Genomic DNA, 138,589 nt, shown 5'->3' with positions numbered 1-138,589 from the left:
GGGCGGCATGTGAGCTGAGGCTTAAAGGAGGAGAAGGAGTTCATCACAGGAAGAGCTGGGGCAGAGCATGCTGGGAGGAGGGCACTGCAAGTGCAAAGGCCCTGAGGTTGGAATGTGTTTGTGTGTTGGAGGAGCAGCAGGGAGGCCAGTGTGGTTGGAGCAGAGTGGAGGGCAGGGGGGAAAGTGAGGGCAGGAGAGTCACAGAGGGGCTGGATTGGGGGGAGAGGTTGTCTTTTAGACCATCATGGGGAGTTTGAACTTCATTTAAGGGCAATGAAGGACCCTCAGAGAGTCTCATAGTCTGCTCTGGCGGCCCTAACAAAACACCACGGAGTGGTGACAGCAGACATTTTTGGAGACTGGGAAGTCTAAGGTCAAGATGCCAGCAGATTTGGTTCCCAGTGAGGACCCTCTTCCTGGCTTGTGACAACTTCTTAACCGCGTCCTCTCATGGAGGAAAGAGCCGTGTCCTTCTTACGAGAGCACTAATCCTACTATTTGGGCTTTATTCTCAAGATCTCATCTATTCCTGATTAGCCCCCCGAAAACCTCCCCGACCAAGTGCCCCTTGGGGATTGGGGCTTCAACATACGAATTTGGTAGGTGGCGTGGGAGCGTAAACATTCCGTCCCTAACAGACGGTTTACATGTGCAAGCGAGTAAATGCTTGGATGAAACGGATGAGTGAGAACAAGAAGGTGAAGCTAGTTCACAGCTACAGTCTTGGTCACCTAGAGCCCATGGGCCACCAGCGGTACGTGGTCCCCTCACCATCGCTTGAGACTGCCTTCTTCCCTCGGCTGCCGCTGGGTACCTCCCTGGGGACATGTCACCTTGGCCGATTCCGAGATGCTGCCGTGGCCCGTCCCTGGCTGTGTCTTAATGACACCCAAACAGCTCCATAAAACCAAACAGCTCATCACAATTATTATAAAATATTAAAATGACTCACAAGATAAATTATTCACGCACCTCATGCTCGGCTTCCAGGTGTTTGGGGACTGAGATTTTTTTTTTTTTTAGGCAGGCGGCAGGGAGTGGCCCTTGGGAATCAGGGAGGTGCTAAAACCCCATCTACCAATCACGTCACTGTACAGACGGGGAGCCTGCGACTTGGGGGTCACGGGGGGAGGGGCAGAGGCAGAGCTGGGCAGGACATGGTGACCCTCTATGCACTTTTGCTTGGAATGGCAGGTGTGAAGGCAGGGTGAGACGCTACGGTCTTCACTTTGCCCCCATGTCGAGTGGCCGGAGAGAGGTGGGTCCCTTGCGGGAGGCACGAAAGCTTAGAACTTTCAGGGTGGTGGCTGGGAGGAGAGAACGAGACGGGAAGAGACAGCGAGACAGAAAGAGAAATAGAGACGGAGAGACACAGAGAGAGACAGAGTCACCAAAAGACACAGAGAGGGATATGGAGAGACGAGAGATAAAGACAGAGACAGACACAGAGAGGCCGGATGGACCCGTCACCCTTATCATTGACGCCACCTGGGATTCTCCCTCGGGGCGACGCCACCAGGCTCGCGCCAGGACCGGGCTGGAGAGCTCAGGGTCCCCCGGAAGGGAGGCTCTTCCCACCGGGAGCCGCCAAGACTGGGTCTCGGGAGGGAGTTCTGTGAAGGGACTGGGTGGGCTCCTGAAAACCCAGATCCCACCGCCCGGATCATGGACTTCCTCCTCCCAAGGAGCTGTAACAAGCCGGGCGCGGGAGGTGGTGTCGCCGCAGCCCTTCAGCACCACAGACAGCGACACATCCCCGGGCGAGCAGGACACCCCCGGGGGCGGTGGCCCCGGCCCTGGGCGTTGGTTCGCACACACCCGGGCGGGCGGCGGCCCAAGGAGTGGAGGGTGGGCTGAGGCTCAGAGCCGGGAAGGCACAGATTCGAGGCCCCAGCTCGCCCCCAGGGGGCTCCCGTGAACGTCCGCCGGGGGCCTGACCGAGCGCCGGGGACGCGGCAGCGGCCCAAGCAGACGAGCGCCCCTCCGTGGGCGCCTCGGTATAGTTCAGTCGGTTAAGCGTCGGACTCTTGGTTTCCGCTCAGGTCACGATCGCACGGTCCGTGGGTTCGAGCCCCGCGTCAGGCTCAGCGCAGAGCCTGCTTGGGATTCTCTCTCTCTCTCCTCTCTGTCTGCCCGCCCCTCCCTGGCTCGTGCTTTTTTTCCTCTCTCTCTCTCAAGATAGATAAATAAACTTTGAAGAAAAAGCCAGAAAGTTCCTGCCTTTATGGAGCGCACACGTGATAAAAAGTTTTTTAAAGAAAATTTCTGAAATAAATTCTTTCTGATAAAGATTCTAATTTTTTTTAAGTGTTTACCTATTTTTCAGAGAGAGAGAGAGAGAGACAGAGCGCAAGCAGGGGAGGGGCGGAGCGGGAGGAAGACACAGGATCTGAAGCAGGCTCCATCCAGGCTGCCGGATGTCAGCACAGAGCCCGACGCGGGGCTCGAACCCACGAACCGTGAGATCGTGACTTGAACCAAAGTGGGACGCTTAACCGACTGAGCCACCCAGGAGTCCATGATAAAGAGTCTAAAGAAAACAAAATGACATGATGTACTGGGGTGGGGGGTGACTTCAGTTAGGGAAGGGGGAATCAGGAGGGCCTTTCTGAGGAGGTGACATTCAAGCAAGCGAGGGAGCAAGCCATGGGGAGGGCGCTCCAGGAAGAGGGCACAGCAAGTGCAAAGGCCCTGAGGTTGGAGAGAGCTTGGTGAATTCAAGGAACAGAAAGAAAGCAAACAGAATGTGAGGCAATTTTCAAACAAGTGGGTTCTGAAGAAGCAAAGGGAAAAGAGAGACAGAGAGAGAAACCAAGAAACAGACTCTTGACTACAGAGAGCAAACTGCTGGTCCCTGGGGGGGGGGGGGGAATGGCTGAAACGGGTGATGGGGACTTGTGATGAGCACTGGGTTGTGTTGTACCGAGGTACTGAATCAGTGACACCACACCGTACGTGGACACACTGGGGTTTAAGTAAAACTTACAAACAAACCAGGGCGTCCTGCAGCCATGCACCTCGGAGGGTCGTGATCCAAAGCGCTTACTCCCACAGCGAGTCTGGGCGAGGGGTCGGTTGGCCATCGTTGAGAGCAAGGGGTTGGACCCGTCTCTGTGGAGCCCCGCTGTTCACGGTCCGGTTGACCCCCTCCTACCGTGTGGCCTCGCTAAGGGATCGCCCTACTGGTTAGCTTCTCCCGGGGAAAAGTGGCTCCCAAACTCAGCGGCTTGAGACACCGTGCATTCGCGCTCTCAGGCGCTGCGGGCCGGGAGGCCCGGGCGTGGCTCAACAGGGTCGTGTGCGGTGGGCTGGTGGCAGGGTGTCAGCCGCAGGTGGACGGTGGTGAGAAGGGGTGACTGGGGCGGGACCGCTGCCAACCAGCCCTGTTCAGTGCCATCCGCCGTGCCTGCCCCGTTCTACTCCCTAGAGGCAGGGGAGGGGCCGACACAGGGCTCCATGGGACATCTTTGTAGGGGTATCTACCTCCCCGTGCCCTCTCTGAGCCTCAGGTTCCTCACCCGGAAGAAGGACGGTGAGTCCCTACTTCCCCGGGGGCGGTGGCCGCGGAGGATGTCTTGGGGCAGAAGAGGGGCCCGGGCACCACGGGGCACCTTGGGCTCTTTCCTCCCGGAGACACCAGCTAGGGGTTCGGCCCCCTGGCTCGGGTGTTCCCAGCATCACGCGGCTCCGGTCAGAGGCGAGGCGGGCAGACGTTGAGCTTGGCAAACACAATTCCCCACTTCCCAAGGACCGTCATTTGTTCACTCGTTGGCCCGTCCCCTGTGTTAGTTTCCAGCGGTTGCCGTGACAAAGGACCGTAAGCCGGATGGCTTACACAGCAGAAAGTTACTGTCTCGCTTTTCTGGAAGCTGTGAGTCCACGACCGAGGCGTTGGTAGGGCTGGTCTCGTGTGACGACCGTGTTCCGTGGCTCGTGGATGGCCGTCTCCGTGGTCACCGGGCGGTCTCCCCATACTCGTGCTGCGTCTCGATTTCCCCCTTTTGTAGGGACACCAGTCATATGGGATCGGGGACCCGTCCTCCTCCAGCGTGACCTCCCCTGAACTGCACTGATTACACCTGCGACGACCCTATTTCCAAAGGAGGTCACGTTCTAGAGTCTCGGGGGTCAGGACTTCAGCGTATGAATTTGGGGGACACACCATGCAACCCATAGCACCCAGCAGTGAAGGAGTCTTTGTGTGTGCCGCTCTCCCTCTCTCCAAGCTCACCCCTACCCCAGGACCCTTGTAGGTGCTGGTCCCCTCCGCCCGGAAATCCCTGGCTCTTGTGGGTCGGGTCTCCTTCTCAGCTCAGATAGCGGCTTCTCAGCGGGAAGTTCTTCAATGTCCCTCCCCTCCAACCCTCCTCTAACATCTCCTCGCTCTGCTTCAAACACACCAGGCTCGTTCCTGCCCCAGGGCCTTTGCCCCTGCTGTTGCCTCTGCCTGGAACCTCCTTCGCTCACCTGGTTCCTTCCTTCATCGTTTTGGGTTTTGGCTCACGTGAGACCTTATTGGCTAGACTCTCCCTCCGGCCCGGCAGTCAGTCCCAGACCGCTCCTCCCTACTCATTTCCCCTTGCCAAGTCTCCCTGCTGGGAGACCCCCCACTGCTTTAACTGTTTCTTGCCTCCTCCACCCCAGACTGTCAGTCCCACGGGGCAGGTATTGTTGTCTTGGTCCCTGCTGTGTCCCCAGCTCCTAGAACGGGACCTAGCTCACAGCAGCACCTGGTGAATAAACGTTTGTGCAATCGGTGAATCATGACTAATCAGAAGATCTCGGAATGACGGCCGAGACCTCCAGCGTGCAGGCTTGGCATCTCAGCATCGGCACCACATCTTAGAGTCAGAAGGAAGGGAGTTTTGGAATTTTCCGACTGCAGTCCCACCCCCCCCCCCGCCCTCACACACACACACACACACACACAGCCTCCTGGGCACGGTTCAACAGCTCGCCTTGGTTACCTCCCGTGATGGGGACCTCATTACAGCCCAAGGCGGACCAGTCAGGTTCGGGGCAGGTGCACAGGTGTGAGAATCCCTCCTTGAGAGCCAAGCCCACGGTTTTTTTTCCCCTGGCGACTCCCTGCGGTCTCGGAACCGGATCTCAGGGCAAGAGCCCCGCTGTCTGAGGCGCCAGGTCCTTTTCTGAGAAAGATGATGGCCGAGGGGTGAGCCGCTAACCACAGAGCTGACGGCGAAAAGGTTAACTGATAAGGGACGCGGCTGGCTGGTAAGCGAACTGTTGGCAGATACCCAGCGGTAGGTAAGAACTAAAGTGCTTTGGCCATGACTCCTTCCCCCCTCCCTCTCCCCGTCCTCCTCCAACACGCCTGGAGCACCTCCCGGAGTCCGGGCCCGGCGCTGGGAGTGACAGTTATAAACATGGATCAGATGCAGTCGCTCCTTCAGGACACGGGCTGACGCATCTGAGATCTAAGCTCCCTTGGAAACCCCCAGAACCAGCTAAATCGCTCCGGCAGCAAAGGCTCGGAGCTGGGATGGCGGGCGGCAGCCAGCAGGGGGGACGCGCCCCGCAGCTCCTGCCTGTTGGTGGCTCAAGTGAACCCCCGAGTCCCTCCCCGCTGCTGGCACTTCTGGGCCGGCGCCTGTCTCTCCTGCGTGGGTGGCGAGCGACTTCATCTGGCCCCCGTGGCTGTCACTCAGCCCCAGTCACACTGGAGACAACACGGTTGCCATGGAAACGAACACGCTTCCCCCTGGGGGGGCGGGTGAGCCAAGGGAGCCAGAAACCGTGTGTGGATGTGTGAATTCGGCACAAAGTGACCCAGGCCTGGTGACTCAAGTGGTGGGGGTGGGGCGGGGGGGGAGGTTTAACTCCTTCTCCGCTGCTCGCCCCTCCTCTCTGGGTCCTCCCACAGTCTGGGGCCTCCAGGGAGCCGGGGTTCAGCCTCAGAGCTAAGCCTTAGTCCCCGCGTGCCTCGGGCCTGGCTCTCCCTCCAGGCAAGATGACCTCTTTGTGCCTCAGCGTCCTCACCCAGAAAGTGGGTACGAGAAGGTGCACTGTGGAATGCACACTTATTGACTGGATGTCTGTCACGCTCTGGGCACTGTCCTGGTTCCTCCCTCGGGGCTCCCAGACCATGGGGGAGAGTCCGACAACAAAGAAATAAGGGAATTAAAGAAAAATCAGAAAGCGTCAGGCAGGGAAGGCGAAGTGGAGGGATGTGACAATGAAGGGGGGAGCATCTAGCGGGGGTCCGGGGGGCACAGGGAGGAGGTCTGACACGTGACATTGGAGCTGAGACCTGAAGGATGAGAAGAAACCAGGCATGGGGACATCTGGGAAGGGCGCTGTCCAGGTGGAGGGTGTGGCTGTGCAAAGGCCCTGGGGCAGGAGCGGGCCGGGTGTGATGAAAGAACGGAGAGGAGGCCCATGCGGTTGGAGCACCGTGAGCCACTGGGTGAGAGGGAGGAGGGGAGGCAGAGAGGGGACGGGAGCAGGTCGTGCCGGGCCTAGGGGGCCGCGGGGAGGACTTGGGCTTCTACCCCGGGGTGGGGGTGGGGGGGGGCCCTGGAGGGCTGTGGGCAGAGGGGGGCGGGAGCTGACTCGGGTGCTCACGGGCGCCCTCTGGTGGCCGCTGCGGGAATGACAGCCGTGGGGGGAAGGGAGGGACCGGAGACCAGCGTCGGGGCAACCGCCCTGGTCCAGGAAAGAAACACGAAGGTGAGCCAGGCGGGGGCTACCTCGGCCGGCCTTGCGGTGGCTTTTGTCACCTTTGTGCTGGCGCATTTCCACGTTGAAATACACCGAACTTTATACCAAAGGGTGTTCTTTTTATTTCTCCCTTATATGATAAGGAGCAAGTCAGGGTTTTCGAAATTGCCTGTGTAGGTGGGTTACGTTGCCTATGAATTTTTTCTCTCGGCTGGGCCGCGACTCCCAGCCCTGCGGCGGCCCCTGCTGTGTATCTGTGTGGCGCATAATAAACGCTCAGCGATCCGGGCCCGTGGTTCATGGGGCCACGGAACAGAGGCAGGAGGGAGGCGGCGGCGTCCCCAGGCTCCTGGGCGCCCCAGACACGGTGCAGCTCCATGTGTCAAGGGACCCATCGCAGTCACCCACCGATCTCTTTTTGTGGATGGAGAAACAGCCTTCCAGAGAAGGCAAGCCGTTTTCCTAGTGTCACACAGCCCATTATGGCGAGCCTAAGTTTTAAACCCTGGCTGTTCGGGCCAGTCCAGGCGCCTGGGGGTGACAAATGTTGGCTCTGCCTTTGGGGACATCCCTGCTCCCCCGCTCACAGCCTGGCCCCACACCCTCACCCTTCTGACTCTGGGCCGACCCTAAGCAGGTTAGCGGGGGAAACCTCACATCCCTCGGCCCCAGCGATTGGTTCAGGGCCAGCCATGTGACCCGAGTCCAGCCAATCAGAATCAGCCACGGGTTTTGCTGGGACCAAGAGGAGGGTTTCCGTTTCTGCTCGGGGGGTGTTGACTGGAAAGAGAGAAAAAAGCTTGGAGCCTGGGGTCTCTGTTTATTCCGTGAATGGGATGCCTGACCTGTGAATGAAGCCCACTCAGAGGAAAGTCAAGCTGAGACACAGGAAGTGACCGACTTCCAAATGACAACACCATCTCAACTCGCGGATCCAGGCTTTGCCTGAAATCGGGAACCTTTGCCGTCGCTGGAACCCGTTCACGTGCTGGTTTTGCTTAGACGTGTTTAAGCCCATTTGCTCACAACCAAACAGAGCCCTGACCAAGCCACCCGGTTTCATGCTCTCCAAGTACATGTCCTGCTATGGTTTCTGCATGTGCTGGAAAGGTATTATAAAGGGGGCATCAGGAGAGTTTGGGGGGGGGGTGCTGTACTCATCTTGATTTGGGTGATGGTTTCACGCAAATACACACGTGACAAAACCTATCGAGTTACATACATTTTTGCAAATTTATACGTCAACAGTAAAGGCACGTGTGTTTAAAGGAGCATCGATAGGATCCAGCCATGCCTGAAAGCAGTTTGGACTTTCCAGATACATAAGCCAATAAATGTGCTTTTGTAGGAATAATAATTGTGACTGTTACTTTTTATTTCATTGTTAGTTTTCTTGGCCTTCCTCTGTCTCATGTTGCAGTCTGGATACAAGAGGAGACCGAGAGAGGGCAGCGGTACGATGAGAGGCCTCCAAAGTTGTGTCCAGGAAACTGCTGTGGATAGAGTTTATGTTCACGCTCATCTGGGAAATTGTTCAACAGGTATCTCTTCTGCAGAACTTGTCAGAGCCTTTAATATACGAATGGGCCAACTCTGAGGCTTGCTCTACACAGGCTACCAGAGGGCCCCAAAATGTCAGCCCCGGATGCCCACAACAGCCACCTGGTCATCAGTGCCCCCCTGTTGGCTCCTTACGCTGCCAATCTCCACCTCCGCCCACTTTTTCCTGCTTCCTGGAATCACCTTCCAGATAAACACTTTCAGCTCCCAGAAAGCTCCACCCCTTAGTCTTTCAGAAGCCACAGCCCCAGGACGCCCTCCCGCTTGGACCTTGGAAAGTTCATGTGCTTTCCCCCCCCCCCCCTCCCCTGTTGGAAAACACCAGAAAGACCAGGAGGCCCTGTGTCTTCTGGCCTGGGGACAAAGCCTCTCCCGGCTGCCCCCGCTCCTCTTGCAGCCCCGCCCTGAGCCTTTGCTTATACTGTGCCCTCTGCCCAGATGCCTATCCTTTCCGCCTAACCAAATCCTCTGGTGGGTCAGATCCCCCCGGATGCTGGGCCCCACAGGGACTCTGGATTACTTAATAAACCCCGTAATCCCCGTTCCCAGCCCTCTTTGACTCCCTCTGATGATGCACAGGAGGGAGCCTCCCCCGGGGACTGATTTAACCCTTTCGGGCCTCCCCCTCGCCCCCTCCTCGTAAGCAAAGTGCCGGCGGCGGCGGCTGCGCAGACGCCTCGCTGGAGGAAACGACCACGTTTTGTTTCCATCCCGCGTGTTTTCGCCGCCCGCCTGCTATTTGTGACAGGTGCGAGCCGCTCTCCATTTCCAGGAGGGAGGCGGAGACTGTGTTTTCAAAGACACGGACGTGAGAGGACGTGAGGCAGCTGGAAGGCAAACACCAAACAAACCGCGGAACAGGTGGGGCCGAAGTGGGGGAAACGCCCACCTCTTTCGGGAAGCCCTCCCGGATTGCCCGGGCCAAGCCCCGGAGGTCTCCGCGTGGCCTCCTGAGGCCCCGCCCCTTCCCGTGATCCCCGCCCCCCCCCCACGTGGGCAAGCGCCCGGTGCCGCTTCCCAATCGGGTGGGCGACCGGGGCAGATGAGCGGCGCCTCTGGGCCTCCGTCTCACCGTCTGCGCTCCAGGGGCCGTGGCGGCGCTGGGATCCGGGGTGCGGGCGCCTCCGTGCCGGCTGGGCTGGCCTCCCGCCGCTGTTGGCGTTGCCACGGTTACCGAGCAAGCCCTCCCCGACACCCCCCTACGCCCCCCCCCCCAAAACCCTCACCTTCGGACCGGGCCCTTCAAGGGACTCGGGCTCCTGGGTGTCATGGAAACAGTTTCCAGGCCCCCGAGCACGTGGAGTTGGGCGCGCGGGTGGAATCTCGGCTTTTAACTCCTGGGGCAGCTGACAGTGTCCACGAAGCCCCGGGTGGGGCCGGAATCTTTAGCCGCTAACCCCTAACCCCCCCCCACACCATGCCCCCCCCATCTCTGTTTTAAGTTAAATGCCCTGGGCTCGCTCTGTAAACGTGGAGCTGGGAGGAACCACCAGGCAGCCTCTCCCTCTCCTTCTGGAACCTTCTCCCAACAGTGATGGCTGCCACAGAGCAGGGGCTGGAGGCCATGACCCTGTACTCTGGAGCAGGTGAGAACAGGCTGGCCCTGGGCCCCGGGGAGGGGGGGGGGTCTAAAAAAAGTGGCAGAGTGGCTAATACCCGCTGGGAGGTTCCCATGTGTGGGCCCTATTTTCGACACAAACGCAGAGTAAGTCCTTACATCCGTAGGACAAGGTTAAAGGTACCATAGCCCCATTTTAGAGATGGGGAAACCAAGGCCCAGAGGGGTCAAGTGCTTTGCCCGAGATCACACAGAATGACTGCGAGTGGCAGCCTGGGATCTGAACTCGGGCCCCGTGGCTCCGGGGTCAACAGTTTTCACCACTAGGCTCCTTGGGCGCTTCTGATCACGTGACTGACTGTCCCAAGGTGACATCTGCCATTGGAAATGGGCGCGGGGGTCTGGGGCTGAGCGGGAGCTGCCAGGAGGGGCTGGGACGCTGGGCAGCCAGAGGGAGAGACGGGCACTGCCACGGGGTGGCCCGGGGGCTCCAGACCCTTCTACGATGTCCGTCAGGGAGCGTGGAACCATCCAGAGAAACTGACAGGCCACATTGAAGAGGTGAGCCCACCGCGCAAGCCCGGCTTCGAGATGGTCCCCTCCGACCCCCAGCCACTCTGTTCCTTCCAAACAGACGCTGCGGCCGAGCTGCCTCCGAGGCGTGGAGATTCTGGAAGGAAACGCAGGCTGGGGAGGAGGAACGAGTTCTGGCAGAGCGGGCACGTTTGATGACAGCCGCTCGTGTGCGGAGAGCTGTCCCAGGGGCCCGGGGAAGTGGAGGCTCAGCCGGACAGAAACCCGCTCAGGTCCCTGGGGTCAGGGGGAATCCAGAGAGGAAATCAGGAGGCCGGGCTAAGTGGGGAGATTGGAAGAAGGGACATTCAAAACGGGGCTAATTGGGGCGCCTGGGTGGCTCAGTCGGTTAAGCCTCTGACTTCGGCTCAGGTCATGATCTCGCGGTCCGTGGGTTCGAGCCCCGCGTCGGGCTCTGTGCTGACAGCTCGGAGCCTGGAGCCTGTTTCGGATTCTGTGTCTCCCTCTCTCTCTCTGCCCCACCCCGCTCACACTCTGTCTTTTTCTCCAGAAATAAGTCAACATTAAAAACAATTAATTAAATGGGGTGAGAGGAGGTGGAGGAGCCTGCCAGGCACAAGGTAGGAGGCAAAGGGAGCTGCCGGGTAGAGCAAAGTCCGGGCGCCCGGATGGTGTCTTGCAAGGTGACCCGTGTGGCTGGGACAGAGGGTGACATGGGGCAGGGAGGACGTGGACATTGCTGTAGACTGAATGTTGTGCAGTCAGCAGACTGAAATCGACTCCCCGGTGTGATGGTATCGGGGGGGGCCCGCTGGGAGCCCCCCATGAATGCAGCCAAGTCCCCTTCTGAAGGAGACTCCGGAGAGCTCCCTCACCCCTTCCTCCGGGTGAGCACACAGTGAGGAGACCGCCGTCCCTCCAAACCGGGAGCAGGTCCTCCCCAGACACTGAATCTGCCAGCGCCTTGATCTCGGACTTCCAGCCTTCGAAACCGAGAAGCAAATGTGTGTTTCTAAGCCACTTGGTCTGTGGGATTCTGTTATAACGGCCCTGATAGACTAAGGCAGAGATTAACGATGCCAGGGAGGTCCGGAGGGCTTCTGGGAGGAGGTGACATTTGAACAGAGACTTGGAGGAGGAGCTGGCCGTGGGGGAGGTGTGGGGAGAAGAGCATTCCAGGCAGAGGGAACAGCGTGGGCAAAGGCCCTGGGGCAGGACGGTGGCTGGTGTGTTCAAAGAACAGCAGAGAGGCCGGTGTGGCAGAGGCAGGCTGAGTGAGGGGGGTGGGGGGCAGGGAGGCCGCTGGGACCAAACCCAAGGAGCCCTCTTACACCAGTCCAGGCGAGCGATGCTGGAGGCCCGGCCCGGCGATGGCGGTGGAGGGGGGCCAAGGGCTTGGATTCAGAGTATAATTTGGAGATAAAGCCCCGGGTCTGGGAGGGGTGAGGAGGGAGGGAGACGGAGGAACCAGGGGTGCCGGGCGGGTTTGGGGCCCTCTCCTCCCCGGCCCAGAGGAATCCAGAGGCAAGCTTTGGCCGCGGACAGATGGTGGGACCGGAGGGGACTCAGGGCCCCCCAACCTCCTGGAGACGTCAGCGCCTTTCGCAGCCTCCCGGTTCCCACCAGCTGCCGGCGACACGCGGCCCAGATGTTTCATCCCATCTGTGCCGGGCCTCCCCGGGCACCAGGCGGGGCTCGTCTGCTGCGGCGACATCTGGGGCGCCTCGGAAGCGGAGGCGGCGGGGCGGGGCGGGGCCCGAGACGGGGACCCTCGTTCTTGGCCGGAAGGCCGTCCGCGGCTCCCACAGGGGCGGGGCGCGTGGGGCCCCAGGATGGCGCTGGCCGTGGGGTGCGTCCTGCTCGAGTCACCGGGTGTGACCCCTCCCCAGAAGGGGAGGAAGCTGGGGGCCCTACACCAGGGGCTTGGGGTCACAGTTTCCAAGCACAGATCCCCACGTCCGAGCCTTTGCCCCTGCCGGGATGGGCTTCTCATGCCTCCTTTTACTCCTTTCCTCGACAGGGATGGATTGAGCACCTGCTGTGTACCAAGCACTGCCCCCCCCCCCAAGATAGCAGTGACCGAAACAGACCGAGAAAACCGCCGGAAAGCAAAACCCAGAAAACTCTGGGGCCTCGGTGGCCTCAGGCTTCATGTCAAATTAACACGTGGGTAAATAAGATACTTTCCAAGCAGGTAAGTGCCGGCAAGGCACCAGAACGTGAGGGAACGTGAAGGGAAGGACCGGGAAGCTTTTTCGAGGGGGGGGGGGGGGCTTTCGGAGGGCGTGGCATCGAGAGCTCAGGCAGGAAGAAGGGCCAGCTGTAGGGAGAATGGGGGGAGGGGGGAAAGGACATTCCAGAGAGCGGGAGCGGCAAGTGCAAAGGCCCTGAGGCAGGAGGGTGCCCGGCAGACGAGTGGAGCGGCTCCAGCGGTTGGACCCGCGTGAGCAATGGAGGACTAGGAGGGAACAGCAGCCACGGTGGTGTTGGCGGTCGGGCACAGGGGACCCCGAGAGGGTGTGGATTTAGCCACGTGTGCGCAGGGCTCTCTGCCCCGAAAGCGCCTCGGAGGGGGGGGAACAGACGCGTACGGGGTCTTTTTCAACTAGACCTCGAGAGGGCGGGCCCTGTGCCCGCCGACACACGGCGATACCAGGCACCAACCCGGCCCCCCTTTCCCCGCAGCCTCGAGGTTCGGGGGCCCCAGGCCCACGGAGACTTTTCTCCAAGGAAAGCCCAACGTTTGCGCGGCCAGCTCCAGAGGGGATCTCCCGGCCGTCTGGGGGAGAGGTGGCAGAGCGAGAAGGGGGAGGGAGGGGGGAGGGGGGAGGGGGAGAAGTGCAATATTTCTATTGTCCTTATCCAAATAAATTGAGATGTATTTGCGCAAGTGTCAAGGAAACCTCCAGGAGCGAAACTATAAAATCACGCAGCTGCTCTGAGGGCCCGTGACAGACAGCTCAGATTAATGTAGCTGTATTTTTATGGTCTGTTAACAACTGATATGGGTTTTAAATATATTATCTTCCATTGTATTGTCTGTCATTTTAAAAACTGCTCATGTCTCCTGTGTTTGCTTTTAAAAGGTTCTTATAGAACATTCCACTGCTGAGCTCTCGCATCTTCTTTTCTGTCCCCCTCCCGGAGATATATCACTGCAGATCTTCTCCCCCCCCCCCCCGCCCCCTGCCGCCGCCCCGAGCTAGGTTTTCCCTGGTAGTTTCATGGCTAATTGAGCACAGAACCTATTGGAACCCCTCGAGTTTCTCAATTCAGGGAGCAGCTGCAGGAGGGCGGCGCCCGTCTAGTTGGAGATTTCCGGTGGGGCCGCGTGGGGCTCCTCCGGATGGGACAGGTGCGTGGGACGCGACGGGGCTCAGCTTCCCCGGCGGCCGGCAGGAGACTGACCCCGGAGCGTCCTGACCCTGTTGACGGAGCCTTGTAGCAGTCAGCTACGGCTGCGATGATGCCACGTAACAAGTGCCCCCGCGGCTCGGTGGCTGATATAGCAACCAACGCGGGCCTCTTGCTTCCGGGTCTCTTCTCTCTCTCTCTCTCTCTCTCTCTCTCTCTCTCGGCGAACTCGTCCTAAATCTCTCCCGACGTTCCCCCCCTGCCCTAATTCCACACCCCAGCCAGACTACTTCAGTAACTCTCAGCCCCCCGCCCCGCGCCGTGCAGATGCCCAGCTCTTTGCAACACCCACACCTACGTGCGTGCCGTTCCTTCTGCTCAGAATTCCCTTCTGCCTCACAAACTCCTATGCGTCCTGCACGACCCATCCTCTAGGGCCCCTCCTCCAGCAGAGGGCACCCTTGCTCCGCGCCCCCGCTCTACACCGAGGCTCTGCGGCTCCCACAAACGTGACGGGAACCCCGCTTTCGCCTGTTGCCCTCTCAACTGGACGGCGACCCCCCTGTGGGCAGGGGTTCCGCTTTCCTCCTCTGAGCACTGCCAGCCCCCACCCCAGGGACGCGTGTGGCTCTAACCACACAGAGCGGGGAGGACGCCCTAGTGCAGGCATTGATTACAGCGCCCCGACAATTAGAAGCGAGGCCGGCAGCCTATAGAAGAGCGGGCAACCACAGAGCCATATATAACGAGGTACTAATTGTGCAGAGAAGACAATTAGGGAGGCTTTGAGTCACCGGTTCCGCGGTCTGGACAATTAGACATCGGGCCGTATATAAAGGATGTGCTAATCGCGTGCTTTGGACAATTAACAGGGCGCCCGGGAAATAATAAAGCAAAATGCCACCGTGCGTCCCAGGCTCAGAGCCAGGAGGTGCGGCCTTGGGGACCGGAGTCCGGCTGCGTGGGCTTGGATCTCCCTGCGGGGCCTCACACGGGAGCCGAAGACCCTCTCCGAACCTCGTCTTTCCTCATCTGTAAAATGGGGGCGTCCGTGGCGCCTGCCGCAGCGGGTGGACAGGGGCCGGGGGAACAAAGGCCGGCACCCAAGGCCGTTGGCACGACAAACGGCGGCGGGGCAGCCTGCCAGGAGGCGCTCACCGCCGAGTCCTGGAGGCTGCGAGGTGCCGGGACCCCGGCCCAGGCGTGGCGAGCGTGGGACGGCGTGGATGACGAAGAGAACGTCAGAAGAGGACGCACGAGGTGAGAGGACCTAATGAGGTGAGCGATACTGACTCGGAACAATGCGGAGGAGGCCGGTGGGATGTCCCAACCCAGCCCTTGTAACCCCCCAGGTGGGAATTTGCCCTCAAGCGTGTGCCCTGCCACCCGTGGGGCAGACGTGGAGCTGGGGGGGCTGTCGGCCGTGGCCCGTGCCAAGGCCCTGAGGCAGGGCCGTGTGTTTAAAGAACGGTGAGGCCGTGTACCCCCAGGTAACCGAAAGCACGAACTCAAACAGATGCTTGTCTATCGAGGGCGGCCACCGGGCCCTAAGTGGGAGTGCTCCGGGTGAGCCGAGAAAGGAGTTCTGGGAAAACTGTATTCGAAGGTCTGGAAGCCGGAGCAAAGACGCATACGGAGGGTGATTCAGGAGGGGTGGAGCTAAGTCCCGCAGGGCATCGTGGGCTGCAGGGGAAGGGGTAGGGTTGGCTCCAGAGGGCAGCGGGAGCCAAAGAAGGTTGTAGAGCCCCAGAAGAGCTGCTCTCCCGCCGGGGCTTGCTGCGAGCTTCCTTCCTTCGTCCTGGGCAGGAATGCCTCGGGTCACTTTTGCTGTCACGCGGTTTGGAAGCAGCCTGGGGCCTCCCCTCCCCCACCCAGCCCGAAACCGGGGAAGGTCTGGGCGAAACCGGACGAGCCCACCACCCTCTCCGACAGCCGGCAGCACAAAAGCTGAACGATCAAACCACAGGCTTTTTCCCACCCAGTCGCCCACGTGCCGGGGGACCTCGGAGACGAATCACTTAGGGATTAGGGAAGCAGCCGGGCCAAGTGCCGCTCTTTTGCGGAGCACTCGTTTCGAAATCGGGTCCTGCCCTCCTCCGGCCACAGCCCTCCAGGGCTCCCAGCTCCCTCAGGAGAAAAGCCCACGTCCTCCCAGCAGCCCCCAAGGCCCTGCACGATCTGCCCTGTCCCCTCCCTGCCCTCCCCTCCTCCCTCTCTCCCCGCCTCGCTCGCTCGCTCTGCTCCGGCCACGCGGGCCTCCTCGCTGTCCCTGCCACACACCAGGTGGGGTCCCGCCCCAGGACCTTTGCACGGACTATTCTGCCTGCTCGGGACACCCTTCCTCCACGGGTTCCCATGGCTGTCTCCTTCTCTTTGTTCAGGTCTCAGCTCAGATGTCCCCAGGTCAGAGAGGCCCTCCCCATCCGTCAGGCTAAAGTTGCATCCCCTCCACCCCAGCCCCCCCATCATCCTGCTTCTCTTCTGCGCATCGCTTATCACCGTTTGAAATCGCCATTCTGGGACCGCCTGGGGGGCTCAGTCGGTTAAGTGTCGAACTCTGGCTCAGGTCGTGGTCGTGCTCTCGCGGTCGGTGGGTTCGAGCCACGCGTCGGGCTCTGTGCTGACGGCTCGGAGCCCGGAGCCCGCTTCCGATTCTGTGTCTCCCTCTCTCTCGGCACCCCCCCCCCCCCGCTCATGCTCCGTCTCTCTCGGTCTCTCAAAAATAGATAAACGTTAAAAAAAAAATGGAAATGACCATTTTGAGCATTTGTCCCCTTGGATATTTCTGTGTCTCCCCAGCTCCCCGCCGCTCCAGGAGGGCGGGAATATCACCCGTCTTGCTCCGCGGGCTCTCTGACGTCTGCAACAGGGTTGGCACACGGTGGTCAGCACGTGCCCGTCGAGGGAGTAAAGGGACAGACGGGGCGGACAGGGTAAGAACACCGACGGGAACATCAGAGAACTCGCGTTTAATTCCCAATTCTGCCGTAGGCTGGCTGTGTGACCTCGGGCCAGTGGCTTAACCTCTCTGTGCCCCCGTGTCCCCATCTGTCAAATGGGGGAGTCTGATGGGAGAATTCGCACAGCACGCCTTACCCAGCGCCCCACAGCTGGTCAGTCCTCCTGGGACAGCCTCCCACTCTCAGAAGCCGATGACCCGTGTCCCAGAGGCCCCCCCGGGCTTCTTACTTAACGGCCACCTATGTTTCCGTAAGGTGCACAGTCCCTGCTTTATGCCCCGTGTTCCCCCCTGAGGGTCACGTGCCCCCAGCACCCCCCGCAGGCACATCCTGGGACACACCCATGTAGCCGCTCCGCCGGGGTTGCGATCGAGGACGGGAGTCCCCGCGCCGCGGTTCCACCTGGTTGTTGGTAGATGCGGCCCCTGCCAGCTACACCCGGCACCTGCCCCAGCGAGGCCCTCGAGGCCCAGCGATGGGGGGGGATGGGCTGTGGCCAGGTGTGAATGGGGCGCGAACGGCCGTCCCTCTTCCGGGATTCAGTCACTCGTTCATTCAACCAGCCCTTATTGAGCACCTGCCGGGCGCAAAGTCCTGTGGTCGGCTTGGCGATTTGCAGCAGTGGGTAAATCCCGGTGGGGTTGCTAACAAATCTGATGGGGACTCAAGGCAATGACGATGTGGAAAATGGAGAAAAGTGAAGCCAGGAGAGAGACCCGGGAGGGTCTCTGGAGGGGGAAGCACTCCGGGCAGAAAGAGGAGTCCGTGCAAAGGTCCTGGGGCAGGACCGTGCCTGGCATGTTAGAGTAACAGGGAGGAGGCCCACGTGGCTGGAGGAGAGTGAGCGAGGGGGAGAGGGGAGGAGGGGAGGGCAGGGAGAGGACGGGGATGGGGGGGGTGGGAAGCCGGGTGGTACAGCGGTTAGGCCTCGGGCGCTAGACCGGCAGGAGTTCAAATCCTGGGTCTGCTCCTCCGTAGCTGGGTAACACAGGGACCCAGGCCCAGAAAGGCCCAGACAGGGGCCCCGTGCCTCAGTTCCCTCATTTGCCAAGCGAGCCCGTGCCACCCTATCTGCCTCATTGAATGGAAAAAGATCCAAGCAAGGAGGGGAGAGGCTTCATTGGTGACTTCTGGGTCTGCCGGGCACAGAGACGGGGGGCCGGGAGGCCAGAGGAGGAGTGGCCTCTAGACAAGAGGTGACAGCTTCCCGCGACGGCTAGCCTGGACCCTCACCGCCGACCCATGCGGCCTTACAAGCCTTCTCCCCGTTTTACAGGTGAGAAAACCAAGGTCCCCCCCTTAGTAGTGCCACAGTCACGATGGAGTTAGGCTCATGCCTCAACTCGCCCCCCACTTTCTTGGGGTCCCCCCCCGTTTCCCTCTTTCCTCTTTCTTTAAGAAAACACGACTTCACTGATGTTGTTCGACCACAGACGGAAATCTGCCCGCTGCAGAAAATTCAGAAGATCCCCGCGAGCTAAAAAGAAGGAAGGGAACTCGGCTGTCATCTGCCCCCGGAGCGCCAACGTCTAGGTCCGCTTCCTTTTGGTGTGTTTTCGATGTGATTACACACAGTGCAATTTATCTGACGGTCACACACTGGTTTTTCAATTGATCTTCTATTGTTCAGCGTTTAGGGGGTGTCTGATGTGTTGCCATTACCGGCCAGGAAATAACACCCTGGCAGCTTCATACGTGTTCACGTCTACAGACGTTTCCTGGGGAAAAACGTCCTGCGACGATTTATTAGATGACGATAGCGGAGCCCTTTCTTCTCCACCTGCACCGCCTCCTCCTCCTTCGTTAATTTGAAACGACTTTATCGGAAATTTTTACGTAAACCTCTCGGCGTCGAGGAAATTCGCGCACACGCGAAAACAGAACAGTGACGGATGGTGGCCTACCTCCTTTTATTTTATTTATTTTAATGTGTATTTCCTTTTTTTTTTTAATTTTTTTTAACGTTTATTTATTTTTGAGACAGAGAGAGACAGAGAGAGACAGAGCATGAAGGGGGGAGGGGCAGAGAGAGAGGGAGACACAGAACCGGAAGCGGGCTCCAGGCTCCGAGCCGTCAGCCCAGAGCCGGACGCGGGGCTCGAACCCACGGACCGTGAGATCGTGACCTGAGCCGAAGTCGGCCGCTCAACCCACTGAGCCACCCGGGCGCCCCGGGATCCGCTTCTGATGTGGATCACCCACTCCTTGGACATCCGCCCCCCCCCCCCCCCGTCCCCATCCCCCATAACCACGGTTCCCGCTCCCACCGGTTTCCTTCCTGTCTTCTCTCTGTGCCTGCTTCCTTCTGGTCCACAGATTCAATTGGACGAATCCCTCAAATGAGGGCCGGGGTTTTTCTGTCTTGGTCACCGCGCTGTCCCTGGCGCTCAGCGCAGCCTGGCACACAGTAGGAGCTCAGAAGGTACCCGTCGGGCTCGTTCACGAGCAGTGTATCAAGACTTGCTGAATTTCTCAACCCAGGGGCGCCTGGGGGGCTCAACTGGGTTAAGGGTCTGACTCTCCATCTCAGCCCAGGTCTTGAGCTCGGCGTTGTGAGTTCGAGCCCCGAGTTGGGCTCCGTGCTAAGTGTGAACCCTACTTAAAAAAAAAAAAAAATTATTTTTTTTTCCCCCAACCCAGCGTGTTGATGTTGCAAGACCTTTTTCGCCGATGCCTGAGTTGGGTGTGAGATGATCGGGACAGGCCTGAGAACAGGCGTCCCTTGGATGCAAACGGAGATTTAAGGGCTGCCCCCCCCCCCAACAAAAATGTCTCCAGCTGTCACATCTAGCTTGGGGGAAAGTCAAGATGCACCAAACAGCCCTCTGGGACCACCTGGCCTACTCCTCTCCGTTACAACTGGCAAATCAGGGGCCTAGAAGGGGTAAATGGCTTGCTTCACGGGGCACCACAAAAGGAGAAGAATCCCTTTTGTCCTCGAAGGGGACGGACTTGGCTGGGTGACGTTTCACAGGGACTTTGCAGTTTGCAATCGTGTGGTTTCCGTGGCTCATCCGTCCTCGGCTTGTGCCTGTTCTGCGGCTGGTGGGTCCCCCAGTCCCCCAGGATCAAGGATAATAATATTGTTTGTGGGGGGGTGGGGGTTCTGGGTGGCTCCGTCGGCTGAGCGTCCGACTTCGGCTCAGGTCATGATCTCAGGGTGTGTGGGTTCAAGCCCCGCGTCGGGCTCTGTGCTGACAGCTCGGAGCCTGGAGCCTGCTTCCGATTCTGTGTCTCCCTCTCTCTGCCCCCCCACCCCCCCCATGCTCACGCTCTGTCTCTTAATAATAAATAAATGTTAAAAAAAATTTTAAGAATAATAGCAATAATATTGTTTGCGGAGCATTTATTGAGCGCCTACTATGTACCAGGCACTGTGCCTCATGGACGTTATTTCTTTAACTGTCACACTGTGAGCTCAGCACTGTTGTTCTGTGTTCGTTTCCCAGGAAAACGGAGTCCCGGAGAGGGGAAGGGATCCACCCAAAGAGGGGGGAAGAAAGAGAGGGCCGCCAGGCAGGGGACACAGCTCACGCAGAGGCTCGAAGGCGGGCCCAGGGGAAGGTGCACGCATCCAGTCAGAGCCCCATCCTCCGGGAGATGACCCCGTGCCAAGCCCGGGACCGAATGCTGCCACACGTGGCCCTGATGGTGGACAAACGGCCCAGGATGTCACTTTGACAGATGAGGGGACCGAGGCTGGGTGTAGGGAAGTGACTTCCCCCCAAGCAGCGCACCTGAGGTCTGGACAGGGGAGCGGAGGGAGGGGCTCCAGGTGGGAGGCCCGTGGGAGTGGAGGGAGGGAGGGCCACGTGGCGGAGACGCGAGGGCGGGTGATGAGGAACCTTCCCGTGTCCAGCGCTAACGGGGACAGCTTAGCTACTTGTTGGGACAAACACACACACACACACACCAGTTCACACGGGGAGAAGCCGGCCCAAGCCACTCAGGCAGGCGACGTGCCCAAGGTCACTCAGCCCGCGCTCAGGTGGGCTGAGACCAGAGCCTGGAACTTCTCAGCCGCATGCGGCTGGCTCTCTCGCGCTCCCTCCCTGCTTCCCTCCCTCAGCACCATTTAAACGATTACAAAGATGCTATTTTTATCTCGGGGAAAATTCAATTATAGACATTGACCTTTCCGTGTTTTTCCCAGGCTCACGTGCCACCGGCCCAGGGTGCAAAAGGCTTCCGCGAACGTTCTCAGAAGAGAAGTTTCCTCAAAGTCAGAAGCCCGAGGGAGGGGTGAGCGGGAGAGCAGAGGCCGAGGGCGGGGTGGGGGGGGGTCCAGGCCCCCGTCTCAGTCCCCAGCCCTCTGGAGGAGCGGACAGGGCTTCCCTTTTGCTGCCACGTTTCGGGGCTGAGGTCAGGAAAGCCTGGTCTACGCTGGTCACGGGCTTACCCACCTGTCTCTGCTCGCATTTTCTCTTTTCCTGGACGAATCTTCCGGACTACGGCAACAGTAGATGCGTATTCAGTGCATTGGGACTTCCCTTAAGTATTTAATTATTCAACAAATATTAACTGCGTGTCACACGCTGTCGTAGGTGCTGGGAGGAAATGGTAAACAGAACAGAATGAAAATCTCCGCTTTCAAGAGCTGACGTCGTACGCTCAAAAGTAAACACGTAAAATAGCGGGTCAGAGGCGGTGAGGGCTCAGGGAAAGAAATCAAGCAGCAAAGGCGGATGAGATTTGTGGGGAAGGGCTCAGCGCTGAGATGTCAAACAGAGTAAATCTTAAATAGGGTGGTCAGGGGAGGCCCCAGGGAGAAGGTGGAGTGTGAGTAGAGACCAAAGGAGGTGGTGGGGAGGAAGGCAGAGGGCACCCGCCTGTGCAAAGGTCCTGGGGCAGCACTGCGCCCGGCGTGTTGGAGGAACAGTGAAGCGGTCCGTGTGGCTGGAGCAGAGGGATCAGAGGGGGAAGGAGGGAGGGGGAGACGGGGCAGGTTGTGCGGGCCCTTGGGGGCTGCGGGGAGGATTTGGGCTTTTACCTCAGGGAGGGGGGAGCCCCGGAGGTCTGCGGGCAAAGGAGGGCGGCACCTGACTCGGGTGCCCACAGGCGCCCTCTGGTGTTCCCCGCAGGGAGGGCCCATTGCCAGGGGCGAGCGTGGGAGCCTGGGACTAGGGTGCCGGGCTGGTGTTTCCGGAGCTGGGCCAGTCGACGTGGAGGAGGGAGGCGGAGGGGGCACTTTCTGGATAGACTGTGAAGGTAGCGTCCGTGGAATTCTCTAAGGAACTGGTTGTGGGGTGTGGGGAAACGAGGGGAGCCGAGGACGATGCCAGGGTGTCTGCCCCGGGCACCTGGCGGGGTGGAATGGGCGTCAGCCAAGATGGGGTGGCTGGGGGAGGGGCGAGCCGGTGGGGCGGTCGGAGTTGAGATTTGACTTCGGCGTGTTGTTGGGGCCCACGGGAGGCTATCAGTGGGCCAGCTGGAAATTAGAGTCTGGAGTTGGGGGGAGAGATGCCCTCTGAAGACGCAAATCTGGTGTTCCATGATGGAAGAAGGTATTTGAACCCATGGGGATGGACGAGGGGGCCGGGGAGAGAGAGAGATGTCCAAGGGCCGTCCTGGGTTTAGAAACTGAGCAGAAAAGGTGAGAAGCTGGCAGAGAGATCGATGGGGTCCATCAGAGACGACAGGAGGAAGCCAGGTGGGGGCAGGCTCCAGGGGCCCAGTGAGGACAGAGTTCCCAGGAGGAGGGACTGGCGAGGTGAGATGCCGCTGGGAGCCAGTGTGGGACGGGGCTGACAAGTGACTGCTGGGTTTGGACTCTGGGAGATCACCTTGACAAGGGCAGACTCAGGACAGCAGCGGGAAGGACTCTAACCTTGACCCTCAGATGCCCCAACTCTGGAGTGAAAGCATCAGTCTGAGGTTTGGTGAGGTCATGTGCTCAGAACATACTATGTGGCAATGGTACGTACTGCCCTTGGCTATCGTCGTTATAGTTAGGAGCGCTGTCTGTCCACCCACCCGTCCATCCAACTACCTCTCTGTCCATCCACTCATCCATCTATCCATCCACCTATCCATCCAACTACCTCTCTGTCCATCTGCTCATCCATTAACCCACCCATCCATCCAATTACTTCTCTATCCATCACTTATCCATCCTATCCATCCATCCACCCACCCTCCCATCCATCCCACTACCCCTCTACTCATCCACCCATCTATCTATCCATCTGTCCTTCCATCCACCCACCCACCCTCCATCCATCCCACTACCCCTCTACTCATCCACCCATCTATCTATCCATCTGTCCTTCCATCCACCCACCCATGCATCCATCCATCATCCCCATCCAACCACTCACTCATCCATCCATCCATCCATCCATCTAGTCACCCATCCACCCATCCACCCACCCACCAACCCACCCATCCATCCCCCATCCAACCACTCACCCACCCACCCACCCATCCATCCATCCCCCATCCAACCACTCACCCATCCATCCATCCCACTACCCCTCTACTCATCCACCCATCCACCCACTCACCCACCCATCCATCCACCCACCTACTCATCCATCCCACTAGCCCTCTACTCATCCACCCATCTATCCATCCTCCATGTATCCATCCATCCATCCAACTACCCACCTATCCATCCAACTACTTCTCTATCCATCACTCATCCATCCATCCATCCATCCACCCACCCATCTATCCAATTACTTCTCTATCCATCACTTATCCATCCTATCCATCCATCCACCCACCCTCCCATCCATCCCACTACCCCTCTACTCATCCACCCATCTATCTATCCATCTGTCCTTCCATCCACTCACCCACCCACCCATCCATCCATCATCCCCATCCAACCACTCACCCACCCATCCATCCACCCACCTACTCATCCATCCCACTAGCCCTCTACTCATCCACCCATCTATCTATCTATCCATCCACCCATCCAACTACCCGCCTATCCATCCAACTACTTCTCTATCCATCACTCATCCATCCACCCACCCATCTATCCAACAACCCCTCTACCCATCCACTCATCCATCCACTGATCCACCCACTCACCTGTCCATCCAACTACCACTCTACCCACCCACTCATCCATCCATCCATCCACCCATCCATCCAACTACCTCTCTACCAATCCATTTATCCATCTATCCATCCAACATCCATCCGTCCGTCCATTTTTATCCATCCATTCTTTCGCCCATCACTTCAGTGTCTACACATGCTGCGTCCTATGCTCTGCTCAACCTCCAGGTCTGTCCTGCTCCCTCCCCTGCCCCCTCTTGTTCTCCTGAGATCCTCAAAGGAATGCTAAGGTTTGCCTCCATGCTTCCCTCCCCCATTGCTTTGCCCACCATCATCACCCTGAGTTTGTTGAATGAATCAGAGCCAGACAAGCTGTTCCCTCCTGTCCGCTGGCTGTGGGCTGTGCTCGGGGTTGGGCAGAGCTCCCTCCAACCGAGCCCTTCTCTGAAGGACCGGTTCTGGGGTTCAAGTTTTGGGGCCCACAGCATTCACATCAGCTGAAAAAAATCCCTTCAGGGGGCAGGGGACAGGATTGGATACGTCGGGGAAGTGGGTACCTCGCAGAGGCACCTTGTCCCAGCTCTGTCCTGCCATGCTGTGTGGCCTTAAGCCAGATCCCTCTCTCTGAGCCTCGGTTTCTTTGTCTGTACAATGGGGTCACCATCACACCCCACCTCCAGACTAGATGAGTTCAGCATCTAAAGCACGTAGCACATAGTAGCTGCTTAATGAGCATTATTATTAAGTTGTTATTTAATAAGTAAATTACAGGTGTTATTTAAGTTGTTATATAATAACGATGACAAAAACATTCGTAATACTTACTGTTTATATTGAAGCTCGCAGACATAACCACTGCTGACATCGTGGCGTGTGTTCTTCAGACATGTTTCTATGCATAGAAATAGTTCGGGGATCACAGATGGGGTCATATTTAAAACCACTTTCTCCCAACGAAACAATAACCGCAATACTCCAAAAGCCCTAGAAAGGAGACGTTTTTATTAGTCCTAATTCACAGAGGAGGGGCCCACGGCGAGAAGAAAGTCTGGAGGAGAACCCAGATGAAGCTGAGCCCAGAGGCTGAGTGGGCAGGCCAGGCGGGGCCGCTGGTGCCAGGGCGAATGGGGTTCCTCCCGGGGCGCCCTGGGCCGGGCTGCACCCCAGGCCGCAGCAACCAGCTCCTTCAAGATGCTAATGAAGGCAAGTGGGAGCTGATTCCCACCTTCAACCCTCCCCTGAGAACAAAATGCGAGGAGAGCCCTCCCTCTCCCCTGCAACACCCCATGCAGGCAAGGTGTCGCAGGAGCGCCTGTGGCCAGAGGGACTCCGTTTCCCCAAGTTGCGTCACTTGCTCTGAGGCTGGGTCCCTGGGGGCTGAGGGTAGGAGCAGGGAGGAGAAGGGGTGAGCTCACCAGGTCGGAGGTGGCAGAGGCCGACCGTGGGCTGGGCTGGGTGCCAGACGCTCTCCACGCGCCATTCATTCAATGCTCAAAAAATTTAGTCTTAGATATTTCTTTGTTTGGATTGGTAAAGATGGAACAGGGGTGTACAGGTCAAGAGCAATGCTTGGGTGGCACCTGCCGTGTGCCAGGCTCTATCTTCAGCCCCTGCCTGGTGTTAATTCATTCTCTCCTCACCTGAACAGCCCTCACCACTCCTGTTTTGTAGGTGGGGACACCGAGGCACAGAGAGGTTAAGTGACTTGCCCAAAGTCACACAGCTGGTCAAAGGCAGAGCTGGGCTTTTTACCGTCATGCTTTTCTGCCTCTCAGACTCCGAAAGCAATGCACAGGGTGAACCAAAACAATCCTCCTCCCCTCCCCACCCTGGCCCCAGCCACCCAGCGCCCATCCCCGGAGGCAGCCATTGTTACGGGTCTTCTACGTTCCCTTCAAGACCGCGTGTGCACGCACAAGGGCCTGTGTATTTTCCTTCCCTACCTGCTTTCTTCAAGCACGTGTGTGTGTGTGCGCGTGTGCGTGCACGCGCGCAGGGGAGGGGCAGAGAGAGGGAGAGAGAGAATCCCAAGCAGCCTCCACACTGTCCGCGCAGAGCCCGACGCGGGGCTCAATCCCACGAACCGTGAGATCGTGACCTGAGACGAAACCAAGAGTCGGAGGCTTAACCAAGGAGCCGCCCAGGCGCCCCGAGAGAATCTCTTGTTGGTAAGTGGATTCTTCCTTTTTGGCAACTGCCCGTCGCCCCTCCGAGAGAATCAACCAGGCTTTTTTTCCTTTACTGGGGTAAAACACACACCGTATAAAAGTCACCACCTTAACCATTTTTTAAATTTTATTTTTATTTTTTAATTATTTTTTTTTTACCTTAACCATTTTTAAGGGTGCAGCTCAGTTAAGCACAAGCACACTGTCGTGCAGCCCCACCCCCCCATCCGCCTCCAGAACTTTCCATCTCCCAGAACCGAGACTCTGTCCCCATGAAACGCGGACTCCCCGCCCCCTGCCCCACCCCCGGCTCCCACCGTCCACTCTGTCTCTGTGGACGGGACTCCTCTGGGGACCCCCTGGGCGTCTGGCTTACTTTACTTACAATATTTTTGGGGTTCATCCCCGCGGTGGCCGGTGGCAGAATTCCCTTCCTTTTTAAGGATGAATAATATTCCAGTGCACGGGTGGACCGCGTCGTGTTTATCCAGTCATCTGTCGATGGACATTTAATGGGCCGTCTCCACCTTTCGGCGACCGGAGATCCCGCCGCTCAGAACAGGCGCGCACAAGTTTTTGTTGGAACACCTGTCGGCAACGCTTTGGGGGCTACGAAAGCCAGACTGTTGGAGCCGGTCCCCGGGGACGGACAGTTACGTCGTCGGCATTTTCCCTCCTGCTTTCTGCAGACGACACTGTTCCACGCGTCCTTTCCAGCCCTGCGCCTCCGGAAGGCTTTTCTTCTCTGAGCGCGTCAGTTTTCCCGCCCGGAACGTAGGGTTCATGTTCCTTCTCACCCCGGACGACGGTGGGAGAAGTAAATGCGGAGACTGATAAAGGGCTTGGAACGGGGCCAGGTACACAGTAAGTGCTTAATTAGTGTTCGTCCTCCTGGGAAGTTCGGAAGTGCCTAGCCCTTCTGCCCTGCTCCAGAGGGTCCGCTGGCTGGCTGAATGGGGGGGTGGGTTGGTGGCGGGGAGGGGAAAACTAGTGGGGGAAGCAGGCTGGCAGTTTGCAGGGGTGGGGGGGGTGTTTCTCCACGGATCCTTTTACGTCCCGGGCACCTACTGTGTGCCGAGCGCTGTTCTAGGTGCTGGGACACAGCACAGAACAAGATGGCCAGTTGGGGGCTCACCGTCTCGTGGCTCATACCCCACCCCTTTTGACAAACCTACAAACTAAGGCGCAGAGGAAGGCAGGGACTTGCCCGAGGTGACACGGGAGAGACGGGTATTAAACAGCAAGATGATCGCTGACAAACGCAGGGATTTTTAGCGACCGGGGGGTTGGAGCTAAGAAGGAAATGAATACGGGCGGGAAACAACCGGGCGTGTTCCCAGGGCGATCAAGGAAGGCTTCTCCGTGGAGGTGACATGTAGGCTGAGGGCTCAGTGATAAGAAGCTGGGAGTCCAGCCAAGACTCTTGGAAACTGTGTCAGGCTGACACAGCACGTGCAAAGGTCCTGGGGCAGGACCATGCCTGGCGTGTTGCAGGAGCAGTGAGGAGGCGTGGGTAGCCGGATCAGAATGAGCAAGGCGGTGGGGGCGGGGGGGGGGGAGAGGGAAGAGGTGAGGGCAGGGAAGGGAAGGAGTGACTTGACCTTCTGAGTCAAGTTCTGAGGAAACCCTGGCTGCCGTGTGTCGAACAGGCTGACGGGTACAACTCACTCACTCATTCATCCGTTCATTCGTTCCGCAGTTGTTCACTGAACAAGCCCTTCCTGCAGGCGAGGAAACAATCCGCGAGAGCTGGAACGGCAGACGCGAAGTCACGCGGCACGTGGGCGCCACAAGCGGGACCTGAACCCACGCCTGGCAGGCGGACCCAGGTTCAGTTGCCACAAAGCATCGGCTTCCCTCGGCCGCAGGTCTGCGTCTGAGTCGGGGGACCCTCGGGGAAGCGACTCCAAGGCGAATGTCACTGAGACGGCACGTGTGAGCAGGGGACACGAGGGACAATCAGAGCTCCGACGGCAGACCCACGGGCAGCTGTTGGGAGCCCCGGGCAAGGACATCCGGCCCACCCCGGGGGGAACGGCATCGAGGGCGCTTCCGTGGGGGGGGGCGGCATCGGAGCTGAGGCCTGAAGGTCGAAGAGCCGGCCGGGTACGGAGGGGAAGGAAGAGCGTTTGGGGAGAAGGAACGGCGTATGCAGACGTCTAGAGGTGAGACCAGAGATGGCCCACGTGAGGACACAGAGCGAGTTTGGGGAGTTCAGAGCTCAGCACGGAAAGAGGACCAGACAGGGTAGGCGAGCGGAACAGAGAGGAAGAGGCTGTCTCAGGGGCTGGGGGCGGGGAGCTGGAAGAGGCCACCTCCGCCTTCTGGTCCCCCGGTTGTCCCAACTCTCCCCCGAGCTCCACACGCACTGCTTTCCCAAGTCACCCTGGGTCAGGCTCCCGCAAGGTGCTTCTGAGGGGTCCCCCTCTTCACAGTCCCCCCAAGATCCCTCCAGTCCGTGCCAAGCAGCAGAGGCGGCAAAGCGGTCCCGGCCACCTGCACACATAAACACTGATGATGGGACGGCAGGCCGGGAGCTGGGAGGCGGTCAGGCGTAGACAGGGACAGTCCCCACTCAGGTTGGCAGGGAGCACCCTCCCTGGCTGGCCCAGGGTGGGGGGTGGGAAGCCAGCGGAGGCCAGGTGTGAGCCCCCCCCCCACGCCCACACACACAGCGGAGTCCAAGGCCCATCTGTCCCTGGGCCCCCCTTTGTTTCATGTGCGCCTGCCACCAGGTGGGGGCATGACATCGGATGGTGGCCGCCGAGGCTCTGGCAGGTCTGGAGACAGAACCCAGGTGCAAGGTGCAGCCGAGGGTGTCTGCCAGGCCTGGAGGGCAGAGTTGGAACCAGCCCCGAGCTGGGTCTGGAGATGAAACTGATTTGGTCTCAGACCCTGGGCTGCGGCGAGGGGGGTCTGGGGAGGCCGACGTCAGCCGCAGCCGAGCCCCGTGGTGGGCTGGGCGGGCCGCACGGACCGCTTCGTGCAGTTCCGCACAACAACTCCACGAGGGCCAGACCTCTGTTCTTTCTCTGCAGAGGAGGGAATGCGATCCGGTGACAGGGAAGCAACTTGCCTCAAGTCGGCTCAAGGGAGAAGCCGTCCGGCCAACCCTTGAACCCTGATCTGTCTGAGTCCAGAATCTATCCCGTTGCCCTTTCCAGGAAGGTGTGAAGGCCTTTCTGTGGGCAGAAGTACCCCTTCGCTCCTAGCACGCACACCCCGGTGGGCAATGCAGGTGCCATGACAGGCATCACCAATCAACGACAGACCTCTTTCCCCAGGAGACAGAATCCAGGCATCACTAATGGACTGCCGCATCTCTTTCCACTGCAGAACCGGGACGCAGGCTCAGAACCTCTCTCAACACAGCCCCCGAGCAGCAACTTCCCATCAGTGAGCAGGTGTGCAGTTGGAGTTGTGGGGTAAACACAGGCTGACTCCTCTTTCCAGGAAACATTGCTCCTTCGTCTTCCAGACTGACAAATTTTTAGGTCACAAAATGCATTCCTTTCCCTGTTTAAAAAAAAAAAAATCCCTTCAGTTTCTTTTCATTACCCCGAGGATGAAATCCAAACTCCCGGTCCTACTTTTGTCCTTACTGTCCTCTGTGCCCACCATGGCATCTCTTAGCTCTTGAGAGAGCTCTCCCGCCCCCAGCCACCCTGGCTAGAGTCTCCCCGACACCTCCAATTCCATCGTGTCGCCGAGCTTTTCATTCCTTGGTAACAATTGTCGTCTTTGTGCTTCGCTTTGCTTGTCCCTCCCGCAAGGCAGGGTGTGGTCGGCAGTGTCTGGGAGGCTCTCTCTAAACTCCCGGAGCAAATAATCCCATTGGCTCAGCCTGGGCCCCTGGTCCAATCTGTTGAGACAGGAGGGTGGGGGTCACACGGTGGACAAGGCTGGGGGCAGTGTGTTCCCGGGGCAGCAGGTCAGGGGCAGTTCGACGGGTCAGGGGCTGGGCAGACACCCCAGAAAAGGTATTAGAAAAGCAACTGTAGGGGCGCCTGGGTGGCTCAGTCGGTTAAGCGGCCACTTCAGCTCAATTCATGATCTCGTGGTTCGTGGGTTCGAGCCCCGCGTCGGGCTCTGTGCTGACAGCTCAGAGCCTGGAGCCCACTTTGGATTCTGTGTCTCCTTCTCTCTCTCTCCTCCTCCCCTGTTCACGCTCTCTCTCTCTCTCTCAAAAATAAATAAACACTAAAAAAATTTTTTTTTAATTTTTTTTTCAACGTTTATTTATTTTTGGGACAGAGAGAGACCGAGCATGAGCGGGGGAGGGGCAGAGAGAGAAGGAGACACAGAATCGGAAACAGGCTCCAGGCTCCGAGCCATCAGCCCAGAGCCTGACGCGGGGCTCGGACTCCCGGACCGAGAGATCGTGACCTGGCTGAAGTCGGACACTTAACCGACTGCGCCACCCAGACGCCCCTAAAAAAATTTTTTTTTAATTTCAAAGCAACAATAAGACCATAAGTAGAGCTAATAATAACACCAAGGAATCATAGCGAATATTAAAATTTCAACAGTAAACATCATCCATATGTGGCATATGGGGAAACTGAGGCACAGGGAGGGCGTGTGGACTGCCCAAGCTCACACAGCTAAGCACCCAGGTTTTCACCAGACGATACACATCCATGCAAGACCGTGGATGGAGACAAGACCCCGTGCATAACTGACGACGGGACGTGAGGGCCCCTTCCGACTGTGGGGGGCTGTGCCCCTGCCCTTCCGACCTCCTGGGAGGGCACCAAGGACAATTCCCTTCCCACAACGTCCCACATCCTCTGCGACCTTCACTCGGTCTCGGCATGGCTCTGCGAACACGTAGGGCTTTGACTCCACAGCAATTACATTTTCTTTGCGGCCACCTTTCCCCAGCGTCCCTCGGGGGCCTGGCGCCCACAGCTGCGGGTGAAGTTTGCGTGTCGAGGACAGGAAGTGTCTATCTTTATATTCCGGCGTGAACGAGCCTCAGTCTCATGGAAACGGCATTTTCTTTCTCCTCCTAATAAACAAGAATTTTTTTTTTTTTTTTTCTCCTCTGCCATCACTTGATTCTCGGGTCTGAATTGTCTAAAGGCTTAAAACACTTCCGACTACGTCAACACATTTTAACGTTTTCGTCTCCTGAACGAGAAAAGCAGGAAACGGGGCAGGGTGGGGGTGGGGGGAGGAGTGAGAACAGTTTGATTGTATTAACAGGAGTATGGAGTGTAAAAATAGGGAGGTGACTGTGCCACGTTCTCTGCTGGGAACCTCACCGGGAGGGGAGGGTGTTCAATTCAGAAAACTCGGATAAACCGGAGGGCGGGTAAGAAGCCGGAGGAACTGGGCATAACACGTGTCTTTCAGTTTTTTCATTCCCAAGTATTTATTGAGGACTCGATGTGTGTCAGGCGGAGCCCTAGGGGCTGGGGACACAAGTGTGAACAAGCCGATAAAAAGCCCCGCCCTCAGACAGATGTTACGCAGCTAATTCCACAATTAGCTCTCACACTTGATGATCTAAACACGAACTGTTCCAGGAGGCAGGAAGCCAGGAGGGCCACGTCCGACTTCTCAGCTACCGGGCAAAGGAGGGACAGCCGAGCGCTCGGGAGGAGCATTCCTGGCAGAGGGAACGGCATGTGCGAAGGCCGTGAGTCAGGAAGGAGCTCATGGTGGAGAAGAAGACAGGGCAGAGAGAGGTTGGCTGGGCCTTGTGGGTCCTGGGGACGGGGAGTCGCTCTGTGGGCCCTAGGATGCTCTTGAGAAGGGTCAGGTTTGGGGCACGGGAGGAATCATCGATTGAAAGGGGAAAACATTCATTTGACCAACATTTATTGAGCGCCTGCTGTTTGCCGGGCCCCGAGTTGGCTGCTGGGGCCGCGGGAGCAACCAAGACAGGGAATATCGGCCTGTCTGTAATAGCGAGGAAACTGAGGCTCAGAGAGAAGACGTGGCTTGTCCGGGGCCACAGAGCTGCCCGGTGGCAAGCGTGTGACTCCAAAACCTGGGATTCATCTGGTCTCCCATCCTGGTCCTTAGAAGAAAATCAGAAGGGCTGCCTGGAGGAGGAGAGAAAGGGGGGAAGGGGAGGGAGGAGGGGGGGAAGGAAGGAAGGGCGGGGGAGGAGGGGGGACTTTCAGAGCACCCTCCAGGCAGCAAGACAAGGGCCAGGGACAAGGTGTAGAACGGCCAGATTAAAGGAAAATGACTCTTAGCAATGCCCCAAACGAAGGTGGCTCTCCCATGTAGGGAGTGAGGGTCCCATCGCTAGAGGTGTGTAAGGCCAGCTATGTCAGAGAGGGATTTCCGCTCTGGAAAAGCCACTGTCCTCCTCGCACCCCTCGACTTTCCGGGGGCCTGTGGTGCGGGGCGCAGAGGGGGCCCCACCCGTGACCCCGGGGCCGCCTGGGCTCAGTTCCACTCAGTGTCACCAAGACCCGGTTTCCAATTCCTGGTCTGCTGTGGGGACCTGCGCCGGCCCTCAACCTGTCTGTGTCTCGCCTGTAAAATGGGGTCATAACAGCACAGCCCTCCCGGGGCTGCGAGGGGGCCCCGGGAAGCATCAGGAACAGCATCTGGAACAGGTAGTGCTCAGAAAATGCTATTTCTGGTGACATCTCTAACTCGGGTCATCAGCGGGGGGCCGTGGTTGTCACTGGGGCCTTGGCGGGGGTCTGGGACACACTGGGAGTGGCTGGCAGCGTCTGACAGGCCTCTAGGGGCGATGCCACCAGGGTCCCCAGCTCCGCCCTCTGGGGACTCCTGCTCAAGTGCTCCGGGATGGAGTAGGTGCCCCTTCACTCAGTCATGGGGGCTCGAACGCCTCAACCTGGGGCATCAGCGGCGGGAGCCAGAGAACTCGGGGGGCTGTGGGTGCCACCCTCCCCCGGCGGGTACACCCCACAGGCCGGGTCCTGGGCAGGCGGCAGCACCTGGGCCCGCGCAGTCCCCTCCACGCTGGTCCCCGGCTCCCGCTCTCCCTCCCCGGCCCCGTCGTCCTCCCCTCAGCAGCCAGAGGGCGCCCGTGAGCAGCTCAGTCAGGGGCCGCCCTCCTCTACCCTCAGCCCTCAGGGACGCCCTCCTCTCTGAGGTTAAAGCAAGAGGTAAAAGCCCCCAAAGCCCTGCGCGGCCTTCCCTGGCCCTCCCTGCCCTCTGTCACTCTGCTACAGCCGCAAGGGCCTCCTCCTCCAGCATGCTCGGCCCTGTCCTACCCCAGGACCTTTGCGTGGCTGTGCCCACAGCCCGGGACGTTCTTCACCCACTGCCTTCAGGCCTCCGTTCACCCATCATAACGAGACCTTCCCTAACCCCCCTGTTTAAAACCCTTCCCCTTTCCTGCCCCACCCTCCGCCCTAGAACTTCCCACCGTGCATTTATCTGCCCGATTTCACGTCTGTCTCTCCTAGTAACACGTCGGCCAGGGGGTGTTGCCTGTTTTGTCCCCTGCTGCGTCCCCAGGGCCTGGCCCACAGTAGGTGCCCCCCAGGAAGCATCTGTCAGATGCACGGACGAATCAGGGAATGAGCTCCGGGGGCCGCGGGGCCCAAAGCCCAGCCCTGCGTCTCCCAAGCGATGCGAGCCTCCGGGCACCGCCGGCCCCTCCGAGCCTCGGTTTGCTCTGCTGTAAAAAGGGCAGAAAACATCAGTTTTACCCCATGAAGACGATTCCTGCTGCTCGGCTGCACGGGAAGCCCGCAGCCCCCACCCCCCCCCCCCCCAGCCAGGTGCCCGTCAGGTGAAACGTCCCTGAGGTCTTGCGTCTGTCACCTGCCCCCCTCCCCTGGGCCACCCGCTCCGGCTCCGGAACGTCCCAATCTTTCAGTTGTGTGTGTGTGTGTGTGTGTGTGTTCCGAGGAAAGTCATGACAATATTGGGGGACAAAGACGGTGGCCATAGGCTGGGGGGGGGGCCAGGCGCCGCACCTGCGACGCTGCAGCGTCTTCGAGTCCCTCGGGTACAGGAAAAGCGCCCCCCTCAAGGGCCCCCCAAGTGCCAGGCACCGGGAGAGGAGCTGCACGGGTAACTGGGACGCAGGCGAGCGGATTTATTTAGCACTTCCCGTTTTATCCTGCGCGACATCGCCGCTGCCAGGACGATCCCACTCGCCGCGTGGTCGGGTGGGAGCTGGGGGGGGGCGGGGGGAGGGCCAAGCGCAGCCCCCCCGCGAGACTGCCCACCGCGCGTCACGCCCCCCGCTCCCGCCTGGAGCCCGGTTCCGCTGGGAGGTGAGCCGACGACACCATCACGTCCACCAAGGACCTACTGGGAGCCAAGGACCTACTGGGCGCGGGGCACCGCCCCAGGAAGGTCAGCCAAAGGCCAGCCCTGCGACAGGGACTGCGAGGGCCTGACTTGCCACCGGCTGCCCCTCGCTCGCCTTTTGGCAGGAGGCGCCCCTGGGCCCAAGCACGGGCTGAGGACTGACTCATAACCTTCCGGGGCGAACCGTCCCCCGAGTGCCCACCCCCCGCTCCGAGAGTCTCGTCTCGTGGGTAGGAGGATGTCACTCTGGCCCATCCCACAGCGGTAAGGGTGACCGGTGCCTCATCCCGTCCACATGCGCCAGCCCGGAGCCTCCCGTCTGTGCCCGGAAGAAAGCCCTCCCCCTTCACGTGCCTGTCCGGGTGCCCCAGGACTAGCCCCCACCCCACCGCAGCGGCGCCGCAGTCTATTCCCAAGATGCACCTGGGCACGGTATGCAAATGAAGGGAGTTAACCCTTTTCCTACAGAGGGGAGGTCCCACGCAGCAGGTGTTCAGCAAGCCCCGCCTCGTGCTTGGCTCTGTGGGGTGGACGGGTTGATGGGCCCCCTGCCATCCCAGGGCCCCAGCCCGGCTTTCGAAGCGACTTCAGTAAGTGAGTCGTAAGTAAGGCCGAGGGCTGAGGGCTGGAAGGGTCGGGAGGGCGGGAATAGGGGCAGAAAGGGACATAGAGGGCAAGGCTGGCAGGAGGCACAGGCCGGGGTGGGGGGAAAAGCCCGGAGGGAACACCGTCCGGGAAGCAAAGGTCACGGCTTCTGCAGTCAGGCTGGTCTTTGCCCCAGTCCTGTCCCTGAGCCCGTGATGTCCCGGAGCCTCAGTCTCCTTGTCTGCAAAACGGGTCTCAGGAAGGCCCGTACTACCTGGGGCATCGCCAACTTTCAACAAGATAATTCAGCCCGTATTGGCCTTCGGTGTTCCTCAAACAGCAGTCCCTCGGGAGCGCTTGACCACCGGTTACTTCATAATTTCTTTCGACCCACTCGCCTGCTTCTGGGGCCAGGGCTGCGCGCGAGTGCGAACGGAAGGAGCCCACAAAGGCGAGCACGACTAGCAAGTTAAAGGCGCGTAAGGCTGAAGGTGACGGAGACGAGGAAGGAAAAGCCAGCGGCGAAATCAACACACGTCGGAGAAGCCACGGCCTGGGAGCCCCGGCCTGTGTTCTCCCGCCTTCTCTGCACGGGCTCCCAGCCAGCCCAGCGCTCTCCTTCCTGGGAACGGCGGGCAGCAAACGGGAGCAGGCAGGCTTTCGGGGGGCCACCCGGCACCCACCTAAGACTTTCCCCTGGAAGGAAAATAGAAGCGAACGGCTTCGGAAGTCAGTGATTCTGTGCGTTTTGCTGCTCGATGTGAAGACGCCAAAATCACCCCGTGTGCCCCCCCCTCCCCCGCCCCCGGACATCCAGGTGGCCAAGCTTGGGGCCTGTGGCAAAAGTGGGGGTGGGGGACTCTGGCTTGGCGAGGCTCGCGTCTGGGTCTGGACAGCGAGGCCGGGCGTGTCCCTTGGACCCTGGATACGACGTCCAGCACAGCCCCCCACCGCACCCCCCAGTGGAAAACCCAGGAGTGTGTCCCCGAGAACGGGTAAGACAAGAGGCCTGTCTGTACCAGCCGGTAGGAGATAACAGGCCAGTTCTGAAGACTGTCATCGGGTCCCCAGGGAGGCAGTGTTGACAGGCACAAACGTCGGAAGCCACACCCACGCCCAGCCACGGGAGACCCCCCCACCCGGGACACACACACCGCGAGGTGCTGCTCAGCCTTTCAGTACGCTCCTTTACAAACGTTTTTCTTCGGAAATGATCATAGCTTCACAAAGAGTTGCGAGAGTAGTACGGAGGCCCCTCACCCAGCTTCTCCCAAGGGTCACATCTCGCAAAATCATGGAACACGGTCACCGTCAGGAAACTTCAGCCCACCGACCTCGTTCAGATTTCTGAAGTTTCTATGCACTCACACGTAGGCGTGCCTGCGGGCCTCGTTCTTGTGTGTGTGTTTAAAGTTTATTAATTTTGAGAGAGAGGAGTGGGCATTCGACTGAGCAGGGGAGGGGCAGAGAGAGAGAGAGAGAGAGAGAGAATCTCAAGCAGGCTCCTCAATGTCAGTGCAGAGCCTGAGGCAGGGCTCGACCTCACCAACCGTGAGATCAGGACCCCAGGTGTCCCTGTGTGCGTTATTCTTTACCATTTTATCATACATTCAGCTTTATGCGACCCCAACCCAACTGAGATGCACAACTCTCTGTCACCACAAAGAAACATGCCGCTTTAAGAAACAATTATCTGAAGGACCCATCAGTCCTCCTTGTCTAATGTGGATGGTGGTGCTGACCTGGGCTTATAAACATGCAAATATATGCACTCCATATTAAAATAATGGAAAAATAAGCTAAAAGCTTCGATAAAAAGTAGAACATGATAATCAAAGCTCTCCACTTGCATTCGTCACTAGCAAATTATCCTGGAGATGCTTCCCCATGGCTCCGTGCTACCTACCAAATCCTTTTTCGTAGCTGTATACTACTCCCCAGCGGGGTTGGACCTGGTTAAGTCAACCTTGTTCCCTCCTTATGGGTATTTGGATTAAATTATTTCTTTACACTTCTCCAAGTAACTCCCTCTGTCATGGCTCCGTTAACCCCTGCAAAAAGACCAAGTCAGGGTGCTTGTTATACCTGATTTCAAGGCAAAGAAAGAAGTGAGGTTGAAAAAGGAGACACAGGTGGTTTGTTCAAGGTCACACAACGCAGCGGTGGCACAGCCAAGACTTTTTTATGACAATTTATTGAGATATAATTTTCCCACCATGCAATTCTCCCATATGAAGTGTATTCATTCAATGAGATCACAACGATCTCATGCCTAGGGGCGCCTGGGTGGCTCAGTCAGTTAAGCATCTGACTCTTGATTTCGGCTCAGGTCTTGGGCTCATGGTTCATGAGTTTGAGCCCTGAGTCGGGCTCTGTGCTGACAGTGCAGAGCCTGCTTGGGATTCTCTCTGTCACCCTCTCTCTCTCCCTCCCTCAAAAAAAAAAAATATTAAAAAAAAAAAAGATCTGTGCCTATGTTTTCACCCAAGAGTTTTAGCTCTCATGTTTAGGTCTACGATCCATTCTGAGTGAATTTTTATATACGGTGTGAGGTAGGGGTCCAAATTCACACTTTTGCGTATGGATATGCAGCTTTCCCGGGACCACTTGTTGAAAAGACCATTCTTCCCCTCACTGAATTGACACCCTTGTTGAAAATCAGTCGACCCTAGATGTTTATTCTGAGCTCCCAATTCTTTTTTTAAAAAAATTTTTTTAATGTTTATTTTTGAGACAGACAGACAGAGCACCAGCAGGGGAGGGGCAGAGAGAGGGAGACACAGAATCCGAAGCAGGCCCCAGGCTCTGAGCTGTCAGCACAGAGCCGGACGTGGGGCTCAAACCCACGAACAGTGAGACCATGACCTGAGCCAAAGTTAGACGCTTAACCGACTGAGCCCCCCAGGCGCCCCACCGAACTCCCAATTCTATTCCGTGGATCTACATGTCTGTTCCTATGCCAGGACCACAGGGTCTCAGTGACTAGCTTTGTAATACCACTGGGAAATTGACAAGCGTGGGCCCCCCACCTGCGTCCTTTCTCAAGATCGTTCGGTTATTCTGGGTCCCTTGAATTCCCATGTGAATTTTAGGATCAGATTGTCAAATCCTGCAAAGAATCCAATTGGGATTCTGAAAGGGATGAGATCAAATCTGTAGTTCAATTTGGGGAACGTTGCCATTTCAACAACATTAAGTCTTCTAGCCCAGCCACAAACGAGCCACTTTTCCACGTATTTATCTTTTCTTTAATCCACCCCCGCTCCCCTGCCCCCGCCGGCGAAACTTTGTTGTTTTTGTAGCGTAAGTTTCTCATCTCTTTTGGTAAATGCGTGCCTTATTCTTTCTGATCAGTTGTAAATGGGATTGGTTTCTTCACCTTGTCTTGTTAGCCCGTGGCCGCTGCGCAGGAAGCACGATGCCTTTTGTACGTACTGATCCTAGATCCCGCAGCCCCGAGGACCTGGTTTACTGGCTCTAATACTCTCTCAGTGGGCTCCTTAAGATTTTCTCTGTACAAAATGATGTCAGGAGCGAACAGAGGTAGGTTTACGTCTTCCTTTCCAGGCTGGGTGTCTCTGATTTCATTTTCTCGCCTAAGTGCCCACTTACAACTTCCAGGACAAGGCTCAGTAGGAATGGGGAGCACGGACATCCTTGTCTTGTTCTTGATCTTTAGGGGAAGAGGTCCAGTCTTGCACCATTAAGTATGTTAACGAGAGATGCACTTTGTCCGGTTGACGAAGTGCCCTCCCGCGCCTTGAGCGGTTCCTCAGGAAGAGATGGTGAGTTTTGTCAAATGCCACAGCCAGGATCCGAACCCATGTTCCTCTGGTCCCAGAGCCCTCATGCTTACCTGATGTTCTAAACAAGCGGACCCCCCCCCCCCAAGGAGCCCCACGTGAAGCCCAGTAAGGAGCAGGGGAGCAGCAAATGGGGTGTCCCCATAGGCCCCTTTTCTCTTTGGCATTTGAGGTGAATTTGCAAAGGGAGAGCCGCACCATGTTTAATCGGAAGGAATGTCTCATGGTGGTGAAATCGCCACCATTGGGGCAAATCCCGCAGGGGTTTAAGGCCGGGTTCTGCGCAGACAATCCTGAAGTTGGCGTGAGGGGTCCTGTTTATATACAGCAATGGACGGCTGACGGTCCCGTGGTTCCCTTGCCATGGCCTCCATCAAAGCACAGTGGAGCTAATTACCAGGTTCTGGAAGACGCTGGGGCGGAGGCTGGGCTGGCAAGGGAGGAGGAGGCCTTCCCCACCCTCCAGCAGAAGACGCAAATGTGCACTTCCCGAACTTTTCCCCCAACAAACAATGAGCCACACCCACAGCTGGCCAGGCAAGCCGACCCAAAAGGGACCCAGAACCCACCAGGCCCCACCTCCCAATCCGTGTTTTCCACTTTGAGGCTTTGAGGCTTAAGCCACGCCCCCGAGGAGAACATTCCCTCTGGGTTCTCTTCCGCTTACGGGAAGGCTTGGTTTGGTGAAACCTTAACAACCTTTCTGACACTCGTCAAACTCCTGGGGCTGCGACGATATCAGACTAGACTGTTCTGTTCTCCTTGTATTAAATTTTTATGGTCACCCGGCTAGCTGTCCTGTTTTTCCCATTTACAAGGGACACGTTTGTCAAGAACCTCTTCTGGGTTAGGCGTGGGGGTGTTTGACATGCTGTAACTCATTGAAGCCTCCCCAAAACCCTAGGAGATGGAGACGATTACTATGCCCCATTTACAGATGGGCAAGTGGAGGCACAGCCAACATGCGGAGACAGACAAAAACAAGCAAACTGACCAAAAGATAAAATCATTCCAAACTGTAATAAATAGGCCGGCACTGCGGTGGAAATGAACTTCAGCAGGACGGTCAGGGAGGGTCTCTCGGAGATTTGAAGGACGAGGGGGATCTGACCCTGGGAAGAGCAAGAGGAAAGGCATCCGAGGCAGAGGGAACAGCCAGTGCAAAGGCCTTTGATGTTTGCAAGGAACAATGAAGAGAAGCTGTGGGCGGAGTGGAGTGAGCAAGGAGGTGAGGGCAGGGAGGGGACAGGGGCCTGGTCATTCGGTCATTCGGGAGCACGTGTAGGACTGGGGATTTGACCCTGAGTGAGATATTATCTATCTCCTTCCCTGCGCTGTTAACTCTTGGAAGGTCGGAATTTTTTAGCTCGTTTTTTGTTTGCTCCTGTGTCCTCAATGCTTAAAGTGGCATGGCACACAGATCGATGGCCTGAATGGGTGGGTTTCCAGGGCATATGCCGCATCGCATTTTACCCCTTTGCTGTTCACAAAGGAACTCTCAGAGGTAGAGGTGTTGCCCCATTTTACAGATGGGAACAGCGAGGTTGCCCCATTTTGCAGATGGGAACAGCAAGGTTGCCCCATTTTGCAGATGGGAACAGCGAGGCTCAGAGGGACTTGTTCGAGGTCCCCTCCCCTCATAGGTGATAAGGCTGGGACTCGTGCCATATCCAGCTGTCCAGGGCCAGCAGTCTCCTCTCACGTTGCCTTCATGGGGCATGCAAGGCTTGAGCACCTGCTGTGTATAAGGAACCATGCTAAGCGTTTGTGCCCGGACTATCCTGTTTGATCCATCAAGATGGGGTTGGGTCTCCATTGCTTGGATGAGGAAACCAAGGCCAGATTGTCAATGGTTAGGTCAGGGTCATGCAGCTAGGAAGGAGAACCAAATAGGCGCTGCAAACCTGGCCGCTGCACTGGCCGCCGGGAAACTCCGAGCTTAATTTAGGTTCCTTGTTTAATTATTCATTCTCTCCTCTCTCTTCTCCTATTTATGACTTCCGCCTTCTCATTTTGTTCCCGGGGTTAATGCCTTTTGTTTATATCTGCATCTTTGGCCTGGAATGAATGAATCAACGATTTTGGAGGAGAAAAAAACCCCAAATTCTAAACTTGTGTCCTTTTGTGGGCACAACGCCCTGTCCAAAGACATACGTTGGAGAAATAAAACGCTTTCAGGGTGTTCAAAACTTGTCTCTTGTTTGGTGTGTCTTTTTTTTTTTTTTTTCCCTCATCCCATTTTCTAGCACCAACTACAGGCTAGGCAGCACATTATCCACTGTTCATCCTTCCACTGTCTTATGAGCAGGGGCTACTTTGTCCCAGTTCACAGACAGGACACTGAGACCCAAAGGGGCAAACCCATTTCGCAAGTGGGAAAACGGAGGCTCCGGCACTTACACGCAAGTCACGGTCTGAGCTGGGGTTCCTATGGCGCTTCGTTCTGACTCCAGGGCAGCAGGGAATGGCAATTAGGTGGGATGTTTGTAACGCGCTCACCCTGTAGGAAATGCCCCCGCATCCATCCAGCCAATACACAGGGCTCCCTCGGCCCTTTGGAGTCACGTCCTAGTGTGACCAGAATTGAACCACAATGATGGATTAGGGAACGGAGCGTGGGGCGGCTGGTGGCGGCGATCTGGGAGGGCTTTTCCCGGGAGCTGGCGTTTGAGCAGAAATCCTAAGGAGAAGGAAAAGATCTCGGGGGAACGCTCTTGCAGGTGAAGGAACAGCAGGGGCAAGGGCCCCGGTTCAGGAGGGCGCAGGGGGGAGGAACCGTAGAGAGCTGGCCGGGGGCTGGAGCACGGACATTCCCGGGCAGGTAAGTGGGTGCGAACGTGGATGTGTTCGAACGGTGCCGGGGGAGCCGCAGCGGCATTTCAAGCAGGGCCTGGCAGGCGCCACGCCCTAGATGCCAAGCGTCCGGGGTCTCGGACGCGAAACCGGGGCCGGAGGAGTCCCTCGCGCTGACGCCACCGCCCACGCGTCCCGCGTAACCCAGCGCCCCGCGCCCCACGTGCTCTCGCGGACCTTTAAACGCCCCGGGGGCACGTGACCAACCCACGCCGTGTCATTGGCCGGGGGGGGCGTGGCCGCCGCGCGGCTGCGCAGTGACGCGCGCGGGCCGGCCCCGCCCCGGCCCCGCCCCCGGCCGGCGGCGGCGGCGGCGGCGGCGGCGCTGGCGGAAGGGATGACGTCACCGGCTGGGGGGGCGCGCGATCCGGCGCGAGGGGAGCGCGAGCCGCAGTGAGTGTCCTCGCGCCGCCCGCCCGGCAGCCCGGCCGGCGCGCGCACGCCGGGAGCCGCTGGCGCTCGGGCTCCGCTCGAATCCCATGCAACAGCCAGGATGTGAAGCGGGGCAGAGCCGGGGGAGCCCAGCCCAGCCAGCCTCCAGGTAAAGGGGGAAAGAAACGTGAATTCGAGCGCAAAAAAACCTGCAGCCGCTCCAGTGGGGGGTCTCGGAGGCGGCGGAGTGGGCAGCGCGCCGGCTTTGTGCCGGGAAAGCCTGCACGGCCATTGTGCTCGGAGGATGCTCCGCCGCAGCCGGCTGCACGCCCAGCCGCTGCGCCTGGCTAGCGGCGTCCGCACAATGCCCCCGAGGGGCTGGGCCGGGGCGGGTAGGGGCCGCGGGGAGGGCTCTGCGGGCGGGGCTGGGGGGCTTCGCCGCGGCGGGGGAGGGGGCTGGGCTGGAATCGCCCGGAGCGCGGCGTTGGAAGCTGCCCAGCGCCGCCGGCTGCACCACCCCGGGCTGCGGGCGGGGCAGAGGCGCGGAGGGGGGGACGCGCGTGTGTGCGGAGGGGGAGCTGGCCCCGGCGGCTCCCGGCTGCCAGGCTCCCCGGGCGGGTCCTGGAGGCAGGGGGCGCTGTGCCGGGGGTGGGGGTGGGGGCTCGCGGGCGCCCCGAGTGGAGACCAGCCCGGGACGGGTGGCTCCAGCTGGGAGCGAGGGCGGACCGGCCGGTGCGCCCAGGGCGGCTGCTCTGCCCGGCGCCCTCGCTCTCCAGTCCCCCTCCCCTGGAGACCTCCGACTCAACACCGTCTCACCCTAGCGCCCTCCGGGCCTCGTCGATCCCTGGGGAGGGGGGGCCGCCCCTCCGACACCCTGGCCTTGCCCCACCCTTCTGCGGCCCCGGCGCCCCCTCCCAGCCCCCCCCAGGCGGGGCGAGGCTCAGCCCCCAGCCCCAGGGACTCTGGCGGACAGACGGACGGGCGCGCGCACCGGTCCCCGACTTCTCCGCGGCGCTAGGGGCCCCTTGGGGATCCCGGGAGAGGGGAAGCCGCCCCTGGAGCCAGCAGCCCGGGGGGTTTTGCGCGCCCCGGGAGCCCCCTTAGGGGCGGTGGGGGGGGGAGGGGAGGTGACGTCATCCGGGGGGGGGCGGAGCCGTCGGAACCGGGTTAGGGGGGGCTGGGGGGGCGTGCCCTCAGGAGAGCCCCCCCGGAGTTAGGGTGCCGGAGTCCTGGGCGCAGGGGTTTCGGCCAGGTTGCGGCCAAGTTCATTGCTCCTTATGGAAATCTCTCCGAAATTTAGGATCCCCCTTAGCACCCCCTAAATCGTGGACACTTTCCTCCATGAAAACCCCCTAAATCGGAGAACTCCCCTTCAGCTGTTTTTTTTTTTTTTTTCCAGAATTCTCAAATCAGCGAACCCTTCGCAAACTGGGATTTTTTTTTTTCAGCCACAGTTCCTATCCCCCCTCCCCCCCAAATCTGGAACCTCCTTTTTAGTCACCCTTCCCCTTATTTCAAATTCTTCCGTGGTACCGTACCTGTGCCGCTTTTGAGAATGCCCCTTCATCAAATTTCGTCACCCCCTGGGGACCTCATTTCCCAAATTAACAAACCTCCCCAGCGCCTCCAACTGGGGGACACCTCCCCTCCCCTCCCTAGACTCAACTGGGATTCCCCATTTCCCCCACCTCAATCCGAGGGAGTCCCCATTCGGAGCATGGGGTCCTTCTATCACTGACCAATCCCCCACCCCCCTGAAAAATTAGCCTGGCCACCCTAGCTAGTGAAGGGGGGGTGTCTGAGGTGTCCAGGTTGTGTGTTAACGGTCTAAGCAGCGGGGACAAAGCTGGAGGGTCCCCGAGAGTCCCAAGGACAGGTACCAGCCTGCTCTGGGCCCCAGCGGCCTCGGCCCAGACTTTGGCCGCCTGTGTTCTAGCTTTCCCTCCGTGTCCCCCATCGCTGCTGTTCCTGGGGTGCCGGGGGCAAGGGCCCCTTTTGTTTGGGGCGCCCTGCTTCTCCCTCCGTGCCGCCTTCCTCCCGTGAGAAGAGAGAGCCCGTCCGCGCCTCTACTCTTGTGCGATACCAGCCGCTGCTGCTGGAGCTTTTATTAATGGCCGAGGGATTCGGTCGATTCTGCCATTTGCATAGCTCCCCTCCCCCTCCCAGGGTCCCTTCCTTTGTGCCCCCCTCCTCCTGCCAATCTCGCCCGCCTTCTGTCCCTCAGCTCTCTTCTTCCTCTGCCAGCTGATACTTTGGCTGCTGAAGGCAGGCAGCTGGGGCTGGGGGCGGCTGCTCACCGCCCCCGCCCCCCAGAGCCCACCAACTTGGTCCTGGGTCTCCGGGCCGGAGCCCCCTGCCCCCTGCCCCCTGCAGTGCCCTCCGCCCAGCATCTCTGGCTGCCTTGCTGTCTGTGTGTGTCTCCGTTCTTCCCCAGAAAGCATCCTCCTGCCCAATCCCCTGGGCCTGGGGGGGCACCTTCACCATGACGGTGCACTTCTGCCTGGGGCCTGGGCCCCCCCCAGCCCCCTGGGGGATGCCACCCGCCATCCTCGATTGCCTTGAGAGTTGGTATAATTGGGCTCAGGCAAACAAATCGTCGCGGGAGACCCGGCCTGCCTGGTGAGCTCATGTGCTTTTCTATTCCTGCCACCCCAGCCGATGACATCGGCCCCCCAGGGGGTGAGCGGGGCTGGTGCTGTCACGCCAGTGGCCTGGCCCACCCGCCACCCCCTGCAGGAGACAGGAGACGGGACGGACATGCTGGCGTGGCCGGGTATGGCCTTGGAGGACGCTGCCGGGGTGGTGGCTGGGCCCCTGGGGGATCCTTCCTCTTCCTGGGTCCCTTCCGGGGGGGGGGGGCGGTGCAGGGAGAGGGTCCCTGAGAGCCAGGCACCTGCCTGCTGCCCGCACAAGTCATTGCGCGTTGACCGTGCTTCTGTCCCTGTCCCCTCCAGCGGAGATTCTGAGCGCCTTTCTTGTTTCTCTGCTTCCCAGGGGATTCCGGGCGTCTTCACGAAATGTCCGTGGGTCACAGGTGGAGACTTAAGGCATTTCTCTCCCAACACCGGGACCGTAGCGCTGGACCGGGGTGTTGGGGAGCAGGTGCAAGGGAGGAGCTCCCTGGACCTCGGGGATATAGCGGTAGCATCTGGGTGGGCATTTCTGGAGCCATCGCTGTCCATCTATTTTCTCCCTGGGTCACCCCGTGAGGAGCTTGGGGGCTGTGCCTGGGGTTCCCAGGCGTGACTCGGGGCATGACTCGGTTTCCCCGCCTGCTTTCTGGGTCAGCACTGGGGAGCGTGTCACAGGTGTTGGGAGCACTGCCCTCACCTCCAGCGGCTGCTTCCTGGAGGCCGGTGCCGGGAGACCTGTGGCTTTGCTGATTACTCCAGCAGCCGTGTGGCCCCACCGATGGTCAGTTAGGTGGCCCGGGAGGGACGAGGGGCAAGGGATGCATGGGGACGATGCAGCTCCAAGGCACAGTGTGGCTTTTTCACAAAAGCCCTGCATTCACCTGCTTCCCGTGACTTTAGTACAGTCACCGCGTGCTTGGCGGGGGGGGGGGGGGGGGGGAGACAGGGGGACATTTAGAGGGTTCGGGATTGGGAGGAAAACCCTAAAAATAAAGGTGGATATTTATAAACCCGGCGGGTTTGGGGGATAATTGACAAAGCTTAATGTTTTCAACTGAGAGCGATCCCCCCCCCCCCCCCGCGGCCCTCCACTGCATTAGTTCCATTTGCGAAGTCATTCGGAGCCCGCGGAAGGTTCTTGAAGTGGAGTGGACTCCGTGGGCGAGTGGCGGTCCGTGGTCCCTCTCCAGAGGTCTCGTGCTTCTGGAGGGAGACTCTCGTGCTGAGATGCCAGGGTCCCCAGCTCTCCCGTGCAGCCAGGCCAGCCTCCCGGCACCCCCTCCCACGGGCGGGCACCCCCTCTCCCAGGATTTGCAAGGAGGAGGCCACCCCTCTCCAGCGAAGGTGGCTCAGACCGCCCTTGCTCCGTCCTTCCCCTCAGCAAACGATTCCCCGGGTCGGGTAATGGGAGACACCCCAGCTGCCAGCCGGGCAGGGTGGGCCCAGCCTCTGGTGGGGACAAGCAGGGGACGAGATGAGGGCATCGCGGTCCTGCCTGCACAGGATTCCCCGTGCCGATCGGGGCCGTGGACAGGTGTCGCACCTTTGCCGGCCCCGGGGGAGGATGAGGGTTCCAGGGCTTTTCACACGTTTGGAAAATTTTTTCTTGTCCTCCCCTGGCTTTGGTCGGGCACCAGAAAGCTGCCTGCTCGGCTCGCAGGGTGGGGAGCAACGGGGTGCTGGCAGAGGGTTAAGGGTCAAGTGCACGCTACCCCGTCACGGGCAGGAGGGACGGCCCAGAGACAGGGACGCCCTAGCTCTGAGCTACACAGGAAGCCCAGACGCCTGGGTCTCAGCCCTGGGGTCCAGGTTGTTACCCCCCCCACCCCCCACCCGCACCCAGCCTCCTCGAAGCCCAAGCCGTCAAGTGTAGTATATGGGTTTTTTGTTGTTTTTTTTTTAAGGAAAGAAAAGACACTCAAGAAAAAAAAAAAGGAAAAAAAAAAAAGAACCCCGACGTACCATTTATTTCTGTCTCGTCTCTGGCTGATATTTCAGAAGCGTGGGGGGGGGGTTGTGCGTGGGGAATATGAAAAATCAATTGGCTTACACTTCTGCAAAGGCGAAAATTAACGAGCGGGCGGGCGTGACTCATGGACAGGGCCTCGACTTTCGCACTGCCACATTTTTGTCTCTCCTTTCCGTACCCTCCTCCGACGAGACGCTGGTCCCCCGCCCCTTCCGGGGGGGGGGGCCTGGCCGGGCCAGAGGTGGGCTTGGGGGGTGGGGGTGCTGTTCCGGGCTCCCACGAATCCCCTTTTCTGTCCCCAGAATCCAGGCCAGAGGGGTTCCGTACCTGAAAATACACCGGGTTTTTGTCTGGCATTGTGTTGCCTTTCACACCCTGGTGTCCTCGGGGGTGTGTGTGTGTGTGTGTGTGTGGGTGGGTGGGTGGGCGGGGGGGGGGGTGGTGTCTCGGAGCTTGGGTTCCTGGATTGTGCCTCCTTCTCCGTTGCCTTCACTGGGGTTGAATCCCCAATGTCGTTTTTTCAAGGGGCCCATTTTGTCCCCAGCTCCCTGGGTGGTGTTTGCGGCTTTTGAGTTTTATGTGTGTTTGTTTAAATCTTTGCTCTTAGCCTCTCTTAGGAAGGCCGGGAGTCTCCTGTCCCACCGGGGGAACCGAAAATCCCAGCTTTTCCTGCCGGGTTCCCTCCTTCCTCTCTCCCCCCTGCGTGTGGCCTCGCCTCTGCCCCTTCACCTCTCTCCGTACGGGAGCCTCCTCGCTTGCAAAATGAGGTTCTGCCTCTGGCTTCGGGGTCCTGACTTGTGCCCCCGCCCCTGTCCTGCTGGATCTGTGCAGACTTGCAGGTTGGTTGACCTCTCTCTGTTTCTTCCGTCTCTAAAATCGGGACGATCATAGCCCGCTTCGCGGCGAGCCGGGGACGTGAGATGCTTCGGGTAAAGTACCTCCCTCGGGTCTCGGAGGGGACCCTTGCTGGCTGTGTGGGTCCTACAACACCAGGACCCCGTGTGGCACCACGGCCTCGGCCCCAGAGGCCCAGGACCCTTGGACGGAGGCAGGCTGCGTGGAGAGGGGCTGGGAAGATGCTCTATTGTCGTGCTGTCGCATGGGTAGTAATTCAGGGGTTCTGGGGAAGCGAGGTCGACGCGTCTGTGTGTGTATAATTTAACGCCGCTTATAATTAACCCCGTGATCAGCAAATGAGGGGATGTCGGGGGGATGATAATAGCCGCCCCGCCTGATTTGGAGCGGATTCCCGCGCCAGGCCCTTTGCTGAGCAAGCATTACCAGGAGCGTCCTCGTCGCCTTTAACCTCCCCACCGCCCCCCGCCCCCGTTAGTGCAGGTTTCGTGCTCAGAGCCCCGTTTTGCAGAGGGAGAAACTGAGGCACAGGAAGGTCTTTCGCTGGCCTGAGGTCGCACGGAGGAGCGACACAGCAAGGAATCTTTGCCGGGGCCAACGGATGCTGGAACCCGAAACCTCAACTCCCGGGGACAGGCGGCTGGCTCTGCCCGGTTGTCAGAGAAGCGATGCGGGTCCACCTGCTGGGGCACCTGGCAGACGTTAGGGCTCCTTCCTCGGAGGGTGAGAGCGCAGACGCGGGACTGGGGCTCCCTGGGGCCCGCATCCCCGCTCTGGCTGCGTGACGGGGGCCAGCTACTCGATTCCCGTCTTGCCGTTGTCTCCTCTCTACAGCGGAGGATAATTGGTGCCCGTCGTGCGATGTCGTTGGGGGAACTGGGTGGGTTAATACGGGTAAAGCGACGCGTTGTCACGTGGCCAGACCTGCCCGGCAGGGGCTCCCCAGCAGCCCCTCGATGGGGTCCAGCACGGGAGACATGTCAGGATGACTCAGTCCCTGCAAACTGGGGCGTTCCCCGTCACTGGCTGCCTTATCAAGGCCACCCCACCTCTGCGGCAGGACCGGAGGCGCGGGAGGCCCGGCCAGGCAGGCGGGGAGGGCAGGCGGCTGCCTGGGGAGGCTTCATTCATTCATTCATTCATTCATTCACGAGTTCATGCATTCGGCGAGTGGTGGTTCAATGCTGGCCGCCGGAGAGCTCCCGAGCCAGACTCTGGGCTCGAATTCCAGCCCTGAGATCTCCGCGAGGGACGTCGGAACTAAAATCTGCCCCGCAGACCGAAAGCCCTGTGTACCTTCTTTGCCCTTTTTTGTTTGTGTGTTTTAAAGAAAAGCAAACTAAATTTAAATTCTGGGGATGCAGCAGTAAACGAGGCAGTCTCGAGGTTCCGTGTTCCTTGGACCCTGCAGTTTACTGGGGGAGACTGAGTACGTAAATAAGCAAGAAAAAGACCTTTAAACGAGCGTGGCCAGAGGTTGCTGGACGTCCCCGAGAGCTTGGGCGTGAATGCCACTCCCGACAGAGACCTGGGAGCTGGGGAAACACCGTGTGAAACAGCTGTCCGGCCGAGGCCCAGAGAGGGAGAGGAGCTGGCCCCGGCCACACAGCCAGCCACACCTGACTGCAGGGACATCTGACTGTCAGACTCACACCAGTCCGGGGCAGGAAACTGAGGCAGGAAGGCGCGTCAGGCATGTCCTTCTCAAACCCCAGTGCCCATCAGGGCTGGGCAGGTGATGCCTCTGGGTGACGTGCACCCGGCAGGCCCCCCCCCCCCCCCCGCCCCGCTGGCCCCAGACGTCTCCACGGCGATTTTACGTGACATTTTGCATCCTTGGACCATTCCTTTCCTTAAAACACCTCCACTTGCCGGTTGTGACCTCGACCCTCGTTTGCTATGCCTCAGCCTCGGTTTCCTGGGAGGCGGTGCGGGGGTCAGAGTCACCGCCACCTGGCTGGGTTGAGAGGCCCGGGCGAGATAACTCGCGGGGGAGGGCTGAGGACCGCCCGGGCCAGCGTTCGCGCTCGATACACGTTGGCTCTGATTATATTAATATCGGTCATGATGATAAACTTGACTTAGATGAAATGCCGTGCAGAGAGGGAGCCGGCTTGTCCCGTGGGGCAGAGCTGTGAATTATCTTCTGGCCACAGGGCCCGGGGCTCACGCTCTCATCTTTTCCGGAACATACCTGTCTGGTCTGGGGCCGGGCCATTGGTCACCAGCGTCATTTGCAGGGTTTATCGTTCGTAACCCACGGATCCCGGGCCGTGTCTGGGGACATCTGTGATCGTCAGCACTGGGGGTGGGGGGCTCCTGGCACCGAGTGCGTGGGGCCAGGGATGCCGCTCAGCCCCCCCCCCCCACAGGGCCCAGACGCCCCCCTGAATGATCTGGCCCTAGCTGTCAATAGCGCTGAGGTTCAGAAACCGCGATTCATGCCCAAGACCTGTGGCGGCGGGAGAAATGAGGCAGGACGGCCGTTGGCATGCCCGTGACCGCCAGCCTCCTACGCTCACACCCTCGTGCTGGGACTGCTGATGGGGTCCCGCCGCACACCTGTCCCGGCCCCACTTGCCCAATTGATTTTCAGAAGCGGGTAATTGCCCCTGACGTATGGATTCTGGAAAGCGTGGCTGGCTGGGGTTCCTGGCTCCGGAACACGGAGGGGCGCCCCGTCCAGGCCTCTTTTCTGCTGTTCCACCTGGCCCTGGGAGCCTGGACTCTACCCTCACCGGGAACGGCTTATGGAGGCCTGAACACTCTTGAGTTGGAATCCTCACGCAGTCCCTCCCAGCTGGCTGAGGTGACCCGTGACTCCCTGCACCCTGAGCCTTGACTTTCTCATCCATAAAATGGGGGTGCGTCTTGCCCTGCTGTATCATGGGGATTAAATGGTGTCGTGTTAACATCGCAGCGGGGACCCAGGTTGCACCAATAGGGGCTGTGTGGCTGTGCCCTCCCGCCCCGCGACTTCACGAGGAATCAGGGCAGGTGAGCACAGAGCCCCCAACCTACGATTTCCCAGAAAACCACAGCAGAGGGGAAACTGCCCCAACAGGCGTTGAATCCCCTCGTGCAGCCCGCACCCCGCACCTGCCTCTCTCCGGCTTTGCTATTTGCTCCTTGCATCCTTAGAGTGGCCCTAGAAGGTAGCAGCTGTCGCCCCATCTTGCAGATGGGGAAACTGAGGCATGGGGTGGGATGAGACACTGGAAGGAGTGGAGCCTCTCCTGGGTGGGGGCTGCCTGTCGGGCCGCAGGCAAACAGGGGCGTCACTCCTGCGCAGACCAGGAAGGTCTGCCCTCGGTTTAAGTCTCCTGCCGGTGTCCCCAGCGCCCTCACGTTTGCTTTCTCGGTTGTCGTTTTATGCTGTCTGTCTGCCCCTTCCGGAACGGGAGCTCTACCAGGGCTCTCCTTGGACCAGCCCGCCTGGCTTTCGGGAGCCACTGCCGTCTCCCACTCGTGTCGGCGTGTCCCGTTGCCCAGATTGCGCAGGTCGTGGTGGGGGAGGGCCCTGCGTCAGCAGCTGCCCGGGCAGGGAGGCCAGGAGAGCAGGTCCCCAGGGCGGGTGCTGTGTGACTTCCTCCAGTTGCTTGCCCTCTCTGAGTGTCTACGTGTCTGAGATGTCTGGCCCCGGAGCAGCCATGGGCGGCTGTTGAGATCCAGGGGTCCTGAGGATCGGTGTCAGGGGGCCAGGGAGCCCCGAAACAGTCTGTGAGGTTTCTTATCTTACCTTCCTGGGGAGAAGGTAAGAAACCCAAAGGCCAGGGATCCCCCAAAGTGCCCAGTAGTGGGGCCAGGTGATTTTAAGACTCAGCCAGCCCTGATGTGTGTGCATTTGAGACTCTGCGTGTGTGGCCAGACGGGCAGAGAAGTTGCCACGGAGCCCCCTGGAACAGGCCGGGTTTTCGTTGGGGGACCGTGTTTGGCGTTTTAGAACCCGCGTTCGGGTCTTGGCTTGGCCCCGTGAGCAGCGTGTCCCTGGGCTGGGCTTTCTGTTCCTCGTCCATAAGATGGGAGCGAGACGGTCTCTTGGGAGGTTGGAAGGGTCCCTGCTGAGCGTGTCTGGAACGTGCTGGTGCGTGGAGGGCCCCCCGGGGAAGCGGCTCCCGGCATCGTCCGGCACCACATGGCGATGATTAATGGCTTGTGGGAGCAAATCGGGGGACCTGCACACAGAACTTTGGGGAACAAAAGCCTCGGGGCTGCTGGCAAGCGCTTGGGTCCGCGTCTGGCTTCTCCCAAGGGTGTCAAGTCAAGTCTGGAGCCTCCCCGCCGCAGGGCCCAGAGCCGGTGGCCAGCCCGGGGCGGACGAAAGCACCTGTCATGCTGACCCTGTGACTGATGGGGGCACGAGGCTACCCCAGGACCCCCCTGAGCCGCAGTGGGGAAACCCATCGCGCCAGCGTGGCCGTGGGCCTCGGAGGCCTTGGGGGGTCAGTCCTGACCTTGCACGAGGCCCCTGGACTCCCTGGCCAGTGCTCTGCCCGGCACCCCCCAAATTTCAGCCACCCGCCGTCGTAATATGTACCTTTCGCTTCAGCTGCCTGGTCCTCCTGACGACCTGATAGTTTTTTTTAGACCTCTCTCTCTTTAAAGCTTAAAAGAGAAAACTATGTCTTACTCTCGTGAACGGGAACCTGATACGTCCTTGACATAAGTAGGTGAAACCTTAAAAATAAATGTGAGAGTAAAACAAAACAAAACAAAACAAAACAAAACAGCCAAAAAACAAAGCAAGAAAAAACCCCCGACGTTAAATTACCTTGCTGCCGCTGCAGACTTAGAGCAGAGGCCAAGGGTCACTGAGGCGTTAAAGCCGCGTTAGCACCCACCGGAGACTTCACCCCTCGGCGGGCTGGAGGGAGCCCGGGACGGAGCGGCCCCCTTGCTGGTCGTGTCAGTGTTCCCGAATGCGGTGGACCTGTGTGTGTGTGGGGGGGGGGGGGTCCCCCCCGGCCGTGCGGGGCGCCTGGGTCCCCTCCCACCTTCCTTCCGACCAAGATGCTTGGACTTCCCCGTGGCATCCAGGGTTTTCTTTCCCAGCGGCCTGGGGAGAAGGTTCCTTCTCCCTGAGTTCAATTAATGAGCCTATTACAAACTATTTATTTTCCCTGACAGTTGTTTACTGGGGAGAAGGAGATGGGTTGGCCCGGCGGCCTCCCCGGGCAGGCAGGAGCCACGATGGCGGACGGCAGGTGCCTCGGGCCCTGGCGTTCAGGGAGCACAGACCGTGGGTTGGGGTCCTGCCTTTGGGGGGCTGTGAAGTGAAGCATCTGAACTTGGGCTCTGGCCGCTGTTGCCCACCTTGGAGTCTTTGGGGAGGCAGACCCAGGGGTGAGTGAAAATCATCCCGGCTTGGAGGCCTCCGGCTGGCCCTGGGACCTCCCTCTTCTTCCCCCGGGGCTGAATTCTGATGCACCGGTTGGAAACCTGAGAGCTGACCCCGTCGGGCCACACACGTTCGTCGTCATGGGGTCTCTCCATATCCCTTCTCCTCCCCTCCTTGGCAGTTGAACGCCTCTATGACTTATCTGGGCACATGGCCACCTGGTGGGAAAAAACCAAACAAATCCCTTCCCAGTACACCTTGCAGCTGGTCTGCGCTACGTGATTCGGATCTGTCCGGTGGGATAAATGAATGGAATTTCCTGGAAATGCCATCGAAGGGCGTAGCACATGCTCCCTTCTTCCCCCCCAACCCCCCACCAGCTGGAATATAGAGGTGATGGTAGGCATCCAGGCAGCTATTTTGGCCCAGGAGGCAGGTATGATGGATAAGAATGGAGAAACAAACCGATGAAGGATCCTGGGTCCCACACATTGTGAGGTGGGCCCCCTGGCCTTTAAAGGCCACCCTGGGAGCTTCCTTTTATATAGGGGAGAAATCACGCCTCTCCCGCAGCCCAGCTTGGTCCTAATAGGGGTAGTATGTGAGCCTCCAGACACAGTGCTCTTTTCTCTATCCTTCAGGTCTCCGCTCCCTGTTAAGTGAGGCTTCCGTGCCCTCCCCGTTATTATCTGCACGGCGATCGGTAAAATCATTTGCAAAGCGTGGCCTGTCCTCTGCCGCCCATCTCCCCCCCCGTGACCCCCTCTGCTTTGACGGGAGCTCCTTGCCGTATGTATCTTATCATCTGCCTCCCGCTCTGGCCGGGGCTCCTCGGGGGGGAGGCGGTTTTTTTGCCCGTCTCCTCCCTGGTGGCCACAGCAGCCGGCGAGCACACAGTAGGGCTCAGCGCACGGGTGTTGCGTAAACAGGTCTCTGTTCCCGGCGGGGAGGGGGGGGGGCGCGAGAGAGGCAGGCCTGAGGCTTCCCCAGGAGGCCGATGGCCGTGGCCGAGCTCTCCCCTGTCATCTCCGCCCCCCAGAGTCGGCGGGTTCACTGGCAAGTTGGTCCCAGCGGAGCTCCTGATCCTTCCTCCCGCCCCCGCCCCCGCGTTCTCACCTCGCCTCCAGAAATAGCCCCTTTAAAATAGCCGCGTCCTCGGTTCCTCTGCCTGCCCACGGTGGTGACGCCGTGCTGACGGGCCGGCCTCCTTATTGCTGTGGGATTTTTAAAAATATGTTGGTGCTCGGTGTTTTTCCTCCCTTTTGTGCCTAAGGATGCCCAGCCATCCACAGGGCCGGTGTCCCATCCCTGACACCCGCCCTTTGGGCTGTGTGCTGCGTGGCCCTGGGGACACTCCCTTGAAGCGTGTGTGTGTGTGTGTGTGTGTGTGTGTGTGTGTGTGTGTGTGTGTTTTGGAAAGGGGACCTATCGGGGTTTGGTCACAGGGTGGGACCTTTCGGGGCCTTGGTTTTACCTGCCTGTGGAATGGGGGCGTCGCGGGACTTAGGCAGATGGCCGAATCTCTCTGTGCCTCAGTCTATCCACCTGGAAACAAGATGCCTGAGGGCGTCCCCTCGGGGCCCGGCCCACGGTGGGTGTTCTCGAGATGCGAGCCAACCTCGCGGTATTCAGTCCCTCTGAAATGACGCCCGCCCGCCACCCCGCGGAGGGGAGGGTGTGGTGTCAATGTGACACCAGCTCTGTACCTGCCACTCCCGGGAACCTTGAGGAAATCACTTGCCCCCTCAGGGACTCAGTTGTCCTCATCCTTTAAATGGGCCCATCCCGCTGGCTCGGCTGTCGGGAGGCCGCTGGGAGAGGCGCCTCCCCCGCGGTTTCCCCTCATCTCCCGGCCGAGTACACAGCCAATGCTCCGGAGACGTCACGGACCTCTTCCTGCCATGTTTATTCTCGTCATTGACTGAGACCGCGTAGACCGTGGTTAGGAACCGGACTCGAGGACCAGATGGCCTGGCTTTGAGGCCCAGCTGCTGCTTTCTTGCTGTGACTTCGCGTCTCCCAGCCTCAGTGTCCTCCTCTGTAAAATAGGGGTAGTGGAGACCCTCCCCTCCCTGGGTCCTTGGCGGGGGCGGGGGGGGGGGGTCCGGTGAGTTAGCAAAGGAGAAACCCTAGGGCAGGGCCGGGCTCAGAGTGAGGGCCATCTCGCGCTTGTAGATAGTACGTTTTTCCACTGAATGTCAGGCGCCTTCCAAGTGCTGGCTGTGCCTGGGAACGGGATGAGGGAGGTAGACGCTCCTCCAGTCTGTCTGTCGGTGTGTTTGGCTTCCAGGCCCTGGCTCAGCCTCCGGGCCCTGCCTCCCACCGGGCAGGGATTATGACGCCCGGAGGGACGTGCCCGGCCTGGGCCGCAGGCACCGTGGGGGCCGCCTCTGCATCCTGCCCTGTTCAGCAGGTGTCGGGCTGCCGGCTCAGGAAAGGGCAGGGGGCAGAGTCCGGGGATGGCTCCCGCACGGGGACAGGAAGGGCCCCCGCCCGCGAGGAGGCGTGGAAGCTTCCGCTGGAGGCTCGGCGGCTGGCTCAGCGGCGGCCGCTGCCTCCCTCACACCTCTGTCCTCCGGTCACCTGGCCGAGTTTCTGGGACACCTACCGGCCGCTGGGGTCTCTTCGGGACCCAGCAGGGGAGGAAGCACCTGCCTGGGTGGGACTCACGGTCCGATCAGGAAGACGCTAGGAGCCGAATAAAATACTCGTCGTGTTAGGTGGTGACGAGAGAAAGCAAGGAGAAAGGGGGATTTGGGAGTGAGGGATGAGGGTTGTCATTTTAAACGGGGTTGTAGGGACAGCTTCACTGGAGAGGGGACAGTGTGAAAAAGCCCTGATGGAGGTGAGGGGGGGAACCAAGTTGATCTGTGGGGGGGAGAATGGTCTGGCAGAGGGCACAGTCTGTGCAAAGGCCCTGGGGCAGGCAGGACCAGGCCGGGTGTATTGGAGGAACAGCCAGGGGGCCTGTGCGGCTGGAGCAGAGTGAGCTCTGGGGAGAGCAGGGAGGGGACAGGGCCTTGGGGACCTCAGGGAACACTGGGGCTTTTCCCCCCAGAGAGATGGGAGTCCTGGAGGGCTGTGAGCAGAGGATGGGGGAAACCCGACTCCGCTTCTCACGGGCGCCCTCTGGAGGCGGCCGCCGGGAGGGTGGGCTGGGAGGGGTGACGTCGGAGGTGGCTCAGGCGGGAGGGTCCGGCTGCTGGACCAGGCGGAGACGGAGGAGCGGGGACGAGTAGGCAGATTTGGGGCAGAGTCTGAAGGCAGGCTTCGTGGGTTTCATTTTTACGACAGCTCTGTGAGCGACGCTTCTAGCCGTTCGACGGGTGGGAACGCTGAGACCCAGAGAGGTCGGGGCATCTGCCCGGCGTCAGTCACACAGCTATGTGTCGCCCGGTGCCGGCTGGCCTTCCCGGCCGACCCTGCCGGGCCCGGCTGGGGTGCAGCTGGTTCCGGAGCCCTTGGCAGCCATCGCCTTTTGCTAATTTATAGATCGGCCACACGCATTTAAAGGCTTGTGTGCGTCTGAGTTCTCTCACCTGAGACGCCGGCCGGGGTCCCTGCCCCGTCCGGTTGTGGGAAGATACTCGGTAAGTGCTGTCAGCTGCGTGAACCGCCCTCTGTCAGGCCTGGACTCAAAGTCTGCCCTCACCCCTTACTCAGCTGTGTGACCTTGCGGCTGTCGCCTGCCCTCTCTGAATTCTCCTTTCCCGTGGAATCGGACCCTGCCGTTTGTTTTTTCCCACCAGGGATATTTGTTGCGCGCCTGCTCCGTGTGCCGGGCAGTTTCAGGCCGAGGGGCTCTTCCTGCCTTGACCCCCGCAGCCCCCCGAGCGTCGGTCGACGGAGCCCAGGGCTCGGGCCCCGCGAGGGTGGGTCGGAGCCCGCCACGGGACGGGTGTCGGCCACCCCGGGGCGGTCACCCCGTGGAAGACGCGAGGCCGTGGGGCTTGGAAGCAGAGACCGGCGCTGTGTGCGAACCCCCAGCTGGACAAGTCCAGGGGGGAAGGCGATTCAGAAGAGCCGCGCTCGGGACCTGAGTCTTGCGTTTCACTGACGCTTCCCCCTTACGTAACAGTGTCCCCCCGTGCCTGGCGCTGGGCCTGGCCGCAGCAGGCGCTCACTCAAGAGGTCACGGGAGGTGTCAGGGTCATGGGTCCATGCTAGGCATTCGAGCCAGCAGGCACGTGATAGGTGCTCAGTAAACAGGCGCCGCCCTCCGTCCCTGATCTCGATGATGCCATGTGGGCGCCACTTTGGGGTGACTGCATTCTGAAAGGCCGGAGGCCCAGAGGTCTGGGTCTTTCTGAAGTCCGACAACAAGTTCTGCTGAGTGGGGATAACCTTCAGGGTTTCTCTCTTCGCCTCGGCTCAGCCTCACAACTGATGAGGCTCCGTTATCAGGTGGACAAGGAGAAAGTCAAATCGAACACGTTATTAAGAAAGCCAGTGAACCGATCGGCTGTTGTAACCGAGAAGGCTGATGTTAGAATAGCCGAGCTGCAGGCGTGGCTTGATCCAGGTGCTCAAACGAGGGGACTTCTTCTTTAGGTGAAAAAAAGCGGAGCCAAGTTGCTCAAGCCACTTGCCTGAGGCCACACAGCCGGGAGGAGCCCGAGCCACAGGTCAGACTCCCCTCGCTCTGAACCTAAAGCGCGTGGCTTGGGAAGGTTGTCCCAGCCACTCCGTGTCGCAGATGGGAAACCTGAGGCTCACAGAGGGGAAATGACTTGCAAGGAACAGAGCCTGGGGTTTGAATTCACATTAAAACCCAGGGTCGCAGACCTCCCGTCACGTGGTTCCCCCTAAACCACAGGTTCAGTGGTGGATCGGGCCAGCCGAGGCGGGGAGACAGAACAGCTGACCAGAGGCCACGCTGACCTTGGGCCAGCTCTCCCCTCCCCGCCCACGAGGCGCCCACTCACGCCCCTCCTGCCGGCCACCGCGGATGGTTATGACGCTGTCCTCGCTCTCGATGAACACATCATGGGTGACAGGTGGGGAGGTCCCTGCCGACCCTGGCCCCGTGCCAGCCGTGGGCCCCGGCCAGGCCTGCCCAGCTCTGCCACCGGAGGAAATGAGATTGGCAGCCAGTTGTTCCCCTCCAAGCCAGGCGCCTCGCTCCCCGATGCCCAGTTTCCCACACGTCTGCACGGATGGCTCAGGCCTGGTCCCCTCTCCCCACGGTTGTCCCACTGACTCCTTGGTGCCCCCTGCTGTCTCCACCGGGGCACAGCCCTGCCTCGGTCTGCTTCGTCCTCGGGCGTCTTCGTGGCACTTATGGGGCACCTACTGTGTACCGGGTGTTAGGCTTGGCCGCTGGCGGCCTTTGTCACCCCAGACCCCCCTCCGCCACCTCCAGCCTGTGACCTTGAGCGGGTGGCCTGACGCCTCCGTGACTCCGTTTCCTCCTCTGCCCAACGGAGAGAATTAGGCGCGGCGTTAACGTGCGAACCATTTCGAGCGACGCCTGGCACACGGCGTGGGGTCTCAAACGTTAGCGAGTACTGTTGCTTGTCTTTAAGTTTGTTTGTTTTGAGAGAGAGCGAGAACGAGCAGGGGAGAGGCGGAGAGAGAGGCGGGGAGAGAGAGAATCCCGGGCAGGCTCCGTGCCGATGCAGCCAGCCCGACGCGGGGCTCGAACTCGCGAGCCGTGCGATCATGACCCGAGCTGACGTCGGACGCTTAGCCGACCGAGCCGCCCAGGCGCCCCCCCGCCAGTGCTGTCCCCACTGTTCGGGCGGCAGATACGGGCCCCCGGTTCTCCTCCCCGCTTTGCACGCACCCCACGCCCACGGCCCCACGCCGCGCGCCTTCGCCAACCGATGACCGGTGGGTGCCTCCTCCTTCCGGGCCGCGTGCTTCGCCACCGGCGCGGGCAGAGACCCGTCCACCGCTGCCCCGTTGCCACGGCCCGAGCCTGGTCCCACGCGGGCGTCGGGCGCGACTCTGAGGTTCCGTGCGGACCGCAGCCTGTAGCCTTGGCTGGGCCCCTCCCGGTCGGCCGCACGGAGCCGCCGGCCTCCCCCTGCACAGCCTGGCGGGACGGGAACGGGTGTCCGCTTCCCTTGGCTGCCCCCGCGGAGACACTTGTGCCTCGGGGACGGCGTGGGGCTTGCGACTTTTCTCCCGCGCCCCGAGAAGGGCTTTGGAGTGTTGAGAGCAACAGGAGTGTCTCTCGGGGAAATTCACCGGTGGGCGTTTGTTGAACACGGTCTGCGTGCTGGGCCCCGATCCACGCGCTGGGAACGGAGGGCAGCAGACGAGAGTTAAAAGCCGGGGTCGAGCGTCTCACTCTTGGCTTCCGCTCGGGTCACGCACGAGCTCGCCACTCGGGAGTTCGAGCCCCGCCTCGGGCTCTGTGCTGCCTGCGCAGGGCCTGCTTGGGACTCTCCGTCTCCCTCTCTCTGTCCCTCTTAGAAATAAGTAAATATTAAAAAAAAGAAAAAAATTCTGCTCTCGTGGAGAGTCGCGGGGAGAAGGACGAGAAGCAAAGTTTTTAACTAGGTTCCTGCTGAATGCCTTGCTTGTAAGACAAATAAAGCCACGGGAGGGCAGGCAGATGATGAGTAGGGGTTATTTTAACTGTGGAATCAAGGCAGGCCTCCCTGAAGAGGTGACGTGTCAGTAAAACCAGCGGGAGATGAGGGAGTGAGCAGTGTGTGGGGTTCTGGGGGACAAGTGTTCCTGGTTAGGGGGAACAGCCTTTGCAAAGGCCCTGGGACGGGACCAGGCCTGTTCATGGGAGGGAGCAGGTCTTGTGTGGCTAGAGCAGAATGAGTTCAGGGGAGAGAGAGGGAGGTGGGAGGGCAGGGGGGAGACGGGGCAGGGGGCAGGTCGTACAGGGCCTTGTGGACCACCTGGCACATTTGGCCTTTTACCCTGGAAACGCTGCGGGCAGAGGAGGGCAGATGGGACTCGGGCTCACGGGCGCCCTCTGGTGGCCGCGGTGGGGGGGGGACGGAGGTGGGGGTGAAGGTCAGCGAGGGGCAAGGAGGAGTGAGACTGCCTTTGTCCAGGTGAGCGGTGACGGGGGCGGGACCAGATGGAGAGGAGGGTGGAGGGAAGCAGGGTCTGCAGGGTGGGGGTTGAGCCGGGATCAAGCTGATTCCTCAAGGACAGCGGGGGCAGGCGTGGGGGCCCCTGGGCCACCCCCGCCAAAGTTCCCAGAAGGCCGAGGGGCCGCTGCTTCCCGGAGGCGTTGGAGCGGGCTTCCTGGAGGAGGCGGGTAGGGCTGAGGTTGGAGTGCTGTCAGCACCAAGCTCCAGGGGGGCTCGCGGGTCAAAAGTGTTGGAATTTGCTGGAGGCCTCCCGTTGGAGACGACGAAGGGGGCCGGGTTTGCGGCCCAGAGAGGTTGAGGCGCTTGCCCACGGGCACGGACCCCACTTGTGGGCCCACGCGCCCTCCTGTCTTGCTCCTCTCCCTTCTCCCTCTGCGTTTCCCACCCCCAGGGCTGCCAGCTTCAAGTTCTTGGTGGTTTCCAGGCTCCCCCGGGCTCCAGCTTGGCACTCACCTCCCGCCTCCGCGCACCCGGGGCCTGGTGCCAGGCGGGCTCGAGGGACGGGGGTCTCGGTGAGCGCCCTCCTCCCTTTTACACCCAGGGTTTCCTCTGCCCCTGCCCCCGCCCCTCCCCCCCCCCACGCTCCCGCTAATGATGGGCGAGGATTGGGAGGGAGCAAGCGAAATTATATACACACGAACATATAAAAATTAGTTTAGGATCTGGGCCAAGAACCACTTGCGCTTGGCCGGGCATTGTGGGTAATTCATCGCCGATTACCATAAAAGCCAGAGCCTGGCTGACAGGCGGCCGCGGGGCTTTTGTTTAAGATTCTGATGAATATATAATCCCTCTCCAGGCCTGGAGCCCACGGTTTCCCCCACCCCCCGTGGCTGTGGGACCCCCCCCCCGCCCCGCCCAGACTCCCCACCGTTGAGCGCAGGCCCCCAGGAAGGCTGTCGGGCTGGCCCTTCTCAGGCGCCAGACCAGCACTGGTCCCATCGGGGGCACTGCCTCGGCGATGCTTGGCTTGGCATTCAGTGCCCACCGTCATCGCCTTGTGATGCAGCGTGGCCCTGGGCCCGGTTTCCCTTAGTCCTTCCTCCGCTCAACACACATTTATTGGGCTCCGTCTGTTTGCATGGCCCCACGTGGGATGCTTGGGTGACCCAGACGGCTGCTACCGCTTGAGAGTCTGGGGGCTCCCGGCCGATGAGCAGGCAAGCGTTTATCCGTCTTTAAAGATTCCCCATCTCTTGCCCAGGAGACGCAAATTAAAACCACAAGATCCCATTCCTTGTCCATTCGCTTGGCAAAAATGTCTGGGGCTGTTGTGATATCCAGAGAGGCGACGGCGGGGTGGGGGTGGGGGGGGGGACCAGACCCTCTGGGCGCCACCAGCAGGAAGACCCATGAAGCACGGCCGCTTTGAAACGACTCTCATTTTTCATTAATTTTTCTGGACAGAGAACCCGTGCACGTGGGACACACAGTTGAGGGCATACGGAAGAATGCACGGTGGAGACAGTGTCTCCCCCTCCCCGCTCCTTCCCTGCAAGCGGCCACCGCGCTCCTTCCGGGACAGGGGTCAGTAGACTCCCTGTAAAGGTCCGGAGGGTAAAGCTTTTGAGCTCTGTAGGTTGCAGGTCTCTGCGAAGGCCGCGGGATTCAATAGGGGAGTGAATGGGTGTGGCTGTGTGCCAATAAAGCTTTATTTATACAAACAGCCCGAGGGCCACGTTTGGCCTGTGGGTTGAAGTTTGCCCCGCCCCCCGCGCTCCCTGGATCTGTCCAGCGTCAGCCGCGCGCTGATAGAAACGCTCTGTACCTGCGTCCCTAATAAGGCGGCCCCTGGCTGCCAGTGCCCTTGAAAGGGGAGCGTTTGAAACGTGGCTAGCCTACCTGAGGCCTTGAATTTCCCCTTGTATTCCGTTCTCCTCCTGATCTTAGCCAAAAGGCTGAGAAGCGATACATTGTATCCCATTTTAACGTCAACAGCCACCCGCTGCTGGGCATGGCTACCATTTTGGACGGTTATCTAGAGAGATCTGTGAGCACTTAGTGGGCGGGTAGATGTGTATCCCTGTGTTTAACCACATGGTAGCATCTTTTACGGGCCGTTCTGTACCTTGGTGGTGTCTTTCCCCCCCTCCCCCCCCACTTAAAAATATAGCATCTTACAAGTAATTTCATAATTGTACATCTGGCTTCCCCATTTCTTTTCACAGCTGTGATACTAATCTCATGATGCGAAGAGATGCTAAACTTGTACATCACTCTTTGCTTCCTTGCCCTGTTACGTATGGAGCCAGTCCCCCGTTGGCGGACTCGGGTTGCTGTTAAGTCTTTTGTTGTGATGTGTCCATCAGATAAGTTCCCAGAGGCGGTGGGAGCAGGCCCAAAGGGAGCGCGCAGCCCCCTTCCCACCCCGACCCCCTGGGCGCCAAGAAGGAGACGGTGGTCCCTGCGGGGCCTGGGAGGCATTGACAACTGATTGATTCGTGAGTCGCATTGACCACGGCATTGGGTGAGGTCGAGAGAAAAATGGAGCCAGCCTAAGGGTCCATCAGCAGGGGATACAGGGGCGCAGCCCTGTGAGGGGGGCATTCAGCAGGGGACGAGGAAACGGGGGCGCAGCCCTGTGAGGGGGGATCGCACAGCAGGTGAGCAGAGGGTCTGGGGATGCGTGGGCTCCATAGATACCATGTCACTTGAAAGAGCGCCTGGCAGGGAAATGATACAAACAGGATACAAACAGGATACATAATACAGTTTCACTCGGTTCTCGAGTTACCTCTGCTCCGTGACCTCGTGGCAAAGATACGCAGAGATCGGCACCGAGCAGCAGCAGAGGTGGCTTCTGGGGGCAGAGAAGAGGGACTCTCCCTTCCTCCCTTCCACAAATGTGTCTGCAGTGTGCCAGCTGCTCTGTGTTCCAGGCAGGAAGAATTTAAAAAAAAAAAGCAAATTTCCTGCCCTCTTGCGAGCTAGCCCTCCAGTTGGGGAGGGAGAATAAACAAAGCACAGGAGAAGGAAAAAAAAAAAACAAACCCCGCGTCAGATGTCAGGGGCTGGTGTATTGCTCTAGGAAAGAGAAAATTCAGGGAAAGGGGATGGGGAGTGCCAGAATGAGGCAGAATTTTAAGTAAAGGGTCTGGGAATGCCTTGCTTGAACAGAGGTGCTGAGGGAGAGGGAGTCAGAGAGGGTTCAGGAGGAGAGCGTTCCTGGCGGATGGACAGAGGGTGCGAAAGGCCTGGTGGTGAGACCTCCCCAGACCCTCGCTGAGCCCAAGCCGGTGACCTTCTGCGCGCCTGTGCGCCCTCCCATCCCTGCTCCCAGGGAGCACCGCCTGCCCGAGGCAGCCGCTGGGCGGTGATTAACGACTAATAATAAAGATACCACGTTGGGAGCCAGTGGTCTGTCCTTACGCCTCCAAGTGGCAGCCAGCCCCTGCCCAAGTGTAGACGGCTTAGCCCCAGATGGGCTCCGTTGGAGAGGCTGTGAATTCCGGGGCCCTGTGACTGGAGAGGTGCGGCAGGAGAGCAAGGGCTGGGGAGGGGAAACCGAGGCCCGGAGAAGTCGTGGGAGAAGTTGGGCAGCAGCTGGGGTTCAAGTCCCAGCTCCGCCAGTCATCAGTGGGCCCCAGTCCCGTGCCTCAGTTTCCCCGCCTGGAGAGTGGGAGGGTCACAGTAGCAGGCTCTGAGGGGGTTCAGCGAGCTGCTTCTTGCACACCCAGCCCAGGAGTGACAGCCAGCGCGCTCGGCGACAATCTGCTGCGTGCCCGGCTCGGTTCCGAGCGCTCGGCACATCCTAAGTGCTCAGCGAGCATTTCCCCTCCTCCTGGAAGCCTGCCTCCTCCATAGGTGAACTCCCTGAGGTCGGGCAGGGGCCGCCTGGGTCATCCTGTGCTCAGCCTGGCACATGGGTATACAGGAGGTGCTCTATAAATGCAGGTGCGTGTGCAAAAGGAGAGTTGTTACGGGAGTGTGCTGATGGTGCATCCCTCAGGTGTGTTCATTCTTTTTTTTTTTTTTTTAATTTTTTTTTTTCAACGTTTATTTTTTTTATTTTTGGGACAGAGAGAGACAGAGCATGAACGGGGGAGGGGCAGAGAGAGGGAGACACAGAATCGGAAACAGGCTCCAGGCTCTGAGCCATCAGCCCAGAGCCTGACGCGGGGCTCGAACTCGTGGACCGCGAGATCGTGACCTGGCTGAAGTCGGACGCTTAACCGACTGTGCCACCCAGGCGCCCCAGGTGTGTTCATTCTTCAAAGGACATGCCCCACCCCGTATCCCGATCATCCCGTCTCCCCGCTGTACCAGTCCCTTCAGTCCCTAGAGCTCCGCGTACCGGCTTCCACCCCAGGGCCTTTGCACATGTCCATAACCTCCCTCTTCCGGAACTTCCTCTTTACTCCCGTCTTTGCATGGCTGCCTTTTGTCCCTGTCCCTCCCTGGAAGAGAACCCTCGCAGGTCGTCTGCCGTGACCCCCGGACTCAGGATAGCCCCTGGTGTAGCAGTGACCGAGACTGGGTCCCACCTTCCCAAGGGAGGTCATTCGAGGGCTGCACCCACCTTGGCCCCAGACACCTCTCTGGCCTGTGCCTCAGTTTCTGTGATCTTTAAAGGCCCCCGAACCCACAAAAATCAGCCCCAGGCATCAGAACAGCCAGTCCTCTGCACGGGTGGGAAAGCTGAGGCCCAGAGGCCGGTGAGGACTTGTTCAAGACCACAGAGCACTGTGGGGACAGGGCAAGGCGGGGGGGGACACAGCCACAGGATGGGGCCGTTTGGGGGCGGTCTGTGATGGAGGAGGCATCCGGCCTCGCGGAGCTGCACGGACCAGCAGTGACTCCCCTTTCATTTTGCAACAGTTCAAGGAGAAAAGCTCAGTTGGGTGCAGAGTGATCTTTAACACCAACACCTGCCAGTCTCTTTATAACCGTGCCGGCTGCTGGCTTTAGCAACAGTATCCAGGGAAAATGGGAGAACTGGGTACATATTTTCATTGTAACAATTTTTTTCTGGCCACTTTCAAGGCTTGGCAGTTAGCGCCCGGCATTACCGAGTTCCTAAAGTAAATTAGCTTAAGGGAGAGGCATGAGCCAGTTGAATGAGAGATTTAATGAGGGATTTGGGGATGTGGCAGAAGGAGGGGAGGATTTGGGGGGGGGGGACACCAGGCACGTCCTCACTGGGGACCTGGCGAGTGCAGAGAGGACACAGCCAGATCCAAGAAGCCAACCGCGGCTGGTTTCAGGTGGGAGATGGGGTGCCAGGCAGGACCGGGCCTGGCATGGGGAGTACTCCTTCTGCCGCCTTCTAGAGCTGAGTCAGCTGCAGAGTGGAGGCTGGCTATGGCTCGGGCAGCGGTGGGCACATTTCTGCCCTCGGGGCTGGAGCGGTCCTTTACGTGGCGGCTGGTTTGCAAGCCAGGTAGAGACCCAGGGTCAGAGCGCAGCTTATGGCCCCGGATGGTGGCTTCCGGCCTCTGCCCCGTCTCGCAAAGCAGCCCCTCCGGGCTTCCCGGAGTCGCTTAAGCCATTCGTGTGTTCAGTCGGTCACTTAGAAAGCATTTACGGAGCACCTGCTGTGTGCCAGGCCCTGGGACGCAGCCGTGAGCAGAACCGACACAGCCCCACCCCCCCACCCTTCCCGCCTCCCCGACTTCAGTCTCCTGCGGGGGCCCCCAGAACTTTCTGTGACTCTAGAAATGTGCTGTATCTGACCCCCCTCCCCCCCCCCCCAGCCACGCTGGCAACGTGGCCAGTGTGAACTGAATTTTAAATTTTGCTCAGTTTTATCCGCTTTTAACGTAACGAGCCACGTGGGACAGCGGAGATCTCGATAGTAAACAGGTGATTCTTCCGGATGACGATAAGTTGTCGAAAGAAGAAAAAAAGAATTAGAAGGATGTATGATAACGGTGACAGGGTGGCTGCCTGCGCTGCAGCGATTAGTCAGGGCGTCTCCGAGGAGGTGACGTTTGAGGGAGACCCGAACGGTGAGGAAGAAACGGCCGTGAAAATCCGGGGAAGACGTTCCAGGTGGCATAGACAACATGTGCAAAGGCCCTGGGGCAGGGCTGGGCCCGGTGGGTTGGAGGAGCAGCCAGGGGGCTGGTGCACCCAGGACGGCCGGACCTGACTCGGGTGCTCACGGGCGCCCTGTGGTGGCTGCTTCGGGCAATGAGGGCGGGAGCTGGGGGATCCGGGTCACCGCACCGGTCCAGCCGGGCAGGGCGGGAAGGCTGCATGGAGAAAGATGGACGAAGTCCCAAGACATGTAGGAGGGAAACTTGAAAGGACGGGGCTGCCGTCGGCTGAGAAAGGGAGCAGAGTTGCTGGATCCAGCCACACCTGAAGGCGCGCCTGCTGGATGTGTCCAAAGGGAAAGGAAAGCGGGGGGGCCCGGGGGAACCAGCAGGTGACAAAGGCAGCCGGGGAGCCAGGGCGCGCCTGTAGCCGGCAGGCAGACACGGCGCCGGGAGCCTGATGTGAGCGTGGGCGAGGTGGGCTTCCGGCCTGTCCACACTCAGGGCCCCGGGTCATGAGTGCCATGCTGGGTGGGAGGGGCCGTGGGGCAAGCTGGTGGAGAGGAGAACAGAGAAAGCTGCCCGACCAGTGTCTCTTCTCACTCAGGAGGCAAAGGACGTGGAGTTCGGTGACTGCCCCTCAACGAAACTCTCAGGGACTTTGGCCGCAAATGTGAGGAACGTGGGACGGCTTGGGGCGGGGCGGGGGCGGGGGCGGGCTGGGGCTGGGGGTCCTGCCCACACGTGCCCAGGGTGCACTTTTGCCCACAGCCCTATCAGGACGCGTTTCGAAGGCTCCGGGGGCCTCCCGGCGGAGTCCTCCTTTGCCGGGGGAAGTCAGCCGCGGGAAATCTGTGGATGTCCCTGTCTCTTAATGTCGCTTCTAATGGAGATCAGGTGGGGACCAATTCAGCTCTGGGGGCAGCTGGCCGCGTAATACTGATCCCCGCTCGGAAAGGAAGAGTGCCCGTTTGCACCCGGAGGAGACTGGGAGGCGGCAGTCAACCTCAGGACCTTTGCACTTGCTGTCCCTCCTGCCGGAAACTCCGTTCCCATAGGTGTTTGTACGTCTGATTGGCTTACGTCGTCCCGGCCGCCCGCCCCAGAGGCCCCTGCAGACCCCTCCCGGCTTTCAGGGCCACGCGGTGAATCCTGGTCTCTTTTCGGCCTCTTGCGTAACCGCCCGGCATGATGTTATGGACGGTGTTGGTGGCTCTGTGGGTGTCCCGTCCCCGCCCCCCGGGTCTTCAGCCCAGCACACAGTAGGTGCCCAATAACTGGTTCGTGGACAGAATGAATGAACACGACCACGTGCTGGCGGTGTCTCTCCGGGCGAGGGGTGGGTTGTGAGCCAGTCTTATTTTCTTCTTTATGCTGATTTTCCCTAATTTTCTGCTGCACGCGCCTATTTTATAATTAGAAGGAAAGTTATTTCGAAAAAAATTACCCCCAAATGTCCCAGCTGCGGGAGCTGACGTGATCGAGCCCCGCGCTCCTCCCCAAGGACAGCTGCCTTCTGGGCGGACTCAGAGGACACGGCAACAACTGCGTGTTCAGGGGGCTCCCAGGGTCGGCCCTCAAGGGCACCGGCCAGGCCACGCGGCCGGGAGGGTCTGCCCGGAGCTGGCTGTCCTAGCCTTCCAGGGGCTTGAATCAGCCCTTGGGAAAAACCGGCCGGCCCTACCTTCACGGTCTGTCCAGAATGTTCCCCCCCCCCCCCGCCCCCCGACTCCCTGTTTCCACCTGGTTCAGCCCCCTTATCGCTGGTCTGAGCCCCGGCGGTCCCCTCGGCCCTGGCCCCCGCCTCCAGTCTGTCCTCCCCGCAGCAGCCACCAGAGGGCGCCTGTGAGCACCTCAGTCCGCCCCCGCCCTCTGCCTACATCCCTCCAGGGCTCACGCCTCCCCTGGGGCAAAAACCCAAGTCCTTCCTGTCTCCCCCCCAGGCCCTGCATGACCTTCCCCGTCCTCTCTCAGCCCTCCCCCGCTCTCCCCCTCGCTCACTCTGCTTCAACTACACGGACCTCCTCACTCCCCCTCCCCCATGCCAGCCACGTCCTGCCTCAGGGCCTTTGCACCGGCTGTGCCCCCAGCCTGGAGTGCTCCTCCCCAACATCCACGTCTCCTTCATATTCTCTCAGCTCTTTCAGGTCTTAGCTCAGATGTCACCACCTTACCCCCCACGCCCCCTCTTTAATACTACACCCCACCGCCGTGAGTATCCCCGCACACTTTTTTTTTTTTTTTTTGTAAATCTTTGTAGGACTTACCACCAGCTGACCCACAGCGGTTGTTACCTCTTCTGTTTCCCATCTGTCGCCTGCCCTGGAGTGTCAGCTCCCTAAGGGCAGGGATCTTTGTCAGTCTTCGCCACTGCCGTGTCCCCAGGGCCTCACCTGGGCCTGGTGTTCAGAAATGTTTGTGTCAAAAAAGAACGTGGGGGAAAACGGATCCATCATGAGGACACCATAGAGTGTGGCCTCTGGCGGGGAGAGTAAGGTTGGAGAGGCCTCTCCTGGGCGAGGAGGGTCCTGACTGTTTACGCAAATGTTTGCTGAGTACCTACTGTGTGCCATCAGGCCCCGTGCTGGGCATGTGCTCTGATCAAGGCAGAGGCAGCCCCAGCGCTGCCCTCTGAGGCCCCAGTCTGGCGGGAGAGGTGGACCCGTACCAGGCAGTTGACAGAGGGGGTGATCAGAGCCACGATGAGGGGTGAATAGGGCACCGTGCAGACATGGGCCCCTCCGCTGGGAGAGGCCAGATACAGGCCTCACTCCTGCCCCAGATCCCCCCACCCTGACCAGGGGGGTGGCTGTGTTCCCAGCCCGCTGCGGTCACCACCATCGCAGGGAGGCAAGAGGTCATCTCCGGGGGGACGTGGGCAGGAGGCCCAGGCGGGGCAGGGCCAGTTGGGGAGGAGGGTGGCGGGTCCTCCGGCATGTTTGCCCCGGGTCACACAGCCTTGGGCGTGCTGACAGCTGGCTTATGTTACAGATGGGGAAACCGAGGCCCGGAGAGGTACGGGTTCTTACTGGAGATCGCGTGGGGAGTCCCTGGATTCAAACCGAGGTCTGCATGAGCCCTGTGCCTGGACAGAGCACCTACTGTGCTCCCGGTTGCATTTCCTGAGGGCCCACTGTGTGCCCAGCTGAACTGGGGGGACTCCACACCCGTGTTGACACAGAGCGCCTCCTGGATGCCCCGCGTGATGCTGGGGTGCCAGATGGCCCACCTCCTAAAGCACCTACTGTGTGCCTCCCAGAGTCCGGGCTCTGGGGGAGAGAAGATGTCAAAGAGTCAGCTTAGTAGGACCTAAGGGGGCAGGTGAACAGTCTGCGGCCGCACACTCCGCAGAGCGCCTACTGTGTGCTCGGTACTTTGGGGACTCCATTTCGGGCCTCCCCAGTGCCAGAGGAGGTGGGGTTAAATGTTCCATTTCGCAGAGCGAGGAACTGAGGCGAGGAGCGCCAAACGGGCAGATCACCCAGCAGCAATGCCGGGGAGCCGTGGGGGGTGGACCCCTGGCCAAGGCAGCCATAGCTGGGCGTGGAAAGGCCACCAGGGGAGGGGGTTGTCCCTGAACTTGATCGGGGTCTCCCCTGGGCTGCCGGCCTCCTTCTCGCCACTGGGCAGTGAGCTTCTAGAGGGGGCTTAACATTTTAGCGATTTGTTCTTTTTGGGCTCCAGGCCTCCTGCAGCATTGTGGGTTAAGGGCTCAGCCTCTGGACCCTAACCTTGGTTCGACTCCCTGTTCCTCCCGACCGCGAGCAAGTAACTTTTCTCCCTCTTCTCCGTTTGCAAAGCGGGGTGATGGTGGGGTAACGGGAGCGCGTACGTGTGCGCACGGTATACACTAAGAGCCCAATCAATACACGTTCCTAAAGGAACGGGAAGCATTTTCGCCAGGGATCGGAGCAGATGGGGAAGCCGGCCCCCTGCGGTGGCTCCTGGGTCTCCGCCAGGGTCCCCGGCCCTCCTTGACCGCTTCCCCGAGCGCCCTGGGCCCGCAGGACCTCTGTATGCCCTGCCCCTCGGATGGAGTTTTCAAACCCGCACCGGGCGGCAGCGCAGGCCCGGATTGGCTGCCCGCGTGGGGCTGCCCCTCCTCCCCCCGCCCCCCCTCACCCCCCCCCCGCCCCCCCGGGGTGTCTGGGACCTGGCTCGGTGGCCCCATCTGTTTCCAATCTGGCCCTGTGCGCACTCTCCGCCCCCTCCTCAGGGCTGTGGCTGGCGTGGGGGCCTCTGCCTCGGTGTCCCCCGCTCATCCTAGCGGACCCCAGCAGGGGAGGGCGGGGGGAGCTGCTTTCTGCCCGCGCCCCTCCCCCACCCTCGGTGGGGGGGGGGCTCGGAGTGCAGGGGGCGTGGCCTCTGTCTTCCAGCCCAGACTGGGAGGGCATCTTTCTGCCCCTTCCCCGACCTCCTGTGTTTGGCTGTGTTTGGGGAGCCCTCTGCCGCCGCGTCCCGCATCCAGCCCCTTCATCCGTTGCCATGGCCACGATCAGCGCCTGCCAGAGAAGGGGGGGCGGGGTGGGGGGCTCCCTCTGGGATCAGGCTTACGAAGCGGGGGGTATCTCGGGCTGTGCCCCTTGGGGCACCGCTTCGTGCGTGTGCACGTTGGGGGAGCGCGGTTACCCCCTCGGAGGCCTCCTCCTGCTGCCCCCCCCCCCGCCCCCTGATGGTGCTCCCCACTAGTCCCCCCGCCCCACTTCCGGCCGGGGCCCCGCCCTGCTCCGGAGCCCCCTCCCTGGGCCCGCCCCCTGGCCGCCCCGCCTGCAGTCCCCGCCCCCGGGCCGAGCTCGCGGGGCCTTGGCCTCTCCCGAGTCCTCGCTGCGCGCCGCGCTCCGGGCGGACCGAGGGACGGGCGGCAGCGGGCCCAGCCGAGGGGGCCCGGGCCCCGATCTCCGCGCCGAAATCCGCGGGGTGAGTGCGCCCGGATCCCCTTCCGCCTCGAGGCCCGGGCTGCGCTGGGCTTTGTCCCCCTCCTCGCCTCCCCTCCAGGCTCCCGGGAGTGGGGGGGGGACCCCCGCGTTCTCCCCCACCTCCGCTCTGCTCGGGCCGGTCCAGCCACCCTCCAGGGACAGCTCAGCCCCCTGCTGCCTGGCGCCCCTCCCCCCGCCCCCAATTCAGGCCAGTCGCTGGGACTTAGGAAAACTCCGGACCGTTATGCTCCGCGGGGTCCCCTCCCCCGCCTGGCCCCCAGCCCGACCTCCTCCCCCACCCTCCTGGGGGCGGAGCCAGGGTCCGGGCGGCCTTCTGCCAGCCCAGGGGCGCCCTGATCGGGGTTCTGCATCCCTTCGCTGGGAACCGGACTGGGGTCCCCCCCAAAAAACTCACAAAGTTTTCCTCTCTTGTCCCTGTACCCCCTCGGGTCTGTAGATCTCAGGTTAATGCTGTACCTTGTTGGGGGCTTTAATGAACTGGGGGGGGGTCAGCTCCCACTTTTCCACTTCCTGCCCCTGTCCCTAAGCTCCACGCCTCTGTCCCCCGTCATTGCCCACCAGCCCCATATCTCAGCACCCCCTTTTGTTGCCTCCAGCGTCCTGCTTCCCAGGATTCCTTCTCAGAGCCGTGGGCCACCCAGAGGGTCTTGCTGTGTGACTTTGGGGCTAGGGGTCCCAGCCACCCAAGTCCTGCCCGCCCTGTCCTGAACCTCCTCTCCACCCCTAAGTGTGCAGCAAAACCTTAGAGCAGACGCGAGTAAGTTACAGCTGGAGGCCGTGTCCTTGTCAGCCTCTTCTTCCTGTGATGTCTCCCTCTGGCCTCGGTTTTCCCCTCTGAAATGGACGTGATCACAGGGATGGTGTGGGTAAAGTGCCAAGTGGCCGGGCACGTTCCCAGGGTGCAGACGGGGCTGCCATCTTGGAGGATGACAGACCTGTGATGGGGGACACACATGGTGTGGGGGTAGCCCCGAGGGGGCCCTTGATCCAGGCTGGGACACCCAGGAGGGCTTCCTGGAGGGGGCGGCAGCTCAGTTGAGACCTGAGGATGGGTGTGAACGCTGGAGTTTGATGGGGATTCGGAAGGGTGTGTTGGGTAGTAGGATTGGGAGGTACTCCTACCCCTGTGTGAGCCAGAGGGCAGTGGCTAGGGGCACCAGCCTGGCCCAGCAAGGCGCTGGGCGTGCAACATGATGGGGTCAGCAGTTCTGAAGGCTGAGGATAGGAGTCTGGATTTTAATGGACATCGAGGGGAGCCATGGAATGTTTGAGAGCAGAGGAGGGACAGAGTCAGACACGGCCACTCCCAGCCCCAGGACGGTGGGTCAGGGCTGGGCTAAGGAAGGGTCCTGGGATAGGGGGAGGAGTCCGGAGGGGTCAAGATTCAGTCTGGGGTGGGGACATCCGTGGCTGTGCCCTGGAGGGTGAGTCCACGGGTGGGCCAGCTTGGGGAGGGTGTACCGGGTCAGGGTGCCCGTGTTGCGAAAGGCCCAGAGGCCTGAGGCGGACCAGTGCGTCTTGGGGGCTGTGGTAGTCTGTGGGAAGGGGCAGCAGGGTGGGCCCAGCATCACACCTTTAAGGGTGGAGTTGGCAGCCGGGGCACCTCGGAGGTCGACTGAGAGCTGGCCTCTGGCCTGCGATCTTCGCCCAGCCGGGCGGCCTCCGTGCTGTGTGCCCCTCACCTTACAGCCGCCCCTCTCTGAGCTCACTTCCTCATCTGTCAAACAGAAGGACGCACAGGTAGCATGTCAGAGGGCTCAGCACACAGTGGGGACACCCAGCTGGCATTACCCATTCCTCCCTGTGGGGCTGGGCTTGCCTCCCTATCCGCCCCTCCTGTCCACTCCTGGCTGCGGGGGACCCCTGGGGACACAGCACCCAGTGCGTTTTGATGGTTAATTAAAGGCGGCTCCCTTGGCTGGTCTCTCAGCCCATTCTCGGAAGGTGGCAGGGCGGGCCCTCCTCGGCCCCACCCTGAGCCCTCTTCCTGGGTGAGGTGGGGGACACTGAGGCCCCAAGGGGGAGAGGGGCTTGGCTGGACCCGCTTTGAGGCCGCCAGTGACTACGGAGGTGTTTGGACCCTCCTTAACGCTTTGGTGACACAGGGACCCAGGAAGCCTGGAACCCCAGGTCCTACCCTCGAGGGTCTCTGAGGCCTCAGAAGAGGGATTCCGGGCGGTCGCAGGAGGGAGGGGGTAGGGGGGCGGGGGGGGTTGTGCGGAGCTGGGGGCTCTTCCCTGGTTTCCAGCCTTACCTGCTGCCCCTGGCCGTGGGCCATGGGCCGTGGAAATCCCCTGGCGGGTGGCTTGTGCCCGTGAGCCCCTCCCAGGCCAGGGTGGACCCTAAGGTGGGGGCAGGGAGAGGCACCGGGGTGTCCTCAAGCCTCAGGGGACAGCCTCGTGCATGTGGCACGGAGCCTGTTTGCTGCCCAGGCCTGGGTCATAATTGCCCCTTTATGCTCCCTGCTCCGCGTGGGTACACGAGGCCGGCTCCGGGATCTCGTGACCCGCACCCTGGTGACCGGCCAGAATGGGTATCTGCCCACGCCCTGTTATCTAGGCCTCGGAGCCCCCAGAGGCAGCCCGGAAGCCCGTGCTGGGCCCAGAGAGGATCATCTGCTTTCCTCAGATCACACAGCGGCCAGGGAAGGACACGGTCGTGTGTTTAAACGTGGGCTCTGGACCCAAGGTCCCACACGGGCCTGGGGCGAGTCCCCGCGCCCCCGTGAGCCTCAGTTTTCTCATCTGTGAAGGGGGGGGGCACCTGCCTCCGACAGGCAGCCCCTGCCACGGAGGCCGCTCTCGCTGATGGCCCGGCGCGGTGGGCGGGGCCCCTCCCAGGGTTCTCCTCCCTCCCTCCCCCCCCCCCCAGAGCCCAGCCTCGTTTGCCATCTGAGTTATTTTCTGCGACTCCCACGGGTGGCTGCTTCCTTGTTAACGGCCACGCCATCTCCAGGAGCTTGGGGTTGCCGCCTTATTCAGCCCCAGTGCACCTGCCTCAGTTCCTTTTTCTCGACGGGCAGGGTTGGCGGCCCAGGGTGCTTTACCGCAAGAGGGGCAGGGAGGAGGCTCGGTCAGGTGTCAACCCGGCCAGGTCCCTCCCAGCTCAGAGCTGCCAAGGGCTCCTCCGTGCCCTGTGGGTCCAGTCCATACCTACCTCTCTGCCCAAATCTCTCCCCTCCCTCTCCTAGGATCTCCGGGTTCTGTTTCTTGCCCTTCCTCGTGCTGTTCCTTGTGCCGAGACACCCTCCCTGTTCCCATTCGCCCTTTAATTTTCAGCCGAGTGATATTAAATGTGGGCAGCGGGCACAGCACATGCAAAGGCCCTGGGGCAGGACCATGCCCGGCATGTTGGAGGAACATTAGTAAGGAGGCCCGCATGGCCGGAGCAGAATGAGGGAGGAGGGAAGGACAGGGAGAGGATGGGGCAGGTGGTGCAGGGCCTGGGGAGTCAGGGGAGGCCTGGGGCTTTGGCCCCGGCGGGAGGTGGGAGCCCTGGAAGGGCGTGGGCAGAGGAGAGCAGCATCTGATTCAGGCGCCCTGTGGCTTCGGGGGGAGGAGAGACTGTGGGGGCGCGGGCGGGAGCTGGGTGCATTGGCCCCGGTGGGAGATGATGGGGCTGGACCGGGTGGAGGTGGAGGAAGGGGTGAGACGTGAGCAGAGACGGGCTCGCGTTGGAAGGCAGAACTGATGGGACCTGGTGGTGTTTTTCCTCGACGCCTTGCAGGAGACCCCACCGCCAGCGCCAGGGGCCCGCCTCGTGGCAAGTTCCCCGGGGGGAGGGGGAGAGGGGCACGGGGGCCCGAGGGAGCCTGGAACCTTGTCCCTTCCGTGGGGCGTGTGACGCTCCCCTCCCCGCCTCCCGCCCCCCCTTCCCGCTGTGCCGTCGGGGGGGCCCTGGACGCCCCCAGGGCTGCGCCCTTCCTCCACGGGCTGGCGTGGCAGATTCGGAGGCGCCCGTGCCTGGATTAGCCCCGTCCTGCCCAGACGTTGAGAAGGCGTGGGCCCTGCGAGGCCGGGGCTCTGGGAGCCAGGGGGTAATTAGGGGCCGCCCTGTTTTGAAGGCGGCTGCTCCTGGAGCCCCTCCCGGGCACGGGGCCCGTCTGGGACCTCTGCGCCACGCCTGCATTCTGGGGGCGGGCAGGCAGAGGGGGAGAAGGAGGTCGCCCTCCCGGGGGTCCGTGGTGGGCCCAGCAGCCCCGAGTTTGAGCCCCCGCCCCTCCCCTGGGCAGGCTCTCTGTGCGGCCTCAGTTTCCCCAGAGGCTCTCCGAGGGCCCGCCCAGCTGACCCGTGTTGTCTGGGCCGGAGCCCCCCCCCCCCCACTCAGGCTTGACCAGCGGTGGGCAGCTGGCTGTGGGCCCTTTTCCCCACCTGGGCCCCCCCCTTCCTGTTCGGCCCCTCTTGCCCACGGCGGGGGGCACAGGGGACGGGGCTGTGCCCTGGGCTTCTCTTTACCCACCTGCCGTGTGTGTCTGTGGTGAGGCCGCGTGCCTGTCTGCGCGTCCGTCTGGTTGACCGCGGGCACGCGTCTGGGTCCGGGGTGCGCGGGTGCCGCTGGCCCGGATCTGACCCCGCTTTTCACGCGGTTCGTCGGCCCGCCCGCGCCCCTGTGCGTGTGTGTCGTCTGGCTCTGTGCGTCTGAGGTCGGATTCTGTGCCCGTTTCGTGGCCCGCGTGCGGGTGTTATTTGGCCGACTCCACGCGCGGACCCGTCTCTGTCGCCTGACTGTGCGAACGCACGTGTGTGTGTGGGGTCCGTCCGTGGCCCGTGTGCAGGCGTCCTTCGCCCTGTCTGGTCTGACTGTGTGCAGGGCGGGCCCCCCTGACCCTCCCCCTCCCATCCTGGCTTCCCCACCCCCGACCCCGAGCCATGATCAGGCCACCACCAGCCCGGCCCGGCCTCCTCCTGGGGCCCCTCTGGGGCCGGGCGAGGCGACCGCAGCTGGGTATTTTGGGAGCCAGAATCACAGGGACTTGCCCCATCATTATGTGGCACCTATCCCTGTGGTCATGGCCCGGACCCGCCCAGGGCACGGCCCGGGGCGGGCGTGGGGCCGACCTGGCCACGCCACGGGGGCCTCATCCTTGGGCCCCTCCCTGCCTCTCCCCGGCCCTCTGCCCCGGCTCTGGCCAAAGCGGAGAAGACTGGGGAGGGGGCTTCGTGACCAGGGGCCCTTCCACCCTGGAAGAGCTCAGATCCTTGGAGGAACCGATTCTGAGCGATGCGCGTTCGCGTGTGATTTGCACCCTGGGGTGAAGGTGCGGAGGGCGGCCTTGCTCACGTCGGAGGCTGTGGGATGTGAACCGGGCGGCGGGGGTGGGGAGGGGAGCTTCTGGAGGAAGTGACAGCTGAGCTGAGACCCGTCACGCAGCCGTGGGGGGACAGCAGAGGGCACAGCAGGGCCAGGGCTCGCCGGCGGGACTGAGCTCCGTGTGGCTGCGCCGCCGGGAGAGGAAGTCCTAGCAGAAGCAGCTTCCTCTGGGGGCAGCGGGAGCCGCGGAGGCGTTAGAACAGGGCAGGGGGCAGGGGCCGGCAGGTGGGCGGGGGGACGATCTGTCTGGGGGCTGAACGGGGCCGAGGTGGGGCGCCCAGTCGGCCAGCAGCACCAGCTGGGGCCTCGTCTTTCCGGAGGCCCAGCCTGGGCGGGCAGGAGCCGGTGCTCGGAGCGCGCCTGGAAACTGGTGTTTCGTCCTGCCTGGGGGCTCGGCGAGGCTCTGAGATCCGGGCTCTGTCAGAGGGGGGGCTCACCTGGGATCATGACTCAGCCAGCGGCCGGGGGGGGGGGGGGCGTCTCAGGCCGCTGGGACGGTCACGCAAAATCCCACAGGCCCCGTGGCTTATGAACAAGCAGCCCGTGTGTCTCACGGTTCTGGAGGCTGGGAGTTCAAGATCAAGGGTCCTCTGGCCCCGTGCTCACGAGGCAGAGGGGCTGAGGGGGCCCTCTGGGGTCTCTTCTAGGCGCTAGTCCCGTTCCCGAGGGCCCCACCCTCGTGACCGAAGGCCCTGCTTCCTAACACCGTCACACGGAGGGTGGGTTTCAGGGCGGGGATGTGGGGGGACACGCACCATCCTTCTGTCTCCCCAGCGATCCCCGCCCCATTGTCCCGTAACCCTGTCCCCCAACCCCATGACCCTCCTCTCCTCCCTCCGCCACGAAGGCCCCCCGGATTGCCCCTCTCCCCTCTCACGGCGCCTCCGTTGTCTCTGCAGACGCTGTCCCGTCTGACGCTGAGGCCTCTTCGTGAGGGACCGGGGGGGCCGTCGCCCTCCAGGGCGGAGGTCGGAGGTCGCAGGTAGCTGCCCAGCATGGTGCCTGCCTGGGGCCCCGGAGTGGCCTCTGTGGTCGGTCCCGTGGGCCTCCTCGTGGTCCTGCTGGTCGGAGGCTGCACGGCAGAAGGTAAGCGCCTCCTGCGGGGTGTGCGGGCGTCTGAGTGTACACGTTTGCGAGTGGACGCGTGTCCCCGCCTCCTCCCCGGGGCCTCTGTGCTCCACGAAGGAGGCTGCCTGAAGCGCCTACCGGACCCCGGTCCTGGGAGGTTCGGAGGCCAGGGATAACGATGGCATAAACAGCAATACCGGTAACGACGATGCCTCAGCTCTGTGCCGAGCCCGGTGCTAAATACAGACTTGGCCTGCTTAGAGCTGGGCGTGCTGGTTCCATGACCTTCCACAGGTGGAGCCAGGGGAGGCTTCTTGGGAGAGGGGGCATTGGAGCTGGGGCTTTGTGGGTGTGTAGGAGTTCGCTGGCGGAAAGAGCGTTACTGGTGAAGGCGCGAGCACGGAGAAAGGCCTGGAGGTGAAGAAAGGGGCTGGTGTCGCTGGGGGCGGGCGAGGCTTCGGTGCTGGCAGTAACGTGGAAAGAATGAGGGTCAGCCCTGGGCCCGACGCTGAGACCTGACCTACCGTCAGGGGCCTAGAGGTATCCGTCAGGGCAGCAAGAAGGAAGCAGAGATCTGAGGTTCGTCTGGGTGCGAATCCTGGCTTTGCCATCACCTGCTGTGTGACCTCGGGCTGGTGACTCAACCTCTCTCAGCCTCCGTTTCCACCTGAACGAGACTCAGACACGTCCGCGTCCCAGCATTCTTGTGGCAAGGACGCACAATAAGGGCCCGTGTGCTGCTTGGCACGTAGTAGGCCCACGGTCCCACGTTACCACGGGCGCGGTAATTATTGCCGCCGGGTGAGCACAGAGACGCGCACGCTTGCCGCGTCTGTTTGTGCCTTTCCTTGTTTTCGTGTTGTTTTTTTAGCAAATGCCGAACGCATTCAGATCAGCCACCACAGCCTGACGGAATGAACGCTGTTGTCACTGTTCCCGTCGTACAGATGGGGGAACTGAGCCACAGTGACGTTCCGCGACGGCCGGGAGGTGGCCAGGCTGTGTTTTGTGAGAGCCCCGGTTTCCTGACTGTCAACACCACACTCCCCGCCCCCCCCCCCCCCCCGGGCCAGTAGCTTCCAGCCGCGGCCGGGCTGTCATCCATCTGGTCACTTCCCAGGACCTGTGCCTCGCTGGGCTCTGTTCCCGTTAGTGGAACAGCAAGCCGAAGGCGCTAGGTGTTTTAGTATTTCATTCATTCGTTCGTTCATTTACTTATTTTTGAGAGAGAGCGAGAAAGATCACGAACGTGGGGGAGGGGTGGAGAAAGAGGGAGACAGAATCCCACGCAGGCTCCCTGCTGTCAGCACGGAGCCCAACGCGGGGCTCGATCCCATGAACCGTTAGGTCACGATCTGAGCTGTAACCAGAGTCGGATGCCCAGTGACCGAGCCACCCAGGGGCCCTCATTCATTTATTTAATGCAGGGTCAGCTTGTTCCCCGGGGCGGGTGTCCCGGGCACTGTCCCGGGGGGGGGGGGAGGGTATGCAGCATCCCTGGCCCCACCCACTCTCCGCCAGGAGCCCCCCACCCCCACCCCCAGTTGTGCCGACCACAGGTGACCCCAGGCAAGAATGCCTCGCCCCCAGCTGAGAACTCCGAGTTTTACTTACGCGAGTTGAGTAAATAACGTGGTTACTGCTTTGACATCTTGCCGCGGTGGTTTTTGCCAGCCTTGGGGAAACTGAGGCTGCCAGAGCCAGAGACCCGTTGTGATTGAGGGGGCCACAGAATTTGGGGACTACCCTGGCCTGGGTTCTGTCGTGTGCCCATGGCAGATCTGTGCTCTCCCTCATTCGGTGTGTTTCTCATAAGCACCTACTGTGTGCCGAGCACTGGTTTAGACGCGGGACAAAAACGTCCCACCCCTTTCCGGAGCTCATCATCTAGCGAGGGAGAAGCACTGCGTGTGTTGGATGGTGGACATCTGGGGATGTGGGTGTAGAGAGGAAGGGTGGGGGCTGCATTTTAAAGGGATGGGGGAACATCAGGGAAGGAGGTGGCATCTGAGCAGAGACCTAAGGGAGCTGAGAAGCGCACCCTGTGGGCATCTGGGGTGGGGGGGGAAGTGTCCGAAGCAGAGGGAACAGTACATGCAAAGGCCCTGGGGCAGGACCCAGGAATGTTGGAGGAAGCCCGCGTGGCTGGAGTAGAGTGAGCGAGGGGGAGACAGGGAAGAGGGGAGGGCCTTGGGGGCCTCAGAGGGGACTTGGGGCTTCTCCTCCGGGAGAGTGGGAGTCCTGGAGGGCTGCGGGCAGAGGAAGGCGGCACCTGGCTCGGGTGCTCACGGGCGCCCTCTGGTGGCCGCCGCAGGGAGCACAGACGGGGTGAGGGCAGGGCCCAGGTGACTGCGTTGCTCCCAGTGAGCAGGTGGAGAGTGTCACCCAGGTGGGCAGCTGGGGCTGGCTCAGGGGGTGCTCCGTTGGTGGGCCCTGGGTCGTTATTGCCCTGTCACTTGCGGTGTCGCTCCTGCCCGACCCTCAGACCCAGATCTTCCTCCCGGAGGCGGGTCTGCTTCACAGGCGCTCTGTCCTCTGGGACCCCGCGGGGGGTAGGGGGGGCTACAGGCACCGTGATCTGCGCCGCCAGCTCCAGGGAATGGCCCTGGTCCTCGCGGAGCCACTGAGGGTGGGGGCTCTCAGGCCACAGAGGGCCCACGTGGGCAGCGGGAGCCCCCAGCCGGCTCCAAGAGGAGCGAGTTGTGCCCCAGCAAGGGCTTCTGGTCCTGTGGGGCCTTCCCAGGATGCAGGTTGGAGGGGCCCGGCGGGTGGGGCTTCTGGTACCGGCTTCTGCTCTGCAGAACCCGAGCTGGAAACACAGAACTCGGGCCGGGGCGTTCCACGCAGCCTCCGTGCTGTTCGTATCACCCCCCTGACCCTCAGGTCTCCTCGTGGGTGACACGGAGACGCCGAGGCGCTCTCGGTCCCGAGGACCCACCTCCCCGTTCGTCGACGGTGCTGTTTCCAGGGGCCCCGGGTGGGGTCCCAGGAGCTTCTCGTCCATCACAAGCTGGGTGACCCCCAGCAGGTCTCCCCCTTTCTGAGCCTTGGTTTTGCCTCTCTGGGTCCCCGGCGAAAGCATCACGCTGGGTGTCCCCTGGCCCGGGACGGACGGCCGCACCCCAGAGTGCCTTTCTTGTGTCGGGGGGGGCCCCTTTGCCAAGAGGAGGAGGGGAGGGTTTGTCCAGACGGGAGACTCCAGGCGTCCACACGAAATGTTGGCGTGGGGGCGCGGCGAGCAGACAGGTCTCTTCCAGGCTGTGTGTCACCCCAGAGCCGCCTGGGGGTAGCCTGGGAGGGCGTCTGCCCTGCAGAGAGGGGGGGCTCAGGTCAAGAGCCCCATTTTCTCAAGGGTCACCGGGGAGTGGGGGCGGCCCCGTGCCCACCCTGCCGAGTGGCACGGGACCAGGTATCTTGGCCCAGCGTGGTCAAGGCTGGGAGGGGGGACGCCCAGGCGGCCGTGTGCACAGAGGAGCTCCTGACCCAGCCCGTGGTAATCTGAGAAGGCTCCCCAGGGGAGGTGCTGGCCTAGGGGAGCGTGTCCGGGCTCATCAACGGCTAGCTGGATGCCTCCTGCAGCCCACTTCCGCCCCTCCTTCCAGGGGCTCCCGAGGGAGGATTTCCCCAGAAGTAAGATTCCTGCCCCGGCCACAGTGACTTTCCTCCGTGACGCTGGCTGGGGACACATATGGCCCCAGTCACCGTTCCCGAGGCTTGGAGGAGGGGCGGCCGAGGCCGTCAGAGCCAGGGAGGGGCCGGCCCAGCCCCGGGCTCAGCAAGGAGCAAAACATCTGAATCCGGCCCACGGCCTGGAGGCGATAGGAGCGTAAGACGCGCGCCTGAGGACAGAAAGACCCCGGGTTCAAACCCGGGTGGTGTCGTCTGGGCCGTGTGACCTCACGGAAGCTTCTTAGCCCTGAATCTGCACGAGGTGACGAACAGTCACGGCTTCGTGGGGCTGCACACGGCGGCCAGTTTTCAAGAGATGGCCCCTAAAGTCACACACGGTCACATCAGGGGGAGCAGAGCTTTGAACAAGGGAGGCGAGGCCGCTCGGGCCACTGGGATGGGCACCCCTTGTTCAAAGCCTCGCCTGAGCCGTGGGTGGGAGAAGCCGGGGCCTGTGGGCACCAAGACTGGGCTCCCGAGCCCTCCTTGAGCTGCTTCAGGCTTCCAGGCATCCAGAATTTTCCAGGCGAACCCACGTGGGCCTCTGCTGTTGCCTTTGATCTCGGAGGCTTAGGGACCCAGGATTGCTGTATGTAGCTCGAGGCGGCCTCTTGTCTGCTCCTCCTCGGACCCCAGCCTTTTGCTTCCCTAATATTTTCCTTTTATCAGCTCACCTTTTTATCCAAATCTTGCGTTTTTTTTAGAATATACATGTTTTGGGGGAGAGTACAAGCAGGGGAGGGGCAGAGAGAGGGGGACAGAGGATCTGAAGGGGGTTCTGTGCGGACGGCACAGAGCCTGACACGGGGCTCGAACTCACGAACGGTGAGATCGTGACCTGAGCCAAAGTCGGATGCCCAACCGACCGAGCCACCCAGGGGCCCCTCAAAATCTTATTTCTTAAGAAATCCTTTCTGGGGCGCCTGGGTGGCTCGGTCAGTGAAACGTCCAACTCTTGGTTTCCGTTCAAGTCCTGATCTCACAGTTCATGAGTTCGAGCCCCACATCAGGCTCGGGAGTCTCTGTCCTTCTCTCTGCCCCTCCCGTGTGTATGTACTCTCTCTCTTTCTCTCTCTCTCAGAATAAATAAGTAAACTTAAAAAATCATTTCTATTTGGGGTGTCTGGGTGGCTCAGTCGGTTAAGCATCCAACTTCGGCTCAGGTCATGATCTCACAGTTCGTGGGTTCGAGCCCCACGTCGGGCTCTGTGCAGACAGCTCAGGGCCTGGAACCTGCTTCGGATTCTGTGTCTTCCTCTCTGTCCCTCCCCCACTCATGCCCCGTCCCCCCTTTAAATAGTTGTAAATCTCAAAAAGGTAGCAGGTCGGAAGGGCTTCTCCCACTGTGTCCAGCCGCCTGGTTTCTCTCCTGGGGCGGCCCTCATCTCCACACACGCGCGTGCTCCCTTTCCCCCCGCCCCATTTCTCTTTGGCCCTTTTTATGTTTCTTTTCACGCAAACAGGAACATCCGCTGTCCTTTTTCCCACGCGACAACATCTGTCCCTTGCTGTTCCTTCCCTAGTAGTGAGAGACGCACCCTGGTCCCAGGATACGTTCAGCCGGTCCCCTCTTGCTGGATACGGACGTTGTTTCCCGAGGGACCTTGCCAGCCCGTCCAGCCCCGGAAGCTGTTGGGAAAAGTCTCGGGCGTAACTGAATTCGTTGAACGAGATACATTGTAGCATCACTAGGAGAGGAAATCCATTGTCCCTTTGGGCCACTTGGAGGTTACTGTGAAAAGTCAGTAAGAAAGAAAGGAATGGTGATGTACCTCCACGGACACTGTCACGTGTCCAAGGGGCGGAGCTGAGGCTGTGGGCGGGGTTAAAGATGCAGCAGGCCCCCCCCCCCCCCCCCCCCCCCCCCCGCCTGAGACCTTCTGGAGAGACTGAGTCCGTCAGATCAGTTGTGAGCCAGCCCGTTTCCCGACTCGGCTCGGCCGCCGGCTGGCCGTGCGTCGAAGCAAAGGCCTTGCTTCTCTGTGCCTAAAGTTTTATCGTGTGGGGACCGTGGCGGCCCCGGCACTCAGCGCTGTCCGAGGGTGAAATGTTGCGGAGCTAGCCCCCTGCATACACTGGGCGCCCAGTAAGTGCTTGCTGTGCTGGTGGTCAGCATCTTGGGCCTCAGGAAACCAGACCGCCCTTTCTGAACTTCTGCTCCCAGCGCTGACCCACCTCTTGTTGGGACGGACGCCTCCCAGGGATTGAGAGGCTGGAGCCCCCGGTTGAAAATGCGGGCTCTGACCTCACATCCCTTGGTCACCCGCTGCTACTCCGCTTGGTGCCTCACTTTCCCCACCTGTCCCAGGAGGGATCAGACCAGTCACCTCCTTCCAAGTCTTTAGGGCCAAGGACCCTCCAGGGTTTGGCCGGGCGCCACTGGGGGCCTCCAGGTGCCAAGTCTGAGGACCCCAGAGTCTTGGGGGAGGGCTCCCCATCTGCCGTGTCTCGGGCACACATGGGAGCGTGTGCGGCTGTGGTCTCGGGGGTGGGCGTGGGGAGGGCGTTCGGACTCAGCGTTTCTGTGCCTTCCTCCTTTCCCTCCCCTTCCCCGGGGCCCACGTGGTACTTTGTGGCTGGGTCGGGGATAGAGGGCACGTCTGCGTGGCCCCGTGGGGTCCTGGCCTCCTGCCTGGGCCCGCCACACACCCCTCCTCTTCCTGCTCTATCTCCAGAGCCCCCCAGGTTCATCAAAGAACCCAAGGACCAGATCGGCGTGTCGGGGGGCGTGGCCTCCTTCGTGTGTCAGGCCACGGGCGACCCCAAGCCACGGGTGACCTGGAACAAGAAAGGCAAGAAGGTCAATTCACAACGCTTTGAGGTGAGTCTGGGGTGAGGGGAGACAGTCGGGCGGCAGAGCCCCCTCCGCACGCGGGGCGGCCGTAGCTCGGCCACAGACGTCGCAGAAATGTCTCCCGGGGGTCACACGGGCCGCCACCCTCCGTGGCCAGAGCAGCTGTCCCCCCTCCCGGGCCGTGTGTCCCCGCCTGCGGCTCAGGGGTCCTCCCGGCCCCGCGGGCTGTGTGCTGTGTGGCCTCAGGCAAGGCCCCGCCCTCTCTGTCTCGTCTCACGCGCAGAATCAGCCGCACTTGTACAAGCGGCACGATTCACGCGCCTGTCACACGGACTCCCCTGTGCCGCTCACGCACCCACATGCCCGCACGCCCTCCTGCACGTCCCCGGGCCCAGTCTCTGCCCGTGGCGCATTTGTGCACAGGGTGCCCGTGGAGGACGCAGGCCCAGCCCCCGTCCCGGTCGCCGGCCTCACCTTTCTCCCCTCGCCCGCGGCAGACGATCGAGTTTGACCAGAGTGCGGGGGCCGTGCTGAGGATCCAGCCGCTGCGGACACCCCGGGATGAGAACGTGTACGAGTGCGTGGCACAGAACTCGGTCGGGGAGGTCACGGTCCACGCGAAGCTCACTGTCCTCCGAGGTACTGGGCTCCAGGGGGGTGGGGAGGGCGGGGGGGGGGGAGGGACAAACCTGAGAGGAAGCATCGAAAGTCTTGCTTTGGATTTGTCTCTTTGGGGCACCGTGATGTCCCTTCCCCAGCCTGTCACACCACCGGGGTCCAGAGCCTGGAGGGAGGGATTTACTGAGCCTTTGCAGGAGAGCCGCGTTAAGGGACTAGCGCTGCCACCGTTCGTCATCTCGATCTTGCCCCTCTGATTACAAGAGCCTGGTCCACCTCGAACTGGTTCACGTCGCAAAGGGAATTCGTCGATCCGTGTCATTAAAATGGCCACGCTGTGGCCGGCTTCAGGTTCAGCTAGATCCAGGAGCTCGTACGGCGTTCTTAGCCCTCACCCTCCCTCTGCCTCTGGGTTTGTCTTCTTCCATATTGACTGTAGCCTCGGGATTCCCCCCCCATCCGCTCCAGGCTCCGGGGCCACCACCCCAAAGAGAGGACGGGGTGGCCCAGGATGACTGCTCACTGGCCCAGCTTGGGTCGGATGACCGTCCCCGAGGAGCAGATAGCCTGCTTGGCAGAGTTCTCCCTGGAGTCCGGGGTGTGTCTGCCCACACAGGCAGGGTCAGTAAGGGGCGGTTCCCCCAAAGGAATGGACGGGCACAAACAGGTACCCCCCCCCCTTCCCATACATTCACACAGATCCTTCGGGAACCCTGCTTTGCTGGGCTGTTTTCTAAGCCTCGTTTGGGGGGGGGGCTGGGGGCACCAGAAAATCTGTGTCTCCTTACAAAAAGCCTCCTCCTTCAGACAGCCTCGCCACAGATCCCCCCACCCCCCACCCCAGCCTCTCTCTTCTGCCCGCTCCGTTGCAAGGTGGTTTTAGCCTCTAGCGCTGTGTGGCCCCGGGCAAGTGAATAAACCCCTCTGAGCTGCACTTCGTCATCCCCCAAGTAGGGAAATGACGCTGGCCACAAGGGGTAGCTACGTGAACCAGGAAGGAGCGCTTGGCTGACCAGTTACCGGGCATCATTCTTCTCACTCCGGTGCTCAGCAGGCGGCTGCCACCAGCCCCTCTGTGCCCCTCGGGTGGGTGGGTCCTGCCTGTCGCCTACAGGGACACCCTGGCCCTCTCCTAGCTTTAAGCGTGAGCCCCAGGCAGCCCTTTGGTGGGAGGTGGCTACCCGGGGTGGCATTCTCTGGCATCACCCAGGGCAGCGGACCCCGGGGGTCAGGGCCACTTTGCGTCAGACCCTGGGGGTCATCTGCACGGAGCCCCTCCCTCAGAAGGCTCTGCCCCCACCGTCTGTTTAACAGGACGCCCCGTACTTTCTTTCGCGTGGGTCCCGAGACCCTGCAGGGGGAGGCCTGGTGGGGGGGTGGAGGGGGGCGGGGAGTCTGCCCGGCCCGCCCCGCCTCTGCCCAATAGATATTCTTGCCCTGACCTTTCCCGGGCACAGACGGAACAGCCTGCCTCCCGCTGTCCCGTGCCAGCCTCCATTGTAAGCGCTCGGAGAGTTAAAAGGACACGCTGTGAATCTATTAACCGCCCAGTCGCTGGGAGTCTGGGAAAGACCCGTCTGCTCTCCCCGCCCCCCATCGAGGCCTCCTTGGCTGCGCTCCGCTCTCCGGCCGCCCGGAGGACGCGGGGCCCGGGCCGGGTGCCCGGCCCCGGGGCCTCTGACCCAGGAGCGCCCGTCCTCCGGGCGTCCCCCACCCGGGCCCCGAGCCGCAGGGTCCCCCGGCTGAGCGGGGAAGGTCTGGGCTCTTGGGCCCGGCTCTCCCCGCCTCCCTCCCCCCACCATCTGATTGTGGACCCCGCTCACGCCTCCCATGCTGTTGTTTTAATTAAACTCTGAGGAATCGGGCGCAATGTGGTACGCGACGAACATTTTTGTTTAATTAGGAGCTCCTGGTGCCGTCAGACGGCCCAGCCTCCCCCGGCGCCCGCTCGCCTGCCCCCCACCCTGCTGGCTGCCGCCCACACGCACTCACGGGGACCCCCGAGGGCTGCACGCTCGCGGGAAGGGCTCACGTGTGAGCACGCGTGGGGTGTGGATGCTTCCCCGGTGGGCGCACGCCGGCTTTGAGCTCCAGGAATTGAGGCCCGGTGGTCTGGGCCTCAACTTCCCGTGATGCCACCGGGAGCCAGTCAGAACCACCTTTGGGGTTCAGGCCTCAGGCCCAGGAAGAGCAAACCGGGCCTGACCCACCTTGGACAGGGTCCAGCCACCTTCTCAGACGCAAACGGGTCCAGTCTGGGGGGCTGGGACTTCTGCAGCCGGCCCCTCCCAGTTTTCTCGGGGCTTAGCCGGGCCCCAGCCTTGCTGCGTCCTGGCCGTAGGACCCGGGGCGGGTATGTTTCTGGCCGAGCCTCAGTTTCCCCCGCTGTGAAATAGCTCCCATCTCTGAGGAGGGCACAGGAAAATACCTGCACGGCGCCTGGTTACGCAGTGGACGGGACTTGGGACTGGGGCCGTCGGGCCTCCACGCGCGGCTGGACGCGGGCCACTGCTTTCCTTTCCCCCTGGAGAAACGGGACGGTGCTACGCCTGCCTGCCTCTCCCTGGCCCCATCTTGGCTTTCTGTCCCCTGACCGTATGCCTGGGGCTCAGACCTCTCCCCCACGGGGGCGTTTTTCCAACCTGTTCCCCAGCCCCCCAGTCCCGTCCCCCAGAGCACTCACCAGGCCTCTGCTCCTTCTGGGCATTCGTAAGCAAATGCGTGCACATCGTTTCTCTTTCACAAATAGCAGCGACATCCAGGTGGCAGGAAGCGTTCTCTGTAAAACGCCAGAGAGCAAATATCGTTGACTCTGCAGGCCAGACGCTCTCTGTCGCGACGTCTCAGCTCCGCTGCCCCAGCTGGAAAGCCACCGTAGGTGATGGGGACGCAGATGGGCGTGGCCGTGTGCCAATAAAACTTTATTCACAAAAAACGAGCAAGGGGCCGGATTTGGCCCCGGGGGCTGTAGTTTTTGATCCTTGGCCTGTACGTCTTTCCCGTTGATCCCTGCGCTCTGAGCAACGCGTCTGAGGCTCCGTAAGGTGACGTCTGCGTATTTCAGCATCGCGTCCCGCGGGGGGCCCAGCCTGTACGGAATGAGTTGACGGATGTTTAGGTTGTCTCCGGCCTTTTGCCGTTGCGAGTAGCTGCATTCCATCTCCGGTGCACGTGCCCCGTGGAAACCGTAGATGCTGAGCTGAGGGTTGGGGGTCTCTGGCGGGTGGCACCAAAGCTCCCCTCCTAGTACGGGCCGTAGCGCCCCCTCTGGGCAGCTTAACGTATTCTCTCCCGGTCCTGGAGGCGGGAGGTCTGAGATCAGGACGGGGCCGCTTCCTCGTGGGGCTGCTCTCCGTGGCGTGCAGACGGCGTCTTCTCCCCGTGTCCCCTCGGGGTCGTCCCTCTGCACACCTGTGTCATCACGTCTCCTTGTAAGGACACCATATTGGATTAGGACCCACCCCACTGGCCTCAGTCTAGTTTAATCACCCCCGTAGAGACCTGATCTCCAAATAATCACATTCTGGGGTCCCGGGGGTTCGGGGTCCGACGTCCAAATTGTGGGTGGCGGGAGGGCTCGCTTCGGCCACAACGGGGCTAATGGCTGTTTCGATTTGCACTGAGGAGCCTGGTCCTGGGCCTGGGGAGTCCTGTGTCCGTTGTGGATGGCAGGCCAGACCGGAGCTGGAGGTGTTAGAGGTCAGAGCAAAAGGGGCCTGCCTAGAGCCCAGGTGCTGGAGAGGGAGAACGAGGTGGGACAGCAGGTGGAGGCGGGGGGAGGTCCCCGAGCCGCCTCCCTTCCGTGGCGGGACCCCAGCTCGATCAGGCCACAGAGTCCGCTCTGATTTTCAAGCTCGCAGACGAAGGCCGCCTGGCACTTAGCCGGCCCGCCTCATCGCCTCAGCCCACGGCCATGTGCCTGCTGGTCCCTGGACGTTGGGGGCTGAGGGTCTCCAGGGAGAGGGGCATTTTCTCCTGGTGTCCCTCCTGCCCCCTTTAGCGTGGAGAGAAACTAGACCTTGGCCAGGGAACGGGGACATTGACACCTGGAGGCGTGGTGACTTTCCCTAGGCTAACGGCAGCTGGGACTGAGCCGTTCACTCATTGATTGGGCGCCTACTGTGTGCCAGGCCCTGCGCTGGGCAGTGGGGACACAGCGGTGACACAGATTCGTCACGATAAATAGAGTCGGTCACTAAGATATTCTGGAGTGAGGGAGGCTCAAAATGGGACAGCCGAGACCAGTGGGGCAGTGGGAGGCGAGGGTCCTGGGTCTCTCCGGAGGGTGGTGAGGACCACAGTGGACGTGCGGCAGGGGAGGGGTGGGGTTCGGTTGATGTTTTTATGTATTTTTAAATGTTTATTTATTTTTGAGAGAGAGAGAGGGACAGAGCGTGAGCAGGGGAGGGGCAGAGAGAGAGGGGGACACAGAACCCGAGGCAGGCTCCAGGCTCCGAGCTGTCAGCCCAGAGCCCGACGCGGGGCTCGAACCCACAACCGCGAGATCATGACCTGAGCTGAAACCAAGAGTCAGACACTTACCAAACTGAGTCACCCAGATGCCCGCAGTTTACGTTTTTAAAACTCCCTCTGGATGCTGTAAAGTTCCCCCAGGGTCAGCGGTGCTGACATCGGGGCTGGATCATTCTGGGGGGGGGGGGCAGCAGGGGCATCATGGGGTGTCGAGAAACATCCCCGGTCCCCGCCCCAGCTGTGGCGATCAGAATATGCCCAGACGTCCCCAGACTCGCCCCGGGTGAGAAGCTCTGGTCTGGCCTGCTGCCCCCCCCCCCCCCGCCGTCGTGTGGCGCTGGTCCACGTCGCACAGGAGGAAACGGGCCACAGGAGCTCCCCCGGCCAGGCAGGGGCCGGACCGAGATCCTGCCGGCGCCCGAGCCCGCCCTGGAGGGCTGGCCGTGCGGCAACTGGGCCCCCGCCCTGTTCTTCCCCTGTCCCCACCCTCAGAGGACCAGCTGCCCCCCGGTTTCCCCAACATCGACATGGGCCCCCAGCTGAAGGTGGTGGAACGGACGCGGACGGCTACGATGCTCTGTGCTGCTAGCGGCAACCCCGACCCCGAGATCACCTGGTTCAAGGATTTCTTGCCCGTGGACCCCGGCGCCAGCAACGGGCGCATAAAGCAGCTGCGGTCAGGTGAGCACAGGCGGCCGGGAGGATGCGGGAGCCACAGAGGGCAGTAGGGGGAGGGCAGCGTCTCCGGGGCCCGAGCCCTGGGGACTGACGGGAGACGGAAAGGCAGCGGTGTGGGGAGCCACGGGGAATGGTGAGGGTGGCCGTCTTCCGTGCCTAGCCACTGGGTACGTCCCGGGGCACGGACCGTCAAGATAATGGCGAGGCACGGGAGGCGGTAGGGGGAGAGCGCCTTCTCTGCCGAAGGCGTAGGCGTGTCCAGTGAGGATAGAACGGGGTCCGGCCGGGCCAGAGTAGAGAGGGGAGATGTCTAAGGCAAGGGCCAGTGAGCATTTCCAGCGCTGAGGCCGTGAGCCTCTCCGGAGGACGTTGGAGGCCTCAGACAGGTAAGGCAGTGGGGAGCCACAGAGAGCTACAGGCAGAGAGCATCTCCAAGACTGAAGCAGTAAGGAGGGGACGAGACACAGACGGGCAGCCCAGCCTGTGTGTCCCCGCCCCGGCTGGGCCGGAGCCCAGGGCCTCGGCCACCTTGGGATGGCTGGTCCACGGTTGTGCCTCGGCGTGGCACCCGCGTGCCCCATCTGTGAGTCTGTCTGTCTCGGGGGGCGGGGGAGGGGGGGCCGTGTGTGTGTCGTGTCCCTCGTCCCCCTGCTTCGTGACGCGTCCACGTGTGCGTGTCTGGGCTCCCCGGCGCAGGCCTGACCGGCTTCTGCCCCCCGCCCCCACCCCCCCCACCCCGAGTGCGGGCCAACACTGAGCACAGGTCCCGCCAGCCGCGCGTGGGCTCGCCCGCGCCCTCCCAGAGCAAGGCTTGCCCCCTGCATCTTGGCTGCTCGTGCACCCACGTTACCCGCCCCTCCCGGGCACGCGCGCGCTGGGTGAGTCCCCGCCTGCACACGTCGAGGCCCCACCCCTAGGCCGCCTGCGTGCAGACGCGAGGTAGGGACGTGCCCGCGGGCGTGCGCTCGCGTGTGCTGACACTCGCTGGGGCACACCTCTTTGCTTTCTCTCCCCCTTTCCCCTGAGGAGCCCGCCCTGAGCCACCCTTGCCTGAAGGCCTCCTGGCTGTTCCTACCGCCCCCACTCGCTGCCCGGTGGCCTCCTCCTCCGAGGGGTCCATCTGTTGCTGGCACGTACTAGGTGCTCGGCGAACAGAAGCTGCTTTATTGATCGGAATCAATCTGATTATCAGTCCCCCCTCCCCTCCCGGGCCCGTCCCCACCCCCACCCCCCGCCCCCGGAGAGGATTCAGGCGTCCGCCGAGCGCCCATTAATGTTCCTGTTCTCTTTTCTTGTCCCTCTGTTGTAAACGTTCAGAAACCTTTGGTAAGTCCTGTCTCTTCACCGCGTCAACGACTAACGCGCCCTCGTCGTCCCCACCCCTCCCCCGCCCCCTCTCCTCCCCCAGACTAACAGCCACTGTGACAGTAACTGTGACCCGCTCCACGTGGCATGTTTACTAACGACCCTCCCCCCCCTCCCGTCCATCTGTCCGTCCCCCACCGGCCGCCCAGCCCTCCGCAATCAGGCACCAGGGGGTTGCAGAGAGAGGAGCCCAAAAGGAAAAGAGGAAAAACAAAAAAAACCCCACAAGGCCACAAGGGGCCGTTCAGACCCCAGATCGGAGGCTAAGGGGAAGATTAAGGGAATCCTAGGGTCAGGGGACTTTTGCACCGCACAGCCCCCAGCCTTGACACGGCTGGAAAATGATAAAATGACAGAAGTTTTGGGAGCTGGGACACGGGCAGGGGACGGAGGAGGAGTTTTCTAGCCGGGCTGGCACCAGGCACTTCCTTTCCCAACATCCAGCCTGAATCCCCTGAACCAACCATGGGAGTGACTGATGTTGGCCCGGGAAAGTTCCTTCTCCTCTTCCTCAGGGGCAGAAGCAGAGCCACCTTTTCATACCTGCGAGGTCTGTCCTTTCCTTCCGATACAGCGGCCGTGGGCTGCTTGGCCGCCCCGGGAGGTCTCGCTGTTTGGCCTCTGGACCCCCATCAACCCGAGGCTGATTCCCGTTTGCTCCCAGGTAGCGAGGAGAAAGGGGCCTCGTCGGGTTGAGGATCTTGTCAGAGATCATCCACAGGCCTAGGAGGCGGGGGCGCTGGGTTCAAAGCACCCAGCCCACCCTCTGGGCTTCGGTTGGCCCGTCTGTCCATCCGCCCGTGTGCCCGTGCCACGTGGGAGGGGCCGGCGTTCTGTCCCGCGAGCCTCTCTGCCCCGGCCTGGGGTCCCCTTGTTCCTGGGGTTATCAGCTATCCACCAGCAGGAAGGCGGCTGGATCTCTCCCGGGAAGATTTGGCCCAGAATGTAACTCTAGCCCAGGACCACCTTGTGTGTGTGTGTGTGTGTGTGTGTGTGTGTGTGTGTGTGTGTGTGTGTCCCGAGTCACGCCTGCCCCCGGCGCCCGGGTGAACAAGCCGATGGCCCTTTCCTCTTTTCCTTTTGGAAGTTGAGGAGGCCGTAGGGCCCTCCCTCTGCCCTCTGTCCCCTTTCGCTGCCCTTCCCTGTCCCCATTACTCAGCCTGTCTGAAATGCCTTCCCTTTGCTCTATTAACGCCCAGCCCTGGGGCACTAACCCCTCTCCCCCTGTCGCTAACAAGATTCCCAAGTCCCCCCTCGCTCCCTGTTCCTCTTGAGAAGGAAAGAAGGAAGGGAGGTCCGTGACCTCCCTGCCTGAGCCCAGAAGGAAGGCAGCCGGCGGGCCGAGGCCGGGCCGTAGACCTCCCTGGGCCGTAGGGACTCCAGCCCTAATACCAGTCTAGAGGGGTTTCTAGACTCAGGAGATTTCCACCTCCTACAGGAAGTCTTCCTGACTGACAAGCCCTCAGATCCAGCTCTGCTCCTAGGAGCCTGGCCTCCGCTTCTTGGCAAGGCCTGCAGGGTCCAGAGGCTCAGGGCTGGCTCAGTCCCCCACGCCCCTGGGGGCAGAGTGGACAGGCCTGGCTTGTGGCCCCGCCTGGCCTCCCTGGGGCCCCCCGGCCCCCGAGGACCACCTTCTGAAATTCACCTGACTCTCTCTGCTTCCCTTACAGAAAGCACTCCGATCCGAGGTAAGAGGCTCTTTCCTTACCCCCTCCACCCACTCACGCGCTCTCTCGCTGCCCACCCAGCCCCTCAGGCTCCGCGGGGGGCTGCACCCAGGCCCCTCCCACGTATCTACCCCTCGCCGCCCCGCCCAGTGTCTGTCCAGTCTCTGTGTCTGTGTCGCTGTGTGTGGCTGAGTGTGGCCAACGGAGGCCCCTCCGGCCTCCTGGCTGCAGGGAAGGGCCTGTCTCCTCAGGAAGGGGCCGTGCCTCCCGTGTCCTCCCCCAGAGCTCTGGGGGCCAGTTTCTTATCGCTGCTCTGTACACAGACCTCGTCTGTCTTCAGCCTCAGTCTTCCCTTCTCTAAAACGAGCACGCAGAGGGGGCCTTCTGGCTCCACAGCTCCTTCTCAGCGGAGGGTCCAGCCCGAGGGAGCAGAGAGACCGTCAGGCTCAAAGGCTAAGCCCCCCACCCCACCCCCAAGTGCTGACTAGAACGGACTAGAATGGGCCGGGGTCGGAGCCCTAGGGAAGCGTCGGTGTCTGGTCCTCGCTTTGCCACGAAATGCTGTGTGACCTAGAGTAGGCTCCCTGCCCTCTCTGGGCCTGCACAGTAACCTGCCTGCCTCCCCAGAGGCTTGAGGTTGGGGGAAAATAGGAAGTGTGAAATGGGAGAAGATTCTGTGTCCACAGCCCCCAAAGAAACTGATCTGGGGTCCCGATTTGTGGGCACACATCATTTCCGTGAGACAACCGCGAACACAGTTGGGCGGAGGGGTCTTCTGGGGGAGCTTGGACTGGATTGTTGGACTCTTGGTGCCAAGAACGCTGATGCCTGTGATTCAGACACACCCGGAGATAACTCTTTTCACCTTTCACTCATTCACTCGTGGCCAAGAAGCATTTGGGTCCAGGCCTGTGATTCAGACACACGTAGAGATGTTCACTCAGTTTTGTTTAGTTATGAAAACGGAAACTTTGATCCAGGCCTTTGATTTCAAACATACTTGTGGAAACCTTTGCCTCGTTTTTATTTACTCCTAGGCGTTCAGGTATTTTACTGAGGTCTGCGATTTTAAACGTAAAGATGTTAGGGCAGCTTCATTTACTTGTGACAATGAGCATTTGTTCCAGACTTGGGTTTTCAGATATCCTTGGGGGAAACGTTAGCCTCATTCTCATTTACTCATGGGCACTGTAGTGTTTGATCGAGGCCCGGGCTTTCGTATGTTCCTGGGCAGTTGGCGTTCATTTTTATATATTGACGGGGAGCTAGGTGTTTGATCTGGGCCTGTGGTTTCAAACATAGGGGAAATCAGCCGCATTTTCGTACCCTCATAGGCATCAAGACCTTTAGTTTGGGCCTGTGATGTTCAATATGCTTGAGAATTGGCTGCTTCTTTAAACTTTTATTCACTCACAACCAACAGATTCTTTGATCCTGCCTGGTGGTTTTCAAACACACGTGTGGCGTTGCAGCCTCAGTTGGTGGGCATTAGGTTTTTCATTCAGACCTCTGATTTCAGACACTTGAAAAGTTTCCCGTTTTAGCCCACGCGTACGACGGCCGTGGCCCGGGGACCGTACATGCAAACACACTTGAGGAAGTTCGCTTCATTACCCATCAGCACCAGGGTCCTGAATCCAGGCCTGTGGTTCTGAGATTTATTTGGGGGAATCCAACCGCGGGGAAGATTCAAGCTCCTTTTTAATCAGTTTCAGGGACGGGAGGCTTTTGAGCGAGGCTTTTTGATTTCAAACATACTTGATGTGTGTCAGCCTCAACCTCCTTTCCCTTAGCTGATGCGAGAGGCAACCCAGTCCTAAGCGTCCAGTGCAGCCTTCCCGAACGTGCACGTATCCTGTGGCCGCCCCTTCGGCCCCAGGGTCTTTCAGACGACTGCTGTGGGTTGTGAACGCCAGCTCAGTCTCCCCCACCCTCTGCCTGGAGCGCCTCACTCCGTGCTTTTGCAAACACACCTCCGTGACCCGGACCTCCCCGGCGTCGTAGTTCGAGGCGGCGGTCGCTGCCCCGCGTCCGCCCGCTTTCACAGAAGGGGAGGTTTGCAGGAGAGCGCAGTGTGTTCAGGCTGGTGTTGGGCTAGGCTCGGGGTGGGGGGGAGATGAGCCAGGTGAGGCCCCCCCCCTCCGCACCCCCACCCCCCCAGGGTTTCTAGGCTAACTCCTGTCTTTTGTCTGCCTCTCTGGCCCAGACAGACCAAGAGACGGGCCGGACGGGGCTCTGGGACGGCCCGCCCAGCCCAGGCCCGGGCCTGCCCTGACTGGCCGGGCTTTCTCCCCTCTCCCCGCAGGGGCCCTGCAGATCGAGAGCAGTGAGGAGACGGACCAAGGCAAATACGAGTGCGTGGCCACCAACAGCGCTGGCGTGCGCTACTCCTCACCCGCCAACCTCTACGTGCGAGGTAGGGAACGCCGTATCCAGGTCGAAGGCAGGGACCCGTCCTGTCCTGTTCCCCTTCCCTCCTTGGGCTCACAGCCTCCGGGCTCCCCTGTTCCCTGCAGACCCGAGCAGGAGGGCCCCCGCCCCCACCGCCACCGCTGTACCCCCTGGTCACGGCAGGACCTCGGGTGAGGGGGGCATCCCTCTCTGGGCCTCAGTTTCCTTACCTGTCAGACGCAGGGGGGGGGTGGGCAGCGAAACCCCCCCACCCCCGTGCCGGTGACGCACACCCCGTGGGCGGCAGGACCTGGTGGGGAGGCAGGAGGGACCGGGGCAGGGCCGGGGGGTCGGTCTCGGGCCCACGGGGCCAGGGGAGCCTGGAGGCCTCTGCCCCGCCCCGCCCGCCTGCCCGCCCACCCGAGTCGGCTTCTGTGGTGTATCGTGCCTGCCCTCTGCTGTGTGCTTGCTTTGCTTCTCCAGACTCCGTGGCCTCTCGTAGCCCCCCCCCTTCACACCCCGCCCGCCCCGCGCCCCCACCGCCCCCCCCCAGCGCCCTCCATCCGAGAGCCGGGGAGGGGTCTCTGAGGCCCCGCCCCCTCGCCGGTCCCTGCACCTGCGGCCGTCCCAGAGCCTGGTGCCCTTCGTCCCCTAGTTGCCCCGGGGAAGGACGCGTTTCTGCCCGAGCGAGGCCAGGGCCACGGCAGGCACGGCACGCCCCGCCCCCCCCCCCAGCGCCCCGCCCCGCCCCCACCCAAGGAGGCCGCGGGGGGCGTCTGCGCGGACTTCCTCCTGGGCCCCTTGGGGTGCCCTCAGAGGCGCCGGGGTGGGGGGGGGTGCCCCCCTTGTCCCCGGGGGCCTCTGTCGTCCGCCCCTCCTCTTATCCCCGCGCTGGTTCTCTTCCGTTCTTCCAGAAATTTTAATACGCTTCCTCCTCCACCGTTTGCCGTCCTCCCTTTCCCGCCTCCCGGTGGCTGTTTCTGATCCGATCCGTGGTTTCTAGAAACAGCCGCTTCTGCCGGCAAACAGGGCCCCCCCGTTCAAACCCCGGGGGCGGCCCCGATTGGCTCTGCAGGCGTGGCCGCGCCCACACCTCTCCGGGCCTCGGTTTCCCCCGATTGAGGCACCAAGCGCCCGGCGTTCTCCAGCCGGGAGGCTGGGTGCTCCCCCCTCCCCTCCCCCCCCTTGGTCCCCATCGGGCACAGCCCCCCACTGGCCCCGAAGCAGCTCCTTGGTTATGCACCTGGGGGGTTGCGTCTTGTCCCCGAGGAGGAGGCCGCGCGGGGGGCGGGAGCGGGGGCCGTGGGCGCGAGGGTGGGCAGGGTGACCCACCGACCCACTCTGCCACGGCACCTCTGGTGAGTTGTATGGCGCGTCCACGACTCCAACTGACTGGTCTTCGTCTAACCTGCTTATTTCTCTGCAAACACCTGGGATGGGGGTTTGTAAGTCTGGCAGCGTTTAAGGACAGCGTGGACAACAGGCATGGGGCGGGGTGGGGGGGGCGGGGGGGGGGCGGCCTCTAGCGAGGGTGCGACGAGGGAGGGGGACCCCCGCGTCCTCAGCCCCCTGGAGGTGGGGTCCCCAGCATGAGCCTCCGATCTTTTGGGGGTCCAGCCTCCCAATCTCTGCCTGGGTCTCAGACGCTCCCAAATTGAATTAAGAAAAAAAAAAAAAAAAAAGGAAAAAAAGAAAAAGAGAATCGTGGAGGACAAATGTAGATCTTATATGTGGAGCAAAGGAAAAAAGGTCTCATTGCTGTTCGTTTTTATTTTTTAATTTTAATTTTTCTTTTTGGTTTAAAGAAAAAACAACAAACGTGCAGCTTTTAGCCTTGAGAAGTCCTCTTTTTACTCTCTGTATCTCCCCTATTTTTTCTCTCCTCCCCATGTCATTGTGTTCTGCATCAAACCCCCTTTACATCCCTCAGAGCTTCGAGAAGGTTGGTGTGTTTTTTTCTTTTTTACTTTCTTTACCCACATTTTTACATTCCGAACGTGACACGCACACACACGAAACGCACACAGACACGCACCCGCGCGCGCGCACACACAGACACGCACACGGACACACACAGACAAAACGAAAAAGACGGAATAACGAATCGTAAGCGCAAAGCGGACAAAACAAAACAAAACAAAACAAAAAAACCGCCAAGCGAGAGCAAAAACCCAGAAAGACACGAAAATCTCAGCCGCGCCCAGCCCGGCCTAGGGCCGGCCGCACACATGCGATGCTTGCATTGTGGTCGCCTCTATGCATCCGTTGGTAATGTTGTTGCTAAGTTTTTTGCACCCCTCGTCGTCATGGTAACTTGGGCCTGATGCATGCTGGGAGAATGTAAAAATTTCTCTGCATGCCACTCTTGTCGGTTTGGTGAATTCCCAGCGCCTTCTGTTGGAGTGTTTCTCGTCTCCCGTTCTGTTTTCTTTCTCCTTTGGTTTTCTTCGTATTTTCTTCCTTTCCTTTTATTTAAGTATTATTACTATGATTTGGGTTTTGTTTTGTTCTTGGGGGGGAAAAAACCGATCCGTTCGTTTTTTTTTCCCCCTCCCATCCCCGTTCGCCCCGTCCCCTTCTTCCCCCGAAGCGTTTCGTCTTTGGTTCTGTCTCGTGTTTCCGTGCTATTTGGTTTCGGTTTCTTGGGCTGAGCTGTTCTGTGGTTGTTCCCCAAACGCATTGTGATTTAAAAGCCAGTGTTCCTGTCCCAGCTACCATCCAGGAGGGCGGGTCGGGGTCCCACAGCTGGGATGCTGGGGCAGAAAGTGACCGCCCGGGCTCAAGGGGCACAAGGGAGGTGGCATGATAGACAGATGCTGGGGGTGTGTGAGGAGAGCAGCCCAGCTTGCCTGCCCTCGCTGGACAGCCCCCTTTTACCCAGAGCTGGCGCCCTCAGCCCCACACCGCAGCCATGTTGGAAGGGGGCTTAAGCAGGCACGTTCCCGTCTTTCTGCCTCGACGTGAGACCACCTCCCCGCTCTCCCAGACAACCCAGAAGGCAGGCCTTTGAAGCACAGCTAAATGGGCAGCCAGCATTTTGAGATCCACGTGGCGGCAGTCCAAATGTGAGGAGTGGCTACCTAACCGGAGCGTTCTCCCGAAGCGATGCACGCTTGGCACGTAGGCAGCGCTCAGAATGGCAGCTGTGTGATGACGTTCCCATCCTGGCTGGGCACGAGTACAAAACTGCCTGTCAGCAAGTGTAGCGTGACCGACTTTGGAAGAAATACTTGGCCGCTTATCCTCCCCGCCCCCTTCAGTGCTATGCCTCCGCCTCCCAGGCGGTGTTGGCCGCTTCCTCCACACCTCCCCCCCCCCCCCCCCCCAGCTCTGGGCCCAGTCACAGACGTCTTGTCCAGCAACACAGCACGGTCACTTTCTGAGTACCTGAGCATCAGAACTGTGGAATTCTGGAGAATCCCAGGGGAACTTTGGACATAGCCTCTCCCCCTCCCCCTCTGCCTCCCCTGCTCTCCCACTGCCTGCATCTCCCTCTCTCTCTTTCTCTCTCTCTCTTTCTCTCTCTCTCTGTCTCTGCCTCCCCCAGTCTCTCTCACTCCTGCAAACCTGCAGAGATGCACACTCCTGTCTGCTCCCTCCCTAAAGAAAGGCAAGCCCTTGAGAACACTACCCCAGCCCCAAATAAAAACTCGATTTAGATTTCTAGCCCCTGCCCCCCCACCCCCAGCTGCCTACCCAACAACATAAGTGGAGGTTGAGAGAAGGGGCCAGCCTGTTGGGGTCACCGGTTTTTCCCCTCTTGTCCCTCCCCTTCCTTCCCTAAACTCTCACTTACTGTGAAGTCCACGGCCAAGTTGGCCAGAGGACCTCAGATGCAGTGAGAGGAGATTCGTTTCTCCTGTCTCCTTTTTAACCCAGTGCGAGAGCTACCCGGCCGACCCTCAGAGGAGCGGGTCTCCCAGCGCCTCCACCAAAGCTGGGTCCCAGTGAATTCAAACCGAGGGGCGGCAGAGGGTCTTGGGCTCCGGCCAACCTGGATTCAAAGCCTGCCTCTGCCCCTCCCTGACTGTGTAACCTCGGGCCAGTCACCTGATCGCTTGGGGTCCCATTGATCTGAACCAGAAGGATCCTTCCTGCACCGGCTGGCACGGTAGTTGGCAGAAGAGTCCGTTGAGCTAATTAAATGCTCGAGTACGATCTGAGCAAGTCCCTTTCCTTCCTTGGGGACCCCACTTGCCCCACCAGGTACTTACTTCACAGATCCGCTGTTTGGGTAAGACGGCCGTGGTAAACCGCTTTGAAACGACTTGTAGGGCAGAAGTCAGTTCATGTGCTCAGATGTCATTTTTCACTGGTGCTTTTCCTTTTACATTGTTGCCAGTGCAGAGCTAGCTGCAAGGATTCTCTCCCCCCCAGGCCTAACTCCCATTCATAGTTAGCCCGCTTCTGCTGACCCTCGGCGGTTCTGGGGGCGGGATGTTCAGACCACGTCCTTCTCCTCTTGAAATGGATCTCTGAAATACAAAGGCCCAAATCCAAACCAAGCCCCCGTCTTTTCTTTTTTTAATACAGCCAGCGTGCCCCTTCCAGAACCCCCCTAGGGAGAGCCGCAGCTTAGGTTTTTGACAAGGCGGCGAGGTGATCAGATGACACTCTCTCTGGCTGTGAATTTTCTTGCTTGTCTCTTTAACATCAGGCTTCAAGGGATCGCTCAGTGGCTAAAGGTGGTGTCTTTAGCGCTTGGTTCGTCGAACCCACGGTGCACGGGACCCAGTTAAATGGTGTGCCACCCTCCTGGTGTTGTGAGAGTTTGCGGGGAGAGCCCTCTTGGGGAAGGTCGGCTCACCTTCCGGGCACTCAGGATATCTTTAGGGTTTGGGAGGAAGTCAGATGGGGCTGGGATAATTTAATGACAGGTCTCGAATGCTGAGCTGAGAAACTAGGACTCGATGCCCAGTGCCCGTGGGGGGTCTGGATTGCCCCGATTTCTCCTGTTCTTCAGAACTCTGTGACCCGTCCCCAGGCCTTTGCAGATCAAACCATAGCATGGGATTTTATGGGACAGGTTGTTCTTCAGGTTAAATTTCTGGCACCCAAGCCGTGTCATTGGTGGATATGACGCCTAGGTGTTGTCCTTACCTCCTGGATCTCCCCCCGCCCCGGCCCCCCTGAAACAGGAGTAGATACAGATACTGGGTCTGGAAGCCCCCTGAAATCCCCGTATCTCCAGAAAGATTCCCGTTGGAGCGTGTTGTTGAGTTTCCTGGTCCCTGCTGATCACGCCTGGCCGTGCCTCCCCCTACCCTGCCCCCGAGGCCCCTGACCTGACCCCGACAGGACCAGCCCTTCTCATCCCACCCTCATCCCCAGGGGAGAGGGGGCGCCAGGGTGGGGAGGCAGGCTTCCTCTGTTTGGGCTTGGCGGGCGGCAGGGAGGGGGCGTTCCGCAGGAACACTGAGCTCTCGAACCTCTCGCCTGCTGCCTGCCTCACACCCTTTGCATCGCTGTTTCCTCTGTTTTGGCGGTTGGGGGGCGGGGGGGGGGAGTGAGGGGAATATTAGATTACACCTTGTCGTCTGGAAAGCCCTGCGTCTCTGGCGGTCGCAGCGAGGGGTGGCAAGGAAGTCATTCAATTGGCAAGATGTCAACCCATTTTCTGCTAGAACCAAACAAAAAAATTAAAAAAAAAAAAAAAAAGTGGGGACAGAGAGAGAGAGAGAGAGAGGGCACCAAAAAAAGGAAAATCAATGTCTGCAGTACAGCAAAACATCCAGCTGAAAATGCTTAACAACTTGCCGAGGCCGCTGGTCAGCCCGTGGGCCGGGGTCCAGCCAGGTCCCTCCGGGCCTTGCACGCTATCTCGATGGCGGAGGGAGCTGGTGGTGGGAGGGAGGAGGCAGGATTGTGCAAAGGGGGCAGGAGCAGAAAGACGCCCAAGGCGGGCCACGGGGCAGCACCCCCGCTCCCCGGGCCACAGGCTGGGGCTCCACGGAGGGGCTGAGAAACGGCTTTGGACTCGATGAGACTCGGACCCCCCTCCCTTCCCCGGACAGGTGTAATCTAAGCTTCAGTAAACCCGTGGAGGCTGCACAACTTCTTGGCATCTCTCCCCCCACCCTCCCCACCCGCGCCCTCATTTTGGAGTCTGGAGGAGTAACCCGGTGGCTTCTCTGACCCCAAAATGCCAGGCAGAGCTCTCCCCCCCCCACCCCCCATCCCCCCTTGGAGCTGCGGCTTGCCGAATCGTTGAGATGTCTGACACTGTTGAGTTCCCTACCTAGTGCTGCAACCAGATCACCTCACTTTTGAGTTTTCCCTCACCCCTCCCCACCCTTTCTCCCCTGAACCCCCCCCCCACCCCCTTTTTGGTTTTTGAGTTTCTGCCTCTTCCTGCCTGGGGGAGGGGTCGTCTCCCGGTTGCTTTGACGGTTTTTGAGTTGTTTTTCCATGTGAATCGGGGTTTGAAGCGACCCACCCCCCCCAGCCCGCCACCCCCCCCACCGCCCACCCTCCTGACCCCCTCACCCATGCGGGTCCCCCCCGCTGGGACCCCCGGCTACTCGGTGACGAGAAGAGCTGGAAACGAGAGCCAGCTGGAGCATGCCGAGGACCAAGGCTGGTCCCCTTATAACCTGCCTGGACCCTCCATTCAGGTCGGTAATTGGGGGCGGGGGCCCCGCGGGGCCACTCCGTCCTGTGGGCTCTGCACCCACGTTACTTTCTAACCCGCACCTCAAGCTTGCAGCCGGGGGTGGAAAGATGTCGTGGGTGGGTGTCCGCACCAAACTGGGCAGAACACAGTGTCAGCCACCCCGCCCTGGCTGGCTGGGAGGTTGCCCAGAGGCCTACTGAGGCCCCCCCCCCCAGGGGGTTCTGAGCCACCTAGCGCCGGTGGGCATGATCCTCCCCAAACTCGTGGCAAACCAGCCCTCTCCCTCCACAGCACACCCTTAGAAGCAGATGAGGTAGATGAGAAAGCACGTAGGCAAAGGTTCTCAGCCGTCAGCCTTCATAGCATCTTGGCAGATCCATTTAACTGATGGCTGCTGGCCATGTTTGGGATCGTGAGCACTGACACGACTACTGCTGACCAGTGCCCTTCCGCATGGACTGACTTATCACGAACGACGCGTACGGCAGGTCTTTTACATATTGGAGATAGCATGCTTTGTCCGTGCTTTTGAAAAAAGTCAGAGGTACCTTCCAAGGCTCCCCACGGGGAGATATTTTAAGATAAGTTCAGATGTGTATGGGGTCTTTGGGGCAAGATATTGAGCCTTACACGGGGATAAATTTGGCTCATATTTAACCTTTAAATCATAAAGCTGGCTCTTCCTCCCTTTGACGTTCTCATAATCCCTTTCAACATGGGCGTCTTACTAATGGCTTCTGGATGTTTATTATGATGGCTGCTGGGTAGCATTCAACTGGTGGCCACTGGTTACTATTCACGTGATTGGAATATATAGGTGATGAGGTACTTTTGCCCTCTTTGCTGCCCCCCGGAAGGTAAAGACATGAGTTGAAAGAGCCAGGTGCCAAGAAGAGACACCTACCTGGCTGCAAGTCTCACCACTTAGCCATGGTGAGACAAGACCCGCTTTACCTGAGAGGCAGGGTCCAGGCATACCTGGCTTGGAGCTCTGGTCCCACCAGTTCCTTTGCGCCCTCCAGCTAGCCCTGTCACTTCTCTGAGCCTCCAGTCCCTCGTCTCATCTGCCACACAAAGTTGGAAGGGATAAAACGAGATGGGCATTCGATAGAAATTCTGTTTCCTTTTTAACTAATCCATCCCAAACCCTGTTGAGGTGGAGAATCTAGTTGACCTCCCTGCCCCACCCCCCACCCTGGAAGGCCGGAAGGGATCTTCACAGGCCCCTCGCCCAGGCTGAGTACCTTCTGTGTGCTGGGGTACGTCAGTCAACTTCATGGCCTTCTCAGCGTGTCCCCAGTTGCCCCCATTTCATGGGTGGAGAAACCGAGGCTCTGGGAGGATGAGGGGCCTTCCCAAGACCACAGGGCTTTTTCACCCACGTCACCGTCTCCCACCTCTGCCTGGAGAGGTTTTCTGGGAGCTTCTGAGGTCGTGAGGGATTGCCTTGCTGTGTGGTCAGCGAGTCTGTGATCAGGGCTGTTCGTTGAGCCCTGACCAGGGCCAGGGTGTCCCCGAGAAGTGGGGCTGGGTTGGTTTGCCCCGAAGGTTCTTTCTCTGCGAGGATCTCACCTCTGTGGCCACCTCGAACCCTCAGCCGGGGCTCCTGGGTGCTGGGCGGGCAGGCCAGACCCTGTGTTCTGCTGGGGGCGGGGGGGCACCTCCCTGGGAAAGCCACAGCCCTCCTCCCTTTCAGACCCCGATTTTCAGCCCCACACTCATTCCATGTGTTTTTGTTTTTGTTTTGTTCTTTTTTTTTTCTTTTTTCCTTCTTGCTTTTGGGGGTTGTGTTTCCGAGGGGATTTTTTTGTTGTTGTTCGGTTGGGGTTTTTTTTTTTTGGTTTTTTTTGAGGGTTTTTTTTTTTTTTTTCCTTTTTTCCGCTTTGTTCTTTCATTTGTTTCTCCTGGTTTTGCTTTGGACGTCGATGCCGTTTTCTGTCCTTGATTAATTAGCTCCCCACACTCATCCCCCATCATGTTCTGTTTCCATGACAACGCAGCGTCGGGCATCCCGCTCGTGCCTCGCTGTGGATGCCGGCGGCTGGCCTGGACCGCGTCCGCTGGCTGGCCAGACCCCGTTCTCCCCTGACTCCCCCCCCCCCCACCCTCCACCCAGCCCTGCCAGAAAGCCACCCCCCCATCTCAGCGCCCCGCCCCTCACCCCCAGTCCGTCTGCATGGCCCCTCTGTCTCCCCCCACCCGTACCCCCCACTCCCCCCCCCCCTCCAGCGATACCTTCTACGGCCTCCATCCTGTCTCCCACGTGACACTGGACTTTTCGTGGGGCTTCCTTTTCCGAAGGGCTGCCGCTGCTTTGCTCTGCCTCCCACCCCCACGGAGCTCCCGCCTCCTCTTTGCCTCCATCCGGATTCAGGGAGCAAGGGTTGGGACTTCCAGCTCGGAACCCCGGGCTGGAAGAGCGGGAACCGCTTCCCCCCGGAGCCCCCTCCTCTGTTAGGGCAAGTCAGGCCCCTGCCAGCCACCCCCCTGCCGCCGGCAGGTGACATCAGGCGGGGCAGGGTGCCAGACGTCACTTCGTGGCCCCGCGTGGCCTTGTCGAGCCTCCAGTCTGTCATCTCTCTAGTGCGAGACAAGACCCCTTGACCCACCCGAAGCTGGGGACCCACCCGCGTGGCTTGAGGTCCCGAGATTCTTAGCCAGGGACGGCCTCTTCCTGGCTCGAACGATCTGCTGGGGTCAGCCCAGGTCCTTCGGGCTGCAGTTAGTGACACGGCTCCTGGGGAGCAGCCACGCCTTTCTGGAAGTTCAGGCGTCCCGTTAGCATCCGCGCCCTGCCCCCCGCCCCCACCCCGAAACCCGTCCAACTTCCGAAAACGGAGCCCCCGAAATGCTTCCTGCCGCCTTCACCGTCCGCGAGGTTGGGACAGAAGGCTGCACCCGCCTCCCCGCTGAGAAACGCGCAGAACATGTCCCTGTTTTCTCAACGTTCAAGCTCATTCCCTCGTTTTATTATTATTATTATTATTATTATTATTATTATTAATATCCTATTCTGCCAGGGCTCTGATGTGACAATGTGACATGTCACATTGGGTCACATCCGCTAGAATTAATATGCAGATTGCAGTGGGCCCCCTCCTCCCTCCTCCTCTGTCTCCGCCCCCCTCTCTCTGGGCCTCTCTTCCTGTTCTGTCTCTCCCGTGGCTCCTGTCTCTTGTCTCTGGCACCCACGAATGTGCACCGAAGGCCCCCGAAACCAGGCTTCTTCCTTGCATCACCTCTCTGTCCCTCCTTCTGCCTCTCTCTTTCTCTCCCTCTCTCCCTCTCTCTCTCTCTCTCTCTCTCTTCCTCTCTCTCTCTGTCCTTCTCTCAACCAACCTATTTTGCATGCTGTTTGTGATTCTGAGAGCTGCATCTATCAATGGAAACTTGTCAGATCCGACAGAAGCTTTTAGAAGGGTTTCTATACCCCAAAACCACAAAAATTTCATTAGAGTTTCTCATCTTTTCCTTGAGGGCACCCCCCCCCGGGAAGTGGGCAGGGCCCCCGAGTCACCGGAGGGGACGAGGGTGGGGGGCCGAGGTCCCGGCCCCCTCTGCCTTCCAGCACCGCTGGTTTCCGTGACCTCCCTGCTCCCCGACGTCCTCAGAGCCCCCGCCACCTGCCCCCAGAATCTTCCGAAGCTCCCCGCTTGGGAGAGCGGGTGGAGGGGCTGCTCCCCGAAGCCACGTCTGTCAGCAAAGATGAGAAACAGCTGATAAATTTTTGTGTTCGTAACTGTGCTGTGACCAGCCACTCTGGTCTCTGAAACCCTGTTGCTATGGAATAATGCTTTGTGTCTCTTTTATTATATATCGATATATCTCTCTATATATTGTTTGTGGAGTACCTTCCTTTGAAGTTTTTGGTTTCTTTGTGTTGGAATTTGCTTTTTTAATTTGGTTTTTTTCTTTTCTTTTCATTTGGAAGAAAAAAAAAAACAACTTCAGCTGGGGGGAAGGGAACAGCCTTGTTTATATTTAAATTGTTTTCCGCTTTTTTTTTTCCTTTTTTTCTTTCTTTCTTTCCTTCCTTCTTCCTTTCTTTCTTCCTGCTTTTCTTTCTGTTCCCCTCTGCATCCCGTCTCCCCACCCCCCACCCTGTGCATCTCGCTCCCACCCGCCCGCCGCCCACCCCCAGTCCGCCGCGTGGCCCCGCGATTCTCCATTTTGCCCATGAGCCACGAGATCATGCCAGGCGGCAACGTGAACATCACCTGCGTGGCCGTGGGCTCGCCCATGCCGTACGTCAAGTGGATGCAGGGGGCCGAGGACCTGACGCCCGAAGACGACATGCCCGTGGGGCGGAATGTGCTGGAACTCACAGACGTCAAGGACTCGGCCAACTACACGTGCGTGGCCATGTCCAGCCTGGGCGTCATCGAGGCTGTGGCCCAGATCACAGTGAAATGTAAGTGTGGCCCATGGGGCACAGGGAGGCCGAGGTCATCCCTGGGCCCCGGGCACAGGTCAGGGGTCCAGGTAGAGAGCCTTTGAGTTACCATTCCGGCTTTGGTCATTCGCGGCTGGGAAGGGGACGCTTGTTTTGTGAACAGACGTCTATCGGTTTTCCATTATCCTGGGCCCGGCCCCGCGGACTGAGGCACGGTCTTGTGCCGAGCAGAGAGCCCGACGTGTGACACGCCCAGGTAGCCAGACAGCCACGATACAAGCTGATCAGGACTGTGATGGGGACCGTGTGGCCCTGTTCAGACCCCCCAGAGTCGAGGGTCTCACCACCCCCCCCGCCCCCCAGAAAAGTTAGGTCAGAGAAAGATTAAAAGTTGAACAGGAATGAGCCAAAGAAGATGAAGAGTGTTTCTAAGAAAAGCAAACAGCCTGTGCAGACTCAGAGAGCTGGAGCTGGGACAGGGGACCGCGGGGGTCGCCTGATGGCTCAAGTTTGTGATGAGATTCAGAGGAAGGTGCCCCCAAATCGTTTTCTAGCTCTAGAACAGGAGCCAGCAAACTACAGCCTCCGGGCTGAATCTGGCCCTCCCCTTGTTTTTTATAAATAAAGTTTTATTGGCACATGACCATACCCAGTCATCCATGCCTTGTCTGTGACAGCTCTCCCGCTCCAGCAGCAGAGCTGAGTCGTCTCAACCCGGCCTGCAAGGCTCAAATAGTTACTGTGTGGCCCTTTGGAGGCGGAGTTTGCCAAGCCCTGTCCTAGAGCCATGGAAAACACGAGCATCAGCTGGTTTGTTGGTCATCTTGCTGAGCGAGTGAGCCTCTCCTGGGGCCGGTGTGGTGTAAGAATTTGGGACGAGTGGGAGAGAAAGTCACGATCATCCAGGTGCTAGGAGCGTAGAATCGTGAGCAAAACTCCGGCCTCTGCTAAGCACCGGGCGAGGGCGCCTGTGGCCTGGGTGGTGCGGGAAGCTTTAAGGAACGAGAAACAGCTGGCCGTGTGGCCCCTCTGGGGTTGGAGCATTTCAGGTACAGGGAACAGCAAGTGTGCTGTGGGAACAGACAGCGTGGCTGAGCAGAGTAAACCACGGAGACAGGGCACCAGCAATTTCAAAAGTCAATGTTTTTCTTCAAGGGTAAATTTTTTTTTTTTTTTAAGTCAGCATTTTCAGCTTTACGGGCCACGTGGTCTCTGCTGCAGCCCCCCCCCCCCCAGCCCTGCCCCTGTCGCGCGAAAGGAGCCATCTTGTGATACGTAGGCGCGGCTGTATTCTAATAAAACTTTATTTATAAAAGCAGCTGCTGGTCCTCGGGCCATGGTTTGCGGACCCCTCCTACAGATGGTGGGAACGGGGGTCACCGGGCCCGGGGGTCGTTGGCGAGGAAGTCAAGGCGCAGCGAGGGCCTTCGGGCTCTGCAGCCAGGGTGCCTGACGTGTGACCGTGCCTGCCACCCACAGCTCTCCCCAAAGCCCCGGGGACGCCTGTGGTGACTGAGAACACAGCCACCAGCATCACCATCACGTGGGACTCCGGCAATCCAGACCCCGTGTCCTACTATGTCATCGAGTATAAATCCAAGAGCCAAGACGGGCCGTACCAGATCAAGGAGGACATCACCACGACGCGCTACAGCATCGGGGGCCTGAGCCCCAACTCGGAGTACGAGATCTGGGTGTCGGCCGTCAACTCCATCGGCCAGGGGCCCCCCAGTGAGTCGGTGGTCACCCGCACGGGCGAACAGGCCCCGGCCAGCGCCCCGCGGAACGTGCAGGCCCGCATGCTGAGCGCCACCACCATGATCATCCAATGGGAAGAGCCCGTGGAGCCCAACGGCCTGATCCGGGGCTACCGGATCTATTACACCATGGAGCCTGAGCACCCCGTAGGCAACTGGCAGAAACACAACGTGGATGACAGTCTGCTGACCACCGTGGGCAGCCTGCTGGAGGACGAGACCTACACTGTGCGTGTGCTGGCCTTCACCTCCGTGGGCGACGGGCCCCTCTCGGAGCCCATCCAGGTCAAGACGCAGCAGGGAGGTGAGGGGCCTGGGGGAGGCGTGGCCTCCGCGGGGGTGGGGGTGGGCCATCCAGGTGTCTGGGGCCCCAGCTGTCCGCGGGTTTCTGGTCCTTTCCTTACGGGCTCAGGTTTCAGGACCTCGAGTCCAGAAAGACCCAACGGCTGTCCAAGTGCAGGGACGGGAGCGTTGGAGCTGCCGTTACAGAGCGGGCCCAGGACGAGGGGCCGTGTTTCGAAACGTCCCCACGGTTTCTCCGCCATTTAATGTAGGGGAAGCAAAGAGAGCACCGGCGTGATTTGAAAAGGAGGGTTTTTTTGGTTCGGTTTTGTTTTTGTGGTTGAGGTTTTTTTCCCCCCACTGGTAGTGGGGAAATTGAAATTGTCAGTTAGGGAGCTCCTGGGAAAATAAGAGAAGTAACAGTGGAGAACATTCCAGAAGCATCCAGAACACGATCGAGAGCAGCCTTTCCTTCGGGGCGGTGCTGAGCATCACGGGGCCCTTTTTGGGAGCCTGGGGACACCTGGCGGGTTGGGCACCCTATGGAGTGGACCCTTCCCCAGTCACCCCCACCCCCCGTTTCCCCTCCTCCCCTCTCCCCTCCCTGCAGTGCCCGGCCAGCCCATGAACTTCAGGGCGGAGGCCAAGTCGGAGACGAGCATCGGGCTGTCATGGAGCCCCCCACGGCAGGAGAGCATCATCAAATACGAGCTCCTGTTCCGGGAAGGCGACCACGGCAGAGAGGTACTGGGCACCGGCGGGAGGGGGCCGGGCGGGGCGCCCTCGGGTCTCGCTGACTCGATGTCTCTCTTCCTCCGCTCTCGCCCCGCCCCCCCCCCCCCCCCCCCCCCGCCTCCGTGGATGCCGCTGCGTCCCTCTTCCTCCTCCTTCCCTCTGCCCTACTTTCTGCTCTGCGCTGCTCTCTGATTCATCGATGTCTCTGTTCCTCGGTCTCTGCTCGCCTTGTGTCTCTTTCACAATCTCCGTGTCTCTGTCTCTTTGTCTCCACCCGCCACCGCCCCCAGGTGGGGAGGACCTTCGACCCGGCCACAGCGTTCGTGGTGGATGACCTCAAGCCCAACACGGAGTACGCCTTCCGCCTGGCAGCGCGGTCTCCGCAGGGTCTGGGCGCCTTCACCTCCGTGGTGCGACAGCGCACACTCCAGTCCAGTAGGTGTCTCGCGGACCCCGCCCTTCTCTGCGGGGCCCCGCCCCCACCCGCACACGCTGACCTTGGCCGGGACGCCGCAGCGGGTGGGGGGGGGCGCCTGGCCTCGCGCGTGCGCCCCCACGCGGCGCGGGCTGTTGCCGCAGGCCCCGCTGTGTCCGTCGCCCTGGGGGACGAGGTTCACCCCTAGGTCGGGGGCCGCTGCCCACTGCACCTCTCTCTCCTCCTCCCGCCCTGCGCTTGGGGCCCCCGGAACGGCCGCACTGTGCTCTGGAGGGCCGTGTGAGGCTGTCCCCGCCCACACCCCATCGTTCCCGGGGAGCCCGGCGCACAGAGACCAGACGCCTCCCCAGATGGCCCTGCCCCCCAGACCGGGCCCCCCATTGCCAGGGGCAGGAGCAGGAGGGCAGGGGGTGCGGGCTCCAGGAGCTCTTGAGTCCCTGGAGCTCTTTGCCGTGGTCGCCTTTTGGCCAGAAGTCTGCAGCCGGCGGCTGGCTCTGGGCCCCGCTGGGGTCCCTGCCTCCGCCCTCCTGGCCTGCTCGGAGCTCAGGGCCTGGACAGGCCCCAGATCCCACTGTCCGTCTGCCTCCCCTTCTCCCTCTGCCCCTCCTCCGCGCTCACCCTCGCCCGCCGTGGCCTCCGCCGCCGTGGCCCTCCTCCCCTCCCCTCCCCCTTCTCAGTCAGTCGCAGAGCACCACCCCAGGCCTTGTTCCGGAAGCAGCCTCGGTGTCCAGACCTTCCAGAACCCCCCCCCCCCCTCCCCCGGGTGTGTGCACACAGGGGGTCACGGGTCAGTCGCGGGTGACAGCAGCTTGGGCCTGGGGGTCCGAGCCGCTGCGGACCAGGGGCCTCGGAGACGCGGCACCCCTGCCCCCCTCCCCTCCCCGGCCCCCTTCCCTCCTCCCCCCTCCCGCGTGCCGAGCCGAGAGCTCCGCAGCTCACAGGCGTCTGGGCGTGTTTGTGCGTGAGGCGATCAGTGAGGGTGTCCTGTGGCTTGGGCGGCCACGTGAGAGACCGGCACAGGTGCCACGAAGGTGAGTACGCGCTGGTCTCAAGCAGGTTCACAAAAACGGCCCACCCTGCGTGCCCCCCGGCCTGTGCCCCGCATAGCCCAGCAGCTCTGGGCTGCAGAGGGTCCACGGTCCCCCCCAAATTTTCCGCCACGCCTGCCCCGGAAATGGGGGCCCGGGAGCTACCTCCCACCGGAGCCTGTCTGTGGGTCCATCACCCCCGCCCCCCCCCAAGACGTCACGCAGGTTGGGCCGGATTGTGAAGGAGGTGGCCTCCGTGGTCGTCAGGAAAGCGGCTTTGGCCCAGCCACGCGAAACTCTGGGGCGGCCCAGGACAGGGAGCGGGGGAGAAGGGGCTCCCCACTTCTCCCCCCGAGGCGGGTGGGGCCCGAGAGAGCTGACAGCGAGACTCAGGGCCAGGCATGTCCCCCCCGGGGACTGCGGGCTTCTTAGGCTGAACTCAAGGGTAGGTGGAGGCCAGACCGCTCAGCCGTGGGTCTCCCCACACCGTCTCACCTTCCCGCCTCGTCGGCGCCAGTCCGGAACCACAGCGTGCCCACACTGGGGGCCTGCTTGCGTCCGGAGACCCACCCAGAGCTCGGTCTGGCCTTGTAGCTCGGCACTCCGCCACTCCCTCCCTCGTAAGAAAGTCTTATAAGTTAGCAGTTGAAGAGCGGAAGGTAGGTAACCAGACTGGGAGTTTTTTCTGGAAGGCGTCTTTCTTTCTTTTATTATGGTTTTTCTCATCATCATCGCCATCACCGTTGTTTCTTATTTTGTTATGGTTTTGGTTTTATTTTTTCCTCCCCCCCCTTTCTCAGCGAATCCATTCCTTCCGGCACATCCCTTGGTTGGTTTTTCCACTCCTGCCTGATTCCCCCAGGCACTTTTGGTTGGGGTGGCTGGTCAAGAAATGGGGGAGAGGGCCCCAAGTATCTGATATCAGAGGAAGGAACCCCGGTATTTCACTTTAAGTGGGCCCGGAGGGTCATTTTAGTTGAAGTAAGCCACTGGAGTGGCATCTGAGACGTCTCGTAGCCTGATGTCTTTGAGGACGTCTCTCATCACTGGGTAGCCCCGCCACAGGGTGTGCACGTCACGAGTACCCTGTAAACACGTGCTCAGTGAACAAATAGGGTTGCCACGATGGTAGGGTTCTATATGCCTTGCCGTGAAGCAAAGCCAGTGACCTCTCTGGGCCTCTCTAGGCAAGGAGAATTCTGGAGTCATGGGCAGTTGAGGTAGGGTGGCTCCAGCCGTCCTCAACTGGCCTGAGTGGATAAGGACACAGGCTGAGGTCCGAATCCCCGTCCTCAAGTCAAGACAGCCCCTGGGCAACAGCCGAGCCCGGGTTCAAATACCGGCTCTCGCCACATGCCCTTGGGAAGGCAGCCTGCTGGTTTGGGGCCTCAGTTTCCTTATCTGTAAAGCGGGAGGTGATCTGTGAAAGGCACCCCGGGTAGGTGGGGTCTGGCAGCCAGGAGATAAAAAAGTGATTATAGAAAAGCAGGCCGATGGGCTTTGACACCCGTTTGCCCACCTGGAGCATGGCCTGAGACTGGAGGGGTGATCGCTCCAGCCACTTACAGTGTCTTGAGAATTGAATGGCTAATCAGGGGGGCACATTTTGAGCATAAAGGGCTTAGGGTGTGCGGTGTCCAGAAGACGCAAGGACCGTGAGGTCTAACGTCAGTAACAGCCTTAAGCCCAGTCTCGTAGCAGATACGCCACAGGTGGGGACTTAGTGTTATTCCAGAAAGCCTGTAACACACACAGTAGGTGCTTAATATGTGGGAACTATCACTGTTACTTAGCAAAGCCCTTAGCAAACTGCCTGGCACACAATAGGTGCTTCATAAGTGCTCTCTTAAACCTAAACACAGATCGGCGTGGCGCGAGGCCCCTAATTGGCAGTCACCAGATGGAAGCTGCTTGTCATTTGCAACAAGCTTACCCTGGTGTCCCCTGCACAGTAGGAACCCCAGACACGGGGCCTGTGATCGTTGTTCCGTGAAGCCCGTGGAGAATGCCTGGCATACAGTAAGTGCTCGATAAGTGGCACTTTCTTCAAAGAGGCTGGCCTTGCTCTGGGTGCATATGCTCAGATAGGAACCGTTGTCAGTCTGACAGGACCTAGCATGGGGTTTGGGGTCCGCAGGTTCTGCTCAAAACGTGAAGTCGTTACCTGCAGAACCTTTGACACTGTGTGCACACAGGAGGTGCTCCAGAAGGAAAAACTGCTCCGATTTATGTATAAGGCCCTTAGCACAGCACTTGGCACACAGTAGGTGCTTAAGAAGTGAGAACTATTCGTGTTCTACAAGGCCCGGAATACAGTGCCTTATACATCGTAGGTGTTTAGTAGCTAGGAACTCTTGCTGTGCTTTTCAGTGAAGCCTCCAGCCCAGTGCTTGGCACGTAGTAGGTACTCATTACGTGGGGACTAGTACTGTTATCCGATGAAGCTCCCAACCCAGTGCCTGGCACGTAGTAGGTGCTCGTTATGTGGGGACTAGTACTGTTATCCGATGAAGCCCCCAGCCCGGTGCCTGGCACGTAGTAGGTGCTCATTATGTGGGGACTAGTACTGTTATCTGATAAAGTCCCCAGTCCAGTGCCTGGCACATAGTAGGTGCTCATTATGTGGGGACTAGTACTGTTTTCTGATAAAGTCCCCAGCCCAGTGCCTGGCACGTAGTAGGTGCTCATTATGTGGGGACTAGTACTGTTTTCTGATAAAGTCCCCAGCCCAGTGCCTGGCACGTAGTAGGTGCTCATTATGTGGGGACTAATACTGTTATCTGATAAAGTCCCCAGCCCAGTGCCTGGCATGTAGTAGGTGCTCATTATGTGGGGACTAATACTGTTATCTGATGGAGCCCTGAGCCGGTGCCTGGCGCAGAGTAGGTACTCATTACGTGGGGACTAGTACTGTTATCCGATGAAGCTCCCAGCCCGGTGCCTGGCACGTAGTAGGTGCTCATTATGTGGGGACTAATACAATTATCCGATGAAGCCCCCAGCCCGGTGCCTGGCATGTAATAGGTACTCAGTATGTGGGGACTAGTACTGTTATCTTGATGAAGCCCCCAGCCCGGTGCCTAGCACGTAGTAGGTGCTCATTATGTGGGGACTACTACTGTTTTTCTGATAAAGTCCCCAGCCCGGTGCCTGGCACGTAGTAGGTACTTATTATGTGGGGACTAGTACTGTTACCCGATGAAGCCCCCAGCCCGGTGCCTAGCACGTAGTAGGTGCTCGTTATGTGGGGACTACTACTGTTTTTCTGATAAAGTCCCCAGCCCGGTGCCTGGCATGTAGTAGGTGCTCATTATGTGGGGACTAATACTGTTATCTGATGGAGCCCTGAGCCGGTGCCTGGCGCATAGTAGGTACTCATTACGTGGGGACTAGTACTGTTATCCGATGAAGCTCCCAGCCCGGTGCCTGGCACGTAGTAGGTGCTCATTATGTGGGGACTAATACAATTATCCGATGAAGCCCCCAGCCCGGTGCCTGGCATGTAATAGGTACTCAGTATGTGGGGACTAGTACTGTTATCTTGATGAAGCCCCCAGCCCGGTGCCTAGCACGTAGTAGGTGCTCATTATGTGGGGACTACTACTGTTTTTCTGATAAAGTCCCCAGCCCGGTGCCTGGCATGTAGTAGGTGCTTAGTATGTGGGGACTAGTACTGTTCTCTGATGAAGCCCCTAGCCCGGTGCCTGGCACATAGTAGGTACTTGTTATGTGGGGACTAGTACTGTTACCTGATGTAGTCCCCAGCCCAGTGCCTGGCACATAGTAGGTACTCAGTATGTGGGGACTAGTACTATTAATCTGATGAAGCCCCCAGCCCGGTGCCTGGCACATAGTAGGTACTTGTTATGTGGGGACTAGTACTGTTACCTGATGTAGCCCCCAGCCTAGTGCCTGTCACGTAGTAGGTGCTCATTATGTGGGGACTAATACTGTTATCCGATAAAGTCCCCAGCCCAGTGCCTGGCACGTAGTAGGTGCTCATTATGTGGGGACTAATACTGTTATCTGATAAAGTCCCCAGCCCAGTGCCTGGCACATAGTAGGTGCTCATTATGTGGGGACTAGTACTGTTATCTGATGGAGCCCTGAGCCGGTGCCTGGCACATAGTAGGTAGTCATTACGTGGGGACTAGTACTGTTATCCGATGAAGCCCCCAGCCCGGTGCCTGGCATGTAATAGGTACTCAGTATGTGGGGGCTAGTACTGTTATCTTGATGAAGCCCCCAGCCTGGTGCCTAGCACGTAGTAGGTGCTCATTATGTGGGGACTACTACTGTTTTTCTGATAAAGTCCCCAGCCCGGAGCCTGGCACGTAGTAGGTACTTATTATGTGGGGACTACTACTGTTACCCGATGAAGCCCCCAGCCCGGTGCCTGGCACGTAGTAGGTGCTTAGTATGTGGGGACTAGTACTGTTTTCTGATAAAGTCCCCAGCCCAGTGCCTGGCACGTAGTAGGTGCTCATCATGTGGGGACTAGTACTGTTTTCTGATAAAGTTCCCAGCCCAGTGCCTGGCACGTAGTAGGTGCTCATTATGTGGGGACTAGAACTGTTATCTGATGAAGCCCCCAGCCCGGTGCCTGGCACATAGTAGGTGCTTAGTATGGGGGACTAGTACTGTTATCTGATAAAGTCCCCAACCCGGTGCCTGGCACGTAGTAGGTACTCATTATGTGGGGACTAATACTGTTTTCTGATAAAGTTCCCAGCCCAGTGCCTGGCACGTAGTAGGTGCTCATTATGTGGGGACTAGAACTGTTATCTGATGAAGCCCCCAGCCCGGTGCCTGGCACGTAGTAGGTGCTCATTATGTGGGGACTAGTACTGTTATCTGATGAAGCCCCCAGCCCGGTGCCTGGCACGTAGTAGGTGCTCATTATGTGGGGACTAGTACTGTTATCTGATGAAGCCCCCAGCCCGGTGCCTGGCACGTAGTAGGTGCTCAGTATGTGGGGACTAGTACTGTTATCTGATGAAGCCCCAGCCCGGTGCCTGGCACGTAGTAGGTGCTCAGTATGTGGGGACTAGTACTGTTATCTGATGAAGCCCCCAGCCCGGTGCCTGGCACGTAGTAGGTGCTCAGTATGTGGGGACTAGTACTGTTATCTGATGAAGCCCCAGCCCGGTGCCTGGCACGTAGTAGGTGCTCAGTATGTGGGGACTAGTACTGTTATCTGATGAAGCCCCCAGCCCGGTGCCTGGCACGTAGTAGGTGCTCATTATGTGGGGACTAGTACTGTTATCTGATGAAGCCCCAGCCCGGTGCCTGGCACGTAGTAGGTGCTCAGTATGTGGGGACTAGTACTGTTATCTGATGAAGCCCCCAGCCCGGTGCCTGGCACGTAGTAGGTGCTCATCATGTGGGGACTAGTACTGTTATCTGATGAAGCCCCCAGCCCGGTGCCTGGCACGTAGTAGGTGCTCATTATGTGGGGACTAGTACTGTTATCTGATGAAGCCCCAGCCCGGTGCCTGGCACGTAGTAGGTGCTCAGTATGTGGGGACTAGTACTGTTATCTGATGAAGCCCCCAGCCCGGTGCCTGGCACGTAGTAGGTGCTCATTATGTGGGGACTAGTACTGTTATCCGATGAAGCCCCCAGCCCGGTGCCTGGCACGTAGTAGGTGCCACATAATGGTCTGTTTTTATGTTTAGAGGGTGGTTAGGATCCGCAGCCCATAGTAGGTGTCGAGTAAATAAGATCTGCCGTTGATCTGTGAAGGACTTCGTGTGGTGCCAGGTACACAGTAGGGGCTCCACGCAGAAGAGCTGTCCTCCGTCACGACCTTGGCATGCAGTAGTTGCCTAATTTGGGCTGTGCTCCCTGTGAGGCCCTGAGCCTGGTGGCAGCACAAGAGGTGTCCAGTTAGCAGGCACTTGTGCTATTACTCTCGAGAGCCCTCGGCATGCTCACTGGCACACAGTAGGTGCTCGAGACGTGGGCGCTGTTTTGTCTTCAGTGAGGCCGAGAGGGCGGTGCTAGTGGAAGCCAGCCCTTGGGTGGCCTCTGGAGCCCCCGACTCAGACCGGTGTCCACCACGTAGGTGTTTTTGCCGTTAACCTATGACGCTCTTTAAAAAAAAAACAAAACCAACTTTTTTTTTTTTAAGTTTACTTATTTTGAGAGCTAGAAGCAGGGGACAGAGACACACAGAGAATCCCAAGCGGCCTCCGCACGGTCAGCGCAGAGCCTGCCGCCAGGCTCAGACCCACGAACTGTGAGACTGTGACCTGAGCCCAAGTCGAGAATCGGATGCTTAAGCGACTGAGCTACCCAGGTGCCCCAAACCTATGAAGCCCTTCACACTGCCTAGCACACAGTAGGTGCCCAACAGAGGGGACTCGTCCTGCTTTTGCACTGACAGTGCTATTCCCCTGGCACGCAGTAGGTGTTCGCTAAGTACATCTACCGTTATCCTGTGACGCCCTTGGCCCGGTGCTTGGCGCAGAGCAGGTGTCCAATAAATAGGTGCTTCTACCGCCATCCCGTGCCGCCCTGGCACCTGCCCCGTGTGTGACGGGTGCTTCGCGACCGGGGCTTTTCTTGCGGGTCTGCGCACACCTAGCCACACACGCGTCCCCCGGGGACTGTGGCCGCCCCCTCCCCAGGGCCGCCTGCGTGCCGGGCGGGTGCAGTGCTGAGCGCAGCGTTCTTGGCCAGCCCTCCCGGCCCCCCCCCTCCCCCCACCCGTCCATCTCACCTTTGGTTGACACCCGCTTCTTTTGGGTTCGACTTCTCTTTGGTTTAGTTCTGTTTTGTTTGTTATCATCTTCTGTTTTATTTTCTCTTTCCCATCTTTTGTTTCCCCGCCCCCCTCCCCCCGCCCATCCCGCCTCCCCTCCCCGCCCCCACGTTCTCCCCCCTCCAATAGAACCGTCAGCCCCCCCTCAAGACGTTAAATGCGTCAGCACGCGCTCCACGGCCATTTTGGTAAGTTGGCGCCCACCGCCGCCGGAAACGCACAACGGGGCCCTGGTGAGCTATAGCGTCCGCTACCGACCGCTGGGCTCAGAGGATCCGCAACCCAAGGAGGTGAACGGCATTCCCCCGACCGCCACTCAGATCCTGCTGGAGGCGCTGGACAAGTGGACGGAGTATCGCATCACGACGGTCGCTCACACAGAGGTGGGACCAGGGCCCGAGAGCTCGCCCGTGGTCATCCGCACCGACGAGGACGGTGAGCACCCACCCCGGCCCACCCCCCTCCGCCTCGGCGCCTTCCGCCTCTGCAGAACCGGGGCTGGCTGGTGGTCGGAAGGTAGAAGCCACAGTGTTGAGGGGGAGACGGGAGAGCGGGAGCCGTCCCGAGGAATGCCGGGCTCCTTGCTCCTGGGCTCGTCCGTCCCAGGCCCTTCCGGGCAGTGTTTTCTCCCCGAGCCCCGTGCCTGGGAAGTGGAGTGTGGCAGCCCTGCGTTTTGGTCCGGTGCTGGAAAAGCCTGGAAGCGGTGCTTGCTCACGGCAAGCTCATGATGCCCCCTGGCCCCGGAAACCTAGCTTTTAGGCTCCGGGGATGAGCCGATAAGATCGGCAGTTCCCTCCCTCGGGCTGAGCCGGCCCCGCGGGCAAGTGGGTCGGCTGTGGCGTGCCGGAGATGCGGCCGGCTCCTGGGGCACGGCCACCGATCTGTAGCCACGGCCAACCCCCGTGGTGCAAACGTTCCTGCCGTGGCCGACCTCTAGCTAGAAAGTTCGGAGCTGCGGGCTGGGGTGAGGCTCCGGGCTGGGGTCCGCCGGTAGAAGCCGGGGCGCGGGGAGACCTGAAGCAAACAGCCAGTCCAGAAAGACGGCAGCTCCTGGGCGTCGGGAGTGCGGCTTGCCTTCCCGGGCCTGGCCTGCCTGAAAGGTGGGGCCCGCAGCCCGCCCACCCACCCCCCCCATCAGGTGGGGAGGGCTCTCGTGTGGGGCTAGCCGCATACTGGTTCGCACGGGAACGGGCAGCCGGACTGCCTGGGTTCGGGCCCCGGCTTGGCCTCTTCCTCACCCTGCGATCGAGGCCCCAGTTCCCATCTGTAAAATGGGAGTAAGAGCCCCTGCCTCGAAGGGTGCTGTTAGGATGGACGAGGCAGTGTGGGTAAAGCCCGGGGAACGGAGCGTGCGGGGCCCGCTCGAGTCGTGTGGCCCTGGGCAGGGGGCTTAGGCTCTGGGGGGGGGGCCCTCGGCTGCCCACCTGTAAGTGGGGCACTCGCTCTCCCCCGTTGGTGGTGAGCGCTCAGACCATCCCAGCTAACCGGCAGCCACTTGGCTCCCTGGCACGGGGCAGCGGTGCTGCCCGGGGCAGGGCCGGGCGCCCCAGTAACGGCCCTGCCCGCCCCTCCCCTGCCCCCGCCAGTGCCCAGCGCGCCGCCGCGGAAGGTGGAGGCGGAGGCGCTCAACGCCACGGCCATCCGCGTGCTGTGGCGCTCGCCCGCGCCCGGCCGGCAGCACGGCCAGATCCGCGGCTACCAGGTCCACTACGTTCGCATGGAGGGCGCCGAGGCCCGCGGGCCGCCGCGCATCAAGGACGTCATGCTGGCCGATGCCCAGGTGGGCGGGGCGCCGGGGCGGGGCCGGGGCGGGCGGGGCGCCGGGTGGGCGGGGCGGCCCCCAGACCCTGCGTTCCTGCCTTCTCGCTGCTGCTTCTCTCTCTGTCTCTGGCCACCTGCTCACCTACTCCTCTCTCCCCTGCCGCCGCCTCCCACGCTCAGTGGGAGACAGATGACACAGCCGAATATGTAAGTAGCACCCCTGCTCGGCCATTGCAGTGTTCTCCCGCGGGCCGTGCAGTGACGTGACCCCGTCCCCACCTCCCCTCCCCTGCACTTCCCTGGTAAGAGGGTCTTCCCCCCCCTGGGCCCCAGATGCCTACTGGTTACGTCTTGGAGCTGGCAGCCTCGGTTTTGAAGTCAGGCAAATGGGCACAGGAACCCCGCAGGGGTCCCGGACGCAGGGCACAGGACGTGACCCACAGGTTATATATGTCAGCCCTCTTACCTGGAGGGCCCCTAGGACCGGGCTCACACTGTTCCTTCCCCTGCCCGTCCAGCCCGCAGCGCTGCTCCCTGTGGCTCGAGCTGTTCCTGCAGCCCCGACCCACCCCTGCACCCCGCAGCCTCCCCGGTTGGACCCGGGCCTGGCAGTTCCGGACTGGGCCTCTCTCCAACCCAGCCTGACCCTTTTATCACCCGTCCCGGCCTTCTCTGACCTCGAAGTTTCTCTCTGTGGCCAAAGTGTCCACACTTGATCGGGGCCCTTGAGTGGCCAGAGGGTCAGTGGGCCCAGGGCAGGAAAGGAGGCCTGCAGTACCCTTTCCACCCCTCCGGGCTTTCTCAGGAGGCCCCGGGCCGGTTGGCATTGCTATGCCTCCTCTCCTCCGTCTGTCTTTCTAGAAGCCCTGACACGGAGGCGCGGGCTCTCAGGAGAGCCCCGAGCCTGATGTTCAATTGATACCCGTCCACCCCCCCAAGGAAGGGAGGGGCGGGGAGTTCCCACCAGGGTTTTGGCCCAGCCCCTCCCACGCACCAAGACCCCGGGAGGGGCTGAACGTGCGGCCCAGGGGCAGGAGACCCTCTCTCTGTGCATCCCTGTCCCCCTCCTCGTGCCCCTGACCCGGGGCCGCCCCACAGCTCCCTGGCATGCTGGACCGTGTCTGTGGGTGTGCATGCGTGGGGACGTGGGCACGCGTGCAGCTGCCTGAGGGTGGACGCAGATACGTGTGCGGGTCGGAGGGCTCCGACGTTAGCCAAAGAAGCATTTACCGAGCACCTACTGTATGTAGGTCCTGTGTAGCTAGGAGCTGCTGCAGGTGTGGAGGTGACCGAGACCGACCTGAGCCCGCCCCCCTGGGGGTCACAGTCCAGTGCAGGAGAGGGCCGTGAATACACTTGACCCTTGAACAACGCGGGTTTGGACTGTGGAGGCTCACTTTTATGCAGAATTTGGGTTTTTTGTTTTGTTTTTGGGTTACTTTTTTTTCTTTATGAACACACTGCAGCACCATAAATGTATCTTCTTTCCCTCAGATCTCCTGTCTCTTCTTTAACTGCTTTACTCTAAGAATACAGTGTAGAACGGGGCACCTGAGTGGCTCAGTCGGTTAAGCATCCGACTTCAGCTCAGGTCACGATCTCACAGTTTGTGGGTTCGAGCCCCGCGTCGGGCTCTGTGCTCTCAGTGCAGAGCCTGCTTGGGATTCTCTCTCTCTCTCTCTCTCTCTCTCCCTCCCTCTCCCTCTCTCCCTCTCTCCCTGGCCCTCCCCCGCTTGTACACACTCGCTCTCGCTCAAAATAGATAAACTTTAAAAAAAGAAAACATAAGACGCGTGAAATCGAGTATGTTACCTGTAAGCCTTCTACTAGTCAACAGGGGGCTAATCGTAGTCAAGTTTTGGGGGAGTTGTGTGCAGATTTTTGGCTGCACCGGGGGGGGGGGGGGCTGGTGAGCGCCCCTCCCCCCCATGTTGTCCAAGGGTCAACGGTATGCGTCTAGTTACAAGTCTGGCTGGGGCGGGGTATTGGCGGTGATACAGAGGTTTACTTATCAGCTCTCGGGGGCGGGGTGGGGGGGGGACAGGCCTGATTTGTAGCTTGTCCCCACTTCTGTGACGTAAATACGGCCCCACCGTGTCACTTTCAGGCTCCCTATGAGACGCGGGTGCCTCATCAACCTGTAGCCCCTCTGCCCCAGGGAGGTGGGAGGAGGGTGGGTGCTCGCAGGCGCCCTCTGGTGGCCGCTGCGGGGCCGGGGGGCCGGGACGTGGGGGCGGCAAGGGTGGGAGCCCCGGGTGACCGCGCCCGTCCAGGTGGAAGACGACGGGGTGTCAGGCTGCGTGTGCCCGTTTGAGCACGGACGTGTGACGTGTTGGGGGGTGTGCATGCGCTCGGATGCACGCCTCTGCCCGCGGACCGGGCCCCCCGCCTGCCTTGCTTGACCCCGGCCTGGGGGGGGGGGGGATGGGCAGGGCTGCTCTCCGCCCCGACTGTGTCGCCGACCCCTCCCCGTCCCTGCCCGCAGGAGATGGTCATCACAAACCTGCAGCCCGAGACCGCCTACTCCATCACGGTAGCCGCCTACACCATGAAAGGCGACGGTGCTCGCAGCAAACCCAAGGTGGTGGTGACCAAGGGAGCAGGTACGAGACCCCTGCACGGGCCCCCCGCCCCCAGACCGTGCCGCGGAGTCCTTGAGCTCGTGCGCTGGACAGCGGGGACAGAGAGCCAAGGTGCGGGGGCTCCTCGGGAGGGCGTCCGGCCCTGCCACGTCCTCATCCCTGGCTTCCCTGCCCGCTTAGCTCCGGAAAGGTGGGAGCCGTTAAAAGGCCTCTGTCCCGTCCGGGCTTCTCCGGGGCTGTTCCTTCTGCCTGGATACCCTTCTCCGGGCCAGCTGCTTGCTCCCCGTCCTTAGGTCTTTGATTCGCCCGCCCCTCCTCGGGAAGCCTTCCCCACCCCGCCCCCCGTGCCACAGCCTCGGTCCAGGGTTCCCTCCGGGCACCCCCAGCACCCCCGTGCTGCCCCCGTCACAGCGGTGATGGCCCCGAGTGGGTTGCGGTTGAAAGTTACCGTGCCCATCGTCCCCGCTGCCCGCGACGCCTCTTCTCCGTGCAGCCCTGCCTCAGTTTCCCCCTCCGGCCCCTCCAGGCCCCTACCACCTGTCCCGAGGGACTGTTTTTACCCCAGCCAAAGCTGAGGAGGGAGAGGCAGCCGTGTAAGGGGAGAGGGTTCTGGGCGGATGGCACAGCCTGGGCAAAGGTGTGGGGTGGAGAACAAGTTGCTTGTGTTTCAGGAGTGACGGGTCCTGAGGCCTCCCCCACGCGTCCCGCACCCACCCCTTCCCCAGCGACCCTCCCTCTGCCCACATAGCCTGATGTTCCAGGCCCGCGGGACACAACCCCTCCCCACGCTCCTGCCAATCCTTGCCCATGCGGTTCCCTCCGTCTGCCTAGTCTCCGTATCCTTCTGTGTCCAGCACCCTCGTTACCCCTTCCAAGCAGCCTCCCCTGATCGTTTCCTCTTCTCTCAGGGACGTTGCATCACAGAACCCACTACACATGCTGTAGCTGCTCAGAGCACAGTTCCCAAAAGGTCCTGATAAGTCCTGCAGGGAAGAAGCCTGGTTTTATTGAAGATTTTTAAAGTTTATTTGTTTATTTGGAGAGAGACAGAGACAGCGCAAGCGGGAGAGGGACAGAGGGAGAGGGGGAGAGAGAGAATCCCAAGCGGGGTCCCCGCTGCCAGCTGCGGGAGCCCGACGCGGGGCTCCGACCCACAAACCGTGAGATCATGACCTGAGCTGAAAGCAAGAGTCAGATGCTTAACCTCCTGAGCCAGCCAGGCCCCTCAGGGTTGGTTATCTTTGTAGAGCATCTCTACGGCAGGGCTTAGCAGGACCTTGGCACGTTGCTTGCGAGAACGTTGCTTGCAGGGTCGTGAAAAGAAGAGCTAAGCGTCCGAGGGCCTCTTCTGACACCTGTAGATGTTTTCCCGCATCAGGTCCCCCGAGTGCCCCGCCTCCTCGCCCGCCCTCCCACTCGCCCGGCACAGTGCCGCCGCAGGGCCTTTGCACAGGCTGCTTCCCTTGCCCGGAACACCGTTTCCGCCGCCACCCTCGGCTCCCTCACGTCTTGGCTCCCGAGCGAGGCCCTCCCGAGACCCTCTTCAAAAGTCGGCGGCCCTCTGCCCTTGCTCCCAGGCCGGGATGGCCCTGTGGCCCTGACGCTCGCCCTGTCTCCCCGCAGTGCTGGGCCGCCCCACCCTGTCGGTGCAGCAGACCCCCGAGGGCAGCCTGCTGGCACACTGGGAGCCCCCGGCCGGCACCGCTGAGGACCAGGTGCTGGGCTACCGCCTGCAATTCGGCCGAGAGGACGCCCCCCTGGCCACGCTGGAGTTCCCGCCCACCGAGGACCACTACACGGCGCCGGGTGTGCATAAGGGGGCCACGTACGTGTTCCGGCTGGCGGCCCGCAGCCGAGGAGGCCTGGGCGAGGAGGCGGCCGAGGCCCTGAGCATCCCCGAGGACGCGCCCCGCGGCCACCCGCAGATCCTCGAGGCGGCCGGCAACGCCTCGGCCGGCACCGTCCTGCTCCGGTGGCTGCCGCCCGTGCCCGCCGAGCGCAACGGGGCCATCGTCAAGTACACGGTGGCCGTGCGGGAGGCCGGGGCCTTGGGCCCCGCCCGAGAGACCGAGCTGCCGGCAGTGGCCGAGCCGGGCGCCGAGAACGTGCTCACGCTGCAGGGCCTCAAGCCCGACACGGCTTATGACCTCCAAGTTCGGGCCCACACGCGCCAGGGCCCCGGCCCCTACAGCCCCCCCGTCCGCTACCGGACGTTCCTGCGGGACCAAGGTAGGCGCGCGGCGATCCCCGCACCAGAGCCGGACCGGGCCTCGTGCCCACCCCCACCCCAGCCCCCTCCCTCTCCCCCCGCCCAGGTAAGTGGTCACTTTTCTGCTTCCTCGTGGACGCTCAAGGCGAGTCCGGACCCCGAGGCTCCGGCGTTGGCAAAGGTGGGACCAGCGCCCCCACCGCCCCCCCACCCCCGCTCCCCCCCTCCCCTCCCCCTTCCGCCCCTCCTTCTCTCTGCAGCCGCGCCGTCTTCCCCGGCAGGGACTTGGGACAGGGCCAGGCAGGGCCAGGCAGGAAGGCCACGGGCACAGGCACAGCGGATGGCAGGGAGCGCCTGGGCCGCCCCACCCCGCCCCGCCCCACCGCCCCGCCCCACCCCACCCCCGCACTCACGGGGCCTCTCCTCTGCTCTCTCCCACTTGGCTGCTGCCCCGCACAGTCTCGCCCAAGAACTTCAAGGTGAAGATGATCATGAAGACGTCGGTCCTGCTCAGCTGGGAGTTTCCTGACAACTATAACTCACCCACACCTTACAAGGTGCTCACCGCCCCCCCCCCCCAGCCCCCACCGGCAACAGGCGGCCCAGGCTAGGGGCTGGGGCTTGGCCGTCGGTCTTGAGTCGCGGCTTGGACCAGGCTGGGGATTCAGCTGGACTCGGGGCTGAGTAGTGAGATCAGGCGAGCGCGAGGATTGAGGCTCAGGAGCTAGGCTCGTCTTGGGATCAGGGCTCAGCTGGCATTGAGGGATTGAGGCTCAGTCTGCGATTAGGCTCAGTCTGAGGTTACGGGTTAACAAGGGTTGGGACTCTGCTAGGATTGAGGCTCAGTCTGGGGTCAGGGCTCAGCTGGGATTGACGATCTGTCTAGCATTGAGTTTTAGCCTGGGGTCGAGGTTCGGTCAGGATTGGGATCAGGGCTCGGTCAGGGCTGGGACTCCGTTGGGATTGAGGGTCTGTCTAGGGTCAGGGTTCAGTCCGGGGTTGAGGCTTCTTCTGGGATCGGTGCTCAGAGTTGGGGTTCAGCTGGGATTATGGCTCAGTCTGGGATCAAGGCTCAGCCAGGGTCAGGGGCTCACCCCAGGCCCCCGCTGAGCTAGCCTTGGCCCACAGATCCAGTACAACGGGCTCACACTGGACGTGGATGGCCGTACCACCAAAAAGCTCATCACGCACCTCAAGCCCAACACCTTCTACAACTTTGTGTTGACCAACCGAGGCAGCAGCCTGGGTGGCCTTCAGCAGACAGTCACTGCCTGGACCGCCTTCAACCTGCTCAGTGCCAAGCCCAGCGTGGCCCCCAAGCCCGACTCTGACGGCTTCATCATGGTGTATCTGCCCGACGGCCAGAGCCCCGTGCCTGTCCAGTATGATCCAAACCACCCCAGTGGCCTGAAAGATTCCTCCCACCCCCATTAGCCAGCTTTGTGACCGGGGCCAGGCGCTCGGCCTCTCTGTGCTTTGGTTTCCTTGCGTGTCTATAAAACGCGAGTCGCAGCAGCCCCCATCTCGCGCGGTTGCCCTGGTACCTCTCACGGGCACCGTCGCTAAAGGCGGCCTTGTGTTTTCTCCTCTGCCGTTCCGGATACCAGGAATGAGATCCAACCAGGGTTGAGGGTTCCCAACAGGGAGAGGAGGGCTCTGCTTGGGAAGCAGAGGAGAATTAAGGACTACGGGGACGTTGTGGGCGTGGAAGCTGGGGCTTTGAAGGATGTGTAGGAGTTCAAGAAATAGAACCGGAGTAGCCTTTCGAGGCAGAAGGAACCACCCCTTCTAAAGCCTGGAGGCTTGAGTCAGGACCTAGTCCTGTATGGCTGGGGCTACAGGGGAGTAGCAGGAGGGAAGACGCAGGGAGCAGGGGCCCCCCCATCCACCTCCAACCAAGGCATCCCTTGGACGCACCCCCGATCCTCCTTCTCCCGACAGGAATTACTTCATTGTGATGGTGCCGTTGCGTAAGTCTCGCGGTGGCCAGTTCCTGGCCCCTCTGGGTAGCCCGGAAGACATGGATCTGGAGGAGGTGAGGGCCCCGGGGCCCAGGCCCGTCCTGCCTCTTGTGTGCCCAGGCGCTGCCGGCCGGGCTCTGAGCCACCCGCACCTCTGTTCCCGCAGCTCATCCAGGACATCTCACGGCTGCAGAGGCGCAGCCTGCGGCACTCACGCCAGCTGGAGGCGCCCCGCCCCTACATCGCGGCCCGCTTCTCGGTGCTGCCACCCACCTTCCACCCGGGCGACCAGAAGCAGTACGGCGGCTTTGACAACAGGGGCCTGGAGCCCGGTCACCGATACGTCCTCTTCGTGCTTGCGGTGCTACAGAAGAGCGAGCCGGTGAGTCTCGAGTGGCGCCTGCCTGCGTCCAGCCTCGCCCTCTGAGCGGGCAGGCCCCGAAGTGACCTCAGCCCCCAGGGCGCTGGCCTCCGAGCCAGACCCCCATCCTCCCGGCCTTCTGCGATCCGGGCTGAAGCAGGGCAGGGGGGAAGGGGAGAGAGCCAAGATTGGCAAGGGCCAGGCCGTGGCGGGGGGGGGGGGGGTCCCCGGGGTCAGGGGTCCTCGGGAGCCATCAGAGGCTTTAGAGTAGGGGAGGGAGACAGGTTTGTGTTTGAGGACGACCCACCTGGCCACGAGGCGCGGGACGGGCACTGACGGAGGCCCCTCGCGCCCTGTTCCTGCAGACATTTGCGGCCAGCCCCTTCTCAGATCCCTTCCAGCTGGACAACCCGGACCCCCAGCCCATCGTGGACGGCGAGGAGGGCCTCATCTGGGTGATTGGGCCCGTGTTGGCTGTGGTCTTCATCATCTGCATTGTTATCGCCATCTTGCTCTACAAGAAGTGAGCCCCTCGCACTCCCCGCTTGATAGGAGGGAGGGCTTCCTGGAAGAGGAAGGAGGGTCCGGAAGGTCCAGGGAAGGGTTCTCTCGTAGGAGAAACAGAAACGAGAAAACTCCGGCCCAGCGAGGTTAAGCCACCTGGTCAGAGTCACACAGGCTGGGGAAGGGCCGGGTTTCACAGCGGGCTCGTGATTCGGTTCCTCTTAAGGTCCACGCTCCGCTCAGCGGGACGATTTGGGGTGGAGGCCGCCTCTAACTAGTCTCACAAGGACAGTGAGCGTAGTGGCCGCACAGGACACGTCTCAGCTTGGAAAGGGAAGGCTGGGACGTTCCTTTTTGTGGCGGGGACCCGAGCAGGAAGCATTAGCCCCGTTTTCCGGAGGAGACCAAGGCTCTGAGGGGTTAAGCAAGCCACCCAGTGTCCCCGAACAGGCCCTTTTTGGCCAGCATGGCCTCACCTGTCTTCTTTTCCCTCCTCCTCACCCGCGTGTGCTTTCGGGAGCAGCAAACCTGACAGGTAAGGGTTGGCCCCATCCTTAGGAGACGTAGGGCAAGAGCTGAGGAGGAGGAACGGGGTGGCACCGTGCCCGCGGGGCGAGGGGACCCTCGGCTGTGCCGGCAGGCTGCGCGCGGTCCCGGGAACCCCAGTCCCACGTGTGCACGGTCCCTTTCCTCCCGGCTGCGTCGCTCGTTTGCGGCGCCTGTGCTCACACGCGTACGTGTGCGTCTCTGGGCACGCTGGGCACACGCTGGCACGCTCACGGGCTCCTCTGCTTGCCCCCTCGAAGTAAACGCAAGGACTCAGAGCCCCGCACCAAATGCCTACTGAACAACGCTGACCTCGCCCCCCACCACCCCAAGGACCCCGTGGAAATGAGACGCATTAACTTCCAGACCCCAGGTACGTGCCTCCCGCAGGCGCCAGGGTCCTCACCGCCGGGGGCCGTAGCCGAGCGGAGGAGGAAGCAGCCGCCTTGGCGCTCGGCGGCCCCTCCTCTGCCCCTGCTGCGCCCTCCGGCGCAGTTAAGCGCCCGCTGCCCACCTTCCCGCGTGGACCTCAGCTTGGAGATTCCACAGACCGGTTCCCGTCACAGCCGAGTGAGGCTTTTCAAAACAAAACGCTGCCTTCAGTTGGTGGTCGGGGTCATCCCCGGGAGCAGAAAGGACACCTAAAACTCAAACCGACCAAAACCCCCTCGTTTCTTCTCGCAGAAAGGGCCATGCTTCCGTCCCCACTTCCGGTCTCCGGGCCCCTCGGTGGTGGGTGTTCGGGTTTTTCCGTGGCCTTTTCCCATCCTCCCGTGGGATGTCCCCGTGGCGAGATACAGCGATGGTGGTGCCTCCCCCCCCTCCCCCCTGCCCTGCCTGGCTCCTGTGTGCGGCCCCGCCTCCTGCCGGTTCCCTGTAGAGTCACGGGAGCGAGCTAAAGTCGCCTGCCGTGCCTCGGGGAGACTGAACGAACCAGGGTCTTGTCCTTGATCGTCTTTACGTGCAGTGACCCACATCCTTTCTCATCTTTTCCCTCTTACTGGGCTCATGCCGGCTGCTTGTCACCACATAAGGGGTTTTTAATTTAACCGATGGCTGCTGTTCTCCTTCTGGGCTCACAGCACGATTACATCCACCATCTACGCGCACCCGGTCTCTGCTTCCTGTCGGCCTCCCGTCTCGTATTAACTGTTTCCGACCAAAAGGAGATTTTAAACATCTGTATTTAACTGATGGCTGCAGTCACTGCTCAGCCTTTTGGCTAAGACAAAGCGTAACTGATGGCTGCAGTCCTCCATAAGGGATCGTGAAGGGTCTCCTGCGGCACCTCCCACGTACCACTTTTCTTCTGTGTCTGGACTGGGTTACATCGGTTTTCCCGTTTCCCTCCAGATGTTAATTTTTAACACACATATTTAACTGATGGTTGCTGTTCTTAAAGCTCACGGCATGGGCCCATATGTCCTTCCCCTGCCCCCAAGCTCCTCCCTCACCATCCTGCCACTCATCTAAAGTCTCTGCTGACCCTAACGGGCGCCAAGGCCAGGTTGGTCCGGGGGGATGCGTTAAAAGAGCCTAGGGCCTCAGAATCTTCCCGAAGTCACGGCTAAGAGCCAGGACCGGCTGAAGTCCAGTCAGAGGGGGTACACGGCAGCTGCTGCAGGTTCTCGGGTCGGGGCCCGGGCAGCGTGCGTCCCTCGTCGTTTCAGTTTGCTCTGCCCTTTGCGTCTGTTGGCTGGCCATTGTGCGTGCGTCCAGCGGGGGATGGGGGGAGGCGGGGCCCCTGCGTGTTTTCATTTATCTATTGTTTGCTGTTTCTGCAGATTCAGGCCTCAGCAGCCCCCTCAGGGAACCGGGGTTTCACTTTGAAAGTTAGTTCCTGTGTCTCTCTGTTCTCGGCTTCCTTTCGCGCACCCCCACACCCCCGTTTGTTTTCATCTCTGTCCACCTGTCCTGTGCTGGCTTCTCAAGGGAGTCGGGGGTCTGGTCCGTTGGGCCCGTAGGTTGCTGGTTGTGACTGTGTGTCTGTGGGGGTGGGGGGGGGGGGTCCTCCGGCGTGACAGGCAGGGGGACCCACTGGGCAAACGGCCCTCGCTCCTTAGATAAGGGCTCTTGGGGAGCGCCCAGGGCAGCAGCTGTACGTAAGCCCGCCTGGCAGCCTTTTACGTCTGTCCCGGCCTGTAGCTCGGCCTGCCGGGCCCCAGGAGGGGAGAGGGGTCGTGCAGACGCAGACACTGGGGAGAAAGAGCCAGGCCCCCGCCCCGTTCCCTCCAGCAACCCCTCCCGCCGAAGGGTCACCATTCCGTGTGCCAGATGAGGAAACGAGCCCCCGGAGGTCAGGGGCTCACCGCACCTGCTCCAAGCAGCTGCGCAGACAGACGGGGACCCCCGAGCGCGCACACACACACACACACTGCCCCCTGCTCCCCAGTTCCCCAGCTCTGCCTGGCAGAAGACGTTGTAGTCCTGCTGATCCCAGAAGGATCTGATCCCAGAAAGGGGTGGCGTCTCCGGCCCCTGCCCTGGGGAACAGTGTCTCCAAAGGCCTGGCCAGCCCCGTCTGTTTCTTCCATTTCTGTGTCACTTGCCCGTTTCTTGCCGTGAGGCTCCGGGAGCTTGAGGTCCTCCAGGGCGACCCTTCCCCAGCCCCTGCGTCCCCAGCTGGGTTGGGAGCACTGAGATGGGTGGACGTCGTCAGCCGGGGTCGTCAGACTCGGCTAGAGCTGCTCCTCGAACACTCCACCTGCAGACGGACCCACGGGCCGGGGGTCCTGGCCCCAGCGCGGGCCGACCTGAGCCCTCCCCTCCCCTCCCCCGCCACTCCCTCTAACCGCGGCTCGTCCATTGCAGACTCACACTGTAGAGCCCCCGCCCCCCACCCCCCGGTCCCCAGGCTGGCTCCCAAGTGACCGGCCCGCACCACGGGGTCTGCTCTCCCCCCCAGGCATGCTTAGCCACCCCCCGATCCCCATCGCAGACATGGCGGAGCACACGGACCGCCTCAAGGCCAACGACAGCCTCAAGCTCTCCCAGGAGTATGAGGTGAGCTAGCCCCGCCTCCTGCCCCCCCCCGCCCCCCCCACCCCCCCAGCGCCCATCCTGACGCCCCCCACCTCCCCTTCCCCTGCAGTCCATTGATCCAGGCCAGCAGTTCACATGGGAACATTCCAACCTGGAGGTGAACAAGCCCAAGAACCGCTACGCCAACGTCATCGCATACGACCACTCCCGCGTCATCCTCCAGCCCATCGAAGGTAGCGGCCTGGGCCCCGTCCCGCCCTTGCCCGTTCTGAAGTGTGGACGAGCCAGGACACGGAGGGGGAAACTGAAGCCTGATTCTGGTCATGGCTCCAGCCAGAAGCCACTGGGGTATTTTAGATACATACTTAACTGATGGCTGCTGTCCGTAATCTGTTTCCACGCGTCCCTCTGTGTCAGTTGTTCTCAATGCCCAGGAAGCATTCACGTGCTGGGGGAGAGGGAGCTAGGAGCGTTTCGAGGGTGGACCAGAGACGCCGCTCAGACCCTGCGATGCACGGAACAGCCCCGCCACAGAGAAAGCTGGCCCCCAGAGGTTGTAGTGCTCAGGTGGAGAAACCACAAAATTCATGCTCCGTGGTTTCTTTGGGGAGAGCTTGGGGCAGTCTAGGAGGACTTCCAGGAAGCGGTAGGCCAGAGAGAACCAGCGTAGGAGACGACAGCACCCCTGTTGATCTCTGGCTTCTCCCCGGGCTGTAGGCATTGTGGGTAGCGATTACATCAATGCCAACTATGTGGACGGCTACCGGAGGCAGAACGCGTACATTGCCACACAGGGGCCGCTGCCCGAGACCTTCGGCGACTTCTGGCGCATGGTGTGGGAACAGCGCTCAGCCACCATCGTCATGATGACGCGGCTAGAGGAGAAATCACGGGTGAGGCTGGACCCTGCGGCCCCCGAGCCCCCGGCCAACCCCCGCCCGTGCTCACCTCCGTTCTCTTGCCTTCCACAGATCAAGTGTGATCAGTACTGGCCCAACCGGGGCACGGAGACATATGGCTTCATCCAGGTCACGCTGCTCGACACCATCGAGCTGGCCACGTTCTGTGTTCGGACCTTCTCTTTGCACAAGGTAGGACCCGGGCTGGGGCTGGGGCTGTGGGAGGGGGTGATGGGGGCGGAAGAGGAAGACTGGAGGCCCCAGCTTCTGCCCTGGGAGCTCCCCGAGAGACACAGAAAACCAGGCATGTCGGCCCAGGCTGACCACATGGTCTTGTAGCCCGCTTTGTACATGGGGAAACTGAGGCTCAGAGGAGGGCACCTCTCATCTCCAGCCACACCAGAAGGACAAAACCAGCAGAACCCAACTTAGCAATGAACCTGTTGTCTCCTTGCCGTCATTTACGTCCCAGGCCTTCCCTCCCCCCTTGCCCTCTGGCCTCGCGCAGTCTAGGCCTGTGATGGGTGGAAAACAAAGCTAGAAAGTCCCTGCCAGCCGGGGTAGTCAGGACTGGGACAGAGGGAATGTTTAGACATGTATTTAACTGATGGCTGCTGTCAGTTACACGGTTCCGTGTGTCTCTCTATATCATTTGTTCTCAATTGGGACAGTTTGCCATCTGGAGGGCGTTTTTTAATTGTTATTATGGGGAGCGGAGGCGCTACTGGTACCCCAACGCTCCCCAGACTCCAGCCAGGTCTTCTGTCAAACCTAAGCACACGTGGTATGTCAGGGCTTGATTTGGGTGCTGAGACACTGCAAGGACCAAGACAGACCAACTCTCTTGCTCTTTCAGAGCTTAAGTCTAGTTGACAAGGCACCGACAATAAATATGTCAAGTAAGAAATCTTAACACGTAGAAGGAGAAAAATAAAGTATCTGTCGGGAGACCTGGAGATGGTGAGGAAGGGAGCCATGAGATCTGGGAAAACCACATTCCTGGCAGAGGCTCAGCCTGTGCAAAGGTCCTGGGGCAGGATCATGCCTGGCATGATGAACCACCAGTGAGAAGGCCTTATATCATGGCTGTGGCAGAGTGACCGAGGAGGGGAGGGCCGGGAGGGGACCCGGCAGAGAATACAGAGCCTTGGGGAGGACTTGGTCTCTTACCCCAAGGTGGGTGGGAGCCCTGGAGGGTGGTGGGCAGAGGAGGGCCAACCTGATTCAGGTGCTCACAAGTGCTCTCTGGGGGCTATTACGGGGAGGACAGACTAGGGCGGTGAGGATTGGAGCGGCAGGACCAGGGAGTATAGACGGAGGCAGAGGCACCAGTCTGGGCTCATGTGTTGGATCCGGGGCGGGGGCCGGGCCGCCGGGTCAAGGGCCGCTCCTCCTCTGAGTTCTGGCCAGAACACCTGGGAGGAGGGAGCTGCCCCCGGCCGAGGTCCGGGGGTGGTTTGGGGAGAGAGGCGGGGCGCGAAGCTGGCCGCCTCTGCACGGGCCTCGTGGGCCGCGGTGACAGGCAGTGTCCCTGTGGCCCCCAGAACGGCTCCAGCGAGAAGCGCGAGGTGCGGCAGTTCCAGTTCACGGCGTGGCCGGACCACGGGGTGCCCGAGTACCCGACGCCATTCCTGGCTTTCCTGCGGAGGGTGAAGGCCTGCAACCCGCCAGACGCGGGCCCCGTGGTCGTGCACTGCAGGTACCCTGCCCGCCCCCCGCCCCCGCCCCCGCCCCGGCCCTCCCTCGGGGGGCCCCTGACCGCGACGCGTGTCCCCGCAGCGCCGGCGTGGGTCGCACGGGCTGTTTCATCGTCATCGACGCCATGCTGGAGCGGATCAAGCCGGAGAAGACGGTGGACGTGTACGGCCACGTGACCCTCATGCGGTCCCAGCGCAACTATATGGTGCAGACCGAGGACCAGTACAGCTTCATCCACGAGGCCCTGCTGGAGGCCGTGGGCTGCGGCAACACGGAGGTGCCCGCCCGCAGCCTCTACGCCTACATCCAGAAGCTGGCGCAGGTGGAGCCCGGCGAGCACGTCACCGGCATGGAGCTCGAGTTCAAGGTTGGGAGGCGTCCCCGGCGGGGGCGGCGGGGGGCGCCGAGATCGGGATCGGGGCTGCCGTTCGCGCTCCGGCTGGGCAAAAACACACGGCCCTGCCCGGCCCCGGGGGCCGGAGGCCGCCCCGCCGGTGACCCCGGGCCTCCCGGTCTCCGCAGCGGCTGGCCAACTCCAAAGCCCACACGTCCCGCTTCATCAGTGCCAATCTGCCTTGCAACAAGTTCAAGAACCGCCTGGTGAACATCATGCCCTATGAGAGCACGCGGGTCTGCCTGCAGCCTATCCGTGGTGTGGAGGGCTCCGACTACATCAACGCCAGCTTCATCGACGGCTACAGGTACCTCGCCTTCGCCCCGCCCCCAAGGGGCCTCCAGCCTCCCAGGGGAAACGGAGCTGGACACAGGCAGGCGCAGCCGAGGGGGAGGGGCTCTTTAGCTGGGTATTTAACTGATGGCTGCTGTCTGTAACAGGGTCCTTCTCCCTCTGTCCTCTTCCGCCGCTGGTTTTCAACCTGGGCAGGGAAAACCGAGCCGCGCCTGGGGACGTGCTGGTCCTAATGGGAGTGGGTGGAGGCCAGGGATACTGCTGGACGCCTCGCACTGCCCAGCCCGGGGAACGACCCCGCCCCAAATGTCAGTGCTGAGGTTGGGACACCCTGGCAACAGGGGTGGGGTGTGGCGGCAGAAGTCCCCGCCTGTTCAGAGGCTGGAGGGTGACAGGAAACAACCTGTGCAGACACCCGGAAGGAGTTTACGGGCACCTGACGAGGTGGGGGAGGTCGGGGGAGGCCCGGCAGCCTCTGGGAGGCGATGCAACTTCCGAGGCTGACGGTTTCCCCGGGTGCACAACGGGCTCATGGAGGGGACCGAACAAGACAGACGGGGAGACGGCCCAGTGACCGGTGGGTCCTGAGTCGCAGGGGCGTCGCAGGGGCGTGGCAGGGGCGGGCACTGCATCTCACGTGCCCCCCACCCCCACACCGCAGGCAGCAGAAGGCCTACATCGCGACGCAGGGGCCGCTGGCGGAGACCACGGAGGATTTCTGGCGTGCGCTGTGGGAGAACAACTCCACCATCGTGGTGATGCTGACCAAGCTGCGGGAGATGGGCAGGGTGAGCCGGGGGGGCGGGGCGGGGCCACGTGGTGGGGCGGGGCCACGGGAGCCAGGGTGCGGCGGGGCCGGGGCGCGGCGGGGGGCGGGGCCGGGGGCGGGGCGAGGGTGGGGCCAGGGAGCAGAGGCGAGGGTGCGGCCCGAGCTGACCACCGCCGCCTTGTCAACAGGAAAAATGTCACCAGTACTGGCCTGCCGAGCGCTCCGCCCGCTACCAGTACTTTGTGGTGGATCCGATGGCGGAATACAACATGCCTCAGTATATCCTGCGGGAGTTCAAGGTCACAGACGCCCGGGTGAGTATGGGGAGGGGTGGCTGGGAGGGCCTGGAACCCCGGGCCGGACTCTGCTCAGCGCCACCTCGTGAGGCGGAGAAGGCTTCCCTAGTTGGGGGTAGAAGCAAAGGCCCGGGGGTAGGAGTAAGCATTGGGGGTTGGGAGGAGGAAGAGCGGGTCGTCGAGCTGAACGATCACTGCTACCACCACAAGGGGGAAGAGAGGGCCGTGTCCCGTGCGGGTCCCACAGTGGAGCGTGTGCCGCGCTGCTGCCTAGGGAACAAGGCCCAAGGGGCCGTGCGAGAGGGAGCGAGCGGGGTGTCCCCTGGAAGCAGCAAGTCTGTGGAGCTCTGTGTCGCAGCGCTGAAAGCAGGGTGGGGGGACGTGACAGAGGGTGCGGGGACGGGGTGGTCCCACCGCAGTGGGGAGGGGCGACGGAGCGTCACGCAGGTAGGGGTGGGAGGGGGCGGGGATTGGCTGGGACGAAGGGGCGGGTCAGTCGAGACGTTGCCAGCCGGTGGCGAAGCGTGATGAACGAACAGCGCAGTTGGTCACGGCGCTCGGGGCGGGGCGGGCCCACGGGATTGGCGGGACGCGGGACTGGAGAGTCAGTGGATGGTATTGCTGGATGCGGCGAGGGTGGCAGCCGTGGGTGGTGAAGGATGAAAGCGAAAGGCGACGGCGTGGCGTGGGGCTCCCGCTGGACGGGAGGGGGACAGAGGAGCTCTGGGTGGCGGCTCGTGAGAGGGCAGCACCGGACTAGGGGGCTGCTGGAGGGTGGCGTTGGCCGGTGACGGAAGGCGGGCCCGGAGGCCGGCGCGGGCGGGAAGCCAGCCGTGACCGCTGCCGACCTGAGCGGCGCGGCCGGACCCCCTCCGTTGCAGGACGGCCAGTCCCGGACCGTGCGGCAGTTCCAGTTCACGGACTGGCCGGAACAGGGCGTCCCGAAGTCGGGGGAGGGCTTCATCGACTTCATCGGCCAAGTGCACAAGACCAAGGAACAGTTCGGCCAGGACGGCCCCATCTCTGTCCACTGCAGGTGAGCCGCGGTCCCTCAGGCCCCAGCGCGCCCGTTGCCCGGCTGGGGAAACTGAGGCCTAGCGAGCGCAGCCTCGAGCCCCACCCAGGCGCTCCCGTTGGGGCTGTCTGCGTCCCTGAGGCATCGGGCGGTCACACGGGGTTCGCTTGCGAACAGACCCTGACCGGCTGTGCCCGCCCCCCCCCCCCCCAACAGCGCCGGCGTGGGCAGGACGGGTGTGTTCATCACGCTCAGCATCGTGCTAGAGCGCATGCGGTACGAGGGCGTGGTGGACATTTTCCAGACGGTGAAGATGCTGCGAACCCAGAGGCCAGCCATGGTGCAGACGGAGGTGAGGGCGGCGGGCGAGGCGACGGGCGGGCCTCGGTTTCCTGTTCTGGGAGATGGGGGCAGTCACCTTCCATCCCGGGTCGTCTGGGAAGGTCCTCGGCACCTGTTTGGGGCCGGAAGGGGATTAGTCGGACCTTTTGACACGAGAATAGACCGAAATCCAGAGCTGGGGAGCGGCCCAGGGCGTGGGGCAGCTCCCAAAGTCACAGCACGTTCGTGGCTCAGCCAGGCCCCGACACAGGCCACGGACCCCGAAGTCCCCCTGCTCCCCAGATGGGGAAAGCGAGGCCCAGAGCTAGAAGGGACTTCCCTGCGACCGCGTCCAAGACCGTCCCGTCGCTCCGGAGACAGTGCTGCAGTGGGACTCCCAGCCCCGAGGGCACTGTTGCAGGGGGGGAGGGCGTGCGGGGACAGCGCCCAGCCTCTGCCACCGTGCAGAGGTGCGACTTGCCCCTGCTGCAGGAGCCGGGTGCCCGCCTTGCTCCCGAGGGCAGCGGGGAGCCCTGGCAGGCTAAGGAGGTGCAGAGGCGCCGACCTGAGCCACGGTTCCCTCCCTCCCGCAGGACGAGTATCAGTTCTGTTACCAGGCCGCGCTGGAGTACCTCGGAAGCTTTGACCACTATGCAACCTAACGCCATGGTCGCCGCTGGCCCCGTGCCACCGGCCTGGATGCCTCTGCCCCTGCCGGGTGGGCCCCCGGAGACCTGGACCCCCGGCCGCCAGGGCAGGAGCGGGCAGCGGCCACGTTTCCGCTCGGCCTCCAGGAACGATGCGGCCCCCCGCAGCCTCGCCGGCCCGGCCACCGCCTCCGGCTACTGCCACATTCCTCATTTCCTTCCGATTCTGAACCGAGAGATTCCGGGGTGGGGGGGGTGGGGGGGGCGGTGAGCAAACAGGGGTTCTCCCCGGAACCGGAGGCGGGCAGGGCGGGGAGCTCGAGCCCTGGTCCTACCCCTACCCTCCCCCCCCCCCCCGCCCCCGGAGAGCCCTCCTGCCCTGCAGCCTGGTGTGGGGGGTGGGGGGTCCCACTGGGCAAGGGGTGCAGGATTCAGCTTTCCTTTCCAACTCAGTGTAACTGTATCCAGTGACATTTCTTTTTTTAAATAGTGTATTTTTTTTTCATTTTTTTTTTAAAGAACAAACAGAAAAAAAAAAAAAAGACTTACCAGTCAACAAATTTAAAAAGAAGAACTTTGCGTATTCCTGTTCCGTTCACAGACAGTCTATTTTTTCACCGTAGAGAACGTTCTCGAGCGACGGCTGTGTTCCCAGGCCTGCGCGTGCGGGGTCGGTCAGCCAGCCCCAGGGCCGCCTGGCTTCCTTCTCCTGCCGTCGGAAGGTGGGCCCCACTTAAGAACACAAGGCCCTTTTGCTCCTGGTTTCTTCCCTTTTTTTGCATTTTTCTTTTTTTTTCTTTTCTGTCTTCTTTTAATTCTGAAACATATCAAGGACCGTTCTGAGGGTGGGGCAGCGGGGGGACTCCGGCCCACCAGCGTCAGGTTCAAACCCACCGGGGTGGGTGCTGCCTCCGAGGAGAGGGCAGCGACCCCCCCACCCCGCCGCCTGAGCCCCAGCCGTCTCCTGCCCTTGTGGAGGGGGGACTGGACAAAACGGGGGGGGTCCCACTTCTTCCGGGAGAGAGAGAGACCATGTTCTGCGCGGATCAGGGACCCTTTCCCTCTGGGACTACGGGGCAGAAGACTGGGATCCCCCCCCCCACCCCCGAGAAAGTGAGTTTTTCTCTTTGTATAAGAGTGGGTCTGCCGTCGCTTTCAACACTGTTTATTCAAACGGAAGCAGCTGGGTGGTTTTCCCACCTCTGCGTATGTAGATATATCGACTTTGTATTAAAGGAAGATCGTCTGACCCCGGCCGGTGGTGGAGTCTTTGTCCTAACCCCACCCGTTCCGTCCTGTCCCGTCCCTGGGGCAGGCGGGTGCCCGGAGAGCTGGTCTGTACTCCTTCCATCCCGTAAACAGTCTGCTAAAGAATGTGGCCCAGAGAGGTCGTGTTGCTCGTCCAAGGTCACACGGTGTCTAAAGGGCCGTACTGGGATCTGAGAACCCAGAACCAGAGGGGCCGGGCCAGCTCTGACAGGGCAGTCATCAGCCCGGTTTACAGATGGGGAAACAGAGGCTCAGAGAGGGACAGGTGCCGCCTACAAGTCACACAGTGGGTTTAAAGCAGAGCTGGGATTCGTGCCCCGCCAAAGGCCACGCCATGCTGCCCTCCCCTGACGGAGCGGAGTCCGTGGAGGGAAGCACGGGGTCGGAGCCACTGTTCTCCCCACGCCATGGGCCACCCAGTGACTAGATCCATGCACTGAGCTGGTCAGACGCTGGGGGCTGGAGGGTGTGCCCGAGCCTTCGTCCTCTGGCAGAGGTGCCGGGGGGTGGGTTGAGCGATCCCTCCCGTGGTCACAGAGGAGCTCCAGGGACAAGAAAGGGTGGCCTTGGGGCAGGGGCCCAGCCTAGGAAAGGGTAGGGTCACCCATTTGAGAAACCATCAGATCCAAGAGTCAGAAAGTCTATAAAGTAGCTGGAAATAACGCCATTCACAAGCTCAAACAGATTTATCAGACCCTATATCCCCCACCCCCAGGATTCTCAGACACACGCAGAACGTTTCTACAGATCAGCAGTGGAGATCTTCACAAATCCCAAGAAACAAGTAGTAGATAACCAGATGTTGGCCTCAAGGGGTGTTAGCCTCCCTTGAGAAGGGCTTACGATAAAAAAAAACTGTAAAGTAAAAAAACATAAAGCACATTTCTAAGCAAGGCACAGGTTAAGGAAGGAATCGACATGAAACTCACAAAGCTTTTGAAACAGCAATTCCGATAGTAGGTGACATCATGTAACCTGTCAGACGCAGACAGAGGGAGACCCAGAGCAACGTGTACAGCCTGGAACATGTTGAAAACGAGAAAGACCTGAGCCAAGCTTTCGATTCAAATAACTAAAAAAGAAGAAATCTCGGTAAAAAAGAAAGCAAGCTAAAAAGATTTAACTTCTGGACGTTTTCGAGGTTGTTGTTTTTTTTAATGTTTATTTTTTGAGAGAGAGCATGAGCAGGGGAGGAGCAGAGGGCGGGGGGGGGGGCACGGACAGTGAAGGGAGAAAGATTAGGAAGAAGCAGGACCACGTCAGAGTTCCCGAGCCCTGATGACAAGTAGGGGGGAAGGGATCTTAGTAACAGACTGTGGGACAAGGACGGACGGAACCGTCAGATTCTGACCCAAGCCTGGTCATGCCTGAATCGTTCAGGACTTGACCAAGACTGCTCTGCCCAGAGAATCCTGCCCTCAAAACCCACCCCTCTAAGGAAGCAGCTGTTTTCCTTCTTTGGTCTCCCGAGCCCTCTAAACAGGGTCTACCTTTCCCTCCGAACCGGAAACAGGACAAGGAGGGTCTCCAGGGAAAGATAACCCGTGTGACCCTCAGCGCTGGGGCTCAATC

General features: G+C 60.9%; 1 protein-coding gene across 2 annotated transcripts; it reads left to right on the top strand.

The window, feature by feature from the left end:
- The first annotated feature begins 76,701 nt into the window (after window positions 1–76,701).
- PTPRS (protein tyrosine phosphatase receptor type S) lies at window positions 76,702–136,001 on the top strand. Of its 2 annotated transcripts, XM_047096817.1 has the most exons (33): window positions 76,702–76,862; window positions 83,189–83,334; window positions 83,805–83,946; window positions 88,891–89,079; window positions 94,414–94,524; window positions 105,254–105,523; window positions 106,985–107,566; window positions 108,155–108,288; window positions 108,570–108,714; window positions 116,639–116,944; window positions 118,096–118,289; window positions 120,756–120,873; window positions 122,476–123,081; window positions 123,521–123,618; window positions 124,190–124,443; window positions 125,003–125,096; window positions 125,189–125,404; window positions 125,749–125,906; window positions 126,411–126,422; window positions 126,694–126,806; window positions 128,218–128,265; window positions 129,339–129,436; window positions 129,525–129,648; window positions 130,133–130,308; window positions 130,387–130,506; window positions 131,859–132,013; window positions 132,094–132,379; window positions 132,535–132,713; window positions 133,362–133,488; window positions 133,658–133,783; window positions 134,647–134,801; window positions 134,997–135,132; window positions 135,695–136,001. In XM_047096817.1, exons 1-33 carry the CDS (start codon window positions 76,772–76,774, stop codon window positions 135,761–135,763), a joined length of 5,778 nt encoding a protein of 1,925 aa, XP_046952773.1. In that variant the 5' UTR covers window positions 76,702–76,771; the 3' UTR covers window positions 135,764–136,001. The 2 variants fall into 2 exon arrangements, with proteins under 2 accessions (XP_046952773.1, XP_046952772.1); XM_047096816.1 differs by lacking the exon at window positions 128,218–128,265.
- Window positions 136,002–138,589: the final 2,588 nt, after the last annotated feature.

Source organism: Lynx rufus, unplaced genomic scaffold (assembly GCF_022079265.1).
Source record: "Lynx rufus isolate CCGP_SWC_20201006 ecotype Redwood Valley unplaced genomic scaffold, mLynRuf1.p SCAF_4, whole genome shotgun sequence".
Lineage (NCBI taxonomy): Eukaryota > Metazoa > Chordata > Mammalia > Carnivora > Felidae > Lynx > Lynx rufus.
Note: the sequence above shows the minus strand (reverse complement) of the source record. Positions and strands in the feature narration are given on the sequence as shown.

Excerpts from the sequence above, each read along its gene's own strand:
- PTPRS (XM_047096817.1), top strand. The coding sequence starts at position 76,772 with ATGGTGCCTGCCTGGGGCCCCGGAGTGGCCTCTGTGGTCGGTCCCGTG. Across the intron at positions 83,335-83,804 it reads TCAATTCACAACGCTTTGAG|ACGATCGAGTTTGACCAGAG; the intron begins GTGAGTCTGGGG and ends CGCCCGCGGCAG. Across the intron at positions 128,266-129,338 it reads ACCGGGGTTTCACTTTGAAA|GCATGCTTAGCCACCCCCCG; the intron begins GTTAGTTCCTGT and ends TCTCCCCCCCAG.